Raw genomic sequence first — 135793 nt, forward strand, 5'->3', positions numbered from 1 at the left:
TAATCCCAGCTACTTGGGAGGCTGAGGCAGGAGAATCGCTTGACCCCAGGAGGCAGAGGTTGCAGTGACCTCAGATCGCGCCACTGCACTCCAGCCCAGGTGACAGAGTGAGAATCCATCTCAAAATAAGTATATAAATAAATAGATGTTATCAAAAACAGAATGTGGGCTGGGGGCAGTGGCTCACACCTATCATCTCAGCACTTTGGGAGGGTGAGGCAGGCAGATCACTTGAGTGCAAGAGTTCGAGACCAGCCTGGGCAACATAGTGAGACATCTTCTCTACAAAAAACAATCAAAAATTAGCCAGGTGTGGTGGTGCATGCCTATAGTCCCAGCTACTCAGGAGGCTGAGGGATGGGAGGATAGCTTAAGCCTGGGGGGTCAAAGCTGCAGTGACCGGTGATCGCAGCCATTGTACTTCTGTCTGGGGACTAAGTGAGATCTTATCTCAAAAAAAAAAAAAGAACGTGGGTGGGAGAGGAAGCAGAGAAAACAATAGGGCCTATTGCTACAGTTTGGGTGAGAAATGGTGGTGATGGTGGTTTGAGCTAAGGCTGTTGAAGTGGGGGAAGTAAGAAGTGGCTGGATTTAACTAGATTAGACAAGATTTAACAAAGAACCGGATATGAGATAAAAGGAAAAGAAAACGTATCTTGGATAACTCCAATACTTTTGCACTCTCCACTCAAAATTTTGGGATTGCTAGGGAAGGGCAGGTTTGGGTGGGAAGAACTAAGAGTTCAGTGGAATGATCATATGTCTTTATTTTGCCTTCACTCCTGAAGGATATTTTTGCTGGGTGTAGAATTCTGGGTTGACATTTGTTTTCTTTCCGTGTATTAGACATTTGGAAGAAAAACAACCATAAAGGAGACATTTTCAGACGAATAAAAACTGAAAGTTTGCCATCAACAGATCTAAATATACCAAAGACATTCTAAACATTTTATTTCTAGCAAACAGAAAATGATCTTGGGTGGGGGTGGTGGCTCACACCTGTAATCCCAGCAATCTGGGAGGCCGAGGCAGGCAGATCTCTTGAGCCCAGGAGTTCGAGACCGGCCTGGGCAACATGGGGAAACCCCATCCCTACAAAAAATACAAAAATCGGCTGGGCGCAGTGGCTCACGCCTGTAATCCCAGCACTTTGGGAGGCCGAGGCAGGTGGATCATGAGGTCAAGAGCTTGAGATGATCCTGGCCAACATGGTGAAACCCCTTCTCTACTAAAAATACAAAAAAATCAGCCAGGCATGGTGGCACGTGCCTGTAGTCCCAGCTACTCAGGAGGCTGAGGCAGGAGAATCACTTGAACCCGGGAGGCGGAGATTGCAGTGAGCCGAGATCGTGCCACTGCACTCCAGCCTGAGCAACAGAGCTAGACTCCATCTCAAAAAAATAATAATAATAATAATCAGCCAGGAGTGATGGCATGTGCCTGTAGTCCCAGCTAGTTGGGATGCCAAGGTGAGAGGATCGCTTGAGCCTGGGAGGTCGAGGCTGCAGTGAGCCAGGACTGTGCCACTACACTCCAGCCTGGGTGACCAAGCAAGATCCTGTCTAAAAAAAAAAAGAAAGAAAAAAGAAAAAAAATCTCAAGTAGGAGGTTTATTTTATTTTATTTTTGAAATGGAGTTTTGTTCTTGTTGCCCAGGCTGGAGTGCAATGGTGTGGTCTCAGCTCACTGCAACTTCCACTCCCAGGTTCAAGTGATTCTCTTGCCCCAGCCTCCCGAGTAGCTGGGATTACAGGCATGCACCACCACGCCTGGCTAATTTTGTATTTTTAGTAGAGACAGGGTTTCACTATGTTGGTCAGGATGGTCTCGAACTCCTGACCTCAGGTGATCCAACCACCTCGACCACCCAAGTGCTAGGAGTACAGGCGTAAACCACTGCTCTCAGCCCTCAAGTAGGAGGTTTAAACGAACACGAATGTATATAAAATAATAATAATAGACTACTACGAGGTTTAAAACAAATATTTCAGTCAAAAGGCAAAGATTACCAGACTGAATAATAAAAATCTAATTATATATTGTATGTAAGAAACACACCTAAAGCACAGATATACAAAAAAGTTGAAAACTGGACTGTGCGTGGTGGCTCACACCTGTATTCCCAGTACTTTGGGAGGCTGAGGCAAGCCGATCACTTGAGCCTAGGAGTCCAAGACCAACCTAGGCAACCTCATCTCTAGTGAGACCTCATCTCTACAAAAAATAGAAAAAAATAGCCAGGCATGGTGGCACACACATGCAGTCCCAGCTACTCAGGAGGCTGAGGGCAAGATTGCTTGACCCCAGGAGGTTGAGGCCATAGTGAGCCAAGATTGTGCCACTGCAACCCAGCCAGGGTGACAGAGCTAGACCTTTCTCAGTTTTTAAAAAGAAAAGAAAAAAAAATTAAAGTTGAAAATGGAAAGATAGAAAAAGTATGTTATGCAAAACTGTCTTGGGCTGCTATAACAGAATATCTAAGACTGGATAATTTATAATGTATAGAAATTTGTTTTCACAGCTCTGAAGACTGGGAAGTCCAAAATCAGAGTGCTAGCATCTGGCAAGGGACTTCTTGCTGCATAATAACATGGTGGAAGGCAGACAGCAAAGAAGGAGTGAAAGAGAGCGAGAGAGAGACAGCAAGAGACAAAAAGAGAGAGAGAGAGAGACAGCACTTGCACCAGAGGGGGCTAACCCACTCCCAGCATTAATCCATTCATGAGGGTTGAGCATTTATGACCTAAACACTTCTTAAAGGTCCCACCTCTCAACACTGTCAAAATGGCAGTTAAATTTCAACATGAATTTTGAAGGGGACAAACATCCCAGTCATAGCAAATACTAAACAACAGAAATCTGTTGAAATTAAATAAAGTTGAAATGAGGTTACAGAAGAAAATAGACTTTAAAGCCAAAATCATTTCATAAGGTCATTTTAGGAGAGGTCATTTTATAATGATACAAATTTAATTAGCCAGAAAAATATAACAATTCTAAATTGGCATGTACCTAATAACATGCTTTTTATTTTATTATTATTATTATTTGAGGCAGAGTTTCACTCTTGTTGCCCAGGCTGGAGTGCAATGGCACAACGTTGGCTCACTGCAACCTCTGCCTACTGGGTTCAAGCGATTCTCCTGCCTCAGCCTCCAGAGTAGCTGAGATTACAGCCGCCTGCCACCACACTCGGCTAATTTTTTTGCATTTTTAGTAGAGACAGGGTTTCACCATGTTGCCCAGGCTAGTCTCGAACGCCTGACCTCAGGTGATCCACGCACCTCAGCCTCCCAAATTGTTGGGATTACAGGCTTGAACCTCCGCACCCAGCTACAACATGCTTTTTAAAAGTATAAAGTAAAAAATAAAAAATGGCAGAATGACAAAGAGAAACAGATAAATCCATAATCATAGCAGGAAATGTTAACATATCTCTCTCCATTAGTTGCTAGAACAAGTAGACAAAAACAATCAGTAAGAACACAGAGGATTTAATGATTAACTAGCCTCACCTAGCAGACGTCTATAGAACACAGTATGCAACCCCTGCAGAATCCATGTTGCTTCAGCACTCATGAAGTGTTTCTAGAAATCAAATATATCCTGTATCCTTGGCCATTAAGCAAATCTGAACAAATGTCAGAGTATTAAAATGATACAGAATATGTTTTCAGACCACAATGCATATATGTTATAAATTAATAAAGAAAAGGTAATCATAAAATCCCCATGTATTTGGAAATTAAGATGTTTCTAAGTAATCCATGTTATTCATTGACTACATAAAATCAAAATAATAATATCTCTTGGGGGTTAAAAAAAGAAAAAAAACACAGCGACAATAGTATATAAGCTGGAGGCTGGTTAATGAAGTTAAAGTGTTTTGAGGTTGTTGTATAGTTCAGGGAAAAAAAGGCATTGATTAATTTTAGACTTTGATAAGTCAGGAAGCAAGTTGAAATTACTAGGGTAACTACTACAAGAATAGAAACAGAAAAGAGGTCTTTCAAACTAGAGGAAAAAGAGAACAAGACAAAATAACAGACCTCTGTCATAATTGATGGAAGCAGCAGACAAAAATCTAAGTAGGGATTTATAAGATTTGAATATATGTGGACTTCCACATAGATGTTAAAAAGCCGCTTCCAGCTGTAGCTGGGACTGGCTGAGACTGGCTTAGTGTGCTAAGGTTTAGTTCACTAGTGGAGTCTGGGCCCCAGGAGCATTGGTCCCAGGATGGAGCCCCCACCATATCCCTCAAACCTCATCACTGCAGTCTGTTTCACTCAACTTTCATCTTCCAGTTTCTGTATCTCATTACCTGAAGGCAATTTTTTTGGCTTTTTTTTTTTTTTTGAGACAGAGTCTCATTCTGTTGCCCAGGCTGGAGTGCAATGGCACGATCTCGGCTCACTGCAACCTCTGCCTCCCGTATTCAACCGATTCTTGTGCCTCAGCCTTCCCAGTATCTGGGATTACAGGTGCCCGCCACCAGGCCTGGCTAATTTTTTGTATTTTTAGCAGAGGCGGGCTTTCATCATGTTGCCCAGGCTGGTCTCAAACTCCTGAGCTCAAGCAATCCGCCTACCTCAGCCTCCCAAAGTGCTAGGATTACAGGCATGAGCCACTGTGCCTGGCCAAAGCTTTTTTCATTTTACTTTATATTTTATTTTTATATATTTTTTTGAGACAGAGACTCTCGCTCTGTTGCACAGGCTAAAGTGCAGTGGCATGATCTCTGCTCACTACAGCCTCGACTTCTCGGGCCCCAGTGATCCTCCCACCTCAGCCCCCCACATAGCTGGGACTATAGGCATGATGAATGATGAGCCACCATGTGCAGCTAATTTTTGTGTGTATATGTGTGTGTGTGTGTGTGTATGTGCATGTGTATTTATATCTCTATATATAGATATATATATATATATTTTTTAGTAGAGATGCAGTTTTGCCATGTTGCCCAGGCTAGCCTTGAACTCCTGGACTCAAGCGATCTGTCCATTTCAGCCTCCCAAAGTGTTGAGATTACAGGTGTGAGCCACCTCTCCCAGCAGGCTTTTTTCAGAGCTTCTACCTGGAGAATGAATGGCAGGATAGGTGTATAAATACCCCAGCTCCCTCGCCCATCTGGGAAGAGGACCCTGAGGCTTTCTTCGGCTTCCCCATGGACTTTAGCTCTAGTTGCCCAAAGTGGTCTCTGGTGTCATAATACACCCTTTACTGGGAGCCTTCCCTTTCTCGTACACTTCTCAGTCCTCTACTGGTGTTTCCTATACTTCCTGATTACTGTGGACTGAAGTCCATGTCTCAGGGTCTGCTTCTGGGGGAAGCAGACTTTTATTGACATGTCTCCTGTGCCACTTCCCAGGACCTGTGTTAAAGAGAGGCAGTTCCCCAAGTGTCTGTTAGACACAGGAGCCACCCCGAGTGGCTGCTGCTCCAAGGGCTGTGTGCTCGTGAAGGCCACCGCCCTCGGCCATGGGAGAATCTTCTCTGTTTGGCAGAGAAGCACAAGACTCAGCGTTGGGCTGGCCAGCATCTAGGCCTCGGCTGGCAAGAAAGTCTGTAGGATCCGGTGTGTGTCTCTTGCGGCTGAGAAGACGGCAGGCAAACCAGCAGCTCAAGACCATGTGGCCTCAGGCCGGGGTAACCCAGATCGAAGCTCCTCTGACCAGTCCCCAGGGAAGACTTTGTATCTTTGTTGCCAAGTACACAAACTTTCTTAAGGGGAAATGAGTCCAGGACTTTTCGGCTCCATTTAGGTTTCAAAAGAGCTAGATAGGGGACCTTCCAGGCCCCCTTCTGTGGCTTCCTATTCTGTGGCTGCAGCAGCACAAAGGGAATTTAGCAAACCTTATTTCAATAGTTGGAACCCAGCACAGTTTGGAGGAAAGAGGATAGGTTTTAGAACCAGGAAGAGCTCCATTCAAATCCCAACGTTGCCACTTGCTAGCTGGATAATGTTGACAAGTGACTCACCCTCTCCAAATTGCACTTTCCTCACCTATGAACCAGGTATAATAAGTGTATTACCTTATAGGATCACTGTGGGGATTGAATTAAATAATGCTTGTAAAAAACTTAGTACAGTATCTGGTCCATAGGAAATAATAAATGGTACCATTGTTACCATGTCTGCCACAGCTTGATTATAATAACAAAAAATTGAAACAACTTAAATTCTATCAACGGGCAATTGGTTAAATAAAAGTGTTGGCCGGGCATTGTGGCTCACACCTATAATCTCAGCACTTTGAGAGGTCAAGGCAGGTGGATCATTTGAGGTCAGGAGTTCGAGACCAGCCTGGCCAACATGGTGAAGCCCCGTATTTCTCTACTAAAAATACGAAAATTAACCAGGCATGGTGCCATGTGCCTGTAATACCAGCTACTCAGGAGGCTGAGGCAGGAGAATCACTTAAGTCAGGGAGGCGGAGGTTGCAGTGAGCAATGATCACTCCAGCCTGGACGATAGAGCCAGACTCTGTCTCAAAAAAAAAAAAAAGGCGTTACATCCCTATATGCAGTAGGATGCTGTGCAGCCATTAAAAATTATAATGTGAGTTTATACCTGTTGATGTGGACAACTGTTCATGTGTTTATTATTTAGTAGGAAAAAGCAGGTTACATATCAATATATACAGTGTGAACTCATTTTATGTTTAAATGCAAGTTTGGGCTGGGCATGGTGGCTCACGGCTGTAAACCCAGCACTTTGGGTGGCCGAGGCGAGTGGACCACCTGAGGTCAGGGGTTTGAGACAAGCCTGGCCAACATGGCGAAACCCTGTCTCTACTAAAAATACAAAAATTAGCCAGGTGTGGTGGCACGCGCCTGTAGTCCCAGCTACTCATGAGGCTGAGGTGGGAGGATCACTTGAATCCAGGAGTTGGAAGTTGCAGTGAACCGAGATCTCGCCACTGCACCCCAGCCTGGGCAACAGAGCGAGACTCCCTCTCAAAAAAGCAACAATAATAAATGCAAGTTTGTATATGTGTATATTGATGTATGTATAATTATAGGTATAAATGTATAGAAAAATATTTGGAATAAGATATACCAAACCATTAATGGTGCTTATCACTGTGGTACGTGGGTAGATTTTTTTATTTCTGCTTATCTGTATTTTAACTTTTTAAAATAATGACCATGTGTGACGTGTAATAAAAAAAAATAATAAAACATGAGCTGGGCGCAGTGGCTCACGCCTGTAATCCCAGCACTTTGGGAGGCCAAGGCGGATGGATCACGAGGTCAGGAGTTTGAGACCAGCCTGACCAACATGATGAAATCCCGTCTCTACTAAAAATACAAAAATTAGCTGGGCACCTGTAATCCCAGCTACTCAGGAGGCTGAGGCAGAAGAATCGCTTGAACCCAGGAGGCAGAGGTTGCAGTGAGCTGAGACCGCACCACCGCACTCCAGCCTGGGCTACAGAGTGAGACTCCGTCTCAAAAAAAAAAAAAAACCATGAAAATGTGTGGTCGAGAGCAAGAAAGAGCTCCAGAAGAGATCTGCCCAACACCACAGCAGCTGTGTGGCACACCCCTAACCCCAGGCAAATTACTAAAAACCTCTCAGCCTCAGTTTTCCTCTCTGTAAATTGGGTCATTGTAGATTAACTGTGATCATGCACATCAAAGCCTCAGCTTGGTGCCCAGCACACAGTGAGCCACTTATCTTCAACAAGGCATTTGACCCAGGACTCCCAAGTCCGAGTTCATTACTATTCTCAGCCCATGGAACGGCCTCCAGCTAAGGATAAGGGCTGTTTCCCCAGTCCCAGTGCTCCCTGCCACGTGGTGGAGGCCTTATGTCTCTTCAAAGAGAATGACTGGCAAGACTGTTGTCGAGAGAGAGGGGAGAAAGAGAGAGAGAGAGACAGTGGCGGGGAGAGAGAAGAGAGAGGGAAAGAAGTGTTTGGCAGAGGTGGAGAGAGTCCATATTCTTCTGAACTGTTTGAAAAAAAAAAACAGACTTGTTCATGAATTTCTTTTCGGGTTTAAAGATATGGGAATAAAATTCTTTTTAACACTTTGAATTAACAAACTATTGAGTTACTCCTTCAGCAGGAAGCTCTTTTCCTTCTGCAGAGCAAGGTCATTTCACAAAGTATAGTCTGCGGACCATCTACATGAGGATCCTGGGCCCCACTCCGCCACCTCCTGCTCCAATGGATTAGACTTTCTGGGGCAGCAGAAGAGGGGGGAGCCTGCTTAGCCTCACTTTAATTAGCTCCCCAGGTAATTCTTAAGGACATCAAAGTTTAAGAACTACGACTTTATGAATCCATTGGCACATCAAGCACTTAGAAATGCCACCTTCCCTGCAGTCTATGAGATGATATCACAGTTCAGTAAGCCAAGTGAATCCACCTGTGACTTTGCCATTATTTACTGTGCAAACTAAAAGTATTCACCCCTGTAATCTCATGGTCCTACTAATATCACCGGTCAAATGCTGCCTCAACTGGTTAAGAAATTATAATGCAATACTGTGTAAATATAGAACAAGAATGAGGAGGCTTTTTCCATTGTACTGTGGACTAAGCTCTGAGCTATGTAAAGTGAAAAAAAATCAGTGTTCAACAACGTGTTTGGTCTGCAAGCACTTGTGTAAAAAGAACGCCCCCCCCACACACATATAAGATATACACATATATATTTGTATATGCAAATCTTTGTATATGCAAATATCTGGAAGACTATTTAAGGAACTGGGGGTGGGGAGGAGTTGTGGTTACCTCTGAGGACAAGGGGTGGCTGAGGACATGAGAAAGATTTTTCACAGTACTGTACACCCACCCTTGCTTTTGAATTTTGAACCATCTGAATGCATTCCTTTTTCAAAAATAAATTAAACTCAAATGTAAAAATATGCTGCCTGGGTGTGCTATCTTTGAGCTGCTCTGAATGCAGGAGCCTCCTTCTTAGCTCATCCTTGTGGCTCTCTGATACTCAGACTGTCTTTTCATCTAAGGCTCCCCTTCTACGAGTCAATCACTGACCTTGTCCATCCACAGACATATTTTGATCGGACTATTAAGCCAGACAACTCCTCTTGCACTTAACATTCCGGTCCAGAGGCAGCGAGAGCACACTCGCAAAAGATTCCATGAGTTTAGACTTCGGCAAGAAGCAAGAGGTCAGTGTGCTTATGTAAGTCAACATTACTTCTCAAAGGCGACGTGCTCAGGAAGGTAACGTGCATTCTCAGCCTCGCTCAGTCCACAGCAGCAACAGCAAGACTTGCACAGGACGAGAGGCAGCTTGGAGGGAGTCAAGAGGGAGAGAGCTGAGTCCCTGTCCTGCTGAGGGACCTTGACAGTCCCAAATTGATTGGCTTAAGTAAAAAGGAGAAATCTGTGATTAAGAATAGCATAAGGGTAGCCTGGGCGCGGTGGCTCACGCCTGTAATCTCAGCACTTTCGGAGGCCAAGGCAGGCGGATCACAAAATCAGGAGCTGGAGACCAGCCTGACCAACACGGTGAAACCCCATCTCTACTAAAAATACAAAAATTAGTCGGGCATGGTGGCACATGCCTGTAATCCCAGCTACTCAGGAGGCTGAGGCAGGAGAATCACTTGAATCCGGGAGGCAGAGGTTGTAGTGAGCCAAGATCACGCCACTGTACTCCAGCCTGGGTGACAGAGTGAGACTCTGTCTCAAAAACAAACAGAAAAGAATAACCTAAAGGTAACATACGGTCCAGCCATTCCACTCCTAGATTTTTACGCAAGAGAAAAAGAAATACCTATGTCCATACAAAGACTTGCACACACATGATCATAGCAGCTTTATTTGTAAAAACCCCAATCTGGGAACAGCCCAAATGCCCACCAATAGATAAGTGGATACACAAATTATGGCATACCATACAATTGGAAGAATCCTCAACAATAGAAACGAATAAATTATTGTTACATGTAACAACATGGATGATTCTAAAAATAATGATGCTGAGTGAAAAAAGCCAGACAAAGAAGAGTGCATACTGTATGACTCCGTTTATAGAAAGCCCTAGAAAATGTACGGCTGGGTGTGGTGGCTCACGCCTGTAATCCCAGCACTTTGGGAGGCTGAGGCAGGCAGATCACGAGGTCAGGAGATCAAGACTATCCTGGCTAATACAGTGAAACCCCATCTCTACTAAAAATACAAAAAATAATAATAATAAATTAGCCGGGCGTGGTGGGCGCCTATAGTCCCAGCTGCTTGGGAGGCTGAGGCAGGAGAATGGCGTGAACCCAGGAGGCGGAGCTTGCAGTGAGCCGAGATCGCACCACTGCACTCCAGCCTGGGCGACAGTGTTAGATTCTATCTCAAAAAAAAAAAAAAAAGAAAAAGAAAAGAAAACCCTAGAAAATGTAAGCTAACCTACAGTAACAGAAAACACATTCGTGGGTGCTCGAGATGGGGGTGCAAATAGGGCTGGGAGAGAAAGACTACAAAGGAGCAGGAGGAGACTCTCGGAGCTGATTGATGGACATGTTCATAATCCTGGTTGTGCTGGTGGTTTCACGGTGTAGTCCGTGCCAAAACTCATCAAATTACACACTTTGAATATATGCAGCTTGTTGCATGTCAATTATAGCACAATAAAGCTGTTTTTTGTTTGTTTGTTTGTTTGTTTGAGACGGAGTCTCGCTCTGTCGTCCAGGCTGGAGTGCAGTGGTGCGATCTCGGCTCACTGCAAGTTCCGCCTCCCAGGTTCACGCCATTCTCCTGCCTCAGCCTCCCGAGTAGCTGGGACTACAGGCGCCCGCCAACACGCCCGGCTAATATTTTTGTATTTTTAGTAGAGACAGGGTTTTACTGTGTTAGCCAGGATGGTCTCGATCTCCCGACCTCGTGATCTGCCCACCTCGGCCTCCCAAAGTGCTGGGATTACAGGTGTGAGCCACCGCGCCCAACCTGTTTTTTTGGTTTTTTTTAATCTTCGGTTATCCCATAGAACTCAAGAAATAAGTTATGCTTCCTGGATTTAAGGAAATGTCCTGTCTCTTGGCTGTGGTGGTAGTTATACAACTACACATTTGTTAAAGCTCTTTCAACTGTGTGCTTAAGATCAGTTTTCTGGGGTTTTGTTTTGTTTTGTTTGTTTTTTTGAGACAGGGTCTTCCTCTGTCACCCATTCTGGAGTGCAAGTGGTGCAATCACAGCTCATTGCAGCCTCAACCTCTCGGGCTCAAGTGATCCTCCCACCTCAGCCTCCCCAATAGGTGGGACTACAGGCACATGCCACCACACCTTATATTTTTTGTAGAGATGGGATCTCTCCTGTTGCCCAGGCTGGTCTCAAACTCCTGGGCTCAGCCCTGCAAAGTGCTGAGATTACAGGCCTGATCCACCACAACCAGCCCGTGGGGAAGGATTTCGATTGGCCCATTTGGGGTTAGGTGTTAGGCCTTCATTCGTGTGTTCCAAAGATACTGAGCAGCACTGGCCAGCATCCTGCTGGGCCCTGGGACACCGTGGAGAGTGGGACGAATGAAGTCTCTGCCCCAGAGTGGCTTAGTCTGCTCCCACTTCAAATCGAGATAAGCACTTTCAACAACAACAAACAGAGTTAGGGGACAGAAAGCAACTTTGGGAAGGCAGTGATCCAGATGAGGTGGTCAGGAATGGTCTCTCATGTGACTCGGAACAGACAAAAGGGGCCCACTCTGCAAAGACCAGGCTGCAGGGAAGTGGGCTCCAGGCAGAAGGAGGAACAGGTATAAAGCCCCTGAGGCAGGAACGGTGGCATGAGAGGCCGGGGTGGCTGAGCTCAGTGGGAAGGAGATTGGGAGATGAGGCGGGATCCTACAGGGCTTTGCAGGGCAGGGAGAGGAATTTGCATTTTATTCCCAGTGTCTTGGGAAAACTCTGGAGAGCTGAGGCAGAATAGCTTGATGTAACTTTTTTTTTTTTTTTTAGAGGGAGTTTAGCTCTTGTTGCCCAGGCTGGAGTGCAATGGCGTAATCTCAGCTCACCGCAACCTCCACCTCCCAGGTTCAAGTGATTCTCCTGCCTCAGCCTCCTAAGTAGCTGGGATTACAGGCACCTGCCACCATGCCCTGCTAATTTTGTATTTTTAGTAGAGACAGGGTTTCTCCATGTTGGTCAGGCTGGTCTCGAACTCCCGACCTCAGATGATCTGCCCACCTTGGCCTCCCAAAGTGCTGGGATTACAGGCGTGAGCCACCGCGCCTGGCCATAAATTTGTTTTAAAGCTTCTCTGGCTGCCATGAGAATAGACTGTAGTGGGACAAGAGTAGAGGCGACAGATAGGGAAGAAGAAGGCCCCCAAAAGAGAAATAAATTGGATAAATGCAGCAGGGCAGGCAGAGTCTGGGTTACTAACAAGGCATCTTCCAGCTGATCATGAGGCTGAAGGTGGGCCTGGGGTGAACAAGCAGTCACTGTCATAGCTGCCGATTTTAAATTCCCTCTCTAGGCCAGGCATGGTGGCTCAGGCCCTGTAATTCCAGAGCTTTGGGAGGCTGAGACAGGAGGATAGCTTGAGGTCAGGAGTTCAAGACCATTCTGGGCAACAGAACAAGATCCCCCTGCCACCAGTCTCTACAAAAAATGCTTAAAATTAGCCGGGCATGATGGCACACACCTGTAGTCCCAGCTGCTCTGGAGGCTGTGACAGGAGAATCGCTTAAGCCCAGGAGTTCAAGGTTGCAGGGAGCTCTGGTCACGCCACTACACTCCAGCCTGGGTGACAGAGTGAGCAGAGGTGGAAAGAGTATATATTCTCCAGAACCTACATCTGAAAAAGAAAGAAAATCCTCTCTGAATCCCTCAGGAACCTGGTCGGGAAAAGAAGAGGGTTGGAGTAGTCTCAGTGGTTCTCAGTGGGGGCAGAACCACTCACTACAGCATATTGACATTTAGAGGAGGGGACCAAGGATGCTAGACATCTGGAGACGTGGGAAGTCCCACCCAATAAAGAATGGCCCCATGTCCCACTTCCAAATATCCCACTAAACATTTATGAAGATGAAAAGCCTGTACATGCAAGTATGGTTGTTTAAAAATACTTCCCACGGCTGAGAGTGGTGGCTCACGCCTGTAATCCCGGCACTTTGGGAGGCCAAGGCGGGTGGATCACCTGAGATCGGGAGTTCAAGAGCAGCCCGGCCAACAACGTGAAACCCCGTCTCTACTAAAAATACAAACATTAGCCAGGTGTGGTGGTGCCCACCTGTAATCCCAGCTACTCGGGAGGCTGAGGCAGGAGAATTGCTTGAACCCGGGAGGCAGAGGCTGCAGTGGGCCGAGATCACACCACTGCACTCCAGCCTGGGCAACAGTGCATGTCACCAATAACAACACTCATGGCTTTGGAGGTGCAATACACTCGAACCAATCTGAATTTATAGCTGTGACATCTGGGGTGATTCTATGCACAGGTGCAGACATCTGTTTCAGTGTCTTCCTAGGGTAATCGTGCCTAGATATTTACAAATTTGAAGTGCATTTATTATAAATTACTTTCCTTCTATTTCTCCTCTTTTGTACAGTTCAATTATAAGCCTAGGCATATTTTATATTTATATACATACACATACATTTAATCCTCAAACGATTCTATGAGGCAACACTGTCATTAGCTCCATTTTATAGATGAAGAAACTGAGGCGCAGAGCGGTGCCAGAGCCCACAAGGCTGGTGAACAGCCGAACAGGCATTTGAACCCAGGAAGTTTACTCCAAAACTCATATTGTCTAAAGCACCATATCATATAGACCTCAGGTAGATTATTTGATCTATGAATTTTATTTCAGAATAGTAAGGTATTTACTAAATACTGGTCCGATAAAAATGAGATGCAACGGTCTCGAAGCTCTCTAGGCCTCTCCTACCTCTAAAATCCTTTTATTCTGGCTGTGTTCCTAAACGCTCTTCTCATTCAAGTTAACTTGGAAGCAAGAGAACGTTCCTGAAGAGGCACCATGTTATATCAAATTAGCGAGGTCATTTTGCTTTGTTTATTTACTTATTTTATTTATTTTTTTGAGACAGAGTCTCACTCTGTCACCCAGGCTGGAGTACACTGGCGCGATCTCAGCTCACTACAACCTCTGCCTCCTGGGTTCAACCGATTCTCTTCCTCAGCCTCCCGAGTAGCTGGGATTACAGGCATGTACCACCATACCCAGCTAATTTTGTACTCTTAGTGGAGACAGGGTTTCTCCATCCTGGTCAGGCTGGTCTCGAACTCCCGACCTCAGGTGACCCGCCCGCCTCGGCCTCCCTAAGTGCTGGGATTACAGGCGTGAGCCACCTCGTCTGGCTGCTTTGTTTTTTAACCACGATACTCAAGTCTAGCAAAGATGCAATACAGGTTCTTAAACATTCCTGGAGGGAAGGCAATGAATGATCCCTTCTCAACATAAATTCAGCAACATGCCCCAAGAATTTATAAAATGCTCACATTCTTTGACTCTGGCTTCACTTCAGAAAATCTTTCTTAAGGAAATATTTTTCATTGTGGTAGAATATACATAAAATTTACCATTTGAACCATTTTAAAGTCTGTGATTCGGTGGCATTTAGTACACTCACAATAGTGTACAACAACTATCTAGTTCCAAAACATTTCATCACCCAAAAAGGAAACCCCATGTCCATTACACAGCCACTCCCCATCCCGCCTCCCTCGGACTCTGGCAACCACTCATCTGCTTTCTGTCTCTATGAATTTGCCTATTCTAGATATTTCATATAAATGGAATCACACATGTGACCTTCTCTGTCTGCTTCTTTCACTTCAGCAAAATGTTTTCAAGGTTCACCCACGTGGTAGCATGCATCAATACTTCATTCTTTTTTGTTTTTCTTTTATTGACATAAAATTCACATAACATAAAATTAAATATTTTAAAGTGTACAAGTCCATGACATTTAGTACATTCACAGTGCCCTGCAACTACCACCCTACTTCCAAAACATTTTCATCATCCTAAAATAAAACCCCATATACATTAAGCAATTAATCCCCATTTTCCCCTCCCCTCATCCCCTAGCAACCACCAATCTGCTTTTGTTCCCCTATAAAGTTAACTATTCTGGATATTGCTCATGTAAACAGAATCACACGTTGTGTGACTCTGTCTGGCTTCTTTCATTTAACATTAGGTTTTCGAGGCTCATCCACATTCTGACATGTATCAGGACTTTAGGACTGCACATCTTTTTATGGCAGTTTCTTTTTTTTTTTTTTTTTAAGATGGAGCCTTGCTCTGTCACCCAGGTTGGAGGGCGGTGGCACGATCTTGGCTCACTGCAACCTCTGACTCCGAGGTTCAAGTGATTCATTCTCCTGCCTCAGCCTCCTGAGTAGCTGGGATTACAGGCACCTGCCACCATGCCTGGCTAATTTTTGTATTTTTAGTAGACACGGGGTTTCACCATGTTAGCCAGGCTGGTCTCGAACTCCCGACCTCAAGTGATCCACCCACCTCGGCCTCCCAAAGTGTTGGGATTACAGGCGTGAGCCACCGCGCCCAGTCTGGCTGAGTAATATTTCATTGTATAGAGATACCACGTTTTCTTTGTCCATCCATGGGTGGTCATTTCCACTTTTGGATTATTGTGAATAATGCTGCTATGAACATTTGTGTACAGTTTTTATTTGAACACTTGTTTTTGTTTTTTGTTTTTTGTTTTGAGACGGAGTTTTGCTCTTGTTGCCCAGGCTGGAGTGCAATGGCGTGATCTCGGTTCACCACAACCTCCGCCTCCCGGGTTCAAGCAATTCTCCTGCCTCAGCCTCCTGAGTAGCTGGGATTACAGGCATGCGCCACCATGCCCGGCTAATTTTGTATTATTAGTAGAGATGGAGTTTCTCCATGTTGGTCAGGCTGGTCTTGAACTCCTGACCTCGGTGATCCGCCCGCATCGGCCTCCCAAAGTGCTGGGATTACAGGTGTGAGCCACCAATTGAACACTTGTTTTCAATTCTTTTGAGTATATACCTAGAAGTGGAACTGCTGGGTCAGACAGTATTCTATGAATTCTATGTTTAGCTTATTGAGGTCCCGCCAAATTGTTTTCACGGCAGCTGCACCATTTTACATTCCCACCAGCAATGTTCCAATCTCTCCTTCTCCACATCCTCGCCAACACTTGTTACTTTTCTTATTATAACCATCCTAGTGGGGATGAAGTGGTATCTCATTGTAGTTTTATTTGCATTAATCTAATGATTAATGACATTGAGCATCTTTTCATGTGCTTTTGGCCATTTATATATATTATTTGGAGAAATATCTACTCAAGTCTTTGTCCATTTTTAAATTGGGTTGTCTTTTTGTTGTTGAGTTGTGCCTAAGGAAGTAATTTTAAATTTTAAAAAATATAGCCGGCGTGGTGGCTCATGCCTGTGATCCCAGCACTCTGGGGGGCCGAGGCGGGTGGATCACTTGAGGTCAGGAGTTGGAGACCAGCCTGACCAATATGGAGAGACCCTGTCTCTACTAAAAAATATAAAATTAGCCAGGCATGGTGGTGCATGTCTCTAATCCCAGCTACTCAGGAGGCTGAGGCAGGAGAATCACTTGAACCTGGGAGGTGGAGGTGGAGGTTGCGGCAAGCCGAGATTGCGCCATTGCACTCCAGCCTGGGCAACAAGAGTGAAACTCCATCTCAAAAAAAAAAAATTTTTTTTGAAAAAATATTTAAACAGAAAGATATTTATCACAGTATCATTAACAACAGTGAAAAGACTAGGAATCACGCTAATGTCTAACAATAGGGCATACGACCACAGTTCCCGTCCTTAAGGGGCACTCTGTCTTGTTGGAAAGGCACCAAAAAACCCCCTAAAATTCAGTAAGTCCCAAATTCTGGGTATGCAGAGAGTGCCAGAGCAGTTCAGAAGATGAGTGGGGAGAGTATCAGGGGAGACTTCTCCAGACAGGTGAAGAAATGTGAGGGTAAGAGTGTGCGAGGCAGAAAGATGGTATTCATCAAGAGTTGTGAAAAAGAATAATATGGCCAGGTGCAGTGGCTCATGCCTGTATTCCTAGCACTTTGGGAGGCAGAGATGGGTGGATTACCTGAGGTCAGGAGTTCCAGACCAGCCTGGCCAACATGGTGAAATCCTGTCTCTACTAAAAATACAAAAATGTGCCAGGTGTGGTGGTGGGCGCCTGTAATCCCAGCTACACAGGAGGCTGAGGCAGGAGAATCGCTTGAACCTGAGAGGCAGAGGTCGCAGTGAGCTGAGATTGCGCCATTACACTCCAGCCTGGGCGAGAGAGCAAAACTCCATCTCAAAAAAAAAAAAAAAGAAGAAGAAGAAGAACATGATCGGGGAACTACAAACAGTTTTCTGGGCTGTGGTATAAGGTTCAGTGCAGACAAGCAGGAAGGAGCTGGAACTAGAAGGATTTTTTATGCTAAACCTTTACCTGAAAGCCCAGGGAGCTTCAGAAGGAGGTCCCATGATCAATCTATGTGTTGGGAAGATCATTCTGACACCCCATGGAGGATGGACTATGGTGGGGCCAGACTAGGGTCTACTCAGGAGGCTGTTGAGACAAAAGGAACTAAGACAGTCGCTGTGGGGGGGACAGGAAGTAAGACATTAACAACTGCAGCACCATTAGACTGCGGGCCACACAAGGTCAGAAAGCAGATATGATTCCTGTATCAGAGTTCCTGCCTGTTATGGGTTGAATGCTGTCTTAGTCCATTTGGGCTGCTATAACAGGGTGGCTTATAAACAACAGACTTTGTTCCTCATAGTTCTGGAGGCTGGGATGTCCAAGATCAAGGCCCTGACAGCCTCAATGTCTGGCGAGGGCCCACTTCCTGGTTCACAGGTAGTGCCTTCTCACTATGTCCTCACATAGTATAGGGCCAGGCTAGCTCTCTGGGGTCTCTTTATAAGGGCACTAATCCCGATCGTGAGTCTTCTGCCTTCCCAAAGACCCCACCTCCTAATACCATCACCTTAGGAGTTAGGATTTCAACATATGAATTTGAGGGGAACACAAACATTCCCACTATAGCAGAGTATGTCCCTCCAAAACAGCTATGTTGAAGTCCTAACCCCCAGTACCTCGGAATGTGACCTTATTTGGAAACAGTCATTGTAGATGTAATTAGTTAAGAAGAGACCACACTAGAGTAGGGTGGACACTTAATTCACTATAACCATTGTCCTTATAAGAAGACAGTCATCAAGTGTTCGAGACCAGCCTGGCCAACATGGTGAAACCCCGTCTCTACTAAAAATACAAAAATTAGATGGACGTGGTGGCACACGCCTATAATCCCAGCTATGTGGGAGGCTGAGGCAAGAGAATCGCTTGAACCCGGGAGACAGAAGTTGCAGTGAGCCAAGATCGCACCGCTGCACTCCAGCCTGTGTGACGGAGTGAGACTGTCAAAAAAAAAAAAAAACCCTGAAACACAGTGGGCAAGCAAATTTCTCAAGGTTACAAAGCTAGTTAAATGGCAGCCAGGATCTGATGCCTGGCAGGCTGACTTCAGGCTCCAGTGCTCTTACCCAATATACTATGCAGCTGTTGTAATAAATATTTGCTGGAAAGTTCAACGGATGGATAAATGAATGACTGGATCAATCTGGATTTCGTACCAGAGTAAAAAGTGAAGATGGGCGGGGTGTGGTGGCTTATGCCTGCAATCCCAGCACTTTGGGAGGCTAAAGTGGGAGGATTACTTGAGGCCAGGAGTTCAAGACCATCCTGGGCAACACGGCAAGGCCCCATCTCTATAAAAAATAAAACAATTAGCTGGGCGTGATGCCCTGCACCTGTTGTCCCAGCTACTACTCGGGAGGCTGAGGTGGGAGGATCACTTGAGCCTGGAGAGATCAAGGCTGCAGTGAACCAGGATCAGGACACTGCATGGGTTCGATGGCTCACACCTGTAATCCCAACACTTTGGGAGGCCGAGATGGGTGGATTGCTTGAGTCCAGGAGTTCAAGACCAGCCTGGGCAACATGGAGAAACCCCATTGCTACAAAAATACAAAAATTAGCCGGGCACTGGTGGTGTGTGCCTATAGTCCCAGCTACTCGGGAGGCTGAGGTGGGAGGATCACTTGAGCCCAGAGGCAGAGGCTGCAGTGAGCTGAGACCTGTGCCACTGCACTCCAGCCTGGGCAACAGAGTGAGACCCTGCCTCAAAAAAAAAAAAAAAAAAGTGAGGATGACTCCCAGGTGCCTGGCTCAGATGACTTAGTAGGTAAGGTATCTCCATTTAGCGAGACAGGAAAAAGAGAGGCGACGTCAGATTTGCGAGGTGGAGGCTGGAGGCTGGGGAAACAACAAATAAGTCCTTGTGAATTACCAAGAAGACAAACAAGTGATGTCCAATAGACTGCTGGACACACGGGTCTGGAACTCCAGAGAGACACACGGGTTAGAATTATAGACTTGGGAGCCATCGGTATACTTCATGTCAGGGTTTGAATGAGATCGCCAAAGCACAGTGTATAGAAAGAGAAAGCAGATGACCCAAGACAGAGCCCTGAGGACACTGGAATTCACGGGGCAAGTGAAAGAAAAGGATCCTTTACTTCCTAGCAAAGGGTCTGTCATGGAAACGACAAGTCAGGTTGTGGTGGCTTGAGGAATGAATAGAAAGTGAATCACAGGGTAAATGTATGTGTTACAGGTGAGAAAGTGACAGATGGATTGATGGGCTGTGGCAGAGAATCAGTGTGGAAATGACCAACTAGACACGGTGGTTTGCTGGTTGGAGCCAGCTTGCCTCAAATGACAGCTGATTACTAAATTTCAGAAATGTTGCAAGCTGGTTGTTAGATAGAGCTTTTTTTTTTTTTGAGATGGAGTTTCGCTGTTGTTGCCCAGGCTGGAGTGCAGTGGCCCGATCTCGGCTCACTGCAATCTCTGTCTCCCAGGTTCAAGCGATTCTCCTGCCTCAGCCTCCTGAGTAGCTGGGATTATAGGCATGCGCCACCATGCCCAGCTAATTTTGTATTTTTAGTAGAGATGGGGTTTCTCCATGTTGGTCAGGCTGGTCTCGAACTCCCAACCTCAGGTGATCCGCCTGCCTTGGCCTCCCAAAGTGTTGAGATTATAGGCATGAGCCACTGTGCCCAGCCAATACAGTCATTATTTAAAAATTAGGCAAGGTGTGGTGGCTCACGCTTGTAATCCCAGCACTTTGGGAGGCCGAGGCGGGCAGATCATGAGGTCAGGAGATCGAGACCATGGTGAAACCCCGTCTCTACCAAAAATACAAAAAATTAGCCGGGCGTGTTGGTGGGCGCCTGTAGTCCTAGCTACTCGGGAGGCTGAGGCAGGAGAATGGCGTGAACCCGGGAGGCGGAGCTTGCAGTGAGCCGAGATCGCACCACTGCACTCCAGTCTGGGTGACAGAGCAAGACTCTGTCTCAAAAAAAAAAAAAAAGTTAGTTGAAGAGACTTACAAATATAAATTAATAACAAAGGTCATAAATTCTTCAAACTCATCACTTCCTAATTATTTTACTAGGCTTTATTATCTATGTTTTATACTTACTGTATCTGTATGGTGGAAATGCCATAATGATGTGCCACTGCACCTCGTTTCCCAGCTCTGTGTTCAGTGATGTCAGTTGGTAGCTTGAAACTAACCATGGAAATTACCAAATGCTATAAGTCAGAACTTGATTTATTTATTGTTTTATTGATTGTTTAGACTTACGAAAGTAACGGAGAAAATGTTAGTAATGCGGCTTTTACTTAAAAGTGTATCATGTCTGTAGCCATCACATTGTAAACAGAATTTTTAAAAACTGAAGAAATGGTCTTCCAGTATTCAAAAACAATTATCTGGCCGGTGCGGTGGCTCATTCCTATAATCCCAGCACTTTGGGAGACCAAGGCTGAAGAGTCATTGGAGACTCGGAGTTCAAGATCAGCTTAGGCAACATAGAGAGGCTCTGTCTCTACAAATAAACTGGCCAGGCATTTGACACACGACTGTAGTCCTGGCTACTCGGAAGGCTGAGATGGGAAGATCCCTTAAGCTCAGGAATTCGAGGGTACATTGAGCTATAATGGTGCCCCTGTACTCCAGCCTGTGCAACAGAGCAAGACCCTGTCTGTAGATGAATGAATTAATAAAATAAAACTATTATCCAATTCCTCAAAGAAGTCACTCATATCACTAATGAATGAGTGAAGTTTTGACATATGTCTTCATTGTTTAACTTTCAAGTCCTTTACATAAAGGCAAATATCAACCAAAATTTATGTTGGGTTTGTCAATTGTAACCACAGATTGCCCAGGACATAAAAGTTTGGCAAAAATCAACAAAAGCAATCTGTGAGAATCAATTGTCTATATGGAATTTATAATACAATTTAATTATGTGTTACATATCCATTATGTCACTAAAATGTAAACTAATGTGTATGTATCTATGTACACATACACACACATATCTATGTATATACACATATACACACACACAATTTTTTTCCCCCCAGACATTATTCAACCTCCTGATGACGTAAGAGGCAGAACAGTCTCACTGCCATGGGAGTAGGTCATTGGAGTTAAAGTAGTAAAGGCCTTCAGCACTGAGAGGGCCAGAAGAGGCACTGAATTCATGCAGGATAAAAGAATGACTAAGGGATGTGGGTCTGTAAGGCCCAAGAAACTCCATGTACTGAGTGATGAGAGAACTCCATGCATTGAGAGAACGGTAGCAATGAGGATTAGTCGTTGTAACAGCCTGACGATAACTATCTCAAGCTGGTACTACCCAAGAACAATGGTCTGGCTGTGGCTGCAGGGGGCTGACTCCTTGGTTCTCACTGGCCTGTAGTATATGGAGAATGAGTAGTCCCCATTTGTTAGGTCACAGAGAAATATGTGTCCTCAGGAGACAACCTGGTTTCAGTTCATAATAATAGCTTCCATGTACTGAATGCACGGGGACCGTGGCACAGCGGTGTGATCAGAGCTTCTGAGTTAGACATTTCAGGTTGGAATTCAGGCTCGGCCACTTACTATACATGTGAGACTGGGCAGGCTACTTACCTTCTCTGAGCTTTCATGTCCTAGTGTGTAAAATGGAGAAAACGTCATTTACCATGCAAAAGATAGTACACTTAAAAAGTAAGCATACAAGGGCCGGGCACGGTGGCTCACGCCTGTAATCCCAGCACTTTGGGAGGCCGAGGCAGGCGGATCACAAGGTCAGGAGATCGAGGCCATCCTGGCTGGCATGGTTAAACCCCGTCTCTACTAAAAATACAAAAAAATTAGCTGGGCGTGGTGGCGGGCGCCTGTAGTCCCAGCTACTCGGGAGGCTGAGGCAGGAGGATGTTGTGAACCCAGGAAGCAGAGCTTTCAGTGAGCAGAGATCACGCTGCTGCACTCCAGCCTGGGTGACAGAGCGAGACTCCCTCTCAAAAAAAAAAAAAAAAAAAGTAAGCATACAAGATAAAATAAAAGGCATCCAAATAGGAAAATTTCTAATTCCAAATAGGAAATTTCCTTTCTTTGCTGACAATATGATTTTATACCTAAAGACTCCACCAAAAGGTTCCTGGAACTGATAACTTTAGTAAAGTTTCAGGATACAAAATCAATGTACAAAAATCAGCAGCATTTCTATATACCAATAACGTTCAAGCTGAGAGTCAGATCAAGAACCCAATCCCGGCTGGGCGCGGTGGCTCACGCTTGTAATCCCAGCACTTTGGGAGGCCGAGGCGGGCGGATCACGAGGTCAGGAGATCGAGACCACGGTGAAACCCCATCTCTACTAAAAAAAAATACAAAAAAATTAGCCGGGCGTAGTGGCGGGCGCCTGTAGTCCCAGCTACTCGGAGAGGCTGAGGCAGGAGAATGCCCAAAGCAATTTACATATTTAACACTATTCCTATCAAACTACCAATGTCATTTTTCACAGAATTAGAAAAAACTATTCTAAAATTCACATAGAACCAAAAAAGAGCCCAAAGAGCCAAAACAATCCCAAGAAAAAAAAAAAAAAAGCCAGAGACATCACACTATCTGACTTCAAACTATACTATAAAGCTAGAGTAAAAAAAACAGTATGGCACCGGTACAAAAACAGATGCATAGACCAGTGGAACAGAATAGAGAACCCAGAAATAAAGCCATACGCCTACAACCATCTGATCTTCGACAGAGTAGACAAAAACAAGCAATGGAGAATGGGCTCCCTATTCAGTAAATGGTGCTTGGATCACTGGCTAGCCATATACAGAAGAATGAAACTGAAACCCCATCTTTCACCATATACAAAAATCAACTCAAGATAGATTAAAGATTTAAATGTAAGACCTCAAACTATAAAATCCTGGAAGAAAACCCAGGAAATACCCTTCTCAACATCAGGCTTGGCAAAGAATTTGTGGCTAAGTCCTCACAAGCATTTGCAACAAAAACAAAAATTGGCAAGTGGAACCTAATTAAACTAAGGAGGTTCTGCACAGCAAAAGAAACTATCAACAGAGCAAACAGGCAACCTACGAAATGGGAGAAAATATTTGCAAACTATGCATTCAACAAAAATCTAATATCCAGAATCTATAAGGAACTTAACAAGCAAAAAGCAAATAACCCCACTAAACAAATGGGCAAGGGGGCCAGGCACAATGGCTCACACCTGCAATTTCATTACTTTGGGAAGCCAAAGTGGGAGGATTGCTTGAGACCAGGAGTTCGAGACTAGCCTGGGCAACAGGGCAAGGCTCTGTCTCTACAAAACATTTAAAAATTAGCGGGGCATGGTGGTGTGCACCTGGGTCCCAACTACTTGAGAGGCTGAGGCCGGAGGATCACTTGAGCCCAGGAGGTCGAGGCTGCAATAAGCCATGTTCATGCTACTGCACTCAAGCCTGGGTGAAAGAGTGAGACCCTGTCTCAAAAAAAAAAAAAAAAAAAAAAAAAAGAGAGGGGCAAAGGACATGAATAGGTGCTTCTCAAAAGAAGACATACAAGTGGCCAACAAACATGAAAAATTGCTCATCACCACTAATCATCAGAGAAATGCAAATCAAAACCACAATGAGATACCATCTCACACCAGTCAGAATGGCTATTACTAAAAAGTCAAATAATAACAGATGCTGGTGAGGCTGCAGAGAAAAGGGAATGCTTATACACTACTGGTGAGAATCTAAATTAGTTCAGTCACTGTGAAAAGCAGTTTGGAGATTTCTCAAATAACTTAAAACAGAGCTATCATTCAACCCAGCAATCCCATTTCTGGGTATATAACCAAAAGAAAATAAATTATTCTACCAAAAAGACACATGTACTCATATGTTCATCACAGCACTGTTCACAATAGCAAAGACATGGAATCAACCTAGGTGGCCATCAACAGTGGATTGGATAAAGAAAGGTAGTACATAGAAACCATGGAATACTATGCAGCCATAAAGAAAGAACAAAATCATGTCCTTTGCAGCAACATAGATACAGCTGGAGGCCAATATCCTAAGCAAATGAATGCAGGAAAAGGAAACCAAATAGCAGGTGTTCTCGCTTGTAAGTGGGAGCTAAATACTGGGTACTCATGAACATAAAGATGAGAACAGGCTGGGCACAGTGGTTCACGCCTGTAATCCCAGCACTTTGGGAGACCGAGGCAGGCAGAGCACCTGAGGTCAGGAGTTCGAGACCAGCCTGGCCAACATGGTGAAAATCCACGTCTACTAAAAATACAAAAAATTAGCTGAGCATGGTGGTGCACGCCTATAGTCCCAGCTACTTGGGAGGCTGAGACACGAGAATCACTTGAACCAGGAGGGCAGAGGTTGCAGTGAGCCGATATCGTGCCACCACATTCCAGCCTGGGCGACAAAGTGAGATTCTGTCTCAAAAAAAATTATTTTTAATAATAATAAAGATAAGAACAATAGGGTGGGTGCAGTGACTGACACCTGTAATCCCAGCACTTCGGGAGGCCTAGGCAGGCAGATCACAGGGTCAGGAGTTTGAGACCAGCCTGGCCAACATGGTGAAACCCCGTCTCTACTAAAAATACAAAAATTATCTGGGTGTAGTGGTGGGCACCTGTAGTCCCAGCTACTTGGGATGCTGAGGCATGAGAATCACTTGAACCCGAGGAGGTGAAGGTTTGCAGTGAGCCGATATCTCGCCACTGCACTCCAGCCTAGGCGACAGAGCAAGACTCCATCTCAAAAAAAAAAAAAATAACAAAACAAAAAACAGTGCTGTCTCAGAACATGAAATAATTAAAATGTCTTCTGTAGTACAAACACACATAACACCTGGGCAAATTATTGCAAAAGGTAGAAAAAATACAAGTTTAGCTCATCCTTCATCACCGATAAAAAAAATTGATAAGTTCGAAGGCCATCTCCTCTTCTCTATTTTCTGTCTCATCCCATGATTTTTAGATTTCAAGAGGACTTGTAGTAATGAATATAGGTGCTATAAATTAATCTAAACATGATTCAAATCTTTATGTATTCATGAAAATTTTACCCATTATCAATCTTAGGGTTCCAAGTGTTAATGGCAATTCTAAATGAAAGTCAAACATAATCATTTGCATAAAAGCATTAAAGATGATTAATTAGTATTTTCATGCAGCTGTGATCTATTCTGTGCTTTTAGAGCTGAAAATTTTTTACCAAAAACATTTACCTATGCTAATCTACAGGAAATTGCAGAACATTCTCTAGTTTTCTGTGTACCCAGCCATGTTTATAGCCTTTTCAGAACTGGGATCGTATTTCATATTTTCTGACTTTAAAAGGCATCACAATTCTACACCCTTGAAAATTAGGTTGATTTCCACACCATGCCTTGAATATTTATGTGTTCAGTTCCAAAAGGATGATAGTGATTAAATGTACTCATGTTAACAAATTCCCATTTTTGTGTTTTGCATGATTTGGAGAATATGTATATTCCAGTTTCAAGGGGCCTAAACTTGAGGTGCCCTTAAAACTCAGTTACAAGGCTTAGGTAGAAAAGTGTTTTCAGAGAAATGATTTATCTGTGCTGAATAAAAGCTGTAGCACTGGCAGCTCAGATCCAGTTGTGATTGCTAAAGCATGTCCAGGCTGGTTGTCTAATGCCTCTGCAGGAATTTAGGCCACACATTAATGCACTGAAGATAAAATCACTTTGAAAATTTCTTAAATCAAATGCCAATCCTGGCATAATACTCTATGTGCAGGAGAACCAGCCAACAATAGGAAGCCAATTATAGACTATAAACCACTCCGCTCAAATGTCCTGGTTTGTTACTGACAGGGCCCATTAGGCACAGTTTGCGTGTTAAATCCACTGATGAGATAGAACTGCTATACACACACACGCATGGGTGCGTGTCCCCACTGCACCTAAGGTAAAGATGCAACTCAATTAACAGGAATGCTTATCGAGTGCAAAAACTCACAGCAACATCCTGAACACAAGATCCCCAAGAAACACCTTCCCATTCCTCCACAGCAGCACAACTGAGCAGTGAAGCACTGGTTTTAACATCAGCTCCAGATTCTTTTTTCTTTTTCCTTTTTTTTTTTTTTTTTTGAGATGGAGTTTCGCTCTGTGGTCCAGGCTGGAGTGCAGCGTCGTAATCTCATCTCACTGCAACCTCTGCCTCCCAGGTTCAAGTGATTCTCCTGACTCAGCCCCCAGAGTAGCTGGGATTACAGGTGCCTGCCACCATGCCCAAATAATTTTTTGTATCTTTAGTAGAGACAGGGTTTCATCATTTTGGCCAGGCTGGTCTCGAACTCCTGACCTCAGGTGATCCACCTGCCTCGGCCTCCCAAAATGCTGAGATTACAGGCGTGAGCCACCACGCCCGGCCCAGGCTCAGATTCTAATACTGCCCCTGCCACCAACTTGCTATTACTTCACCTCCTGATTTTCTCATTTATAAAATGGGATTAGCAATGAGGCCTATACAGTAACCTACAAAGATTAAACTAGATCATGCACATGAAATTCCGAGCACAGTAGTATTCGACAGATGATGGCCAGTGTTATCATTCTGTTTCTCTATCTTCCTGACTGCCAGACCCCAAAACAGCAAAGGAAACAGAAGTAACATGGCTAATATCACACTTCTGCTAACAGGTTTGGGGTGGTTAGCAGGGTTGCAAGTAGTGAAGAGGATTCTATTTACTTTCATTTGCAAGTGTGATCTGTGGAGAAAATAAGAGGTAGGGGCAGTTTTACAAATCTTTCCCGTGGCCAGATATCCCTGTAAATTAATCCTTTGAAATTAGCATGTAGGCCGGGTGCGGTGGCTGACTCCCGTAATCCCAGCATTTTGGGAGGCCGAGGCAGGCAGATCACGAGGTCAGGAGATCGAGACCCCCCTGGCTAACACAGTGAAACCCCATCTCTACTGAAAATACAAAAACTTAGCTGGGTGTGGTGGCGGGCGCCTGTAGTCTCAGCTACTCAGGAGGCTGAGGCACGAGAATGGCGTGAACCTGGGAGGCAGAGCTTGCAGTGAGCTGAGATCGTGCCACTGCACTCCAGCCTGGGCGACAGAGCGAGACTCCGTCTCAAAAAAAAAAAAGAAAGAAAGAAAGACATTAGCATGTAGATATGCTGGATACCTTTTCATGTAGATCTGGGATCTGGTGGCTGAAAGGAAAGAATCTTCCACCCCATCCATCTGCTGCTCCCTTAGTTAAGGCCCGAACACTTCTGTCCTGAACTGCTGTAACTATCATCCACCCACCATCCATAAATGGTCTCTCAGCTTCTAGTCTCTCCAATTCATTCTCATTCATTCAGCTGATATTTGTTGCATGCATAGTACAAATCAGCAACTGGGTTTACATAACAGGTACAGTCTCTAATTTAAGGAGCTCCTTGAATAACTTTCTGAGCATAGATCTGACCATGTAGCTGCTGTGCTTATCAACCTTCACGGCTCCCCATCGCCCAAAGCAGATTCACAACTAGAGACTGATTCAGAAAGATCTGGGTGGCACCTGGACATGGACATTTTTAATAAGCCACACAGTTGAGTCTGATGTCTTCTCCAGATTGAGAAATGATCAATAAAGTTTCAAATTTCTTTCTTTCTGCCACCTCTGCCTCCCGGGCTCAGGCAATCCTCCCACCTCAGCCTCCCAAGTAGTTGGGACTATAGGTATGCACCACCATGCCTGGCTAATTTTTGTATTTTCTGGCCGGGCGCGGTGGCTCACGCTTGTAATCCAGCACTTTGGGAGGCCGAGGCGGGCAGATCACGAGGTCAGGAGATGGAGACCACGGTGAAACCCCGTCTCTACTATACAAAAAAATTAGCCGGGCATGGTGGCGGGCACCTGTAGTCCCAGCTACTCGGAGAGGCTGAGGCAGGAGAATGGCGTGAACCCAGGAGGCGGAGCTTGCAGTGAGCTGAGATCACGCCACTGCACTCCAGCCTGGGCGACACAGCAAGACTCCATCTCAAAAAAAAAAAAAAAAAAAAAAAAAAGTATAATTTTTGTATTTTCTGTAGAGATGGGGTTTCACCATGTTAGCCAGGCTGGTCTCGAACTCCTGAGCTCAAGAGACCCACCCACCTCAGCCTCCCAAAGTGCTGGGATTACAGGTGTGAGCCACCACGCCCGGCCTCAACTTTCTTAATGTGATACATAACTCTCTGCAATATGACCCCAACAACCTTCCCAGCCTCACCAAATCAACACAATTTGGTCTCTAAGTTTATTCACTCCTCGCTATGCTCCAACCATAAAACCCACAGATGTTCCTTGAACGCACCAAGCTTATTCTTTCAACTTTGCACATACTGCTACACATACTGCATGGGAAGTGCTTCCAGTATCTTCTCATAGCATCTGCACACAGCAGGCTCCTTTACCTTCCGCAGACTTTCCCCGATTGCTCCTGTCACGTATAACCCCGGTCACTATCCCTTTACCTGCTTTATTTTCTTCCTATCTTTGTTGCACTGATCACTATCTGAAAATAGATTACTAATTTGTGTACCTGTTTATTCTCTATCTTCTCCAGTAGAATGTAAGCCCTACCAGGGCAAAGCGTGTTTCTTGTTTCCCACTATATCCTCAGTGCCTAAAATAGTGTATAGGATGTAGCATAAATCACCACTCTACTTATAGGAGCTTCAGTCACAGCATTTAACATGCTATTTGTATAATCCCTTCTAGTCAAGGCTCTCTTGGTTATTAAGAAACTGACTCAAGCTATTTTAAACAAGGGGCGAGGGAAGGGACAGACACCATCGAAAAGGACTTCAGGGGAGGCTTTATGAAAAAGAACTCTGAATTCAGGGGCATTGCTCCCCTAATCCCAGGCCACAGTCTCTTCTCTCTGCTCCCCTGGGCTGGTTCTCCATCCTCCTTCCTCTGTCCTTTGTCTACTCGTCTCATATATGACCCAACACACACATGGCCCTACTGGCCCCTCACATCCAAGAGTCTACCTCAGTTGAAATTGAGAATCTGGGCTGGGCGCAGTGGCTCACGCCTGTAATCTCAGCACTCTAGGAGGCTGAGGCAGGTGGATCACTTGAGGTTAGGAGTTCGAGACCAGCCTGGTCAACATGGTGAAACCTCATCTCCACTAAAAATACAAAAATTAGCCAGGCGTGGTGGCATACACCTGTAGTCCCAGCTACTTGGGAGGCTGAGGCAGGAGAATCGCTTGAACCCGGGAGGCAGAGGTTGCAGTGAGCAGAGATCACGCCACTGCACTTCCACCTGGGCAGCAGAGCAAGACTCCATCTCAAAAAAAAAAAAAAAAAAGGAAAAAGAAATTGAGAATCTGCTGGCCAATGTCAGCAGTTGAGTCAACTGTCTATCCCTGATCCAATCATCTATGGCCTTGGGGGTAGACGGGGAGGCATAAGGAAGGGTGTCTAGTACCTCTTCTACTCTGATGACAACTAAACCTGCCTAGCACAAATCCAAACCCTCCAGAGAGACCAAATCTTGCCCCTTCTCCCAAACATACCATGCTCTTTCATACTTCCACTGCCTTGTATTATTTCCTCAACCTGAAAGGTACTGTCCCCACATCAACCTTTTTTTTGTAAGTGTACAACTTAGCAGCATTTAATACAGTCCCACTGTTATGCAACCATCACCACTGTCTAATCCCAGAACACTTTATCACCACAGAAAGAAACCCTGTCCCCGCCCTAGCTCATGTAACCGTAATGCCTTCATTTCCCTTGTATATACATAGAATTGAATACTGGACATATTGGAATTGCTGGGTCATATGGCAAGTGTTTAACTTTTTGAGAAACTGCCAAACTGTTTTTCAAAAGTGACTGCACCATCGCTTTATATTATTACCAGCAACGTATGAAGGGTCCAATTTCTTCATACCCTTCCCAAGACTTGTTATTGTCCATCTTTTTTATGATAGCCATTCTGGTGGATGGAACATGCTATCTCATTGTGTATCAACCTTTTCTATCTCATCCTTCAAAATCCAGCTCAAACATGCCCACTGCAGCATCTCCTGATGTGCTTCAGGGCAGTTTTAGTTACCCCCTAGTATCATAATACCATAATTTGTCTATGTCTCCATCCGTACCCATTCATTCAGTATCCACTGGGCACCTGCTGCATGCCAAGCACTATTTGAGGTGCTGAAGATACGGTGAATGAAACGCAAAACAAAAAACAGCTATGCCTTTGTTGAGCTTATATTTTGGTGGGGGAAACAAATAATTAAAAGGTCGAGGCCAGGTGCCACGGCTCACACCTGTCTGTAATCCCAGCACTTTGGAAGGCCGAGGCAGGCGGATCACCTGAGGTTGGGAGTTTGAGACCGGCCCAATCAACATGGAGAAACCCTGTCTCCACTAAAAATACAAAATTAGCCGGACTTGGTGGCACATGCCTGTAATCCCAGCTACTTGGGAGGCCGAGGCAGGAGAATCGCTTGCTCCCGGGAGGCAGAAGTTGCAGTGAGCTGAGATTGCGCCACTGCACTCCAGCCCGGGTGACGGAGCAAGACTCCATCTCAAAAAAAAAAAAAAAACTGGGCAAGGACAGTCTGCCTATAGTAACTACAAGAAAGACAGTAGCACAGATGCAGGTGGGTGAGTAGATGTGATGGAAGGAGCCTGTGAAAATTTTATTTCTGAGTTGAAAAGTCATAAGCTGAGAGGATAGCAAAGGTGTTAAAAATTTAAGAGAAAGTGTAAATGGGATAGAGAAATGCACTAGGATTGAGAGGTTTTGAGGCTCATGTGAGGTCACAGCTTTAGTTTTCAAGGCAGGGTCTCACTATGTTGCCCAGGATGGAGTGCAGTGGCTGTTCACAGGCACAATCATTTCACAACGTAGCCTCAAACTCCTGGGCTCAAGCGATTCTCCTGCCTCAGCCTCCTGAGACGTAATAGGCGCGCACCACCTGGCCCAGGGAGGTCATGACCTTAGAGAGACTGAATCAGCATATTCAGTTGTGTAAGTACTTAAGTGCACAGAAAGTGGAGTACTGAACTTAACGAAAAATGGATTTTAGCCAGGGAAGTACAATGAAACAAGAGATGAGGCAAGGCTGAAAAGCTGAGTGATTGTCACAGTGCATCACAGAACCTAAGCTAGGTAATGAAGGACATGAAGAGGTGAAAAGAGGTGAAGAGAAGTGGCAGATCAATGAATTCTGAGACTAGCCTCGCTGTCACCTAGGATGAAGTGCAGTGGCACAGTATCGGGTCACTGCAACCTCAGCCTCCCATGTTCAAGCAATCCTCTCACTTCAGCCTCCCGAGTAGCTAGGACTGTAGTCCAGATGGTAGTGTGCCACGACGCCGGTTAGTTTTTGTCAAGTTGGGGTTTGGCCATGCTGCCCAGGCTGTGGATCAATGAACTATAAATATCAGTACTATAACCACCCACTGTAACTGTTTTATGTCTACATATCTGACGCCCCCTCCAGACTGAGGTCTTCCAAAGTGAAATGAGTGTCCTATCTTTTCCTAGTATCTGAGCATGTTGTTAGCTGGGTGGATGGATGCTTACCCATAGTGACAGGGAAATTCCACACTCCCAAATCCTGATATGTTAATATAGAGCTGTTACTTCCTCATTGTTCTTTAATACGAATTCAAGTACAAACTTGCAATGCTTCACCAAAACCTATGGTATAAATAAGCTGGGTGCAGTGAGAGACTACTCAGAATGGCCATAGTAAGCGATTATTGAGTCTGTGAATAGCCGCTGCACTCCAGCCTGGGAAGCACTGCATGACTCTGTCCTAAAAAATAATCATCTATGGTATAAACCAAGCCTTCGACAAGATGCTGAATTCCTACAGGGTTGTATACAAGAACTGAACCAGAAAATGTACTAGATGTATCCCAGCTATGGTTAAGTTGGCTCTTGCTCAACACCTCAGTGACATAAAATCTTTGAATTTCCAAGCCTCTATTTTACCTCCTTGCAGTAAACTAGCAGGACCCAAAACAGTCCTTGAGAATAGCAGGCAAAGAAAGGGGAACAGATATAAGTGAAATTTTTTTTTTGTTTTTTTGGGACAGGGTGTCTGTCACCAAGGCTGGAGTAGTGGCATGATCACAGCTCACTACAGCCTCAACCTCCTGGGCTCAAGTGTTCTTCTCACCTCAGCCTCCCAAGTAGCTGAGACTGCAGGCGCACACCACCATGCCCAGCTAATTATTAAACATTTTTTTTGTAGAGATGGACTCACCATGTTACCCAGGCTGGTCTTGAACTCCTGGGCTCAAGTGATCCGCCGGCCTTGGCCTCCCGAAGTGCTGGGATTATAGGCATGAGCCACTGCACCCAGCTTAAACTCTGCTTTATAAGCACAGACATAAACTCTTGAGGATGGAGGAAAAAAATGCACAAAGAGCGTGTAAAATATGTTTTATTGTTCTTTAAAAGGGTTCAGGGTTTGGTTTTAAATCAGGCTGCACACCTTTCAAATCAATCTGACATCTCTCTATGTCTAACTGGCTTCAGCTAGCAATACTTCATTAAATCCAAAAGAAAAAAATTGCTTTAATTTTAAGGAAAAAAATCCAGTTTTAAGAACAATTAACATTAGTCTTTAAAACAAAAGGAGGGCTAATGTTTCATGTTGCTTTATACATCCTTCTCCTCAATACAGAACCAGGAATGTAATTTTCCTAACTCAGGCAGGCACTGATACTGATGGACACTGAGCGTGCGCGCACACACGCACACACACACACACGCACACACAAACACACACACACCCTCCCCCCAAACAACAAAATTCAGAGTATGTCAAAGGGAAAAAGTTATTGTATTGATCAAAACCCAGTGCAGTCAACACCATCTATCTTAGCTTAGCAGGTATGCTGTTTTGATCTTGAGTCTATATTAATGGAATCTATTGTTGTGTTCTGAAATAAAGAATTTTGGATATACCATTATGTTTTAAAGTCCTGGAAACAACTTCAAAAAGCATTATTTTGTTTTGTTTTCTGGGATGGGAGAGGAGAGAATCTACAGATTTGCGTTTAGTTAAAAATCAAAACTCCAGCAATAGGAAATGGGCCACATTTGAGGTATCATCAGTGTGAGACAAGGTCCCGGTCTGTTCCTACCGGCCTAGCTGACGCTAATAAAATGGGAGGCTCATGGCTCTGCACAGCAAATTCCAGCAGGACAAGATGACTTTAAGCCTGTATTCCGAGCCTTAGAAGCAGGGCACTACTGAGTATGTAATATTTAGAGGTGAAAATAGTGCAAGAGCCCCTGATGGTGCCCCTCTACCTGCTTTGTCCATGCAGCCTGATCGTTAACTGCCTTCCACAAAGGAGCAGAAAAACAGCTTTTCTAGATCAGTACACTAAACCCAGCAAAGAATCTGCAAAAATGCTACTACACCGCTTCACAAGCAACACAGTCCCTTCACTACTCACTGGGTTGCACGATGTCTCTCTTCTACCCTGTTATGGCCTGTGGACACATACTCACTAGGCATCATTGTTGGTTTTAAACCAGGGATTTTTTTTTTTTTTTTTTAATCTCAAAAAACCTAGTAATAACAAGGCAATCAGTAGTTAAACTGAACTTTACATGTAGGGGGCAGTTTGGAAAACACACACCAACAAGCATTTCTCAAGTCGAAAATATGTGAATTTGCTGCTGCTCCTTTGACGGTTCCTGAAAATTCAGAGTACAAGTCCTAAAATAAAAATTTTAAGCTACCAGCATTCTCTGATACTAGACAGAAAACCAGAGTAACGCTACAGCCCACAATTGTACAGGGTGTAGAAAGTACGCTCACCGCCTGGACATCTTTGTTGATGGCCTGGAGTCCTCCCTTTTAGAAGACAAGTTTCTGGGATATCCACTTAGCTTCACTGGTTAGGGAAGAGAAGAATTCGACTCTCAGGTAAGTTGAGAAGAGACTCCTCTTAAAATGCCATTTCCCCACTAATTTATCAAAATAAAAACAAAACAAAAGGCTCTTGGCTTCTTCGCCTGGTATTAGGGTTTTGAGGACAAGGAACTAACGTGAACACCCTTTCATCAGTAAAGACTAAAAACCACCTGGATCATATAATAGATCTCTATGTCACTGCGGTTTTTTTGGTGTTTTTTTGTTTTTTTTTTTTATCTAAAAGTGCCCAGGTGGGCTTAAGGCTGCCAGACTACACGCACATCTACAGCAACAAGGGCTTCTATTCCATCTACAGCTTGGATCGGGGGAAAAGGGAGGTGTAGGAGAGGAAGGAAAAAAGAGGGGAAAAATATACCACCCCTCCCCGACAAAAAAAGGGAAAAAAAATCCCACCACAGGGAGATCTGTGTGCCAAGCATAATGAAGAGTGTGCTCCCCAAACAGATGGTTCTGCACAGGCTAATGTTCTGCTGGTTTTCCTTAGAGACCTATTTTGAAAAAGTTTAAAAAGACAGGAGATTTCAAAATAATTCAATCCTGGCAGAAATTCAAACTCCAAAACTAGGAGCAAAATCATCCTTCACTGAATTAATTCCTTTTCTCTTTCTCTTTTCTTAAACATTTTATTCATTTTATAGAGAGATTTCTTTTTTGTTTGCTTTTGTTCCAATCATTAGGAGAGTGGTTGAGGAGTACTGAATCCATCACTACTTTGATGACACAGGTAATATTCCAGATTCACATTTCCAGGTACCAAGAGTTCCCTCTAAATGCCACAATCAAGTCAGCCTTCGTTTACGTTTCCTTCTACTGAACACAGCAATGCCCATTGGTATCTCTGAAGCGTAATCTCATCTTAGGTCGGTATTTCTCCAAGTAAAGCAGCTGTTTGGAATTGAACGCTCCCCTTCTTTTTCTGAAAATACAAGAATGGCAAACTTTATCATGTAAAAAAAGAGCTGTCTGATTCACTGAAATGCATTATTTACATCCTAAGGCCTTTCTAATTCCACACAGCTGAAAACCAGCGTATTTCCCATACTACAACACTTCTTAAAGAGTAAGTTGCAACGTGAACTTACTAAGCCCTCCTAGAAGGAACAGAAAAATTTTTCTTGATGACTGTCATTATAGTCTATTAACCATTTAATAAAGATCAGAATAGTTTATCCAGAAACATCTGACTACATTCTTCCAATTAGATTGATGCATTCTTCATATTAGGGTTGGTAGCAAGTATTTAGGATGCTAAAAAATAATATTAAGATGAAGAAGCAGGCTCAAGACATACAAAGATAGCATTCCTTGAAATGTGTTACCTTCCTAGAGCCGCTACCATATATTTCATGCTCTTTGTTGCAAATAGTCTTTTCTTTCGTTTTCTTTTTTTAAAGGAAGGGTTGAAAGGGAAAGGGCAAGACAAAAATTGTCAAAGAATTCTGGATAACAAAATAGCATGACTCATTATTCCAGATCAATGTCAAGGTCCTGTCTGTGCACTACCATCCTGATTTTGTCCCTGAATAGATCACTTAAGAGTCCCAGATGAGGCCAGGCGTGGTGGCTCACGCCTGTAATCCCAGCATTTTGGGAGGCCGAGGTGGGCGGATCACAACATCAGGAGATCGAGACCATCCTGGCCAACATGGTGAAACCCCATCTACCAAAAACACAAAAATTAGCTGGGCGTGGTGACGCGTGCCTGTAGTCTCAGCTACTTGGGAGGCTGAGGCAGTAGAATCGCTTGAACCCAGGAGGCAGAGGTTGCAGTGAGCCGAGATCAAGCCACTGCACTCCAGCTTGAGCAACAGAGCGAGACTCCGTCTCAAAAAAAAAAAAAAAAGAGTCCCAGGTGATTAAACTGCTCTTCTATACATTCTTCTTTCCTCCTCCTAATAGAGAATTATATTTGGAAGGTATTTGGAATCTATTAAAAGGGGCATTTTTGAGATTCCTAGATACTCAAAACAATATACTGGACACAGTCTATAATGTCCAAATTAGAAAACCTTTTGAATCTGGAAACCAGCTGTTCTGAGTCTCTATCGCTTGCTCTAAATTTTTTACATCTTCAAATAATACTTTAAGCCAAAAAAAGCAAATTATCCCATACTATAAATGAATATCCCTTCCATAATTCCTTCCTCATGCATGATCTTGCTTTCTGTGTTTCTCAACACAAAGCTTCATACTCACTGTCTTATAAACTGAACTGCGTCTTCGTACTTCATTCCACATTCAATCAAAGCAAGTGCAACCAGCACAGGTGCCCTGCAGAAAGAAACCTGTATGTAAGTATCCATAAATCTTGGAGTGGAAGGATTTTTAAAAACCTGTAACTGCATATTACCAATGCAATGCATGAGCTTTCTTTTTCCTGTATACTAAAGTAGCTGGTATCTGCCTAATACAGTAAATATATCTCATCATCATTAATTCTATGATTTTTTTTTTTTGACGGGGCAGGGGGCAGGGTCTCGCTCTATCACCCAGGCCAGAGTGCAGTGGCACAATCATGGCTCACTGCAGCCTTGACCTCCCAAAACTCAGGTGATCCTCCTGCCTCAGTCCCTCGAATAGCTGGGACTATAGGTGCCCGCCACCATGCCCAGCTAATTTTTGTATTTTTAGTAGTTAGTAGAGACAGGGTTTCACCACGTTACCCAGTCTGCTCTTGAACTCCTAGGCTCAAGCAGTCTGCCTGCCTCCGCCTCCCAAAGTGCTGGGATTATAGGCGTGAACCACAGCGCCCAGCCTGATTATCTACTTTTAGTAAAGCACTAAATTCTAAACCTTAAGAAATCTTTACTCTTTAAAACATCACATTATATATTAAATTTTCTCATCACTAGATATGATCAAAAATCCTTCATTGGCCTTTAGCCATTATCACAGTAAAATAAATGGCCAAACATATTACTTATCTCCAGTGTCTCAGAATTTTCATTACCAATTGATTTTAATATTTCCTTATCAAATGCTAAAAAGGTGCTAGACTTTTTCAAGAAAATCCTTTTGATGAGCTAGGAAAATGCCCAAGAATTGATGACCAGGAAAAGTTCTATCTTTTTAAAAAAATTTAACAAAAGAAATGATGTTTTTATAAAGCCCATTACAGGGCACCAATTTTGGGCTACCTAAAACTAGGATAGCTACTAGTTATAAAACTGCCAAATTACGACATTATCTTCAACCTTCAGGATAAGGACTGAAACTTCTAACCTTATGAACAAACAGTACCACACTATGAAAAAGGAAAATAGCAAACAAAAGGGCAGAGCAGAACTAATAGCTTGAGTCACCCCCACCTTGAGGCAATGGCAGCCTACACTAATGTTTTGAGTCAAAGTGTGCATCCTAAATTGGCATTTAATCTGCTGTTGATGACAGCGTTGCAACACCATTCCAAGCAATGCTCAGGGGAAAAGGTTTTAAGATCAAAGTCAATTCTTGTCCATACATCTCCTTTCAAGAGTTTAAAGTTCAGATATCTGCTCTCTACCTATTAACTTCCCATTCATCTCAGTCCAAAATTAACCATGTATAGATTCATCAAACTCTAAAATTATTTTAATTTTGTTGCCTATTTCAGTGACCTGAACTTTTGATTACTTGAAACAGGGAGAAAAATAAAACACCCACTAAATCCAGGCTGGCATCAGAATCAGACAACCAAATGAAATGAACAGACTCTTTTGAGAAATCATTACACTAGTTTTTCCTTTCATTTCCTTTCCTTTCAGGTAATTTAATGTTGTTTAGTATAATATACGCAAATGTCTACCAAAGTGAAACTTTCAACTAACTGAGACATGGTAATGAATTCAGACAAAAAGGGTAATAAAGGTAAGAGTTTACCTTCCCAATCCCGCAACACAATGCACTGCAACACAGCAACCTGGCTCTTCACGAAATTTGGTTTTTAACAGGTTTAACCAATCATCTACTATTTGATTAGGGGGTGGAGCTCCATCATCAAATGGCCAATCCTGAAAAGAAATGACTTTTTACATTAAGAATACCTGCACACAGTACACACGGCAGGCCTAACTGAACTAACCGCACTATATATACCTATTGTTAACACAATTCTGATCATTGCTGTAAAATGATCCAGGATTGAAATGAAAGTCTGCCAAATAAATTAGCCTTCTCAATGCAGTGTCACATACATCTAAATTTACAAAAACTTACAGAAATCTCTATCAGAGTCATAAGAGCTAGTGTTCTCCCAAATATGATATCTGAATAGAGCAGTAATTAGACATAATAGACAAAACTGTAATTAAAGCCAAGAAAAAGAGAGGACATAGCACGTCAACATGATTTAAAAGTCCACTCTGGCAAAGCATACCAACTGGTGTCTCATTGGTCTCTACAGATAATTGAAGATAACTAAGTTATGACATCTTTAGAGAAAGGTTATCTGATAAGAAATCTCCAATAGTAAATCATAACAGAAACATACTACCATCTTTGTGCTTATTAAAAGGCAAGCAGCAAGTATTTTTAAAGTGCTTACTAAATTACATATGTCCCCATTTAACAAGGACAGTGCTGCATGACAGGGTCCTGGGCAAATGGAGACCATTTTGTCTAGTATCCCTTTCTCTTTCGGTATTCACCTATTTGGGCTATCTTTCAATTAAGACTAATCCCACGAGCATTCACAGTATAGGCAGGGGTTTATCTTCCTCACTACTTAGCAAGAGGTCCTAAGAAACCAACACAAATGGGAAGTGGAGGAGGGGGACTGGGGGCTGACATTTTACAGGCCTTCCCTCCTCCCATCTAAGCTTCAAAGATAGAAATGCAAAAACACTGTTAGGAATATTTTTAAAAACATAAGGCTATTCTAATGAGATTGGATAAGGACACTTTAAGATATGAGAGGAGGAAAAAGAGAAAAGTGACAGAGCATTAAATTGATTCTGCATTCATTATTGGCACCACTAGAACACTTCATGTAGCCCATTAGCCATAACAGTACTTGTTTGAGTTGACAACTACGCCCCATAATTAAAGGACTGTCCGTATTATAAATGTCACTAGAGTTCAACTGTAAATAGCAATAAAACCAGCACCTTAGTCAAGAGCTTACTTCCTCTAATACTCCCTAAAATGCACCTAGTTAAGAAACAATATAAAACATGCTTCACTTACCCATGTAAGCAGTGTCTATTTGTAAAAAATCATTAATCATTTAGAAACATCTGAACCTCAAAGTGATAACAGCTAAAACCACCATTAGTCTATTCCAGTGTGTGTCTGGTTTGCAAGAGCATTCAGAGGATTGACAGGCCTTATTTGGGGATACCCTCTTACCATGAAATGTTCCAAAACCCTCTTCACCTAGCAAAATTAGATTAACTCTTAAAATCTCTGTCTGGGAGAAGGAAATTCCAAGCTTAAGGCTAAATGCCCTTGTTTTTTCAAGTTAAGTTAAACCTTTCATTTTATCTGATCATAGCTATTTATTTATTTGTTTGTTTTTATTTATTTTTTTAATGACTTCTTTTCCTCTGGGTAGATACCCAGTAGTGGGATTGCTGGATCAAATGATAGTTCTACTTTTAGTTCTTTAAGGAATCTCCATGCTGTTTTCTATAGTGGTTGTACTAGTTTACATTCCCACCAGCAGTGTAAAAGTGTTCCTTTTTCACTGCATCCCTGCCAACATCTATTTTTTATTTTTTGATTATGGCCATTCTTACAGGAGTAAGGTGGTATCATATTGTGCTTTTGATTTGCATTTCCCAGATTACAGCTATTTCAAACAAAACAAAAACCTAAATTCAAAGGCCTGGAATGAATCTTAGGCCTACCATTATCTTCTACAAACTAGTTCAAGTTCTTTAGTTCATGTCTATTTCACAAAGATGTTTACCAACATTACTGACTCAAACAGACTATGGTCAATCCAGTCATTTTCTCACTCTGCCATCTGTCAAAACAAGTTGATTTTTGCTCACTGGAGAACATATTCATAATGCAGCAAAATAAACTTGTATGCAGCTTATTTTCAGAAGTTTAAATTTTATTACTACTTTTTAAATACAGGGCTGAATATGACACTTTTACACTCATTCCCAGTGATTTCCAGCAGTGGACAGTAAAGTCATTCAGAAATTTGACTGCAAGCAAATTATTACCATGCCAAACTATTAAAACACGCTATTGATTGACTGATTGACAAGGTCCCTGTCACCCAAGCTGGAGCACAGCAGCACAATCACGGCTCACTGCAGCCTTGACCTCCTGGGTTCAGGTGATCCTCCCACCTCAGCCTCCCAAGTAGCTGGGACTATAGGCGCCTGCCATCACGTCCAGCTAATTTTTTTATTTTTCGGAGAGACAGGGTTTCACCATGTTGCCCCACTAGCCTTGGAACTCCTGGGCTCAAGTGATCCACCCACCTTGGCCTCCCACAGTGGTGGGAACAGGCCTAAGCCACCACACAGGGCCCTAAAACACATTTTTTTAAAACACATTTGGCTACTTAATTTTTATTTTCACCAAAATGGACATGAAGAAACTATGGATCAGATATAAGAGAACTGCCTTACCAATAGGTCTTTATTCTTTTTGCATCAACTGCCTTTTCAACCACTGACCAATATAATAAAGACTACAGAACTACCTCTCAATAAGAAGCAGCAACATAACCTTAAACCAGTATCTTCCTTATTACGTTCTTCCTACCTAACTACTTATAAAATCTCCAGTTCTCTTCCTACTACATAACCTTCCCACAATCAAACCAACAGCTCAGACACCTAAAACTACAAGATCATTTCATTACATGCTCCTAAAAGCTGCTCCTACAACTTAGACAACTACTTAGGGAAGAAAGAATAAAATGTTAACTAATCTGATGCTCCCATTTGCTATAAGGAAACAGCCTATTTTGGTGCTAAAAAGGAACTTAATTTAAAATAATTCCAATCACTTTGTGCACAAATTGAGCTAGATAAGAAATCTCATCACACTAAAGCTCCTCAGAAACCCAACAAAAAGCATCAGAAACTATGCTGATTACTCTGCAGCAAGATGCCTTCTACCTCTCCTCATCCTCTTATCCCACCTTTTTGCCTCCTACAAGTTATCCACAAAATATTAAGTAACTAATCTTATACTTGCAAAGTGGCAGAGTTCCATATGGACTTAAGAATGTCTGATGGAAATTACTTTCATCATATTCAAATTAGTAGCCTAGAAACAAAAGCTAAATATTGCATTAATTTCTAAAAAATAAAACTTGCAAATTTACATGTTGTTAAAATAAGAGCACACTAAATTTTGCTTTTTATTAGTTGAAAATACTATGATTTGTAGGCTTTAAGAGCACAAATGAACAAAACTGCCAATTTGTTAATCCAAAGGAATTTGAAAGATTGCTATCAATAATGTATTTTCCACTACAACCTTAAAAAAATCCAAAAGTACTACTGCCAGGGTGTTTTTGTTTTTGAGACAAGGTCTTACTCTGTCATCCAGGCTGGAGAGCAGTGGCATAATCAAGGCTCACTGCAACCTTGACCTCCCGGGCTCAGGCGATCCTCTCACTTCAGCCTCCCAAGTAGCTGGGACTACAGATGTGTGCCACCGTGCCCACCTAATACCAAGTTTTAATTTTTTTTTTTTTTTTTTGAGATGGGGTTTCCCTCTGTCACCCAGGCTGGAATGTGGTGGCGTGGCCACAGCTCACTGCAGTCTCAACCACCTGGGCTGAAGTGATTCTCTCACCTCAAAAACCCAAGTAGCTGGGACCACAGGTGTGCACCAACACGCCCCACCAGTTTTTTAATTATCTGTACAGATGAGATCTCACCACATTGCCCAGGCTGGTCTTGAACTCCTGGGTTCAAGTGATCTTCCCACAATATTGGGATTATAGGTGTGAGCCAGTGCACCTGGCCTAGTTTTTTATAAATATTTATGTTTGAAAGATACAACTTGTTGCGAAAAATTTAAATACTACACACTCACTAGAACGTGGATTCCTTCTTTTTCAACTGGAGCTTTATCATATGTAGCATCACAAACTCGAACCAAAGTCGTCACTCCATACTTCTTAAGTTCCTTTAAAAAAAAAAAAAATTATAATGGAACTTGTTTTTGAAACCTACAGCCAAAAATGTAGAAATGTACTATTATAGGCCAGGCGCAGTGGTTCACACCTATAATCCCAGCACTTTGGGAGGCCTGAGGCGGGCAGATCACAAGGTAAGGAGTTCGAGACCAGCCTGACCGACATAGTGAAACCCCGTCTCTATTAAAAATACAAAGATCAGCTGAGCATGGTGGCGCGGGCCTGTAATCCCAGCTACTCAGGAGGCTGAGGCAGGAGAATCGCTTGAACCCAGGAGGCAGACGTTGCAGTGAGCCCAGATTGCGCCACTGCACTCCAGCCTGGGCGACAGAGCAAGACTCCATCTCCAAAAAAAAAAAAAAAAGAAATGTACTGTTATAAATTAAAACAATGAGATATCATTTTTAGACAAAGATCAGAATTGTTCTCATTGTGGTTATATATTTAATGGACACTCACGAAATCTCAGTGGGAGTGTAAGACTCACCTTTCTAAAGGGCAATTTGGTAGCATAACGTGAAAACTTACACAAAAGTTCACATACACTGCAACCTAAAAATTCTACTTCTGGGAGTTTATACAAAAGAAATAATTAAAGACATATACAAAGATTTAGGTAACAGCACGTTCACCACAAACTGGAAAGGTGAAAAATTAGAAACCACATTAATGGTCCAAAAATAAGGGAATGATTAAAGAAGTACGGCACATCCATATAGTGAACACTATGACAGCTATAAAAAAATACCAAGGAGGATGGGGAAAGATTTTAAAAAATACATAGTGTGATCCTATCTGTATGTGTATTTATGAATACACACAGATATATGCAGAGAAAAACATCTAGAAGCCAGTTATTAACAATTAAATGTTGTTAAATTCTTTTTGCTTATCTGTATCTTTTTATTTTTATGAAATAAACATTGCTTTTTTTAAAGAAATAAAATTCTGAAATTAAGAGAAAAAGTGGTATATTAAAAAGACAGCTAATGCAATCATAGCCAGAAGCCTTGCTCCTTTAAAACTCTCCCTATGGTGAATGCCTAACACAGTGACTACCTACCTTCGAGGGGCTACCAACATCTTTTTTATAGCTGCAGAAGGACAGTGGCCTGTGCCATTATTGGAGACTATGGCCAAGGAATCCTCAGGATAAAAATAGTACCACATAATTCAGCCAGGCTTAAAGGTGACTGAACAATCTGAGGGCATACAGGCCTAGAATCAACTTGTAGGCCATGTATACAAAGTTAAGAAGCTCAGGGAATTATAAGTATAAATAAGCAGGCACAGTGATATCCTGTAAGGGTCCATCGTTTAGTTATCTAAAGTGTAAAATTATTTTAATTGCTAAAGGACTTCATTTTTCACAAAAAGGCCTTCTTATAATACAGACTCAGGAAAGGTAGAAGTATTAAGTCAGGAATTTAAAAAATGTTTCAAAATACAAATAAAACCCCATTAAAATAAACTCTGTAATAGCCATTCATTGAAAAGTTGTGACAGAATTTTTTATGGTATTTGTGACCTTAGGCAAGTCAAAACCTCGTTTGGTCTCAGTTTTCCCATCTACAAAATAAAAATCACTAGGAGTTCACCACCTTTCTAAGTCTGCTCCATAAATACAGCAAGAAAAATCATTTAAACTCAACGACCCAAGAATGATTAAAAAGCTTATGTTCTGGTCAGGCACGGTGGCTCACGCCTGTAATCCCAGCATTTTGGGAGGCCCAGGCGGGCGGATCACGAGGTCAAGAGATCAAGACCATCCCAGCCAACATGGTGAAACCTCATCTCTACTAAAAATACAAAAATTAGCTGGGAGTGGTGGTGCACGCCTGTAGTCCCAGCTACTTGGGAGGCTGAGGCAGGAGAATCGCTTAAACCCGGGAGGCACAGGTTGCAGTGAGCCAAGATCATGCCACTGCACTCCGTCTCAAAAAAAAAAAAAAAAAAAAAAAAAAGGCTGGGCACGGTGGCTCATGCCTGTAATCCCAGCACTTTGGGAGGCCAAGGTGGCAGATCACAAGGTCAGGAGATCAAGACAATCCTGGCTAACATGGTGAAATCCCGTCTCTACTAGAAATACAAAAAATTAGCCGGGCGTGGTGGCAGGTGCCTGTAGTCCCAGCTACTAGGGAGGCTGAGGCAGGAGAATGGTGTGAACCCGGGAGGCGGAACTTGCAGTGAGCCGAGATAGTGCCACTGCACTCCAGCCTGGCGAAAGAGCGAGACTCCGTCTCCAAAAAAAAAAAAAAAAAGCTTACGTTCAAATGTTTGCTCAAAGAAGTACAAAGGGTTTTTTCTCCCACCAATAGAAAAAATATTAAGTATCTGACATAAAAATACTACCTCTACCACCTTTTCTTCCCCCAAGTTTCTGGACCCTTGTATACAATTATTACAACTAAGTAGTTTGGCGGTGGCTTTTCATCAAAGGTGGTTAGAATATCTGAAGTACATACAGAATGGTTTTTAGTGTCAGACATCTAGGCAAGTACAGCAGTTCCACCACATACTATGTGCCATTAGGCAAATCACTAAATGGCTCTGAACCTGTTTCCTCATTGGTAAGAGGGAAATAATGGCATCTACACCTCATAGGGTTTTTGTATTTGTGACCTTAAGCACAAACATTGCTCATTGCATAATGTGTAACACTGTTTATTATAATGCTAGGTGCATACCGTGTTCAATAAATGTTAATTATTATTACTGAATGTTTGACCAAAAAAACCTGTCAATAAATGTAGAAAGAACACAGAGAAAACAGTACTAGATATCTCTACAGTCCCCAAATTTCATAAATGTTCTTGAAAAAATCTGCTGTAACTAACCCAACCCAATTCAAACCAGGATTGGCAGGATGACTCCAAATACAGAAATAAATGGCTTTGTGCTAAGAGAATTTTTTAATGGGATTTTACCTAGAAATCAATCCAAAAAGCAGACCATGCTACAATCTTACCTCTGTGAACTTGTTGAGAGTAGCATTGGTAGGGTTGTGAGTTATCAGAAAACGCATGTTCTCATAGGAGATCTCCACAGGGGCTGGACGGTTCATTATGGCAAATAAAAAGTGTGAGCGTGCGTGTGAGTGTGATGGGGAAAGTGAAAAAAAAAAATCAATAAATCTTGAAATGTTTCACAGCAGAAAACATTAAAAAGACCCCTAAAATGCCTATTATCAATCAGTGTTTTCTCTATTCAACTTGTTTATTCCTTATGAAGCTTCTCTCTTCAAGATAAGCAAAGTATTTAGAATCCACTTGAATCCAAATTCAATTTGGGCCTCAATTTCTGCAGATGGATACCTTCGGACTCCAAAAAATCCAACTACATATAAAACTTAAGCAGCCTTTACTACATTTAGGCACTAGTGAGACAAGTTAAAAGTGTAGGTCACTTTCCACTTGTTTACTTGATGCTTAATTTTACTGGAGTCATTAAAAGAAATATGCTTGCAATTAAAAAAAAAAAAAGCCAACTATTTCTGAGGCCAGTCTCGGTGTCCAGGAGTCTTCAAGGCAATGTTAATTATGGCACATAGAACCTCCAAGCTCACTTGTCAGCGAAAACGCTGTGCTGAGCCTGGCAGAAGTCTGCCCTCACACTCAGAATCGCCATAAATGTGCAACGTATATTCCAACGAAAAACCTGGAGAAGAAAAGAATAAGTAATATGAACTAGAGGCTGATGGCACAGTGAACACAAATGCCTGAAGTCAAAATACATTCTTTATAAGCCCAAAGCGATGTGAAGTGTCACCAATTATACATTATTACTATCTATGAAGAATTGGATAAAGGGGTATTATGAAGAGTTTTAAAAATCAGAGACTCGAGCCGGGTGTGGTGGCTGATGCCTGTAATCCTAGCACTTTGGGAGGCTGAGGCAGGCAGATCACCTGAGGTCGGGAGTTTGAGACCAGCCTGATCAACATGGAGAAACCCTGTTGCTACTAAAAATACACAATTAGCCAGGTGTGGTGGTGCATGCCTGTAATCCCAGCTACTCGGGAGGCTGAGGCAGGAGAATCACTTGAACCCGGGAGGTGGAGGTTGTGGTGAGCCAAGATGGCACCATTGCACTCCAGCCTGGGCAACAAGAGCAAAACTCTGTCTCAAAAAAAAAAAAAAAAAGCAGAGACTCAAGCCAGGCACGGTGGCTCATACCTTTAATCCCAGCACTTTGGGAGGCCAAGGAGGGCAGATCACCTGAGGTCAGGAGTTCGAGACCAGCCTGACCAATATGGAGAAACCCCATCTCTACTAAAAATACAAAATTAGCCAGGCTTGGTGGCGCATGCCTGTAATCCCAGCTACTCGGGAGGCTGAGGCAGGAGAATTGCTTGAACCTGGGAGGCGGAGGTTGCAGTGAGCTGAGATTGTGCCACTGCACTCCAGTCTGGGCAATGAGAACAAAACTCCGTCACAAAAAAAACAAAAAAACAAACAAAAAATAATCACAGACTCGATTATTTTTAACTCAAATAATTTTTAAATGATTACTAGATACTTAAAGAAAACTTCCATGAACTCTTTTTTTTTTTTTTTTTTTTTTTGAGACGGAGTCTTGCTCTGTCACTCAAGCTGAAGTGCAATGGCGAGATCTCAGCTCACTGCAACCTCCGCCCCCCAGGTTCAAGCTATTTTCCTGCCTCAGCCTCCCAAGTAGCTGGGATTACAGGTGCCCACCACCACACCTCGATAATTTTTGTATTTTTGATAGAGACGGGGCTTCACCACGTTGACCAGGCTCATCTTGAACTCCTGACCTAAGGTGATTCACTCGCCTAGGCCTCCCAAAGTGCTGCGATTACAGGCGTGAGCTACTGCGCCTGGCCCATGAACTGTTTTCAAAAACTTCACAAAGATCTCCTTATTTTTCTGCTTTGATGGTTAGGTCCTTCACATATACTCTTTGGTTAAAATAAGGTATACCTATAAATGGGTAGAGGATATTAATCAAAATTTCACTTTGAGGATTTTATTCTTTCTATACAAAGTATATGTGTTGGCCCTCAATGATGAGACTAACTCATAAGGCACTCTCAAAACATCCTGTGATCCAACACTGTACTGACAGTGCTTTCCTATATGATACTGTTTCACACAATGCAGTGGACATAACCAACTTGTTACGTAAATAAAGAATTGATTTTTTAAAAATCATTTCCCCTTTTCCTCACAACTCTTGAGTAGTTGTTACAACATACAAGGAATGCGGAAAGAGGATCAGAAAATGAAGTGACTTGCCTAACACCACACAATGGAAGTTTTTAACTGAGCCCAAATTCAAACCCAAGTCTTCTGTTAGTCCCGTTTTTTCCAATGTACCACAAATGCCTGCTGACCCAACTAATGTATAAACCTCATCCTCTCCTTTCTATTTCAGTTTACCTTTTTATTATTTCTCACATAATAATTGCCTCAAGAATACAAAATTATTTGAAGGTCACTGATTCACACTGATTCTCCCCAAACATTAATCCCTACCAAAAAAAACAAAGCAAGAAGTGACAGAATTTTTATTATTATTTTAGGCCTGCTGCTTTGAAACACAGTACTCTTTAGAGCAGTCAGAGAACATCAACATAATCATAAATTCCTCTGGAAACAGGGACAAAGCTTAAGTTCTTTCACTTGCCTTTTCCCTAAGTTACCAATAAAGGCTTACTTAGAAGTCTCTAAAAAATAGCTGTGACCAGACAGAAATAGGTCTGAAAGATAATGACTACGGAACCACTTTCAGGAAGAAACTGAAATATATAGGTAAGCAGCTAGGCCTACAAAGCTTCAACACTATTCATCTATCCTCAAGCTTTATGATACTCTTATGGCATTTTATTGTGTAAATTGCATACTTGTGATTATATAACCACGGACACAAACATAAAACTAAAATAATATAAAAGACACAAATGAAATTCAAAATGGCATTCTAAGAACTTCAATAATACTACAGCAGAACGAGTTACTCGTTACAGTAAAAACATAAAATGTCTACCTTCAAAACTAAAAACAAAAACACACTCCATCGCTCTTCCTACCTCAAAATTCTAACTGTAACCCCAAAACATAGCCACCTTAGATTACAGAGGAAAACATTTCATAAAGTACTCCTTGTACACTCAAGAAATTTTAGAGGGAGGCGGAGCTTGCAGTGAGCGGAGATTGCGACACTGCACTCCAGCCTGGGTGACAGAGCAAGACTCCGTCTCAAAAAAAAAAAGAAATTTTAGAACCAACAGAAACATCAACTACTCTGACCTTTTAAAAAACAAAAAAGTTGGCCAGGCGTGGTGGCTCACACCTGTAATCTCAGCACTTTGGGAGGCCGAGGCAGGCACATCACCTGAGGTCAGGAGTTCGAGACCAGCCTGATCAACATGGAGAAACCCCATCTCTACTAAAAATACAAAATTAGTTGGGCGTGGTGGCGCATGCCTGTATTCCCAGCTACTCGGGAGGCTGAGGCAGGAGAATTGCTTGAACCTGGGAGGCAGAGGTCGCAGTGAGCCGAGACTGTGCCATTGCACTCCAGCCTGGGCAACAAGAGCGAAACTCTGTCTCAAAAAAAAATAAAAAATAAAAAAAAAGTTTGGGGCTCAGAGAGGTTAAAATGGCTTAAGTATGATCGCACTGCTAACTGGTAGCAGCTTAAGAACAAAAACCCAGGTTTATTTATTTATTTTATTTTATTTTGAGACAGGTTTTCACTCTGTCACCCAGCCTGAGTGCAGTGACGCAATCAAGGCTCACTGCAGCCTCAACCTCCTGGCTCAAGCGATCCTCCCACCTCAGGCTGCCGAGGAGGTGGGAACACAGGTGCACACCACCAGGCTAATTTTTGATTTTCTGTAGCAACAAGGTTTCACTGTGTTGCCCAGGCTGATCTCGAATTCCTGGATGCAAATCAACCTCCTGCCTCGGCCTCCCAAAGTGCTGGGATTACAGGCATGAGCCACCGTGCCCGGCCCACATACTTTTTATCTTTTTTTTGAGACGGAGTCTTACTCTGTTGCCCAGACTGGAGTGCAGTGGCACGATCTCAGCTCACTGCAACCTCTGCCTCCTGGGTTCAAGCAATTCTCCTGCCTCAGCCTCCCAAGCAGCTGGGATTACAGGCATGTTTTTGTATTTTTAGTAGAGACAGTGTTTCACCAAAGGCCAGGCTGATCTTGAAGGCCTGACCTCGTGATCTGCCCACCTTGGCCTCCCAAAGTGCTGGGATTACAGACGTGAGCCACCACACCCAGCCTCTTCTTTTCTTTTCTGAGACAGGGTCTTGCCCTATCGCCCAGGCTGGAATGCAGTGGTGCAATCATAGCTCACGGCAACCCCAAACTTCTGGGCACAAGTGATCCTCCTGCCTCAACCTCTTGACTAGCTGGGACTACAGGTGCATGCCACTGTGCCCAGCTAATATTTTTAAAGTATTTTTGGAGAGACGGGGGCCTTGCTATGTTGCCCAGGCTGGTCTCAAACTCCTGGGCTCAAGCGATCCTCCAGCTTTGGCCTCCTAAAGCACGGGGATTACAGGCCCCGTGAGCCACTGAGTCTAGCCCCACATATTTTTCAAGTTGCAATCTTCCATACAAGTATAATTTTTTTTCCAAATATCTGCTTGGATGTTCATCTCCGACTCTGTGACCTTAAAATAAGGTGGGAGAGTGGGTGGAGTTTATTAAAGTAACTACTCAAAGAACAGTAGTTTGCATGCAATGCAGAGCAAAACACAAGGAAATTCTAACCTATTTGAATCCCTTTGGTTCAACGATGTTATCACTGCAAATGTGTGTCAGCTGAGTAAAGGCACTGAAAGCCCTGCATTGTAGTGACAGCCAGGCTTAAAGGCTACGCTCCAGCATGAAGTTTTCTACCTAGTCTCCAGTGTGTGTCTGCTCAGCAAACAGAACAAGCTTCATCCCATCTTACTCTCCCAACCTCATTTTGGAAAGACCATTTCCAGGAATAAAGATAATTCATTATTAAGATTTTCAATTCTTAATACTGAGAACCCAGCAAAGGAATTTCTGCCAAAAGAAACAGTATGTTCTAGCACTGTTAACAGATACATGATAAAAACAAGCTTCTGTTCCCTCCCCCTCCATCAAGAGTTCAACTACACATCAACAGTTACATTTTTGCACCTGTCAATTCAGATAAACTAATGTTAATTCCTGTGACACACTTAAGAATGCAAAGCAAACAGTGTGTAAAAAATCATAAACAACCTATCACAGCTAGAAAGTACTCAAAAGCTGCAGAACCCTATATTTTAACACAAATTCAGTGCATGTACACCATACAGGAAAATTCTCCTAAAGTTGTCTCTCTGACATTAATTCTGCTCTACCTACTTAAATAAATTATTGTTTTAACTTACCAAGTGATGAAAGAGGCTAGTTTACTTGACATATAACAGTGGTAAATTCAAATATACACCCAAATACTCTCTCTCCATTTAATTTTATCATAAAACCTAACTTTTAAAATGTTGAATTTGGGATATTTCCCTTTTCTAGGCAACATTTCCATTTTTAACAAAAGAATATAACTTCAATGAAGGATGAGAAAGGATAGTCTGTGACACAGAAGTCCTTTTAAATTAAGAAAGGGGGGAGATAAGGGATAAAAAAGAAAGAAAAAACTATCCAGAGGTTAAAAAGAATAAAACATCTGTATGAACTGATATGAAATGACAGCTAAAAGACACTAATAAGTAAAAAAAAGCACCGTACATGACAGTATGAACAGTGTGTTTAGAAATATGTGTGAGTACTGTACGCATTCATGCACATGGGATATCTGGAAGATTACAAAGATAAGAGGTAGCAGTGGTTTCCTGGGGTTGGGGCAGGGCCAGGAACACAGGACTGAAGGCTGGAGGTCAAGAGGATGATTTACTACATTCTAACATATACCTTTTGAACTGTTTTAACTTTTCCCATGTACATATGGTATTACCTTTAAAGAAAAAATTCTAGGGTGATAAGAACCCTATAATGATTTACAATCAAACTACGTTCTTAACAGTTCTATAATCATAGGATTAGAAAGAGGCTCCAGAGGGCTAGTCCTCTGTCCCAGGCAGGTCTGTACCTACACAATTCCATAAAGTGTTTTCTTTCCTGTTAAAGAGGCTAAAGGAGTAAAATTCATGTCCTGCCTTGGCAACTGTAATTCTAACTACAAAGAAAGTGAATTTAGAGGCCAGGCGCCGTGGCTCACACCTATAATCCCAGCACTTTGGGAGGCTGAGACGGGCAGATCACGAACGAGGTCAGGAGATCGAGACCATCCTGGCTAACACGGTGAAACCCCGTCTCTACTAAAAACACAAAAAAATTAGTCGGGTGTGGTGGTGGGCACCTGTGGTCCCAGCTACTTGGGAGACTGAGGCAGGAGAATGGCGTGAACCCGGGAGGCAGAGCTTACAGTGAGCCAAGATTGTGCCACTGCACTCCAACCTGGGCAACAGAGCGAGACTCCGTCTCAAAAAAAAAAAAAAAAAGGTGAATTTAGAGGTATAAGGGAATTTTATAAAAGCAGCCTCATTTAATTCAACCCAATTTTACTGGGCATCCTTTTAAAATTCCTATCAATTGGCGGGCACAGTGGCTCATGCCTGTAATCCCAGCACTTTGGGAGGCCACAGTGAGCAGATCACGAGGTCAGGAGATCGAAGCCATCCTGGCCCATCTCTACTAAAAACACAGAAATTAGCTGGGCGTGGCGGCGCATGCCTGTAATCCCAGCTACTCGGGAGGCTGAGGCAAGAGAATCGCTTGAACCCAGGAGGCAGAGGTTGCAGTGAGCTGAGACTGCACCATTGCACTCCAGCCTGGCCACAGAACTAGACTCCGTTTCAAAAAATTTAAAAAAATATATATATGTGTGTATATATATCTCCTGTCAATCCACTCACATCAGGATTTCTACTAAGAAATCATCTCTTTACATTTCCAAATTAAATGATACAATAAACCCTCTAATTTGGTGGGCTATGCCAGTATTCACCAAATTAAAACAGCACATTAAAATATAAAGGTACAATAAAAGAATTCTAGATTTAAGGAAATACAGTCTAAAAGCAAAGGTCTAAAAAAAGAGTATGCATATATTTACTATGTTACTTTTCTTACCAGAAATTTTACAGGAAGGAATGCAAATTTGACTCTGCTTGGTTTCTACAATCAGTCAACATGAAAGCCTAATAATGTCATATACAACTAACACCTTGCAACAATTTTTTCCTAAAGCAAATTCCCTTCATGTCAATAGCCACTTTTATTTCCCCTTAAAATAAGTATAAAAAATCTAATCTGTCAACAGTAAAGAATTTATCCTCCTGAAGAGCTACGCATTTTCCTCAAATTCTTTCATTAATTCAAATATTTACAGAACATGTACTATGGGTCACATACTCTTACAGGTGCAAGAGCAGTAAGCAAAACAAAAATTTCTGTTGGGATGGATCTTACACTTTACTGGGCAGAAAAAAAGAAATAAAAATGTCACTGCTCTGGAGAAAAATTAGAAGTAGGGGAATTAGCAGTGCCAGAGGGAGGGGGGTTCCAATTTTAAATAAGGCTAACAGGAAAGGTCTCACTGAAAAAAGTGACTTTTTATTCAAGAGCTGAGAGTGTGAGCCAAACAGGTATTTGGGGAGCATTTTGAGCAGAGGATTAACTGCTGCAAAGGTTATGAGGTGGGGACAAGCTTACAGCATGCTAGGAACAAGGGAACCAATGCTAGTGGAACAGAGAGAACAATGGAACGAATAGAATCAGAAATAAAAGAGAGCCTTATAGGCCACTAAAAGCATTTGACTTTTATTCAGAAAATGATGCCTCTCCAAATGAAGCCAATGAAGGCTTTCACTCAAGAGTGACAACTCAAAGCCATAAAAAATAATGAAATCATGTCCTTTGCAGCAACATGGATGCAGCTGGAGGCCATTATCCTAAGCGAATTAACGCAGGAACAGAAAACCAAATACTGCATGTTCTCACTTATAAGTGGGAGCTAAACACTGAGTACACATAGACTCAAAGAGGGGAACAACAGACACTGTGGGCCACACAAGGGTGGAGGGTGAGAGGAGAGTCGGGGTTGAAAAACTACTTATCAGGTACTATGCTCGCTAGCTGGTGACAAGGTGACAAAAATCATTTGTACACCAAACCCAAGCGACATTCAATTTGCCCATGTAACAAACCTGCACATGTACAAGCTGAACCTAACATAAAAGCTGAAAAAGGAGAGGAAGAAAGAGTGACAACTTAGGTTTTACAAAGGATCACTCTATCTGCTATATGGAAACATTACAAAAATGGTAAGGGTGGAAGCAAGGAGACTAGCAGATATAATGGTAGCTTAGACCAGGGTAACAGCAGTAGGGAAGATAAGAAGGGGTCAGTTTCAAGATACACTTTGATGTGGGATTTGTCCACAGACTGGATATAGAGTTTATGAAAAACAGTCAAGGCTCTGAGTAACTACAGAACTTGTGGAGTCCAACTTTGGAGACTATTCAGATAGTAGATAGTAAAATCTTCTCAACCCTCAAAGTAGTAGGGAAATTCCTCTGTAAAATGCTACTGTACCTATTGTATTTTGACCACTTGGGAGAAAAAAGTGTCTGAAAACTTGTAAACTAAAAAAACTCACCTTTAATTAGTAAAGTGTTTAATTAGTAAACACTCATCTTCTGACTAACTGGTCTCAAACTGAAAATTTATTCATCTCTTACGACCTACTCCCAAATCAAGTAGATAGAACAACAGTTCTGGCCGGGCACGGTGGCTCACGCTTGTAATCCCAGCACTTTGGGAGGCTGAGGCGGGCGGATCACGAGGTCAGGAGATCGAGACCACGGTGAAACCCCGTCTCTACTAAAAATACAAAAAATTAGCCGGGCATGGTGGCGGGCGCCTGTAGTCCCAGCTACTCGGAGAGGCTGAGGCAGGAGAATGGCATGAACCCAGGAGGCGGAGCTTGCAGTGAGCTGAGATCGCGCCACTGCACTCCAGCCTGGGCGACAGAGCGAGACTCCGTCTCAAAAAAAAAAAAAAAAAAAAAAAAAAAGAACAACAGTTCTAATATCCTCTGCACTACCTACCTTTGTTTATCCCTCTACTGTTCCATTTATCAAACTAAAATAGAATAATCTAGCTCCTTGAAACTTAGATTTAAATATTATACTAATATATTATAATTATATATGATATATAATATAATAATATATATTATAATATATAACTATAACATATAGTATAATTACATATAATATAATATATAATATTAATATCCCTCCTTACCCACAATAACTACAGTCCTAGGAAGTTGATAAAGAGGTATCAATTCAATTCTACACAAATTAGGATCCAAAATGTCAGTGAATAAGCCAAAAACAAGATGCTTTTTTTACTGTTAAAAAAAATTTTTTGGCCAGGCGCAGTGACTTACGCCTGTAATCCCAACACTTTGGAAGGCCAAGACAGGTGGATCACCTGAGGTCAGGAGTTCAAGACCAGCCTGGCCAACATGGCAAAACCCTGTCTCTACCAAAAGTACAAAAATTAGCCAGGCGTGGTGGTGCATGCCTGTAGTCCCAGCTCAGGAGGCTGAAGCAGAAGAATTGCTTGAACCTGGGAGGCGGAGGTTGCAGTGAGCCAAGATCGTGCCACTGTACTCCAGCCTCGGTGACAGAGTGAAACTCTGTCTCAAAAAAAAAAAAAAAAAAAAAAAAAAAAAATTTCAGTTACTCCCTTGGTTATTCCCACTTTTCTACTTCCTCATTTAAGGAGGGAACTTGAGACTCAAGTTCCAGTACGGAAATCAATAATCAGTTCTATAAAAAGAAATCATGACCTTGATGGTGGGAAAATGTCTTAACATTTCAAAACCAGTAGAAGATACATGGCCAGCCACTAAGAAAGATAAGGGAAGCAATTAGTCAACAATCGCACCTGCTTCTGAGAACAGTGACAGTTATTCACTGAAGTCCTGTGGGCCCTGTTCCCACCAAAATGAAAAGGGAGTGGTTTTAGATGTGCATGTACCCCGGTGATTAACAGTTGTCCTTTTCTAGTAATTTCTACCTCTACAAATAACTATAAGACAAAAATTGCATTAAATATTTTCAGGCCACACTTAAAAATATTTACTTTACCATTTTGTACTCCATTTTTCCTCTAAAGATTTCCAATTCCCAAAACGAATCTCTTGTCTAAAATTGGTATTTTTCCTTTCATAGATAAAATTTAAATGCAGGTTAACAGCACTATGGCCAACGCCGACTTTATCTTTAAAAAGTATTTGAATAGCACTGGTAATAACATTAAAAATCCTAACAGCACAATCCTAATATTATTAATCTAATTGTTTTCAGTTAATCTTTTAAAAATTACATTAAATAGTTTTACTAAATGGATTCTATTCATCCATACTTTTGTGACCAAAGTATCATGGCTATCTTTTCTATGGGGTTTATGTTTAAAGACTTTAGTTTATGTGCATTTTAAGACTCCCAAGCCCCTTTATTATGAAGTTTAAGCACATTCTTTTCCTAAATAACTTTGGTAACCTTCTTAAGAACAGGAACTATCTCCAATTCAGTTGCTTCCCCAGAAAGTTAAATCCTAACATTTATTTCCTCCTCCCATCCTTCTTTCTTTAATCTCAAAAGGCTAATTTTTCCAGAGAACAATTTAAGTCTTAATCATTTTAATTTAGTTTCCAACATCATTATACATACATTAACCCAAGAACCACTGAATCAATAATTTCATTAACAAATAATTTAAGATTCTGAACTTCAATTGTAATAAACCAAATTCAGTAGTAAAAATCCAAAAGAACACCTGGATTCAGCCTGTCAACACCACATTGAAATGTTTTCTGAGCTATATCAGGACAGTTAAAATGACTGTAACAGCTGCAAGTTCCCTGAGGTTGCAAAATAGATACTTGGGAAAGGTTATTTGAATCACCTTTCAAAATAACCTACAGCACAGGAGTAGCACGCAAAGCAAAAACTTTCAGGCTACTGTTCACATTATTTAAAATACACCATCTCTCAGAACTTAGTAGTTTATGGGTCAACTTAACTCTTTTCATTTCCCCATTTTGTCAAATGTATTGAGCGTATTTAAAGGTCCTGTTCCAGTATTAACCCCCAAAGAGGGAGAGGGAAACTCTCTATGGACGACACACAGAATAAAAACATCCCAAAATACATCTTGTCAGCATATTTTGTTTGAGCCCCAGAAATGTTTCTGCTGTTCAGGCACTCTGGTCCAAGTTTCCCCTATAACTGGGTAAGTTACAGTTCACTTCCTCTCCTAAACTTGCTTTTTATAAATTACATTATAGTTTACAGACATATGTTTGTGTACTGAGTATGATACAAGATAAACAGTCAGGAATCCAAATCATTCCATTTGAAGCTGCTGGTGGCCTTTTAAAATGCACTGTCTATCCACTAATGGTCCAATAATGGCATCCTTTCACAAAACACAGTAACATTACCATCTTTAAAAACCACACAGTGAAAGTAAATATTTCAGACTACATATTAACGTGAAATAAAAATGGTGAAATAACTCTAGAATGCCATGTCAAGGAGTTATTCTTTACTCACTAGCTCAGTTCAACATGGATTCACCTTCCTTTTCTTCCCAACTAAAGAATGCAAAATTCAATCTTTCTCGTCCTCTTCCTCCAAATGTTTACTGAGATGAGGAACAATATGTCACCTCTCAATTATACCAAAATGCAGCACAGCCAGTCTTTGAACAAGCATTTGCAGAGACGTGTGCACATAATACAAACACTACTCAGGATCAAGCTCCTAGAAGAATCAACGCGGGTGAAAAATGCTTGATTGGTATTAAGTTTTCATATTAACACCACAAATTTTAAAGATACAAAGCGTGAGAAGAATAGAGTAGGATTAAGACTTCTGAAGAAGGTAAAACTTTTATAATAGAAAACTGGTAGAAACAGTGAAGGAACCATGGTAGTGTGACTTGAGAAAGGTGCTTAGTCTTTGGTTAGATAACTCTGGAGAAGCCTCGACCGGGATGAGAATTTCAGACCAATTCAAATGCAATAAAAGCTCTTAGGAATTTCAAAGCAGAGCAGTGGTAAGAGAGCAACTGTTTGCTCACTGAGAAAAAGCGCAAATATTGCCATATTTATGGGCCTCCCCCCATCTACTGAGCAAGCAGCTCCGTAATTACCAAAAAGCTTAACAAAAATATTCTTTCAACTTACTAAATCGTAGTCAACAGATAACGAGTTTAACTAAATTCTACCCGTTGATGACCTCCAAATGAAGATCCAATCTAACAATTGAGAATATAGCCTGTGACTTATATTAAGTACTTTTCACCCAGAAAGAACCAATTTGCATAATTTAAACTAATCACCAAAAGGAAACTTGTTTGTAACCAACCACACATGTGGAATGAAAATAATGTCACTAGAATCTATTGTTTCTCCATCATATCCTTCTCTATTTGCTGACAAATCCTGCTGGTGACTCATATCCTTCTGCACTAACCAGTCACTCCATACCCTAATGAAAGGCTTTTCACCAATAATGGAAAATACAATACACAACCATTTGTTCTCCTACTAACAACAACAAATATCAACATTTGTATATAAATCTAATTTACAAATACTGTGGGGATACAACCTAGTGAATGTTTCCTGTAAAACGGTGGGGAAAATAAAAAGATGGTCAAATGTAAACAAAAACTAAAGGACAACTGGAAGAAAACAGACCTGATTGTGAATTTGAATTCCTGTCAAACAATACATTAGTTAACAGCCAACATATCTGGCCACTGCAGAAATAAAAATATGAAGTAATTTATCTGATCTGCTAAAACAAATATATCATGTGTACATTTTATGCCAAAAGAATTAATGTCTTGAGAAGACTAAAAGTTCAAATAAAAAATACTATGAGAGGAATTAAATACACCACTTCTCTAAAGGTAAAGACTGTTCTAATGTTCAAAATATTTTTTCAAACCAGGCTCGACTAGCAAAGAAAGGGTCACAAAAAAAGCCTAATCTTAAAATTCTCAACAATTTCAAAAGCCAACATTGTGTAAGGTAAATTTATATTCAAATGATGAAATTTAGTTTTGGCCACTTAAAATGAAGTGGATGCTGTGTTAACATAACCTGTCGGCAAGAAAATCAGTACATGCAAACAAAAACCATCTACATTCAAGTCACATAAAAAATATCCGTATATCTGTCAACTCCTCACAGTCATTTTTCTGGGAAAGATTTCGGTGTCCTGTAAATCTACACTGACTGAACAAACAGTGCAGGAAACGAGTCATTCTCTCACCTAAGTCCTGGTAACTCCACAATGGGGAACTGTGGAAAGCAGACAGCCAGCATTGCTGTGCAGCTTCTTTCATGGAGGTGCTAGGGTAGTGACAGTTTCTGGTTGAGCCTAGACCTCTACCACTCCAAAGAGCAAAAAGATTTTCACACAATATGCACCTCAGCTCTATACTAAGCAACCTAAAAGGCTTCAAGTGCCAAGACAGTGGCCAGAGAGTCAAGGGAGCCCACGGAATGAGGTTCAGCCAATAAAACAAAGGATAATGACAGAAAGCTAACTGACACCTCTATACATAGTAATAGTTCAAAAGATGAAAATGGTGAAAAGATTTTTTCTTTTTTTTTTTTTTTTTGAGACAGGGTCTCCCTCTGTCTCCCAGGCTAGACTGTAGTGGCATAGTCTCGGCTCACTTCAGCCTTGACCTCCCAGGCTCCAGTGATCCTTCCACTTCAGCCTCCTGAGTAGCTGGAACTACAGGTTCATACCACTATGCCTGGCTAGTTTTTGTATTTTTTGTAGAGATGGTGTCTCTATGTTGCCCAGGCTGGTCTCGAACTCCTGGCCTCAAGTGATCCTCCCGTGTCTGCCTCCCAAAATGAGCCACTGTGCCTAGCCAAGACTTTTCTAATATTTCACAGATTAAGAGACTCAAATCACCATCTCCCAAAGTAATTATAACTGGTGGCATCCACTGTTCAACAGAGATTTAAGTACTTTAAGCCCCTAAAAGGAAAAAAAAATTATTCACTGCTATCTATTTATTGATAATCTTTAACTTAGATTCTAAAACCTGGGATTTAATAATCAAATCCCAGTACCTTGGGAGGCCGAGGCCAGCAGCTCGCGCCTGAGCTCAGGGGTTCGGGACCAGCCTGGGCAACATAGCGAAACCCTGCCTCTACTAAAAATCCAAAAATTAGCTGGGAGTGGTGGCGCATGCCTATAATCCCAGCTGAGGCAGGACAATCACTTAAACCTAGGAGGTGGAGGCTGCAGTGAGCTGAGGTTGCACCACTGCACTCCAGCCTGAGCAACAGAGTAAGACTCTGTCTGGGAAAAAAAAAAAAAACAACACAATCAATCTATAAACAAATTTCCTTATCTGTAAAGCTAAAAGAATACTTACAGGATTACTGAGTTTTAAATGAGACAATACATGATTTGGCATAAGAAAGGAATGTGGAAACCTAAACCCTGAAAGTGTAATATTGAACTTTACCAGTACCCCAAGATCTCAACCATCACCCTATTCAGTAAACATAACTAAGTCCACCATGTTAAAACTATGGATCCTGGGCCGCGCGATGGCTCATGCCTGTAATCCCTGCATTTTGGGAGGCCGAGGCGGGTAGATCACCTGAAGTCAGGAGTTCAAGACCAGCCTGGCCAACATTATGAAACCTCATCTCCACCAAACATACAAAAAATTAGCTGGGCGTGGTGGCGTGTGCCTGTAATCCAGCCACTCAGGAGGCTGAGGCAGGAGAATCGCTTGAACCCAGGAGGCACGGGCTGCAGTGAGCCAAGATTGTGCCACTGCACTCCAGCCTGGGCAACAAGGGCAAAACTCCGTCTTTAAAAAAAAAAAAAAAAAAAAAAAAAGATGGATCCTGATTCTTACTCAAAATTTTAAAGATCCCATCTTCTATTCAACGAATATAGCTGATGGAATAGCACCCAAATAAATCAACCAAACTTAGTTTCACAAAAACTTAAGCTTCATTCTTCCAAGACCAAGAGCAACAGCTAAAAATGAATGCACCTGCTCCTCTGCATCTTATTTGTAAATACATTCGTTTTCTAGGCTTCGGTGGTTACCAACCCCCACATTACAACAAAAAGGAAAAAGTATAGTCAAATCCTGTAAAACAAATCCCTACTAAATTTCAACTTTGTGTCTGAAAATTGTAAAGTGTTCCTTAATTACTGCATAAGGAAATACTACCTTTATAGGACAAAATGAATACAAAGTTAATTCTAAAGAAAAATAAATCCAATTTACCTTGTTTGAAACTTTTTTCAAGTCAACTATATATGGGGCTCTCCTACTATTTTTTAAAGCTATACACAAAAGTATTCAAACATTTACTCTTCCTGGTGCTACAGAGTTCAATGTTGTAAATGGTTTCTGCCTATAAATTTGGTTCGTTCAAATTAAATTTTACTTGACTGACTCACAGAGGGAGTGGCCTGACTTTTACTGTTCTGAGTCAGAAAATACCCCGTTCAGCAGTTCGAAACTATTTTTCATCTATAAAGGTGTTCTAAAATGCCAGCCTTTTCCAGCTACAAAATCTGTTGCCTTAGTAGAAAGATCTTAGCGGTAATAATACTTTGAATCTGTAGTTCAATTTATAATTAGCAAAGTGCTTTCACATGTATTTTCTCGCTTCTTCTGATTTAAGTGTCCCACACAGCTCAACAGAGAAACTTTGATAGAGTGGTAAGTTCTAATTCACTCTTGGCCCCAATAAATATATTCTCCTCTTTTTCCAAAAAATAAAAAACATAAAATGCTGCTGCATTTCTTTCATCAGACTTCCCTCACGCAGACATATCCCAGGCGCCTCATAAAAACTGTCTCAAAGCCCACACCCCGGGGCCCCAAGAGAGTTTCAAGGCAGAATCTCCTCCCACATAAAAGCCCCAAAGAGCCTCCAGTCAGCATCTCCTCAATGACCCCCTTGCCTCCAGCCTTCTCCACTAGTTTCAACAGCTCTCCTAAGCACAAGCTGCCAGACCATCAGGTGGATGAGAAACCTCAATATAAGAGGAGCTATTGAGAGAGTAGTATGATGTATTGGAAAAATCAAGGGCTTTAGAGTCAAAGACCTGAATTTTTAATCCCGCACTAATTATTATCTGTGTGACCTGGGACAAGTTACTTAACCTTTTGAGTTTCTGTATCTCTTCTTCTCACCACTGTAAATCCATGGGAGCTCATCGCTGTATCCCTAGTGCCTGGCAAATAGAAGGGATTCAAAATAAGCTAAATGGATGCAAATGAAGATACCACCTTTCTTGTAGTTGTGAGAATTAAATGAATATAAAAAGCACCTGTAGCACACGAGGAAATTAATACTAATTCTTTTCCTCACTGAACAGTAACAATACTATTTACTATTTCTTTCTTCTTATTTTGAGAGAGTCTCACTGGCTCACTGCAGCCTTGACTTCCTGGACTCACAAGATCCTCTCACCTCAGCCTCCGGGATAGCTGGAACTACAGGCACACACTACCATGCCTAACTTTTGTATTTTCTGTAGAAATGGAGTCACCATGTTGCCCAGGCTGGTCTCGAACTCCTGGGCTCAAGCGATCCTCCTGCCTCAGCCTCCCAAAGTGCTAGGATTACAGGCATGAGCCGGCTTACCCAGCCGGAAAATATAATTTCTAACTTTTAATTACACATCAATGATTTTGCCTGTAATTCTATTATGTTCACTATCAAAAGGACCACCCTCACGCCTGTTAATCCCAGCACTTTGGGAGGCCAAGGCAGGTGGGGCCTTCAGTGGAGGTCAGGAGTTCAAGACCAGCCTGGCCAACATGGTGAAACCCCATCTCTACTAAAAATATGAAAATCAGCCGGGTGTGGTGGCGCACACTTGCATTCTCAACTACTTGGGAGGCTGAGGCAGGAAGATCATTTGAACCTGGGAAGCCTGGGCAACAAACAGAGCAAGACTCCATCTCAAAAACAAATAAACAAAAAAACAAAAGGACCATACTATTTGCTTATACTGCAAGACTACCAACTTCTATCGCTTCTCGGCCTTTTGGCTAAGATCAAGTGAAAGACTACCAATTTCTAAGAGACATTATGTTTAAGATAACATCATTTTTAAGATATCAATGTGTAAAATCCCTATCAAGGTACTACTCTTCATCAAGAATCCCTACTTTTACAACACAAGAATGGGAAAAGTCCATGACAATAATTAGTCCATTCATTATGAAACTTACAAATGCCAAGATCAGAATACCAGCAAACAACTTCTCACCATCTTCACCAATACAATGGTGTGCGGGCAAGTGATTCTCAAGCCCTGATAATGTGTCATTCTGCATCCTTGATTTCCTTTTGCACACTCAGCAAGGCATAACTTCACTCGCTTCCCTCTGAAACTACTCTCTATTACAGAGCATGACAACAAGTACCATATTCCAACTCAGCAGTGGTTGTAGTTTGGTGACTCTGGACAAACATTTGCTGAACGCCTACAGTGACACTAGAATTGCTAGTCACTGCTAATTTCTTGACAAATTCCAGGAAATAATAAACCAGCCTACAATTCAATTTACCTAACAATAAAATACTCTTCACCTGAAAAACTGGCAGTACTTGACAAAAGTTTATGCTCCTGAACACTCTACAGGCCAGACTGTAGAATCTTGGGCAACAGACAAACTTCTCGTTAGCTCCCAGGGGCCCCAGACTAGGATAGGATGGCATCACTGACAAATCCGAAAATTTACTTTGAAGTCATGAAACGTGGGAGAAAAAAATTTATAGAACAACAACAAAAAAACACATCACATCCTTTCTGGGGAAAAAAAACTAAAATCCCAGAGCCAGAAGATCATAGAGCCGCTGCAAGAGACTTATACCCCCTTTCCTCATACTTGAACCTGAGAACCCAGGGACAAGATGCTCCCGGAAGGAACTCCCTAACCCAACACACCAGGGTTCACTATCGCCACACACACAAAGACCACGGGGACGGGCCTCCGGGATGCCTGCTCACACACTGGACACACGCCGGCACACCCTGCCACACTCCCGCCTCTGCCACGCACCTTCTCACCGACACACACCATGTTCTCCCCCTACACTCACCCGCTCTTTACCACACTCTCAACTCTCTCCTCCCCCATTTACTCACTCATTCTACCCCCACCCCTCATGCCCACACGCTCCCCACACACCCGTACCCTCCCCTGCCCTCACCCACATTCCCCCAACACCGACACTGCCCCCCGACGCGCTCCCACTCCCCCCACCTCCTCGCACGGACACTCAGCCCTGTCCCCCACTCACACGCCCTCCCTTCACCAACTCACTCTCCCCCACGCTCGCACAGCTCTCTCCCTTCCACACACACGAGCCCGCCCCTCGCTCACCCACCCTCGCTCCCCCGCCCCGGCCCGGCCCGGCCCTCCTTCCGGGGACGTGTCTCCGGCCTGCACTAATGGCTGCGGCGCCTCCCGCCCTCCCCTTCCCCGAGGCCCCCGGCGCCGGCGCGGGGGGCCGCCCGGGAGGGGCGCACTCACGCTGGCGAGCTGGGGACTGGGCATTGAAGTCCGGCGGTGGCGGGAGCGAGGAGGCGCCTCTCTCCTCAGTCACCTCGGCGGCGGCGGCGGCGGCGGTAGCGGTGGCGGCGGCGGCGACGACTCCCCCCCAGCCTCGGCGCGCGACACCCGGCCCGGCCCGGCGGCGGCGGCGGCGGCGCGTCTCCACGAGTCCGTCTTGCTGCTGCTGCTGCGGCCGCCGCTGCGTCTCCTGCTGCCGCCGCTGCCTCCGCTGCCGCCGCTGCCCTGTGGCGTCGCCTCGCGCCGTGCCCGGCCGCCGCAGCCGCTCCAGCCGCTCCCGGACAGACGACGGTTACAGCCCGGCCGATCGCGCCGCCGCCACCACCGCTGCGCGCGCAGCCGGAACCAGCTCCCGCCGCCGCCCCTCAGGGGGCGCTGCGGGGCGCGGCGCGCGGGGCCGCAGGCCCGCCCTCCGCGTTCGCTGATTGGCTGGCCGGCCGGCTCGCGGGCGGTTGGGCCCGCCCACCTGCCCCGCGGGGCGCTGACCCACTGCCCTGGGCACCTCCCCCGCTCCTCCTCCTCGTGGTTCGTTCCGCTCCGCACTCCCGGCTACGGAAGGCGAGTCCATGTGATCGGGGAGGGAAGGCAGAACGTGGCCTGGGGAGTCGCTCGCCCGCGCTGCGCCCCGCCCATCCGCCACCTGGGCTGGGTCCAGGGCTTGCAGCCGAGGTGTGACCCGCAAGGTCGAAGGGTTCTTTCTCGCTCCTAGGCCGTCAGGCCTGTGGTCAGATCCTGACGGGACGGGGTGGCCACCACGTCCTGTGCTTGGGGATTTCCAACTCAGAAGTGGGAACCTGAGCAGCTTAGTTCTTGGCTGCCCTTCCTGAGGCCCCAAATGAATGGCGTGTGCATCTTCGTCGAAGATATTAATACGCCACCCCCAGCTCTGCCCACAAGACACACACCCACCCTAAGAACTGTCAATGACAAGCCAAAATTCAGACTTTCAGGATGTAGGATCTTGAGCAAGTAATTCCAAGTGTTATCAACTATTAAGTGGAAATAATAATCAGCTACCTCACGGGCTCTTTCACGTATCGATAATAACGTATGAAAACGCTTGAGAAAGGCCAGGCGCGGTGGCTCATGCCTGTAATCCCAGCACTTTGGGAGGCCGAGGAGGGCAGATCACGAGGTCAGGAGTTCGAGACCAGCCTGGCCAACATCGTGAAACCCTGTCTCTGCTAAAAATACAAAAATTAGCTGGGCATGGTGGCGCGCGCCCGAAAGGAGGGCCGTAATCCCAGCTGCTCGGGAGGTTGAGGCAGGAGAATCCCTTGAACCCGGGAGGCGGAGTTTGCAGTGAGCGGAGATCGCGCCACTGCACTCCAACCTGGGCGACAGAGTGAGACTCCGTCTCAAAAAAAAAAAAATAAAAAAAAAAAAAAAGCTTGAGAAATCGAGAAAGAAAAGATCCTGAATTTCAAGCTTTCCGACTTAATGTCACCTTTAACGACGCAGAGATTCTCAAGTGGAAAGGTTTTTGCCTCTTGCATTTGGAAGCTAGCCAGAAATTCTTTGCCAGATCATGCGTCCTGAGTTTTGGTTTGGAAAATGTGGTCACTAGCGAGCTGGGAGGCTGGTTTGGGCCACGGCCAGATGGCAAAGTGCGGCATTGGAGTCTGGCTTGGGAGGGAGCTGTCTCCCCCTGGGAATTGCGGGTTGGGGAGGGTCTGTTCTTTCTGTCCACCCCAGGGAAGTCTTGCCTGCCCAGAACTAGCGCCTATATAGGAAGAAATGAAGATGCTCCCGTGGGTGCTTCTCCCCCACCTCGCCACCACATCCATGCTCATCCAGCCCTGCGGGGAGAAGCAGTGATCTGTCGTCATTAGACCTTCCCCACAAGGTAGACTTGGGGCATTGCTTCTGACCAGAAGGCTTCCATTAGAGCTTAGCAGTAAAAAGAAAGCTCTTATGACTCAGCCGCATCAAGCCACAGCACAGAGTCCAGGATGTTCACCACCAGCAGGTGGCCCAGGAGGGGGTATTCTAGGGCAAGGCTGGCTGGCAGGGCTGTGTGGGAGTTGAGAGACCTTGAGGAGCAAGAGCGGCTGCAGATCAGTAGCAAGGCCCTCGGGTGAGGAGCACAGACTGGGCTCACTTGCATTCTGTCTGCCTCCAGCAAGCAGTATTTTCTACTTCCTGGAAACACAGACTGATTGGAAAGAAAGAGCTACCTCCTCTGCAAAACTTTTGCTGCGTCTATGAGTTATTGATTCTTCCGATAAAGTTGCAAAACACCTTGTGCAATCCTCTACCATAGTACTTAACATGGTATTGTAATTGCCTGTTTTCAGATTCTCCCCTGCTTAGATGGATCTGTTTGGGGCAGTCTAGCAGATTGTTTGCTTGTTTGTTTTCATCTAGTAGATTGTTTGACCAAGTGAATGACACTTCCCTCCACCTAGCTCTCCTTCTGGCCCTGAAATAAAATAATGTAATAACAACATTAACAACATAAGGATAAGAATAATGGTTCCAATAATAGTTACCTTTACCCCATTTTTTTTTTTTTTTTTCTTTTGAGACAGAGTCTTGCTCTGTCACCCAGGCTGGAGTGCAGTGGTGCAATCTCAGCTCACTGCAAGCTCCACCTCCTGGGCTTACACCATTCTCCTGCCTCAGCCTCCTGAGTAGCTGTTGACTACAGGTGCCCACCACCACGCCCGGCTAATTTGTTGTATTTTTAGTAGAGATGGGGTTTCACCGTGTTAGCCAGGATGGTCTCGATCTCCTGACCTCGTGATCTGCCCGCCTCGGCCTCCAGAAGTGCTAGGATTAAAGGCGTGAGCCACCGCACCTGGCCTTTTTTTTTTTTTTTTTTAAGACAGGGTCTCACTTTGTCACCCTGGAGGGAATGCAGTAGTGCAAACATGGCTCACTGCAGCCTCAACCTCCTAGGCTCAAGCAATCCTCCCACCTCAGCCTCCCAAGTAGGTGGGCCCATGGGCCCATGCCAACATGCCCAGCTAATTATTTTTTTATTTTTGTAGAGATGGAGGTCTTGCCATGTTGCCTAGGCTGGTCTTGAACTCCTGGGCTCAAGCAATCTTCCCACCTTGGCCTCCCAAAGTGTTGGGATTATAGGCATGAACCACTGCACCCAGCCATAGTTACCTTTTATTAAGCATCTACTCTTTTCCAAGTCCTGATTGAAACGTTTTAAAATGTTATCAAGGCCCGGCACAGTGGCTCATGCCTGTAATCCCAACACTTTGGGAGGTCGAGGAGGGTGGATCACCTGAGGTCAGGAGTTTGAGACCAGCCTGGCCAACATGATGAAACCGTATCTCTACTAAAAATACAAAAATTAGCTAAGGGTGGTAGTAGGCGTCTATAATCCCAAGTACTCAGGAGGCTAAGGCAGGAGAATCACTTGAATGCAGAAGGCGGAGGTTGCAGTAAGCCGATTTCACACCACGTCACTCTAGCCTGGGCAACAAGAGCAAAACTTCATCTCAAAATAAATAAATAATAAAATAAAATCTATCATCAAGTTGATGATTCAAAATGACCCTATTAGGAAGGTACTATTACCCCCATTAAAAAAGGGAAGTGTTGGCCGGGCACGGTGGCTCACGCTTGTAATCTCAGCACTTTGGGAGGCCGAGGCGGGCGGATCACTTGAGGTCAGGAGATCGAGGCCACGGTGAAACCCCGTCTCTACTAAAAATACAAAAAAATTAGCCAGGCATGGTGGCGGGCACCTGTAGTCCCAGCTACTCGGAGAGGCTGAGGCAGGAGAATGGCGTGAACCCGGGAGGCGGAGCTTGCAGTGAGCCGAGATTGCGCCACTGCACTCCAGCCTGGGCGACAGAGGGAGACTCCGTCTCAACAAAAAAAAAAAAAAAAAAAAAAAAAAAGGGAAGTGTTATCAACTATTAAATGGAAGTAATAATCAGCTACCTCATGGACTCTTTCACGTATCGATAATAACGTATGAAAACGCTTGAGAAAGGCCAGGCACGCTGGCTCACGCCTGTAATCCCCGCACTTTGGGAGGCCAAGGCAGTTGGATCACAAGGTCAGGAGTTTGAGACCAGCCTGGCCAACATAGTGAAAAGCCGTCTCTACTAAAAATACAAAAATTAGCCAGGCATGGTGGCACATGCCTGTAGTCCCAGTTACTTGGGAGGCTGAGGCAGGAGAATCACTGGAACCTGGGAGGCAGAGGTTGTGGTGAACCGAGATCGTGACACTGCACTCTAGCCTGTGCAACAGAGGGAGACTCTGTATCAGAAAAAAAGAAAAAAAAAGGCCAGTTGCGGTGGCTCACACCTGTATCTCAGCACTTTGGGAGGCCGAGGCAGGCGGATCACGAGGTCACGAGTTTGAGACCAGCCTGACCAACATGGTGAAACCTCGTTTCCACTAAAAATACAAAAATTAGCCAGGCGTGGTGGCGTGCGCCTGTAATCCCAGCTACTCAGGAGGCTGAGGCAAGAGAATTGCTTGAACCTGGGAGGCAGAGATTGCAGTGAGCCGAGCCGAGATCATGCCACTGCACTCCAGCCTGGGCGACAGAGTAAGACTCCATCTCAAAAAAAAAAAAAAAAAAAAGGAACCAGAGGCTCAGAGAGACGAAACGACAGAAACAGGATTCACCCCAGGTTTGTCTGCCTCTGAAGCCCAAATAATCATGATATTCGTTTCTGACTTCAGTCAATAACTGGTGTCCTCAGAATAAGCTGGAAACCCTTGTGAAATGCTGAAAAAAATATCTGCCTCTGAAAGGGAAAGGTCCTAGAGTATGACACCACTGCCACATTCCCTTAACCCCGAAAGCAGAGGGATGCTCTCACCCTGACATCCAAATGGCTTCCCACAGAAGGCCGTAACGTGGCTTTACTCTCTCCATACCTCGGACAGATCAGGAACTGGGCTGCAGGTGCCTTATTACAGCAGGAACCACCCCTAGCAGTGAGTTTCACGCATAAGTGCCCTGAGTTTATCCAGTGCTTTTGCTGAAGCATTCCAAGTGCCACTCGCTGATTAATCTTCCCAGTGCCCCTGTGGGGCAAGCTGGAGGTACTCTTGGCCGATTTTACAGAGCACGAGCTCCTTGACAGCAGGAGCTATGTGGGCCCACCACACACAGGGGTTAGAAAAACAAGCAATGGTCTGCCGGGCACAGTGGCTCATGCCTGTAATCCCAGCACTTTGGGAGGCTGAGGAGGGCGGATCACCTGAGGCCAGGAGTTCGGGACCAGCCTGGCCAACATGGTGAAACCCCGTCTCTACTAAAAATACAAAAAAAAAATTAGCTGGGCGTGGTGGTGAACACCTGTAATCCCAATTACTCGGGAGGCTGAGTCAGAAGAATCGCTTGAACCGGGGAGGCAGAAGTTGCAGTGAGCTGAGATTGCATCATTGCACTCCAGCCTGGGCGACAGAGTGAGACTGTGTCTCAAAAAAAAAAAAAAAAAACAAAAAGAAAAGAAAAACAAGAAAACAAGTCATGATCGTGTGGCAAAGAAACTGAAGCCCTCAGAAAAGTGGTTTAGACAGAGGTTGGGAACAGGCGACTGGTTCCCACCCTGGGATTTTACACTAATTCATCTGGCATCTTTGCATTGCCATTTTGTTGTCATGTAGACTTGGGGAGTTATTTCATCTGCCTGATGAAATAACTATTTCCGCATCTGTAAAATAGAAAAGGTAAACTTCAAAAAAAGGACTAAAGGACTTAATGTGCATAACTCATGCATTGAACTCATGTTTAAGTATTCAATAAATGTTAGCTAGTATTATTATTAGTTGGTACTTGGCACCGTGCAATGAATAAATGAAATGAGCCTTGATACCACCAGCTCTGCAGTTTATTTCAAAATTACAGATTCTGCAACTTACCATTAGTTTCGTGATCTTCAACAGATGTTGTACCTTCACAAATTAACCTTTCTCTTCATCTATGAAATAGGATGATAGCTCTAAAATGAAGAGCTTGAAAATACTTTGCTTTGTAAACTGTCAAGCACTATGCAGACATTACCTGTGGTTTTAGAAAGAGCACAGGCCTTGCAGTATGACTGTACAGGAATCCCAGCTCTGGCCCTTCAACTCCTCACCTCTAAAGTTTTCCTCATCTGTAATATGGGCATGGTGATCACATCTGTCTTGAAGTGTTGTGACAAATTAAGTGATTAAAGACAATATATTTAAAGTAGCTGGCCGGGCACGGTGGCTCACGCTTGTAATCCCAGCACTTTGGGAGGCCGAGGCGGGCGGATCACGAGGTCAGGAGATCGAGACCACGGTGAAACCCCGTCTCTACTAAAAATACAAAAAATTAGCCGGGCGTGGTGGCGGGCGCCTGTAGTCCCAGCTACTCGGAGAGGCTGAGGCAGGAGAATGGCGTGAACCCGGGAGGCGGAGCTTGCAGTGAGCCGAGATTGCGCCACTGCACTCCAGCCTGGGCGACAGATCGAGACTCCGTCTCAAAAAAAATAAAATAAAAAATAAAGTAGCTGGCACAGTGGGAGGTGGTCCATAAATGTTACTTCCCTACCCTCTAATAGGTAAGTCTTGCCTTTTAAAGACCTGAAGCAAAGGAATCAGCAGGATGTGGTGGCAAATGTGTGGAACCAATCGCTGAGTTGATTCCTGGCTCTGCCATCGTGTGGCCTTGAGGTTTCACAGCCTCTCTGAGCCTTCAGGTTCCTTCCCTCCAACACTAAATAAAGTATGCCTCCATTGCAAAGTTCGCTCAATAAATAGGAACTACTAACAAATGCACAGACAGGCCTGTGAAGCACTCTTACGGAAAAGACCCATTTGAAAAGACCCGTTGCAAGTAACAACCAAAATTTCCGAGCCCGAAGCCAGATGGAGTCATGAGCTGCGAAATAAGCGATCCAGATGAGCATGGGAGGGTTCAAGCCCCACGTCTGGACGCTGCCAGCGCACCGGCCAAGAGAAGGCCAAGAGACGACTCAACCCTCCCAGAGTGATAACCGGGTAGGAGGAGGCAGGGGGAGGAAGGAATGTACTATTCACCGCCCCACCCATCCCCTGCCTCTAATCTCTCTTCCGGAACTTTACAGCCCTCTTTTGCAGGGGCGGGGCGGAGGGGGCAGGGCGCTGGCTCCAGCTGTTTGCAGGAATGCCCCGCCCCTGCCTCTCCGCTGGTGCAGGAAGCGCTGGCGTCGTACCCTGAGCCGCTGCAGTTCGCACTCGGCGGCCTCCTCGGGCGCTGGAGCTTCCCCTGCGTCCGCCTTCGGGGGAGGGGAGGGAGTGAAGCTGTGAATTCCGGGAGAAGTCAGGGCTCGCTCGGGGCGTGGGTCCGCGCGCGGAGGGTCTCGCTGTCCCGGTGCCGGCGGGAGCTGGAAAGCCTCGGCTGGGGTCTGAGTGGACGGGAAGGCGGCGGCCTCCGCGGGATCCTTCCCGGGGCCGATCCGCAGTCAGGATCCCCAGCTCCACCGCCATCAAGTGGGACTGGATTTCGGCCAGAGAAGAAAACGACTTCGGGAACTGGCACCCAGGGAGAGGGAAAAGTTGAGAAACGTGACTCAGGCTCCCTAGTTCACCTTTCACAGGGGGGCAGCGGAGCCTGGCGGGGACGGGGAGCCGCTCGGGGACTGCAGGCCCCGTAGGTCGCTCCCTATCCGTGAGGGATTGGTTGGTTCCAGGACACCTGCGGATCCCAAAATCTGCGGATAATTAAGTCCCTGTGATAAAATAAAAAAATGGGCCGGGCGCGGTGGCTTACGCCTGTAATCCCAGCACTTTGGGGGGCCGAGGCGGGAGGGTCACTTGAGGTCAGGAGTTCGAGACCAGCCTGGCCAACATGATGAAACCCCCGTGTCTACTAAAAAAATAGAAAAATTAGCTGGGCATGGTGGCGGGCACCTGTAATCCCAGCTACTCGGGAGGCTGAGGCACTAGAATCTTCGCTTGAACCCAGGAAGCGGAGGTTGCAGTGAGCCGACTGCACTCTAGCCTGGACGACAGAGCTAGACTCAGTATAAAAAATAAAATAAAAAATATAAAATGGTATAGGATTTGTATATAACCTACACACATCCTCTCGTATACTTTAAATCATCTCTAGATTACTTAATACCTAATACAGTGTAAATGTTATGTAGTTGTTATACTGTATCGTTTAGGGAATGATAACAAGAAAAAAGTACATGTTTAGTGAAGATGCTATTTTTTTTTCCTGAATATTTTAGATCCTTGGTTGGTTGAATTCAGGAATATGGAGGGCCTACTGCACTTGAACCTCTGGTGCTGCCCTGCCTTCTGGGTTCCCTTCACAGCATTCTCTGATACCCTGTGACTCAGTTTCCCCATTTGGCAGTTGGAAAATAGAAAAAGATTTATTAATAACTGAAGCTAGAGCTGTTGGAAATGAAGCATCAAGGTTTTCTACACAAAGGGATTAGGAGGTAATGATGTTCATAGCTGACATTTACTGAGCACTTACCATGTGTCAGGCACTGTTTTTTTTTTTTTTTGAGATGAAGTTTTGCTCTTGTTGCCTAGGCTGGAGTGCAATGGCGCGATCTCAGCTCACTGCAACCTCTGCCTCCCGGGTTCAAGTGATTCTCCTGCCTTAGCCTCCTGAGTATTAGCTGGGATTACAGGCATGCAACACCACGCCCAGCTAATTTTGTAGTTTTAGTAGAAATGGGGTTTCTCCATGTTGGTGAGGCTGGTCTCGAACTCCTGACCTCAGGTGATCCGCCCGCCTCGGCCTCCCAAAGTGCTGGGATTACAGGCGTGAGCCACTGTGCCCGGCCGTGCCAGGCACTGTTCTAAGCACTTGATATGTATTAACTAATTTAACTTTCATAACTCTAAGGGGTGGGAATTATTGTTATCTCCATTTTACATTACTGTTAATATTGTTACCCTGTTATTCCCATTTCATGGAGAAACTGAGATAAATAACAGCGAAGCCACTTGACCAAGGTCACCCAACTGGTAGTACATGATAGAGCCAGGAGGATTTGAACCCAGCAAATATATATCCAGGGCCCCACTTCCTCAACCACTGTGTGTCTGCCTCTCCTAATAAGAATGTGGTTACAGTCGGCCGGGCGTGGTGGCTCACGCTTGTAATCCCAGCACTCTGGGAGGCCGAGGCGGGCGGATCACGAGGTCAGGAGATCGAGACCACGGTGAAACCCCGTCTCTACTAAAAAAATACAAAAAATTAGCCGGGCGTGGTGGCGGGCGCCTGTAGTCCCAGCTACTCGGAGAGGCTGAGGCAGGAGAATGGCGGGAACCCGGGAGGCGGAGCTTGCAGTGAGCCGAGATCGCGCCACTGCACTCCAGCCTGGGCGACAGAGCGAGACTCCGTCTCAAAAAAAAAAAAAAAAAAAAAAAAGAATGTGGTTACAGACTACCACATTCTGGATGTTGGTCTAACAGTGTGAATTCTTTTCATTATATCAATTTCTTTCAGAGTGACTTAGATTATCTGTGCCTGTATAAATGTTTAATACATGCTATCTGACCGGTGATAATGTTTCTACACACTGAAACTTCAAAGTACTAGCTTAAACGGGGCAATTAAGGTCATAGGTGAAATTGAGAGGACTCCTTTCCCAATGGTCCACAGCTTTCTTAATTCTGCCAAGTGCTTTGGCCAAAATCTTGACTTTCCCACCCATAATAGGTCCCATTTTACCTAGTGGCAACCTGGAGTACCTACCCACCTCCACATCGATGATCCTAACTTCCTATCTGCTGCTGTGTTTTCAAGGATGCTGAAAAGGTTGTCCTGCCCACCCAAACATATCCCTTACCCCTACTTGTGTAGAAACTGAACAGTTGGAGGTTTTCTTCTTGGTTTGAAGCCAAAAATGATAGTTCATCTTTTGTTAAAATGCAAACATCACAAGAGAGAAAAATAAACTGGGCCTCATCAGCTATTTTCATGTAATGAGAATGAGATTACCAGATACTGGCCAAGCATGGTGGCTCACACCTGTAATCCCAGCACTTTGGGAGCCCAAGGCAAGTGGATCACCAGAGGTCAGGAGTTCGAGACCAGCCTAGCCAATGTGGTGAACCCCCATCTCTACCAATAATACAAAAAAAAAAAAAAAAAATTACCGATCCTTCCTAAGAACAAGTTTTAGTAGGAGAGAGACCAGGACTATCAACTCACCCCAACTGGTACCTGAAAGGACCTTAGAAGTCATCTAGTGGAACCCCTCCTTTTATAGGCACACATAAAAAGAAAAAGAGGTGGGTTTTTTTTTTTTTTTTTTTTTTTTTTTAACGGAGTTTTGTTCTTGTCTCCCAGGGCTACAGTAAAATGGTGTGATCTCTGCTGGCTCACTGCAACCTTCACCTCCCAGGTTCAAGCGATTATCCCACCTCAGCCTTGCCAGTAGCTGGGATTACAGGCACCTGCCACCACACCCGGCTAATTTTTGTATTTTTAGTAGAGACAGGGTTTTGCCGTGTTGGCCAGCCTGGTCTCAAACTCCTGACCTCAGGTGATCTGCCTGCCTCGGCCTCCCGAAGTGCTGGGATTACAGGCATGAGCCACTGTGCCTGGCCTAGAAAAAGAGTTTTTATGCCACTCGGAGATATTGAGGGTCTGAGAAGGAGCTGAGGGAAAACCATTATGGTGAAGGAAACAGAAGGGCAGGCAAAGGGACAAAAGATTAGATTAGCCTCAATGTCAGAAACCTTTCCTTCTCAAACTCCTGGGCTCAAGCAATCCTCCCACCTTGGGCTCTCAAAGTGCTGGGATTACAGGTGTGAGCCACTGTGCTTGCATAGAAACCTTTGCTTCTGGCTGGGCGCAGTGGCTCACGCCTGTAATCCCAGTACTTTGGGAGGCCAAGGCAGGTGGATCACGAGGTCAGAAGTTCGAGACCAGCCTGGCTGAGATGATGAAACCCATCTCTACTAAAAATATAAAAATTGGTGGGGCATGGTGGCAGACGCCTGTAATCCCAGCTACTTGGGAGGCTGAGGCAGAGAATTGCTTGAACCCGGGAGGCAGAGGTTGCGATGAGCCGAAATCATGCCACTGCACTCCAGCCTGAGCGACAGAGCAAGACTCCATCTCAAAAAAAAGAAAAAAAGAAATATTTCCTTCTATTTGTGTTTTTTAAAATCTGGCCCTGGTCGGGCACTGTGGCTTATGCCTATAATCCCAGCACTTTGGGAAGCCGAGGTGAGTGGATTGCTTGAGGCCAGGAGCTAGAGACCAGCCTGGCCAACATGGCAAAACCCCGTCTCTACTAAAAATACAAAAATTAGCCAGACATGGTGGTGAATGCCTGTAATTCCAGCCTCTTGGGAAGCTGAGTCACAAGAATCACTTGAACCCTGGAGGTTGCAGTAAGCCGAGATCACGCCACTGCACTCTAGCCTGGGCGACAGAGCAAGACTGTCTTAAATAAATAAATAAATTATCTGTCCACCACTACTGTAAAGATGATACATGCATTTTATGGCATGTAAATTATACTTTAATAAAGCTGCTAAAAAATAAGACATGCTTCTTACACATTTTTTAAATTACAGAGATGGATGCTTAATAGAATAAAAGTCTCCTGCAATCCTACCCAGAAAAAGAGCCACTTTTTTTTTTTTTGAGAAGGAGTTTCGCTCTTGTTGCCTAGGCTGGAGTGCAGTGGCGCAATCTCGGCTCACCACAACCTCCGCCTCCCGGGTTTAAGCGATTCTCCTGCCTCAGCTTCCCGAGTAGCTGGGATTACAGGCATGCGCCACCACGTCTGGCTAATTTTTGTATTTTTAGTAGAGACGGGGTTTTGCCACGTTGGCCAGGCTGATCACGAACTCTCCCAGCCTCAGGTGATCTGTCCTCCTCGGCCTCCCAAAGTGTTGGGATTACAGACGTGAGCCACCGCGCCCAGCCAAAGAACCACTATTAACAATTTGGATTATATTGTTCTTCCAGATTTTTTTCTGTACATTCATATTTTTTCTGTGTATTTATACGTATATGTGTGTTTAACAAGTAGAATTATTTCCCTTAACAATATATCTTGGACGTTTCTGTGTCACGTTTCGATCTACCTTGTTCCTTTTAAAGGCTACCTACACAGTATGATTGAACTATTATTCTTTTTTTTTTTTTCCCAGATGGAGTCTTGCTATGTGACCCAGAGCTGGAATGCAATGGAGGGTGATCTCGGCTCACTGCAACCTCTGCCTCCCGAGTTGAAGCGATTCTCCTGCCTCAGCCTCCAGAGCAGCTGGGATTACAGACGCACGCCACCACGCCTGGCCAATTTTTGTATTTTTAGTAGAGAAGGGGTTTCACCATGTTGGCCAGGCTGGTCTCGAACTCCTGACCTCATGATCCACCCACCTCGGCCTCCCAAAGTGCTGGGATTACAGGCCTGAGCCACCGTGCCCAGCCGACTGAACTATAATTTATTTAACAGGTTCCCTATTGGTAAATATCCCAGTTGTTTCCAACTTTTTGCTATTGGAAGCAATACTGCAGTGGACATTCTTGCACATACATCTTGATAAGCCTTGGAGCACTTTTAGGGAAATTCTGTAGGATAAATTCCCAGAGAAACTTCCTTTTAAAACAATATGCTTCATCAACTATAATTTTCATCTTATTCCAAATTTCCTGACATAAAAGCCTGTTCCTGATCAAACTCGAATAAAATGCTTAGCATATAGTACACATGAAACAAATATCAATTTCATGGCCATTGTTACGATCGTTTCATGACATCATTAATCCAGTGGATAGAAGCTCATTCCTTCAGTCAACAATTATTGATGAGCTTCTGCCATGTAATAGGTCTGAGGCCCCAACAGTGAACAGACATAGACCCTGCCCTCAAGAAGTTGACAGTCTAGAAACTGATGGATGTCTCAACCAGCAATTACAGCATCATGAGATGAGTACTACAAAAATGCTAACTAGCCAAGTGCTGTGGCTCACACCTTGGTCTCAACTACTTAGGAGGTAGAAGTGGCAGGACTGCTTGAGCCCAGGAGATGGAGGTTGCAATGAGCTATGATTGTACCACTGCACTCCAGCCTTGGTAACAGAGTGAGACTCCATCTCTGAAATAAATAAATTAATTAAATAAATAAATAAAGTGGTAACTGCCTGCAGGGGAAATAAGGGAACACATAAAACGGACATGTAACCCACCTGAAGAAGGAAAGGAAAGGGCTATAAGAAAGAAGTTAATAGCTTGAGGCCGGGTGTGGTGGCTCATACCTGTAATCCCAGCGTTTTGGGAGGCCGAGGTGGGCGGATCATGAGGTCAGGAGATCGAGACCATCCTGGCCAACATGGTGAAACCCCATCTGTACTAAAATACAAAAGAAAAAAGACAAATTAGCGAGGCATGGTGGCTCGCACCTGTAGTCCCAGCTACTCAGGAGGCTAAGGCAGGGGAATGGCTTGAACCCGGGAGGTGGAGGTTGCAGTGAGCCAAGACTGTGCCACTGCACTCCAGCCTGGCAACAGAGCAAGACTCCATCTCAAAAAGATAAAAAAAAGAAGAAGAAGAAAGAAGAAGAAGAAAAGAAAAGAAGAAGAAGGAGAAGAAGAAGAAGGAGAAGGAAGAAGAAGAAGAAGAAGAAGAAGAAGAAGAAGAAGAAGAAAGAAGAAGAAGAAAAGAAGAAGAAGAAGAAGAAGAAGAAGAAGAAGAAGAAGAAGGAGAAGGAGAAGAAGAAGAAAGCTTCAATTATCCTAAAAGAGAAGGTAGTGAGTGCTCCAGCTACCAAAGGTATCCAAGCAGAGGCCAAGATACCATCTCCAAGAAATACTGGCAGGGATAGTAAACAAGATGAATGGTTCTCAAACGCCTATTCTCAGACTGGTGCTAGTATGTGGAAAAAGGAAAACAATATTTATAAAAGGGCGAATTATTTACTAAATGTATTTTTGTTTTTTTTGTTTTTTTTTGAGACGGAGTCTCGGTCTGTCGCCCGGGCTGGAATGCAGTGGCGTGATCTTGGCTCACTGCAAGCTCGTCCTCCCAGGTTCACGCCATTCTCCTGACCCAGCCTCCGGAGTAGCTGGGACTACAGGCACCCACCACCACGCCCGGCTAATTTTTTTTGTATTTTTAGTAGAGACGGGGTTTCACTGTGTTAGCCAGGATGGTCTCGATCTCCTGACCTCGTGATCCACCCGCCTTGGCCTCCCAAAGTGCTGGGATTACAGGCGTGAGCGACTGCGCCCGGCCTAAATGTATTGTTTAAGGAACAGTATTTTATTCTTAGAATGTGTACCATTCCTTCCTACCTTTTTTCTTATTAGAATGTGCTTTCTTTTATGAAACAGTGGTGGTACTACATGAGAGTTGTGTTTTTTCTAATGTCCTTATTTAGCCAAACTAAAAGCCAGCAACCATATCTGAGTCTCCCTTCTCATTTTTAAAACTTTTAACAGTTGATGACATCCAAAAGTCTGGGGACTTCTGAGCCAGATCACATCTAAGATTCTTTCCATCCCTGTGATTATAAAATTCTCTGCTCAATGGTGATTAAGGCCTGAAGCTAAATTAAGTTCAGAATCTGTGAGCCAAATCCTTTTCAACAGACCCAGGGTAAAAATAAATACATAAGTCCATGAGTAAGTAACAGAAAGACAACAATCTGATAGCCTCTAAAACACTTTTATTTTTTGGTTCCCAAACCACATAAGAGTACCTAAAGTTTCCATATAGATTTGCTCCCTTGCTCCGGGGAAATGTAGCAATGAAGAAGAGAGACCACAGAAATAACAGATAGAAGTGATACGGGAAAAATCAATTTGGTGCAGTTTTCACAAACCTTTAAAATAGAGCAATTTAAGTGATGATGGGGTTTCATGACCAGCGGCAGCAGTCTCTGATGGGAATGCTGGTGTTTTTCGGGCATTTCTCTGAGTGGGTGGGAAGGGAAGGAAAATGGTTTTTTTCCCTCCCCTTCCACTTATAAGAAAATGGAGGCAATGAAAAGCAAAAGTCTCCCATAATGTCCCATTAAGAGAAATGAATGAAATGCAGCTCCCCGGTAGCCAGATAGCACAAACCCTCAGACAGGCACTGGGCAGGCCTTGCCTGCCGATGCTGCAGAAACAAAGGAATCACCAACACACCTGCCACTGCGGTTACCATGGTGACTCCTCACCTTTTGCATTCCTTAACTTCAGGGTTGAGACTGGTTCAGGGCACATTTGAGTTTTCATGTTTCTCCTTGGCTTCTGAAAAAGCAAAGGGGAGGGGAGGGGAAGGATTCTGAATCAGCTTGCATGCTGCCTTGCCCCAGCTTTTCAGCCTGCACATCTAGGTGTCTCTAGGGGAGGGAGGCCAATGGCAGGCGGAGGAAGTGGAAATGGCTCAGGTGGAGCCCAACAGACCTAGGTTCAAATCTCAGCTCCTCAAGGAATCCCTTTTTATTTTTTTCATTCAAACAACTCCTGGAGGCCGGTGGCTCACGCCTGTAATCCCAACACTTTGGGAGGCCGAGGCAGGTGGATCCCTTGAGGCCAGGAGTTTAAGACCAGCCTGCCCATCATGGTAAAACCCTGTCTCTACTAAACATACAAAAATTAGCTGGGCATGATGGTGCATGCCTGTAAGTCCAGCTACTCAGGAGGCTGAGGAATGAGACTTGCTTGAACCTGGGAGGTGGAGGTTGCAGCGAGCTATGATCACTATGATTGTGCCACTGCACTCCAGCGTGGCTGAGAGTTTTAATGTTCTTATTTAGCCAGACTAAAAGCTAGCAACCATATCTGGGTCTCCCTCCTCATTTTTAAAACTTTTAACTGTTGATGACATCCAAAAGTCTGGGGCTTCTGAGTCTCTTAGCTTTTCAGCCTGCACACCTTCTGGGCGAGACTCTGTCTCAAAAACAAACAAACAAACAAAACAACAACCCCTGTTCTGGGTCAGACACTAGCAGATACACAGAGATGATTGTGAAGAGCTGGAATTGGCCCCCGGAGAGCCAGGAGTACGGAGGAGATGATCACAAGCTAGGATGAGAAGTGACTTCACTGAGGCAGGTGCTGGTTCTGTCACCTCGTAGGGAGCTGGGAAACTGTGTGAAGCCTCAGCTGCGTTGAGAAGGACTCTTACAAACATTCTGGCAAGCCCATAAGAGCTCAGCATAAGGGCGTCAAAATTAAGGGTGAGACGTGTTGAGACTTGTACTCTGTCCTCAGGCAAGTCTGCTCACTTTCCCAAGCCTCAGTTTCCCCATCTGTAAGTCAAAGCTAATAGTAACTGCATTACTCTTATTGAGAAAATGGCATTCATTAATACATAATGATGAAGCAACGAGAAGACAGACCTAGATCCACCACACCCTAACTCTCCAATGCCCAGATGAGTTACTGGGAGAATTCTGAACTTTCACCTCTCTGAGTCTCAGTTTCCTTACTTTGTAAAAGGGTAATCATAACTCATAAGGGTGTTTCTAGACTTAGATAAGAGAATATATGTATGTAAACCGCATAGCACCAGCATACAATAAAATGATAGCTGTTTTTTGTGTGTGTGTGACAGAATCTTACTCTGTCACCCAGGCTGGAGTGCAGTGGCGTGATCTCGGCTCACTGCAACCTCCACTTCCCAGTTTCAAGTGATTCTCCAGTCTCAGCATCCTCAGTAGCTGGGATTATAGGTGCACGCCATCACGTCCGGCTAATTTTTGCATTTTTAGTAGAGACGGGGCTTCATCACGTTGGCCAGGCTGGTCTTGAACTCCTGACCTCAGGTGATCTCCCCACCTCAGCCTTCCAAAGTGCTGGGATTACAGGCATAAGCCACTGCGCCCGGCCGGTAGCTGCTTTTTTGTTTGTTTTTGAGATGGAGTTTCACTCTTGTTGCCCAAGCTGGAGTACAATGGCGCGATCTCGGCTCACTGCAACCTTTGCCTCCCAGGTTCAAGTGATTCTCCTGCCTCAGCCTCCCTAGCAGCTGGGATTACAGGTGCCCACTAGAATGCCTGGCTAATTTTTTGTATTTTTAGTAGAGACGGGGTTTCTCCATGTTGGCCAGGCTAGTCTCGAACTCCTGACCTCAGGTGATCCACCCGCCTAAGCCGCCCAAAGTGTTGGGATTACAGGTGTGAGCCACTGCGCCCGGTCTTTTGCAAGCTCCGCCTTCCGGGTTCAAGCAATTCTCCTGCCTCAGCCTCCCGAGTAGCTGGGACTACAGGCATGTGCCACCATGCCTGGCTAATTTTTTGTATTTTTAGTAGAAATGGGGTTTCACCATGTTGGCCAGGCTGGTCTCAAACTCCTGACCTCAGGTGATCCACCCACCTCAGCCTCCTAAAGTGCTGGGATTACAGGCATGAGCCACCACGCCTGGCCCCTATGGTAGTTGCTTTTAAGTATAGAAATGGAATTCCTGATCGAGAGCCTCATAGTCAGATATTATTATTGTTATTATTATTTTTAAACATTTCTCTCTTTTTTTCTTTCCAGGCTGCTGTCAAACTCCTGGCCTCAAGCCATCCTCCCACCTCTGCCTCCCTAAGTGCTGGAATTACAGATGTTAGCCACTGTACCCGACCTATTGTTGATAGTGTTACATGTATAGAGAACCTGGCACTTAGTTGACACTCCAAAAACTTTACTTCCCAGCCTTTTCAGACCCTTTCCTCAGGCCACCCCACCTTTGCCTTCTCTTCAGCTTTCAAATGTGTTGGCTACTTCCCTTCCAAGCCAAGGAGGTGCTGCTGGAGGTCTGTGTTCCTTGCATAGCATCCCCCTTTTCCCCTCAGCCGAATGAAGGGAAGAGGGCTTGGGCCTGACCCAGTGGCCTGCCCACGTGGCTCCCCTGGAGACCGAGGTAGGGGAAAAGGCAGAGAGTGCGTCAGTCCTGATGCAATCACAGGCTTACTGCTTGGCTCACTTCCTCCTCTTTGGGTGTTTACGGGAGCCTGGATTCCACAGGAACCTTTGGAAGTGTGCACTGACAACAGAGTCGGGGGCAGACAGCATACAAAATTATCCCTGCTTCAGGGACAGTTCAGGAAGAAAGTGATACTGTGCCTGCCTGGGCCTCACATGCCCTGAGCTCAGGGACACGGGAAAGAGATACCAGGTGTTGAATCAGGGGCAGGGGAGGCAGGCAGGGAGGAAGGAGCCAGGACGGGACAAACCGCTAGCTGCTGCCAGGGCCAGCTTCCAGACACAGCTCAGGGAGGCTGTGAATAGGCCCTTTATCTAAGCTGAAGTGGGGGAAAGCAGTCACAGAAGGGGGTCTCAGGTGATAAGGAGCCTCAGAACAAGCTCAGGGGATCTTGTCCCTCCTTCTCAGCAGAAATCCTAGCAGGGGAGAAGCTGCTTTTTAAGGATTTTGTTTTCCAACCATTTGCCCAGGATCTTCATTTGGGAGGCCCCTCCTCAATCCCACAGGCCTGCTGGGTCACCTAGAGAGGTCCTAAGAGGTGCGGTGTTGCACAGTGGCTAAGGACATGGGCTTTTGGCAGTCAAGTCTCAGCTCTTCCAGTGACTGGCTGGATGCCCCAGGCAAGTCATTTCACCTAACTCTCAACTCCCTGTGTCAAACGAGGATAGTAACAAGTAGTCAACCCCAGAGATGAAGCCGGGAGGCCCATAGAACATTGCCTGGCAATGGTAAAAGCACTCAATAACTGTTAGATATTGTTTTTATTAAGAATAAAGGAGCCGGGCATGGTGGCTCACACCTGTAATCCCAGCGCTTTGGGAGGCCGAGGTGGGCAGATTGCCTGAGGTCGGGAGTTCGAGACCAGCCTGACCAACACGGAGAAACCCTGTCTCCACTAAAAATACAAAATTAGCCGGGTATGGTGGCACATGCCTGTAATCCCAGCTATTTAGGAGGCTGAGGCAGGAGAATCGCTTGAACCCGGGAGGCAGAGATTGCCGTGAGCCGAGGTTGTGCCATCGTACTCCAGCCTGGGCAACAAGAGCGAAACTCCATCTCATAAATAAATAAATAAATAAATAAATAAATAAATAAAGGCTTGGAAAGCCGTTTTTTTTTTCTTCTCTCTCTGAAGCTGGGGCCCAATTGTCCTTCTTCCTTCAATATCTAATGACTGTTTCCCAGCTATCAGAAAGGAATCCAACTTCCCCTCCCCCAGAGCTGTGAAACTGAGCAGCAAAGCTTGCTCAAGCTCCTGAGTCATTCAGCAAAACCAGCCCAAGATAATCAGTGGATCAAGGAAACTAGATGCAGAGTGGGGAAAACCCAGCCGCAAAGCTGGGGCCTTCTCGCAGGGCAGTTCCCTCTGCTGGCCCCTCTGGTGAGCTTTCACTTCAGGTTCACAAACAAGACAGCATCTTCCCAGGCCCTCCTGAACCCAGAATAAGGCCTTAGCTACTCCTGGGTCTCTCGACAGCAGCCAGGCCTTTCTCTGGAATCTTGTTTGACACAAACTTTTTGCCTTTGGACAAACTCTCTCCTTTCCTCCGTATCCCAGGTCTCAGGAGAGTCAAAACCCCTGACTGCCATTCTCACTGTCCACTCATTTCTCAGTCCCTGTCATTTGACTTCTGCCCGGCCACTGAACTGTCTGTCATCACACTCACTGTTGATCTTTTCATCACCAAATCCAAAGACTTTTTCCAGGGCTTTCCTACTTGCCTTCTCTAAACAGTCAGCGCTGTTGACCACTTTCTTTCTTTTTTATTTTTTTTCTGAGACAGAGTATCTCTCTTGTTGTCCAGGCTGGAGTGTAATGGCGTGATCTCGGCTCACTGCAACATCCGCCTCCCAGGTTCAAGTGATTCTCCTGCCTCAGCCCCCTGAGTAGCTGGGATTACAGGCGCATGTGCCACCACACCCGGCTAATTTTTGTATTTTTAGTAGAGACGGGGTTTTACCATGCTGGCCAGGCTAGTCTAGAACTCCTGACCTCAGGTGATCTGCCCACCTCGACCTCCTCGAATGCTGGGATTAGAGGCGTGAGCCACTGCATCCGGCCTGTTTTTTGTTTTTCTTGAGACAGGGTCTCACTCCCATCGCCCAGGCTGGGGTGCAGTGGCACGATCATGGCTCACTGCAGCCTTGACTTCCCAGGCTCAGATGATTCTCCCACCTCAGCCAACCAACCAGCTGGGTCTACAGGCATGTGCCCCTACGCCTGGCTAATTTTTGTTTTTGTAGAGATGGGGTTTCACCCCGTTGCCCAAGCTGGTCTTGATCTCCTAGGCTTCAGCGATCCTCCTACCTCAGCCTCCCAAAGTGCTGGGATAACAAGTGTGAGCCACCACACAGGCCTATTATTATATGTCTCATAAGGGGGGCTCTCAGCCTCAATCTCTTCCCGCTTGGTACTAAACTCCTTTCAAGTGTCTGCCCATCTAGACTCTCTTTCCTGAGACCCCGCCGTTGCCGATTGGCCTTACTGAAGAGGTCCCCCTACACGCTCGCTGACCTTGCTGACGCCTGCCCTGCTATTGCCACAGTGTTTTGAACCAGGGGTGCCCATCTGACCCACACTGGGCTGAATTATATCTCTTGGGACTCTGAAACTGGGACATAGTGACTCTAGTTCAAACACCCCCAGGGGTCACCATAGTAATGACAATGAGTGAAACAGCCCAGTGAGAGACAGCGGGGAACGGCGGCAATTGTGGCAAATGGAAAGTGTGTGCCTTGGCTAAAGGTAGCAGCTGCGTCTCTGCTCTAGCAGATGGTTGCCATGGGAATATGGGCCCAGACTTGTCAGATATTCTGATTTTCCAGATCTTTGTGTGAGATTTCCCAATTTTTGAATTTGGGACACTAATTCATTTTTGTAAATGCCACAGGCTAAGAATATTTTTTTTACATCATATTTGGCCTATAGGGCTGCCAGTTTGCAGTTGGTGCCAGAGAGTCAGGTTTAGGCACAGGACTCAAAGCTGGAGACAGCCACTTTCTGCCAGGTGTGTGGAGAAGCAGAGGAAGCCCTCTGCAGAGCAAGAAGAACAAAACCTATTCCCACTGACTCCTCACCCCCCAGATGTACCACATGTCCACATTTCCTGGCCCAACACCTCCTGCCCTTCTTTCCAGGCCCAAGATTATGTAACAGCTAAAAGTTACGGGCGCTGAGGCCAGACAAACCAAGGTTCAGCTGCTGAGTGTGCAACTCCCAGCTGTGTGCTCTTTAAGCAGGTCACTTCTCTTCTCTGAGCCTCAGTTCCTTCCTCACTCTGTAAAATGGGCTACTTACCTCATAGGGTTATTAGGATAAAATGAGATGCTGTTCAGAAAGCTCTTAGCACAGTACCTGGCACTCAGTAACCCTGAATGGATGTCAGCCACTTTTATTATTACTGCTATTAGCAGTAGTATTCCTCCTCATTCCAGCCCTCTCTCCCAAAACTCTTGTATAACTGCGGGCATTTACTATTTATTATTATTATTTTTTTTTGGAGACAAGGTTTCACTCTATGGCCCAGGCTGGAGTGCAATGGCACAGATCAGCTCATTGCAGCCTTGACCTCCTGGGCTCAAGCAATCCTCCCGCCTCAGCCTACCAAGTAGCTGGAACCACAGCCATGCACTACCACACCCGGCTAATTTTTTAATTTTTTGTAAAGATAGGGTCTTACTATGTTGCCCAGGCTGGTCTCAAACTCCTGAGCTCAAGCAATCCTCTCACCTCAGCCTCTCAAAGGCTGTTATTATTTACTACTATTTTATCTGCCGTGGTATATTTTAAACTTCTTGAGTGAAAGGCCACATTTTATCTCTCTTTATATGGGCAAAGGGGAAGAAATGGGGTGGGAACACTGTTTTGTCCATAGTAGATATTCAAGAAACATTTATTTGTTGGCACGCTCCTTGGAAGTTAGACTCCGTGAGAGCAAGGACCTTTGTCTGTCTCATTCCCTGTTTTATCCCCTGAGCCAAGCAGTGCTGAGTAAACATAGAACTCTTAATAATGTGTATGGAATACAAGAATGAAAGGCATCTCTTCCCCCTCCACCGTGATCTTTAACATATCCTTGGAGGTTCTTGGTATAAATCTCAATCCACTGTTGCGTAGGTTCTGGAGTCTCTGTTAATGGCGTCCCATTTTTCCTTTGGAGAACTGTCCCTCCTCTACTCAATGTGGCTGACCCACCTCCACCTGGGAATGGTCACCTGACCAAGGGCTCACCAGTCAGAGACACCTATGCTCTGGCCTTAGTGATGGGTTCAGGATGGACTTATGACTCAGTCAAGGACAATCAGAGCTGGAACTATTGGAACGGGGAAATTTGCCTTCCCCTGAGGAAGCCAATTCATGAGAACATAAGCCCAGATAGAGCTGCTAGTAGCTGTTTACCACCGTGAGGAAAAGGCCTACCTCGGAATGAAGCAAACACAGAAAAAGGTCTGAGAGATGGAAAGAGCTAGATAGGTTCCTTATAGGTTTTTGTTGTCGTTGTTTTGAGACAGGGTCTTACTCTGTCACCCAGGCTGGAGTGCAGTAGGGTGAGTTCAGCTCACTGCAACCTCCACCTCCTGGGTTCAAGTGATTTTCCTGCCTCGCCCTCCCGAGTATCTGGGACTACAGGCGCGCACCACCACATCCAGCTAATTTTTGCCTTTTTTGGTAGATACAGGGTAGAGAATGACGAAGACGTACTTACAGAAGCAGAAGCTGCAGGGCCATGATTTCCCAGACAGAAAGAAACAGAGAGAGAGAGAGCACTGCTTCCTCGTTCCTCATGAGACTAATTACTTCTCCTCTTGGGTTCGATGAGATTTCTCTGGGTTTCTGTAATTCCTTCTCACCATCATCCTCCACCCTATTTTTTTTAACTTAAAATAGCTTTAGTGGTTTTTTGATCTTTTGTTTTTGCTTGTAACCAAAAGGTTCTTAGACAACTGTCCTAGGAATGGGTCTGCAGCTAAGCAGTTTTGTTCACTGTGCTGCCAAAGAACCTGGGTCCCTGAATCGAGACCCAAACATACATTTGTTAGCTGTGTCACCTTGGCCAGAACACCTGGATTCACTGGACTGGCTTGGCCCTCTGTAAAATAAGAATAATAATGCCTATCTTATCAGACTCAATGAGAGAAGGTGGAAATTAGAGCTTAGCAGAGTGCTGGGCACAGAGAATCCATATCACCTGTGTGTGCTGAACGCAGAAGAGGCGCTATGTCCAAGCCCAGAGCATCCCCCGGTTGATCCCAGCCGTGAAACCAGAAAAGAGGCTTAAAGGGACAACCCCTCTCCCCATCAGCACCTTTTTCATCTCATTTGTACCAATTTTTTTTTTTTTTTTGAGACAGTCTCACTCTGTCACCCAGGCTAGAGGGCAGTGGCAGGATCACGGCTCACTGCAACCTCCACCCCCCGAGTTCAAGGAATTCTCCCACCTCAGTCTCCGGAGTAGCTGGGATTGCAGGTGCCTGCCACCATGCCTGACTAATTTTTGTGTTTTTAGTAGAGACAGGGTTTCACCATGTTGGCCAGGCTGGTTTAGAACTCCTGGCCTCAAGTGATCCACCCGCTTCAGCCTCCCAAAGTGCTGGGATTACAGGCATGAGCCACTATGCCTGGCCTTGTACCAATGTTTTAAAAGCATTGAGGGGGAAAGAAATAGCTTTATTTTTAAAGGAGCCCATTCTGGAACTCTATTCTAATGATATAATCAAACAAGAGAAAATACATATACATAAGGATGCTCATTGCAATAGTGTTTACGTTAGAGAAAAACTGGAAGTGACTTAAATATCCAACACTCTGTGTGCTTATTAAATGATGATACCTTCATTTAATAATTATAAAGATTTGGCGAAGAAAGGACAGAATTATTTTTAAATGAAAACAACTAATGAACAGAATTCAGTGTTATGGGGTATACTGCAGAATTTGTCTGAATGTTTAAGGTGAAAGCCCAGTATTTCAAAGAAGTTTCTGTTGCTCTTGTACATTCCAGACCCCACACAGTCTCACGCATTACCTGTCTGGCACAGCATTCATCTTTTCTGCCTCTGGGGTTACTGGGTGGAAAAACTTAAGAAGCATTTATGCACGTACAAGTCCTGAGGCCTCTAACATTAAACGTATTTACAAAGATAGATATCCACAACATTTTCCGAGTACAAAACGCAGGTTTCAAAAATATTGCCAAAAAAAAGGGCAACCTGCTCGGGGCCCCTTCCACGCTGTGGAAGCTTTGTCCTTTCACTCTTCACAATAAACCTTGCTACCGCTCAAAAAAAAAAAAAAAAAAAAAAATTGCCACAAAAAACTCCAAAAAATAAAAGTATTGCCAAAAATTTGAACAGTGGTTATTTCAGGCCATGACACTTCAGGAGATCTTTCTCTTCTTAGTAATTTTTTTTCTTTTTTGAGACGGAGTCTTGCTCTGTTGCCCAGGCTGGAGTGCAGTGGTGCGATGTTGGTTCACTGCAACCTACACCTCTCAGGTTCAAGTGATTCTCCTGCCTCAGCCTCCTGAGAAGCTGGGACTACAGGTACTCACTACCACTCCCGGCTAATTTTTGTATTTTTAGTAGAGACGGGGTTTCACCATGTCGGCCAGGATGGTCTCGATCTCCTGACCTCGTGATCCTCCCGCCTCAGCCCCCCAAAGTGCTGGGATTACAGGCATGAGCCACCCCGCCTGGCCTCTTCTTGGTACTTTTATGTATTATTTGAAGTTTTTATAATCTGCATACATTATATTTATGAGGGAAAAAAATGAAGCTATTTTCATGAGTCCACCTTGATTTTACTTTCTCCTATATTGTCCTCAAATCACATTCGACCAGATTTCCTCTACCATACCTTCCTTCTTCCTCTTTTTTTTTTTTTTTTTTTTTTTTGAGACTGAGTTTCACAGGTTGGAATGCAATAGCACGATCTCCGGCTCACTGCAACCTCCGCCTCCTGGGTTCAAGCGATTCTCCCATCTCAGCCTCCTAAGCAGCTGCGATTACAGGCACCACACCCAACTAATTTTGTATTTTTAGTAGAGACGGGGTTTGTCCATGTTGGTCAGGGTGGTCTGGAACTCCCAACCTCAGGTGATCCGCCCGTCTCGGCCTCCCAAAGTGCTGGGATTACAGGCATGAGCCACCGCGACCAGCACATACCTTCCTTCTTCAGGAAGAGGAGAAGTTACCTGGCTGCCCAGTCCTCCAGGGAGCTACTCCAGACAGACACTCCCTGTGCAGGAAGGGCCTTCCACAAGCCTGGCAGAAACGCTAGGCAGCTCACTACTGTCCTCTCGTGGTCAGAACAGGTCAGAGCTTGATCTAGCAAAACACAGCTCACCCAGTCTACTCTGAAAGTCAAGGTCATCCCCAGAAGTGGGACCTCTGGCCATCCCTGCAGTTAATGCGCTGCACACCAGCATCAGTAGCCCAGCACCCCATCCCAAAACGCGCCATAATCAGGGCTTAGCAGCCTAAGCCTAAAGACTGCAAACCTATCTGAACAATGCTGTCTACTCCAAGCCAGAGACTTTCAGGAGACACTCTTTTCTGACAGCTAGAGCAAGTGATGGAGAGCGTGCCTGTCCACTAGAGACAGCACTCATGGTCAGAACTCGGGGTTTAAGACTGCAGAGAAGGCAAAGGTGCAGGAAAACAACAACAATCATCCTAATCATAAACGCCCTCGCCCTTGTACGGTTCTTTTTACTTTTCAAAGTATTTCCCAAGGCAATTTGGCATGTCTGAAGAAATTAACACAAGGATGTTTGCTACAGCAAAAGAGAATTTAGGCTGGGCGCCTGTAATCCCAGCATTTTGGGAGGCCGAGGCAGGCACATCACCTGAGGTTGGGAGTTTGAGAACAGCCTGGCCAACAGGGTAAAACCCTGTTTCTACTAAAAATGCAAAAAAATGGCTGGGCATGGTGGCTCACGCCTGTAATCCCAGCACTCTGGGAGGCCGAGGCAGGTGGATCATTTGAGGTCAGGAGTTGGAGAGCAGACTGGTCAACATGGTGAGATCCCGTCCCTACTAAAAATACAAAAATTAGCCGGGCATGGTGGTACATGCCTGTAATCCCAACTACCCGGGAGGCTGAAGCAGGAGAATTGCTTGAACCAGGGAGGCAGAGGTTGCAGTGTGCCGAGATCGCGCCACTGCACTCCAGTCTGGGTGACAGAGCAAGACTCCGTCCCGAAAAAACAAAACAAAAAAACAAAAAAATTAGCTGGGTGTGGTGGCAGGCACCTGTAATCCCAGCTACTCGGGAGGTTGAGGCGAGAGAATCGCTTGAACCTGGGAGGCGGAGGTTGCAGTGAGCTGAGACTGCACCACTGCACTCTACCCTAAGAGACGAGAGAAACTCCTTTCAAAAAAAAAAAAAAAGAGACAGAGAGAATCTAAACATCCTTCAGTAGGACAGCCATTTACTAAAATGGAATAGTATGCAACTGTTTAAAATATTTCTTTATTCCTTTTCCACTCCCACGGCTTCACTTAACTAGCCTTAAAAAAAAAAAAAAATAGGTCGGGCACAGTGGCTCACAGCTGAAATTCCATCATTTTGGGAGCCCAAAGTGGGAGGGCTGCTTGCACTGAGGAGTTTGAGACCAGCCTGGGCAACGTGGCGAAAGTTCTTCTATACAAAAAAATACAAAAAATTACCTGAGGTGTGGTGGTGTGCACCGGTAGTCCCAGCTACTCAGGAGGCTGAGGTGGGAGGATCGCTTGAGGCTAGGAGGTTGACACTGCAGTGAGCTGTGATCACACCACTGCACTCCAGCTTGGGTGACAGAGTAAGACTCTAAAAAAAAAAAAAAAAAAAAATGAGGCTGGGCACAGTGGCTCACACCTGTAATCCCAGCACTTTGGGAGGCCAAAGCAGGCAGATCACTTGAGCTCAAGAGATCGAGACCAGCCTGGCGAACATGGCGAAACCCCGTCTCTACTAAAAATACAAAACTTAGCCGGGCGTGGTAGTGGGAGGCCAAGGCAGGAGAATTGCTTGAACCTGGGAGCCAAGATCATGCCATTGCACTCCAGTCTGGGCAACAAGAGCAAAACTCTCTCTCTCAAAAAAAAAAAAAAGACAGATAAATCTATCTGGATGTGTTGGTATGGAATAATCTTCAAGATTCATTGTTAAGATTGTTTTTAAAAGAAAACAATAAGCTTATGTGTCTGTTTAAAATAAGAATTTGTATAACCGTAGATATATCTATTTAGGTATGTATAGAATACATTGGAAGGAAACACCTCCAATAATGACTGCCTCTGAGAATGGAGGAAAGAGGGCATGGCAGGAGGAAGGAGAACTACTTCCTACTAGATATCCTTATGTACTATTAAATTCTTTTTTTTTTTTGAGATGGAGTCTTGCTTTGTCACCCAGGCTGGAGTACAGTGGCACGATCTTGGCTCACTGCAAGCCCCGCCTCCCGGGTTCACGCCATTCTCCTGCCTCAGCCTCCCACGTAGCTGGGACTACAGGCGCCCGTCACCGTGCCCAGCTAATTCTGTGTATTTTTTAGTAGAGACGGGGTTTCACCGTGTTAGCCAGGATGGTCTTGATCTCCTGACCTCGGGATCCGCCCGCCTCAGCCTCCCAAAGTGCTGGGATTTTAGGCGTGAGCCACTGCACCCAGCCTGTACTATTAAATTCTTTGTCATGCACATTATTACATTTTCAAGGTAAAATTTATTTAAAATTTAAAATGTATTTCAAAAGACCTTTGGATATAGTGGAATCAGAAAGGCTTGGGTTCAAATGTAGACTCTGAGACTTACCAATTACATCACCTTAAGTAAATCACTTAACTACTTTGAACTTCAATTTTCTCATTCCTAAAATAGGATTAGTGGCCAGGCATGGTGGCTCATGCTTGTAATCGCAGCAGTTTGGGAGGCTGAGGCAGGCAGATCACAAGGTCAGGGGTTTAAGACCAGCCTGGCCAACATGGTGAAACCATGTCTCTACTAAAAATACAAAAATTAGCTGGACATGGTGGCACACGCCTGTAATCCCAGCTACTTGGGAGGCTGAGGCAGAAGAATTGCTTGAACCCAGGAGGCAGACGTTGCAGTGAGCCGAGATCATGCCACTACACCCCACCCTGGGAGACAGAGTGAAACTCCATCTCAAAAAAAAAAAAAAAAGAATATATATAGGATTAGTAACATCAAACTCATGGTATTGTGAAGATTAAAGATAAGCTTTTGGGAGCTGGGTGGCTCACGCCTATAATCCCAGCACTTTGGGAGACTGAGGTGGGCAGATCACTTGAGGTCAGGAGGTCAACATCAGCCTGGCCAATATGGTGAAACCCCATCTCTACTAAAAATACAAAAATTAGCTGGGCGTGGTGGCGGGCGCCTGTAATCCCAGCTACTCAGGAGGCTGAGACAGGAGAATCACTTGAACCTGGGAGGCAGGGGTTGCAGTGGCATCCAGATTGGAGTAAAACTGTCTGTATTTGCAGATGACATGATCTCGAATATAGAAAATCCTAAGAAGTCCACAAAATACTATTAGAACTAATAAATGAGTTTGGTGAGGTTGCAGGATACAAGATCAATACACAAAAATCAGTTGAATTTTTATACACCGGCAATGAACAATCTGAAAATGAAATTGAGAAAATAATTTTTATTTACAATATCATCAAGAAGAATAATATACTTAGGAGGAAATTTAACAAAAGAAGTATTATGCAAGACTTGGACAGGCACAGTGGCTGATGTCTGTAATCCCAGCCCTTTGGGAGGCTGAGGTGGGCAGATCGCTTGAGGCCAGGAGTTTAAGATCAGCATGGGTGATACAGTGAGACCTCGTAGCTACAAACAAAATTTAAAAATTAGCTGGGCATGGGCTGGGAGCGGTGGCTCACCCCTGTAATCCCAGCACTTTGGGAGGCTGAGGCGGGTGGATCACGAGGTCAGGAGATCAAGACCATCCTGGCTAACATGGTGAAACCCTGTCTCTACTAAAAATACACAAAATTAGCTGGGTATGGTGGCGGGCGCCTGTAGTCCCAGCTACTCAGGAGGCTGAGGCAGGAGAATGAAAGAATGAAACCCGGGTGGCAGAGCTTTCAGTGAGCCGAGATCCCGCCACTGCACTCTAGCTTGGGCGACAGAGCAAGACTCCGTCTAAAAAAAAAAAAAAAAAAAAAAAATTAGCTGGATGTGCACTCCTGTAGTCTCAGCTACTTGGGAGGCTGTGGCAGAGGATGGCTTGAGCCTGGGAAGTTGAGGCTGCAGTGAGCCAAGATTGCACCACTGCACTGCAGCTGGGGCGACAGAGCAAGGCTCTGTCTCAAATATAAATAAATAAATAACAAGATTCAGACACTGAAAACTATAACAATGTTAAAAGACTTTGCGTCTGGTTTTTTTGTTTGTTTGTTTGTTTGGTTAGTTGGTTGGTTGGTTTTATAGACAGAGTCTTATTCTGTTGCCCTGGCTGGAGTGCAGTGGTGCTATCACGGCTCACTGCAGCCTCTACCTCCCAGACTCAACAGATTCTCCAAGCCTCAGCCTCGCAAGTAGCTGGGACTACAGGTTTATACCACCAAACCTGGCTAATTTTTTTCATTTTTTGTAGAGACAAAGTCTCACTATGTTGCCCAGGCTGGTCTTAAACTCCTGGGCTCAAATGCTCCTCTTGCCTCCACCTCCCAAAGTGCTAGGATTAGAGGCGTGAGCCTCCGCTCCTGGCCTGCTGGAAGAAACTTAATAAGACCTAAATAAATGGGAAGACAGCCCATGTTCCTATATTGGATGAACAGATGGCATTCTGGGGAGTAAGATGGCAATACTCCCCAAACTGATCTACATTTTCAGTGCGATTCCTATCAAAATTTCAGCTAGTGTTTTTTTGGGGTTTTTTTTTGTTTTTTTTGCAGAAATTACCAAGCTGATCCTAAAATTCATATGGAAATGCAAGGGACACAGAATAGTCAAAATAATCTTGAAAAAAATAGTGGGAGGACTCACTGATTTCAAAATTTATACATAGCTAAAGTGATAAAGACAATATGGGACTGACATAAGAATAAATATATAGGCCAGGCGTGGTGGCTCACGCCTGTAATCCCCACACTTTGGGAGGCTGAGTGGGGCAGATCACCTGAGGTCAGGAGTTTGAGATCAGCCGGGCCAACATGGCAAAACCCCATCTCTACTAAAAATACAAAATTCGCTGGGTGTGGCATGTGCCTGTAATCCCAGCTACTCATGAGGCTGAGGTGGGAGAATCACTTGAACCCGGGAGGTGGAGGTTGCAGTGAGCTGAGATCATACCATTGCAGTCCATCCTGGGCAACAGAGTAAGACTCTGTCTCAAAAAAAAAAAAAAAGAATAAATACATAGATTAATGGAATAGAACTGAAAGTCCAGAAATAAACCTTTACATTTGCGGTCAATTTTGAACAAATGTATGAAAACAATAACTGGATATTCACATGCAAAAAAAAATTTAAATGAATCCCTATTCACACTATATAAACAATTTGATCAAAAATATAACAGATCCAAATGTAAGAGCTAAAAAAATCATAATACTCTTAGGAGAAAACATAGGAATCAATCGTCACGACATTGGATTAAGCAATAGTTTCTTAGATATGATACTCAAAAGCACAGACAAAACAAAAAAATAGATAAATTGGACTTTGTAAACATTAAAAACTTTGGTGTTTCGAAGAACACCATCTCTCTTTTTTTTTTTTTTTTTTTGGTTTGAGACAGAGTCTTGCTCTGTTGCTCAGGCTGTACAATGGCGCGATCTCAGCTCACTGCAACCTCCGCCTCCCAGGTTCAAGCAATTCTCATGTCTCAGTCTCCCGAGTAGCTGGGATTACAAGCGCCTGCCACCACGCCCAGCTAACTTTTGTACTTTTAGTAGAGACGGGGTTTCACCATGTTGATCAGGCTGGTCTCGAACTCCTGACCTCAGGTGATCCACCTGCTTCAGCCTCCCACAGTGCTGGGATTACAGGCGTAAACCAGTGTACCCAGCCCATCTCTTGTTTTCAATTTAAGTTCAGGGGTGCATGTGCAGGTTTGTTGTATAGGTAAACTTGCGTCATGGGGGTTTGTTGTACAAATTATTTTGTCACCCGGGTATTAAGCCTAGTACCCATTAGTTATTTTTCCTGATCCTCTTTCTCCTCCCAACCTCCACCTTCCAATAGGTGCCAGCGTGTGTTGTTCCACTCTATGAGGACACTATCTCCTGATGGTGAAAAGATAACCCACAGAATGGGAGAAAATATTTACAAATCATAGATTGGATAAGGGACTTGTATTCAGAATAAAGAAGAACAACAAAAAACCCCACTGACTTGTATGCTTCAAAAGTGAATTTTACAGTATGTGAATCACATATCACTAAAGCTATTTTTTTTTTTATTTTATTTTTTGGCACAGGGTCTCACTCTCACCTAGGCTGGAGTGCAGTGGCAGGATCTCAGCCCACTGCAACCTCCATCTCCTGGGTTCAAGCGATCCTCCCGCCTCAGCCTCCTGACTAGCTGGGCCTACAGGCTGTGCCACCATGCCCGGCTAATTTTTGTATTTTTTATAGAGATGAAGTTTCACTATGTTGCCTAGACTGGTCTCGAACCCCTGAGCTCAAGTGATCTGCCCATCTCAGCCTCCCAAGGTGCTGGGATTACAGGTGTGAGCCACCACACCTAGCCAATAAAGCTGTTTTTTTGTTGTTGTTTCTTTTTGTTTTGTTTTGTTTGAGAGTTGGGGATTGTTAGATGGAAAATACCCCTATCTTTCCCTTCCATGGGAAAGGCATCCATAGTGTAACACTCTTGGCTTCTCTCTGCTTCCCCTGAAAGAGGCAAGTGATTGAATCCATCCACGAGTCTGTGATAAAGAACTGGTATATGCAGCTCTGCACACTCCTCTCCTCAAGGATGCATTCTGCCTGTCTCTGTATGCCTTAAGTTCTACTTCATCGGGTACTGCTGTGAATCCATGGTTAAGCTGATGCAATTCTGGGGTCAGTACTTGGGTGCGCACCTATCGACAGACATAGGTCACTCTCTCTAATATCAGCTTTATCAATAATAAGGCTGCTATTTTGGTCTTCATATGCCTTATTTCTTAATCTTATTTCTCAAATGGTTCAGAGCTTTTTCAAGCAAAGAGAGTACTATTTACAGACTACTCTTCTAAGAATCCCCGCAGCACCGAGAGCGTGATATCAGTGCCACCAAAGAGCCACAAGTGTATCACAGACACGCTTAGTTTGGAGAGGTAGCATGGAGCAATTAAGTGAGTCAACAGACCTCATTTCTTCTTCTAAATTCATTTACTCATACATGTATTCAACAAACGTGAATCAAGCACCCAGGATGTGCCAGTCATTGTTAAAGGAGCTGGAGATTCGGCCATGAACAAAACTGATCAAAATCCTGCCATAGCGGGGCATACCTTTTCGTGGGACTGACAATAAGCCAGGATATATGGTATTTTAGGGGGTAATACATCCTAAGGAGAAATAAATAGCACAGGGAAGGAAAATAGGCACTATCAGTGGAGGGTGTGAAATTTTAGGTAAGGTGTCCAGGAAAGGCCTCATTAAGAAGATGGCATCAAAGACCCGAAAGAAATATGGAAGCAACCAACGGGCAGTTGGAAATAAAAAATTCCAGGCCAAATAAGTACCACATGTAAAGGCTCTGAAGTGAGAGTGGGTGGTCTGAAGAAAAGTATGTGTAGCAGAGTGACAGCAGGTGGAGAGGCTGGAAAATGAGGGAACAGATGTCTCAAGAAGCCAGCTTAGGCTGGGCGCGGTGGCTCATGCCTGTAATCCCAGCACTTTGGGAGGCCGAGGTGAAAGGATCACTTGAGGTCAGGAGTTCGAGACCAGCCTGGCCAACAAGATGAAACCCCATCTCTACTAAAAATACAAAAATTAGCTGGGCATGGTGGCATGCACCTGTAGTCCCAGCCAGTTGGGAGGCTGAGGCAGGAGAATCACTTGAAACTGGGAGGTGGAGGTCGCAGTGAGCCAAGATTACACTACTGCACTTCAACCTGGGTGACAAAATAAAAATAAAAATAAAAAAAGACAGTGCTCAGCTGGGCACAGTGGCTCACACCTGTAATCCCAGCACTTTGGGAGCCCAAGGTGGGAGAATCACTTGAGCCCAGGGGTTCAAGACCACCCTAGGCAACATAGTGCAGCCTTGTTTCTACAAATACATTTAAAAAATTAGCTTGGTGGCATGCACCTGTTGTCCCAGGAGGCTGAGGTGGGAGAATGGCTTGAGCCCAGCCAGTCTAGACTGCAGTGAGCTGTGATTGCACCACTGCACCCCAACCTGGGTGGCAGAGTGAGACTCCATCTCAAAAAAAGCCAGTTCAGATAACGCCTTGTAGCTCAGGGTAAGAACTTGACTTTTACTCGTCCATTTACCCACTGCAGTGCTCGGGCAGAAGGGTGACATATCTGAATCTGTTGAGAGATTAGGGGAAGCAAAGGCAGAAACCCGAAGAGCAGTGAGGAGGCTGTTGGTGGCTTAAGCCAGAATGTGAACAGCAGAGAGAGTTGGAAGGGGTCAGTGCTGGAGATATTTTGAAGGTAGACCTCACTAAGTGTGTTGATGGATTGAAGCTAGGGTGTATGAGAAAGACAAGTTAAGGATAGCTCAAGATTTCTGGCCTGAGCAATTGAAAGATGCAGTGGCAATCAACTGAACAGGTTAGGGTTCAGGGAGTGGATGGCAGGAACTTGATCCTGGACATGTTAAGTTTGAGGTGCCCGTTGGACATTTAACGGGGTGTGTCAAATAGGCAGCTGGTCATACAAGTCTTGAGTTTAAGAGAGAGGTCCAAGCTGCTTTTTAGCTTACCATTTAGCCACTTGCTAGCCCCATGACCTTACAGCAGTCACACTTCCCTCTTATATTAAGTAGAAAGAAAAACAGTAGCTATGATACAAGGTTGTTGTAAGGATTAAACTTGATGCTTAGTTAAGTCAGTGGTTCGCCAGAGGCTCTGAAAAAATTATGACTAGTATTAAGTTCAATTAAACATACAGGCCAGACAGGATGGTTCACGCCTATAATCCCAGCACTTTGAGAAGCCAAGGCAGGTGCATCACTTGAGGCCAGGAGTTTGAGACCAGCCTGGCCAACATGGCAAAACCCCGTCTCCACTAAAAATACGAAAACTACCCAGGCGTGGTGGCACCCACCTGTAATCCCAGCTACTCAGGAAGGTGAGGCACAAGAATCGCTTGAACCCGGGAGGTGGGAGGTTGCAGTGAGTCAAGATCATGCTACTGCACTCCAGGCTGGGTGGTACAGAGAGACTGTCTCAAAAACAAAAAACCAAACCAAAAAAAAAAAAAAAACCATACAGTCTGGGTGCAGTGGCTCACATCTGTAAATTCCAGCACACTTTGGGAAGCTGAAATGGGAGGATCACTTGAGCCCAGGGGTTTGAGACCAGCCTGGGCAACACAGTGAGACCTTGTCTCTACAAAAAATCTAAAAATTGTCTGGGCGCGGTGGCTCACGCCTGTAATCCCAGCACTTTGGGAGGCCGAGGCAGATGGATCACGAGGTCAGGAGTTCAAGACCAGCCTGGCCAACATGGTGAAACCTCATCTCTACTACAAATACAAAAATTAGCCGGGCGTGGTGGTGTGTGCTTGTAATCCTAGCTACTCAGGAGGCTGAGGCAGGAGAATTGCTTGAACCCGGGAGGCGGAGGTTGCAGTGAGCCGAGATCATGCCATTGCACTCCAGCCTGGGTGACAGAGACTACATCTAAAAAAAAAAAAAAGTTTAAATTATCTGAGTGTGGTGGTGCATGCCTGTAGTCCCAGCTATTCGGGAGGCTGAGGTGGGAGGTTTGTTTGAACCCAGAAGGTAGAGGTTGCAGTGAGCTGAGATCACACCACTGAACTTCAGTCTGGGCGACAGAGACTCTGTCTCTCAAACAAAACAAAACATGTGTTTAGTTACTGGAAACCCGAAAATGAAAGATTCTGTACCTGCCCTCACTCCCAATGCAGAAAAGTTAGTCAAAGCTTTCAACAAATTCTCAGGTAACAGCAAGAATTTGGGAGAATCAGTAGGTCCTGATATCTGATTGGACAACAAAGGAAGAGTCAAAGACAACAGACAGTTGGTCTCAGTATGGAAAGCATCCAGGAGATTAGGAGACAAACCAGGAGGTGTACCTGGTCCTCCGGCCAGCTTGCCAGGCAACCTTGGATTCATGATCCTTCCACCCCCTGCCCCCTGCCAGCCTCTCACTTCCCCAGTAGGGTGAATCCCAGTGCCCTGGAGATGTTTTTGTTTTTGTTTTTGTTTTCCCCCAGACGGAGTCTCACTCTGTCGCCCAGGCTGGAGTGCAGTGGTGCGATCTCAGCTCACTGCAACCTCCGCCTCCCAGGTTCAAGTAATTCTTCTGCCTCAGCCTCCCAAGTAGCTGAGACTACAAGCGCATGCCACCACACCCGGCTAATTTTTTGTATTTTTAGTAGAGACAGGGTTTCACCATGTTGGCCAGGATGGTCTCGCTCTCCTGACCTCGTGATCTGCCCGCTTCAGCCTCCCAAAGTGCTGGGATTACAGGCGTGAGCCACGGCGCCCGGCTGAGATGTTTTTAAAATGTCCAAAGTTGCTCAGGGGAAGAACACTTGATGCTGTGATGTTAATCACATCACCTCCCCAGGCCTGTTTTCCCACCTGCTTTCCTCTCACTGAGCCCTTTCTCCCCATAAGGACCTCTCCAGGCACAAGGGCCATGACGCTGATTCTTCTCAGCTTCTAGACAGCAGGAGAAACAGCTCAGGGACCCTGTGCAACACCGAACAATGAAAATTCTGAAAAAACGCTGGAACCAACATGAAGAGAAAAGTCAGGGAGCATAAAAGGAGAGAAGCTGCTGCTGAGTTCCTACGGGGCGAGGGGCTACGCTAGATGTTTTCAAGAGTGAGAAATTGTTGCAAGATTTAAACATGTGTCCACATAACATTTGGCTCAGGGGCTGGCACACAGTATGTGCGCAAAGAGTACAATAAATTTTTGCTGTACTGTTTGTATTATATCTCTTTTAATCCTCACAGCACCCTGCAAGCTAGGCTCCAACTGAGAAGCAGTTGGTAGAGGGGTGTGTGTTCGGTCAAACAAATCTGGGTTCACATTCTAACTCTGCCATGTCTAGGCTTTTGTGGCCCTGAGAAAGCCTGTTGTCTTGTCTTGTCTTTTTTCTTTTCTTTTCTTCACAGAGTCACGCTCTCTAGCCAGGCTGGAGTGCAGTGGTGCGATCTCGGCTCACTGCAACCTCTGACTCCCTGGTTCAAGCGATTCTCCTGCCTCAGCCTCCTGAGTAGCTGGGATTACAGGCACGCACCACCACACCCAGCTAATTTTTGTATTTTTAGTAGAGATGAGGTTTCACCATGTTGGCCAGGCTGGTCTCAAACTCCTGACCTCAGGTGATCCACCCACCTCGGCCTCCCAAAGTGCCTGGATTACAGGCATGAGCCACCGCGCCTGGCCCACTTTACTTTTCTGAGTCTTGGTTTGCACATCTGTAAAGAGGGGGAAACGATACTTAGCAAACAAAGATTCATCTAAAACCCTCAGTGTAGGTCCTGGCACACAGTAACTGCTCAATAATCATTATTCTTAGTAGTATTGGAAGACAGAACACAGAAGTTCCAGAGGTTAGGTCATTTATCCAAGTTCACACAGCCAAGTAGAATACACTCATGGAGGCCAGGCTCCGTGGCTCACGCCTGTAATCCCAGCACTTTGGGAAGCTGAGGTGGCAGATCACTTGAGGTCAGGAGTTTGAGACCGGCCTGGCCAACATGGTGAAATACCATCTCTACAAAAAATACAAAACTTAGCCGGATGTGGTGGCAGGCACCTGTAGTCCCGGCTCCTTGGGAGACTGAGGCATGAGAATTGTTGAACCTGGGAGGTAGAGGTTGCAGTGAGCCAAGATTACATCACTGCACTCCAGCCTGGGCGACAGAGTGAGACTTTGTCTTTAAAAAAAAAAAAAAAAAAAAAAAAACAGATTCATGGTTTGGGCCTACTCGGCATCTGTGCCTTTCCTTTCCTTCTGGTGAGAAAACCTTGACTTTTGGGAATTGCCTGCCCCTACTATCAGGCCTGTTGATTTAGGTGGGGTTAACACACCTCTTCCAAGCTCTAGCGGCAAGACACGACCCACATCTGGCCAATTACGTGTTCCATCCCTCTGGTCACAGTGACTGGTTTGAGGGTAGCCTTATGATTCATGCCAAGTCCATGAAAATACTGGAACTTTGTCAGATCCATTGGGATAGAGATGAAACTTTCTTTTTTGTTTTTTTGTTTTTGTTGGGGTAGGGGTTGTTTGGTTATTTGTTTGCTTTTTTTTTTTTTTTAAAGGCAGAGTCTCTGTCACCCAGGCTGGAGTGCAGTGATATGATCTCAGCTCACTGCAACTTCCGCCTCCCAGGTGCAAGCGATTCTCCTGCCTCAGCCTCGTGAGTAGCTGGGACTACCTGCACCTGCCACGGCACCCAGCTAATTTTTGTATTTTTAGTAGAGATGAGGTTTCACCATGTTGGCAGGCTGGTCTTGAACTCCTGACCTCAGGTAATCCACTCACCTCGGCCTCCAAAGTGCTGGGATTACAGGTGTGAGCCACCACACCTGGCCATGTTTGTTTGCTTTTTGAGACAGGGTCTCCCTGTCACCCAGGCTAGAATGCAGTAGTGCAATCACATCTCACTGCTGCCTCGACCTCCCAGGCTCAGGTGATCTTCCCACCTCAGCTTCCCGAGTAGCTGGGACTACAGGCGTGTGCCATTACACCTGGCTAACTTTTGTATTTATTGTAGAGATGGGTTTTCACCATGTTGCCCAGGCTGATCTCGAGCTCCAGGACTCAAGCAATCCACCCACCTCGGCCTCCCAAAGTGCTAGAATTACAGGTATGAGCTGCTGCACCCGGCCTGAAATGAACCTTTCTTTGGACATGACACTGGGAGGATAGGATATAAACTTGGAGGTGCTGGAAGTTGCTAGGTAGAGTACCCGAATGCAAAGCACACCCAGAGGAACTAGAGCTGAAGGAGAGAAAGAGACTGAAGCTGCCAACTCTAAGTAAGCTCTTGCCTAAACTCTTGAACAAACATGTCTAATGTCTGTACATCAAGTTTCGGGTACATGAAGCAATAATGAGGCAATAATTCTCTCTCTCTTTCCCTTAGGACAACTAAAAGAATCCTTATTTGGCAAATGTATCAGTCAGGGTCCCAAGTGAAAACAGATGACACACTAAAATTAGAATAATTTGAAAAGGGTTTATTTATGATGGTATGAGTGGGTGCAGAGAAACCGTACGGATAGCACAGTGGCCCGGGGCTAGCAACACTTGAGGAACTGCCACCACCCTTAGGCCTGAAGGGACAGGGGAGAGCATTTCCTGAGGGAGGGAATTTTGGAAAAGAGGCCTCCTTAAGAAGAGCTGTGACTGCCCATCAAGGATACCCTGTCAACCTGTGGAGGGAGCAAGGGAATAACTACCCAACTTCTCTCCCTTCTGGCCCCACAGACCCAGGGTCCCCAGTGGCTGAGCCCAAGAAGGAGCCGGAAGGCAAAAGAGCCTGCTGATGTGTCCAGACAAGGCAGACACAGAACACGACAGAGAAGAGTGAAGCGTGGGTCTGCAGGGGCAGATGGGAGATGGCTGGCTCTCCCAGAAAGCAGCACAGCCTGGTCTGACTGTCTCTCCCACAGCCCCGTGATGGCTGGTGACAATTTGGAATCTCAGGCCAGAGGGGATTTTTTGTTTTGTTTGTTGTTTGTTTTTGAGATGCGGTCTCGCTCTGTCACCAGGCTGGAGTGCAGTGGCACAATCTCGGCTCACTGCAACCTCCGCCTCCCAGGTTCAAGCGATTCTTCTGCCTCAGCCTCCTGAGTAGCTGGGACTACAGGCATGCGCTATCATGCCCGGCTAATTTTTATATTTTTAGTAGAGACAGTGTTTCATCATGTTGGCCAGGATGGTCTCAAACTCCTGACCTTGTGATCTGCCCGCCTTGGCCTCCCAAAGTGCTGGGATTACAGGCATGAGCCACCGCGCCTGGCCTGATTGTTTTTAAAGGGACAGAGTCAGGGCCGGGCATTGTGGCTCACACCTGTAGTCTTGGGAAACACCTTGGGAAGCTGAGGCAGGTGAATCACTTGACGTCAGGAGTTTGAGACCAGACTGGGCAACATGGTGAAACCTCATCTCCACTAAAAATATATATATACAAAAATAAGCTGGTGGCGCATGCCTGTAATCCCAGCTACTCCAAGTTGAACCTGGTAAGTGGAGGTTGTAGTGAGCTGAGATCACACCACTGCATTCCAGTCTAGGCAATAGAGAGAGACTGTCTCTAAATAAATAAATAAACAAAGGAACAGGGTCTTGCTTTGTTGTCCAGGCTGGTCTTGAACTCCTAGACTCAAATGATCCTCCCACCTCGACCTCCTAAAGTGCTGGGATTATAGGCATGAGTCACTGAGCCCGGCCAGACCAGAGTTTTAAAACTCTCGTCATTCCCTTTGGTCTTTTCTATATATCCGTGTCCCTCCTTCCCTAGAGAAGACCCTATAAGAGGTTGGAATTCTGAGAATCTGGGAAGAATCCACAGACCAGCCCAGCTTACTTTGCAGGAGGTAGAAGCCTCTAGCTCAGCCTCCCAGTGACCAGAATCCTGGGCTGACCCTCAGGCCTCACCCTGCCAGTCCCCTTGCCCCCACAGACATCTCTCTGCTTGCCACTGTGGCCCCAGTCACCACCAGACAGCAGCTCCGTGACTTTCCTTTCTCTCCAGAGGAGATGTCTGTTTCCTTCTGTAGCCAAGCCAGAGAAGGTTCTGGGATTCCCCACCACTGGCAGAACACCAAAAGTGTCCTGAGGACGGGGCTGAGTTGCATCCAAGTATCTCATTTTGGTCACGCAGACACCTGTTCCCTCTTTTTTTTATTCCCAAGAAACTCACCCTAATCTTCTTTGCCAAAATGAGTTCCTCCCCACCTTTCAAATCCAGTTTAAACCTTAGAATCGTTCAGTTTCAACACCGGAGGACATACAATTTAAAAAATTAAAAAAACAAACGGCTGGGCGCGGTGGCTCATGCCTGTAATCCCAGCACTTTGGGAGGCCGAGGCAGGTGGATCACGAGGTCAGGAGATCGAGACCATCCTGGTTAACATGGTGAAACCCCATCTCTACTAAAAAATATTTAAAAAATTAGCCAGGTGTGGTGGCAGTCGCCTGTAGTCCCAGCTACTCGGGAGGCTGAGGCAGGAGAATGGCGTGAACCCGGGAGGCGGAGCTTGCAGTGAGCCGAGATCGCGCCACTGCACTCCAGCCTGGGCGACAGAGTGAGACTCCGTCTCAAAAAGAAAAAAAAATAAACAAACCTGGCCGGGTGCAGTGGCTCATGCCTGTAATCCCAGCACTTTAGGAGGCCGAGGCGGGCGGATCATGAGGTCAGGAGATTGAGACAATCCTGGCTAACACGGTGAAACCCCGTCTCTATTAAAAATACAAAAAATTAGCCGGGCATGGTGGCAGACGCCTGTAGTCCCAGCTACTCGGGAGGCTGAGGCAGGAGAATGGCGTGAGCCCAGGAGGTGGAGCTTGCAGTGAGATGAGATCGCACCATTGCACTCCAGCCTGGGTGACAGAGCGAGACTCCATCTCAAAAAAATAAATAAAAAATAAATAAATAAATAAATAAATAAAATAAAAATAAAACAACTTAGAATTTCCTCAGAAAGCCTTCCTCATCAGTTCTCCCGACTCCACTCTTGCTATTATAACTATTATTATCAGAAGGGCTTCTGCACATAAATACCTAATAATAGCAACTATCATGTACTAAGATGTACTAAGTGCTATCAGCCCATCGCTGAGCTATTTGCTATACAGAAACCATCTCATTTAATCCTTACAGCCACCTTGTAAGGTATGTGCTACCGATATATAGAATATATTGTGATTGGTAGCCCTGGACTGTACCATGAGGCGACCTTAGGAGCAATTACTTTATCCATTTCTATGCAAAAAAGTGAGGCTCAGAAAGGATAAATTACTAGGTTAAGTTCACACAAGCAAGCAAAAGGCAGAGATGAAACCTAAACCTAGGTATGACCAACCCCAAAGCCTATATTCAATCTCTTTTTTTTTTTTTTTTTTTTTTTTTTGAGACAGAGTCTTGCTCCATTGCCCAGGCTGGAGTGCAGTGGCGCAATCTCGGCTCACTGCAACCTCCACCTCCCAGGTTCAAGTAATTCTTCTGCCTCAGCTTCCCAAGCAGCTGGGATTACAGGTGCCCATCACCACGCCCAGCTAATTTTTGTATTTTTAGTAGAGATGGGGTTTCACCATGTTGGCCAGGCTAGTCTCAAACTCCTGACCTCAGGTGATCCACCCAACTCAGCCTCCCAAAGTGCTGGGATTACAGGCATAAGCCACCTCGCCTCGCCAAAGTCTGTGTTTTTAAGATTGCAATATTTTACTGTGTCCCAGGTATATGCAGTTCCAGAGTTAGGTAGTAGCTGGAGGAGTTTCTGAATTTTCTCTGTAATATGGTTATATATGTGCTAGAATCGCAGTCAGTGAACTTAATACGCAAATGAAATAAATACTTTGTACACTGTAAACAATGTTATCTCTAGAGTACTGAGAAGAGGGGAAAGAATGCTGAGCAGGCAAAACAACAGATGATCTAGGGATTCAGGCATTGACACTGGTAATTACAAGCCAGTGTGATAAATGACTTGACAGGAAGGAACTGGCACTGGAAGACAGCAGAGGAAACACCTAAAGCAGAGGAAGTGGCATGTAAGCTGAGACCCAAGGAGGAGGTATCCAGGGCAAGGAGGGTGTGGGGTGGGGAAAGGAAACAGGCTGTGCACATTTTTTTTTCCTTCCCTCCCTCCCTCCCTCCCTTCCTTCCTTCCTTTTTTTGAGACAGAATCTCCCTCTGTCACCCAGGCTGGAGTGCAGTGGCATGATCTCGGCTCACTGCAACCTCCGCCTCCCAGGTTCAAGGGATTCTCCTGCCTCAGCCTCCCAAGGAGCTGGGATTACAGGTGCCTGCCACCACCCCTGCCTAATTTTTGTATTTTTGGTAGAGACAGGGTTTCACCATGTTGTCCAGGCTAGTCTCTAACTCTTAACCTCCAGTTATCCGCCTGCCTCGGCCTCCCAAAGTGCTGAGATTACAGGTGTGAGCCACCACGCCCAGCCACATTTCTTGAAATGTGTGAGATTGGGGCCTAAACATTCACAGAGTCTGTGAGAATGAAGATGATGGGCCAGTCTGGGTGCCCTGAAGTGGGCCTGAGTAGAAAGGAAGGAAAATGGATTGGGGGCTGAAGAGGAGATGAAGCTTTCAGTTTGGATATTGATCCTGAGGGGCACATGGGTCATCCTGTTAGAGATATCAAACAGCCAGCTGAATATGTGGGTATGGCATTTGCGAGCAGGATCTCTGAACAGAGACCTGGGTGTGATCAGCACAAGGATGACCATTGAATGACCATCAGTTAAGGTCATCAAATGGTTACTGAGTGTAGGAGAGACATCCTTGGGTGAGGGGACCAAGGGGGAACAGACTCTTCAACAAAGACATCCAGATGGCCAAACAGCACAAGGAACAAGCATGTAAAAACATTATTACTGGCCGGGCTTGATGGCTCATGCCTGTAATTCCAGCACTTTGGGAGGCTGAGGCAGGCAGATCACTTGAGGCCAGGAGTTCAAGACCAGCCTGGGCAACATAGCCCGACCTCCTCTCTACAAAAAATTTAAAAATTAGCCAGATGTGTTGGCATGCACTTGTAGTCCCAGCTACTCAGGGAGCTGAGGCAGGAGGATTGCTTGAGCCTGGGAGGTTGAGGCTACAATGAGCCATGATCATGCCACTGCACCCCAGCCTTGGCAACAGAACGAGACCCTGTCTCAACACGAAAAATATGATTACTTATTACTATGTGGGTAGATACATTAAAACAGTGAGACACCACTACGCACCTATCAGAATGGCTGAAATTTGAAATTAAAAGGACTGACAATATCAACAACTGGAATTCTCATACACCATTGAAAGGAGTGTAAACTGGTACAACCACTTTGGAAAACTGGCAGTATTTACTAAAACTAAACATACGTATCCCCTCTGAGCTAGCAGTTCCACTCAAATATATACAGCCAAGGGAAATAAATGGTTGAGTCTACCAACCATTTATTTATGTAAAAGAATGTTTGTAACAGCATTATTCAGAATAGCCAAAAGCTAGAAACAACCCAAATGTCTCCATTGTTATATGTTCATTTGGTGGCAGGTGCCTGTAATCCCAGCTACTTGGGAGGCTGAGGCAGGAGAATCGCTTGAACCTGGGAGGTGGAGGTTGCAGTGAGCCGAGATCACGCCATTGCACTCCAGCCTGGGCGACAATAGCGAGACTTCGTCTCAAAAAAAATCAGAAAGTATTCATCTAGGTGTTCATTTAAGGTTTGTGCACATTACCTTATCTATTTTATACCTAAAGGTGGGGGTGAAGGAAAGTTTATCCCCTCTTCCCAAAGCCAAAATTACCAGTTAGCACTGATCCAGGGACTGTGGATGCTTTACAATTTGTGATATGATGTGACAGTTTCATGAGGCCCATCTTGATGAAGTTCCCCAGGGCAAGAGCCTCTCTTTTGATTGTTTTCTCTACTGTTCCAAAGCATCTATACTGGGGCTCAGATCACAGCAGGCCCACAATGTCTGTGAGTCAGTTTCTGCTTGGAACGGCACACCCAGGCCTTCAGTGTTCAACTCCACACTCACTTCCTGAGTGTCTGCTCTATGCCAGGCCTTGTGCTGAGAGCTAGAGGTACAAACACAAGTAAGACAACCATCCCTACACTTGAAAAGCAGCCAAGCAAGAGGTGGGTACCCCAGGATGAAGGACAGGAACTTGCAGCAGCCAACCCATCCATCAACACATGTAAAATAATATTAGTAACAAATAACCACCATTTATGAACTGCCAGGTGCTTTATGGTGCAACCGATTTTTTTTTTTTCTTAATTGCTATTTTAAACCACAACTGCCTGCAGCTACTTTTGTCTATTAGGGGAGTGACACAATTTTTCTCTGGGTAGAGGGTTCTTTGTTTGGGAAAATACTTCATAAGTTGCTTTGACATGAAGAATGAAGCTCTCCAGGGCTAGGGCAAGACAAAGACAGCTGAACTGCTTTGCAAATTAGAGAAAAATGTGGCAGCAGAGGGAGCGGGGGAGCCTAAACGCAGAAGGAAGGGAGACATTAGGAGATATAGTTAGAGAGATCTATGTTGCTTTTGTTTTCCCAGGCTCAGTGCTTTAGAGAACCATCCCTTTGCCTTACTAACCTTACTTATTTTTCAGGTTTTACCCTTCAAAAATCACTTCCTCATACCACACAGCCACCAAAAAGAATGAGGTAAAACTCTCTGTACGAACATGGAAAAAAATGCCCTGGCTATATTGTGAAGTGGAGGCAGGGGGAATTACCAGCTGGACAGGAGTGTAGTAACAACCCCGTTTTTAAAGAGGAGGGCCCTGTATATGTACTTACACTTGGATACATTTGGAAAGTCCCCCAGAAAAGTACCTAACACTCTGTTAACAGCTGTTACCACTAGGGAGGATGGTGGGGGGTAATTTGGAGCTTCTGTTCTCAATTTTTATCCTTTATTTTTAAATATTTTACCATGAGATTTTATCTCTGTTTATTTACCTGTTTTTGAGACAGGCTCTTGCTCTGTTACCCAGGCTGGAGTGCAGTGGCACCAACACAGCTCACTGCAGCCTCAACCTCCTGGGCTGTAAGTGATCCTCCTGCCTCAGCCTCCCAAGTAGCTGGAAACACAGGTGTACCACACCAAGCCCAGCTCACTTTTTAAAAACTTTTTTTTGTAGAGACTAGCCACTACACTACAAAGTGCTTGGATTACAGGCATGAGCCACCTTACCCAGCCTGAGACTCTTAAAAACGGGATAGCTTGGTGCAGGGGCTCATGCCTGAAATTCCCGCACTTTGGGAGGCAAGGCAGGAGGATTGCTTGAGGCCAAGACCAGCCTGGGCAACATGGTGAGACCCTTGTCTCTCTGAAAAATTTAAAAATTAGCCAGGCATGGTGAGGCATGTCTGTAGTCCCAACGACTCTAGAGGATGAGGCAGGAGGATCACTTACAGCCCAGGAGGTCAAAGCCACAGTGAGCCCTGTTCATGCTACTGCACTTCAGCCTGGACAACAAAGCAAGACCCTTTCTCTAAAAAAAAAAAAAAAAAAAAAAAAAAAAAAAAGGCTGAATGTGGTTGGTCACTCACACCTGTAATCCCAGTACTTTGGGAAGCCAAGAAGAGAGGATTGCTTGAGCCCAGGAGTTCAAGACCAGCCTGGGCAACACAGTGAAAACGCATCTCTATGACAATACATTTAAAAATTAAGGAAAAAAAAAGCCAAGAACCTAATCTATTGTAGGTCAGGTTCCCGTGGTATCCTGCTGTCCTCCTTTGTGACATTCAGTACCTTTGGAATCGCCTGCCCGTTGGCTTCCCCACCCCTCCACCCCCTGCACCCACTCTGTTCCCCTTGGCTCCAAGACTACAGGGACCAGAAACGCCTAGCAAAGTGCTTGGCTTAGCAGTTGGCCAAATGAATGAGTTCTCCCACCTTCCAATGACTTTTCTCTTGCCTGGGTTTTGATTCTTCCAGAGAAAGGGGAGAACGGCTCACCTCCATCTGTGTGTGCCGCCCGGGCCTGGCTCACATTGTTCCAGCACATTCCCCACCCAGGGCAGGGTGAAGATGCCCTCTTTCTTGTCCTGGAGAGAGATGTAAAAGCAGCAGCTCCTGCTGTCTCCACTGCCTCAGCCCTGGGGGACATCAAAATGCCTGAGACCACAACAACCCGTGAGAGGTGTGAGCAGGGGGCGGGCCTGGGCATTCCGGCTGACCTTGGCAGAAGCTTCTCTTCCATCTTCCTTTTATTTCTAGCAGCTGGGGGAGGAGGGAATGAAGCCCTAATTGCTTTCACCTTGAGAAAAATCTGCTGCTGACCATGTGCAGAGAGAATCATTCTGTCATACAGCAGGGGGCTGGAAATTAGATCAGATCAGGAAGGCTGGCGTTTTCCCTGAGGCTCTCGACTAACGACCAAGGGGAAGAGAGGCACTTGGCCTAATGCCCCTCCTCGCTCTGCCATACCAGTCACACAGTGTTAGCTGAGTTCTTCTCTTACTTCTGCCCAGAACTCCACAGGGAAACCCCCATACCTGCCCCCGCCCCACCCAGGCTGCTGTGACTAACATGTGTCTTCACTAGGTCTTGCCCAGACCACAACTCAGGTTGCTGGGTGAGAACTAGAGCTATTCTCACAGGCCCCCGACTGCCAGGCAGATGCCTCTGTCAACCCAGCCAGCCTGTCCCTGCCGAGTTCAGACAGGAAGGCGAGGCTGGCCCCTGGAACTACCAGGGAGAGACATCGGCCAGCCACATGTGCCTGATTCTGCCCAGACACTTCTAACAATTGAGGCAGTGGGTGAACTCGCATGCTTTCTCCATCCCTGATGAAAAGCAAGTTCAAAAGCCACATACTGTCCTCCAGCCCTGGGGGAAGCCAGGACCCTGACAAAGAGGAGGCATATTGTATCTCGATAGAGGAGTCTTGGGTGATACTGATGCAGCAGAGTCAGCCACCACACGCTCAGCACTGGAGACACCGAGAATCACCCAGAGCGCGTGTTAAGCAATTAATGGCATACAAAGCTTCAGAGCACTAGCTGGTCACCTACTGGATCCCAAGTAGAAATTTCCTGTAAGAAATTCTGGGGAGGGCCAGGCGCAGTGGCTCACACCTGTAATCCCAGCACTTTGGCAGGCTAAGGCGGGGGAATCGCTTTAGCCCAGGAGTTTGAGACCAGCCTGGGTAACAAAGCAAGACCCCATCTCTACAAAAAAAAAAAAAAAAAAATTAGCCAGGTGTGGTGGCACATGCCTGTGGTCCCAGCTACTTGGGGGCCGAGGTGAGAGGATAGCTTGAGCCGAGGAGGTCAAGGCTGCGGTGAGCTGTGATCACACCACTACACTCCAGCCCGGAGCAAGCAAGAATTTCATTCTAAAAAAAAAAAAAAAAAATTCTGAGGAGGCAATAGAAACCAATAGCTTCACACAGAGCCCACTGCAACAACTTTCTGGCTATGTGACTTCGATAGTGTCACTTCACCTGTCTGAGCTTCAATTTCCTCATCTGCAAAATGAGATTAATAATACCTACCTCAAAGGGCTGCCGTGAGAATGAAGTTAATATATGTAAACTATTTAGTGCAGCATGGTGCTCAGGAAGTGCTCACTAAATGGTCACTGTCCATATTATTATTTTTTCTATTTATTTATTTATTTATTTTGAGACAGTCTCGCTCTGTCACCCAGGCTGGAGTGCAGTGGCGCAATCTCGGCTCACTGCAAGCTCCACCTCCCGGGTTCACACCATTCTCCTGCCTCAGCCTCCAGCGTAGCTGGGACTACAGGCGCCCGCCACCACGCCTGGCTAATTTTTTTTTTTTTTTTTTTTTTTTTGTATTTTTAGTAGAGACGAGGTTTCACCGTGTTAGCCAGGATGGTCTCGATCTACTGACCTCATGATCCGCCCCTCTCAGCCTCCCAAAGTGCTGCTGGGATTACAGGCTTGAGCCACCACACCCAGCTTTTTTTTTTGAAACGGAGTCTCGCTCTGTCACCAGGCTGGAGTGCAGTGGCGCGATGTCGGCTCACTGCAACCTCCGCCTCCTTGGTTCAAGCAATTTTCCTGCGTCAGCCTTCTGAGTAGCTGAAATTACAGGCACACACCACCACACCCAGCTAATTTTTATATTTTTAGTAGAGACAGGGTTTCACCATGTTGGCCAGATGGTCTCGATCTCCTGACCTCGTGATCCGCCCCCCTCGGCCTCCCAAAGTGCTGGGATTACAGGTGTGAGCCACCATGCCCCGCCCATATTATTATTATGGAACCATCAGTGCACACTGCAGTATGGACGCTGAGGAGAGATGGTGTATCGTGGGGACTTTACAACCATGCAGACCTGGTGTGAAATCCTGTTTTCATTATTTCTGCCTTATGTGGCCTTGGGAGAGTTAATTAATTTATTTAGGGTTCAGTCTCCCTCTGTAGAAAGGTATTGATAACACCTACCTTGTCAACAGGATAAAGTCCCGTTATTACCAGGTCCCAAGCACGCAGAAGATGCTCAGGAAATATTAGCTGCTGTGGGTACCGAATCATCATCCTCTTTCCGGCATCCTTCACCTTTTTCATTTGGTAGTTTTTACAGAGAGATGAGAGTCTCCTCAGAGTGATTTACTGTGGAGGAGTATACTGATTTTTTTCAAAGCCAGTGGTCTCTTTCCTGTCCTGATTCTTCTTGTCATCTCTACTATTTGACCCCGGTGGCCACCTCTGAGACCTCCTCCCCCTTGGTTTTCTTGACTCCAATACCCCAATCTTTGCTTCTCTCTCTCTCTGTGTCTCTCTCTCTCCCCTCCCTTCTTCACAGTATCTTCAGCTTCCCTGGCCTATTCCACAGTCCTGTGGCCCCCACATTCTACCTGTTCTCCCCAAAAGAAAGACTATGTGTTCACCAAAGCCAAGCTCAGCCTGCCATTCCTCCTGATCTCAAAGGTATCATTATTCTCCTGGCCACCCCGGCATAAAATCCCAGATCCTTCTCTTTTTTCTTTCCTCTCTTTCTGAATCCAGTCAATTGCCATCTGCTTTTTCCTTCAAAATATTTTTCATATCCACCTCCTTCTTTTCCATTTTCCCTCTTGCCAATATCAGCTCAGGCCTGAACTAGTTTAAACGTCCAGTTCCCATCCATTCTGAGTATTGCAACCTCCCCAAAAATATCACTTGAAGCTCACCATCAGATATTCTTTTTCTACCACCCTTCCATCTCTATTCAAAATCCTATTAAGCGTTTTTCCTTCCTACAGTAGATTCAAGAGCATTCAAGGCCTTCCATACCTAGATTTTCTAGAGTTGGATTTCCATTTGGCCCCAATCCAGACCCTCCATTCTGTTCATCCCTTATCCACCATGCCCATCTCCTCTCCTTTGCATTTGTATCCTCCTCTGCTTGGAGTGTCTTCCCTCCATTTCCTCTCCTGTTCAAATTTCATCCATCCTTCAAGGCCTGGCTCAAAACTCAACTCCTTCCTGAAGCCTTCCCTGACCACTCCGGTCAACAGTAGTCACTTCCTCTGAGTTCCCTTTGATGGTGTTGGGGGTGTAGGGGTGGTGGTGGTGAAGAGCTGACTTTCTGAGGAACTGGTCAGTGCCTGCTGGATCACCTGCCTGCGCCTTCAACGCATACCTGAAGGCAGAGATGGTCTCTCCCACATCCTCCTGGATGACACAGCACAGTGGTTTGGAGTTGAACAAACTTGTGTTCAAATCCTAATCTGTCACTTTCCCACTGGTTGTAACCCACCCTCTCCAAGTCTCATTTTTCTCATCCAAAATATAGGGGTCATAAAGGCCTTATACAGTGGTGAAGATTAAATGATAATGTAAGCAAACAACATGGCACAATGCTTGGCATACAACCTAGAAAGGTAGGAATTATTACAGTTCCTGGCACCCTGCAGTCTAAACATTATTTTTGCAGCCTTGCTCATTTGCATAGCCAAATAGTAATTTATATAGACTGTGATATTTCACTATAGGTATATCTGCTTCCCAAACTGCTTGCTTTTTCCAACTTTCCATTTTTATAAATGCTACCACTGTTCCAAGGCTCCCAGGATCAAACCTTGGCAATGTACTCAGCTTTCTCTGCTCTTTCATGGGCCAAACCCATTGGCACTTAACCATGAGCTGTCTCTAACTGTTCGGAGATGTCTTAACTCCCCATTGGGACTGTGCATGCTTTGAGAGTGGAACTATGGCCTGCACTGCCTTGGTCTCTATTACACTAGCATAGAGCGGTGACTCAATACAGATTTGTTTTCTAAAAAAAATTCTATCAACAAACTACAGGGGCAGCCATGAAGAAGGTATGACAGCAATCTAAAAAAAGAATAAGATATTCTGTAATTATGTTTTATCCTCTCCTCTTTCTCTAATTCATGTATTCCTCCTACTCATTCTTTTTTTTTTTTATTTCAGACAGGGTTTCACTCCTGTCGCCCAGGCTTGGAGTGCAATTGTATGACCTCGGCTCACCGCAACCTCTACCTCCTAGCTCAAGCAATTCTCCTGCCTCAGCTTCCCAAGTAGCTGGGACTCCAGGTGCATGCCACCATGCCCAGCTAATTTTTGTATTTTTTGTAGAGATGGGGTTTCGCCATGTTGGCCAGGCTGGTCTCAGAACTCTTAGGCTCAAGCAATCAGCCCGCCTTAGCCTCCCAAAGTGCTGGGATTACAGGCATGAGCCACAGCACTCAGCAATTTCTCCTACTCATTCTTTTTTTTTTTTTTAGACAGAGTCTCCCCTAGGCTGGAGTGCAGTGGCACGATCTCAGCTCACTGCAACCTCTGCTTCCTGGGTTCAAGTGATTCTCCTGCCTCAGCCTCCCGAGTAGCTGGGATCACAGGCACACACCACCACACCCGGCTAATTTTGTATTTTTAGTAGAGATTCACCATGTTAGCCAGGGTGGTCTTGAACTCCTTACCTCAGATGATCTACCTGCCTCGGCCTCCCACAGTGCTGGGATTACAGGCATGAGCCACCACACCTGGCTCCCCTACTCATTCTTTTTTTTTTTTTTTTTTTTTTTTTTTTTTGAGATGAAGTCTCACTCTGTGGCCCAGGTTGGAGTGCAGTGGCGAGATCTTGGCTCACTGCAAGCTCTGCCTCCCAGGTTCACACCATTCTCCTGCCTCAGCCTCCCGAGTAGCTGGGACTACAGGTGCCCGCCACCACATCCAGCTAACTTTTTATATTTTTTAGTAGAGATGGGGTTTCACCGTGTTAGCCAGGATGGTCTCGATTTCCTCACCTCGTGATCCGCCAGCCTTGGCCTCCCAAAGTCCTAGGATTACAGGCGTAGCCACCGCGTCCAGCCCCTCCTATTCATTCTTTAAGGCTCAAATCAATATTCTGTCCTCCAACGTCTGCCATAAGCATTACTTCCTTTTTTTCTTTTATTTATACTACATATTTAATTGCATAGGGATTTTACCAAATTTTTTAAAATTAAAAATTGAAAAAAATTAAAATAATGTAGAACTATGTAAAATGATTATAAAGCTTTTTCTCTTCTTCCCAGTTCTCAAAGGTAACAACTGGGAACACTTTGGTGGGTTTCCCTCCAAATCTTTTTTCTGTTATGGTGGAAATTAATATACTAAGATAGAATATGAAAATAATCTTTTAAAAATAATTATGTTTATCATAGATTTTATGTGCCCAAATTGGCTATTCTGAGGTCAGGGGAAACTAAATAAATCCAATATGTGAAATAAATGAGAAAACTTCGAATCTGTTCCATAGCACCTTAATAACTCTGTCAGACAGTACTTACCATACTGTGCAGCTTATGTACACAACTGTACCCCAGTTGGCTTGTATGACAGGCAGCAACTACCATTAATTTTTATATTCCAAATACCTAATTTAAACATAGTAACTGCTCAATGAATTTATTTTTACATTAAAAAATTAATTTTTTGGCCAGGTGCAGTGGCTCACGCCTGTAATTCTAGCACTTTGGGAGGCCGAGGCAGGCAGATCACGATGTCAGGAGATTGAGATCAGCTTGACCAACATAGTGAAACCCTGTCTCTACGAAAAGTACAAAAATTAACCGGGCGTGGTGGCGTGCACCTGTAGTCCCAGCTACTCAGGAGGCTGAGGCAGGAAAATAACTTGAACCCGGGAAGCAGAGGTTGCAGTAAGCCAAGATGGTGCCACCACACTCCAGCCTGGGCAACAGAATGAGACTCCATCTAAAAAAAAAAGATGATTTTTTTAGAGAGAGGGTCTTGCTCTGTCACCCAGTGGCATGATCATAGCTCACTGCAAACTTGAACTCTTGCCTCAGGATTACCGAGGCATGCCACCATGCCAGGCCTCAAGTGATCCTCCCATCTCAATCTCCCAAAGTTCACAGGGTTTCACGCTGTTGCCCAGGCTCCAGTACAGTGGCACAATCATGGCTCAGCAGCCTCCACCTCCTGGGCTCAATCAATCCTCCCACCTCGGCCTCCCTCAATCCTTCTTAATATGTTTTATGACTTTATTATTTTATTTTATTTTATTTTTTTGAGATGGAATCTCACTCTGTCACCCAGGCTGGAGTGTAGTGGTGCCATCTCAGCTCACTGCAACCTCCGCCTCCCGGATTCAAGCAATTCTTCTGCCTCAGCCTCCCAAGTAGCTGGGACTACAGGTGCACACCACCACCTCCGGCTAATTTTTTGTATTTTTAGTAGAGATGGGGTTTCACCATGTTGGCCAGGCTGCTCTCAAACTCCTGACCTCAGGGGATCCACCCCTCTCAGCCTCCCAAAGTGCTGAGATTACAGGCATGAGCCACCACACCCGGCACGATTAATTTATTTTTAATAATAAGCTCAAGTTTATTTCAGTAATTTTGCAATTCACTATTAAATGATTGATCTATCATTCAGGATCTTAGCAAGAAACTGAACTAAACTCAGATAATTCAAGAAACTTTAATGAAGGGAATATTCAAGAGATATGGGTAGAGTTATGGGAACCAAAATGGGAGGTTGAGGCAGCCAGAGGCTAGCAATAGCAGGAAGCCACCACAACTGTGCTTGCTCAAAAAGGCAAGAGGAGGAAATGCAGTTTCCTTGGACCCAATGACATGCCAAGCCCTGGAAGAGGGGCCACAGACAGGAGCTATTGTCTTGGAAGGAAGTAATCATTGCCGGAAAAAAGTTAAGATGTGGCTGGGTGTGGCGACTCACGTCTGTAATCCTAGCCTTTGGGAGGCCAAGATGGGTGGATCACCTGAGGTCAAGAGTTCGAGACCAGCCTGGCCAACATGGCGAAACCCCGTCTCTACTAAAAATATAAAAACTAGCTGGGTGAGATGGTGCGCACCTGTAATCCCAGCTACTCAGGAGGCTGAGGCAGAAGAATTGCTTGAACCCGGAAGTGGAGGTTGCAGTGAGCCAAGATCACGCCACTGCACTCCAGCCTGGGCAACAGAGCAAGACTCCATCTCAAAAAAAAAAAAAAAACTCCACTGTAGCTACAGACCCTGCCACAGTGAGATGGTCATGAGGCTGAGTTGGTCCTCATAGCTGCCTTCTTCCACTCTCTAGTCCATGTTCCCCTCACCCTTTGCCAACATGTTGGCCAGAGAGAATTCTTTACTCAGTGGAATGAACCAAACCTTCATTTCCAAAGGATTCAAGCCGTAAGTGGTCCTGTCTTTATTGCTTTGCTATAGTTTTACATTGATAGTTATTAGGTAGGGGAGTACTAAGAGGTACCCTAGTGAATCCACTAGGAATAAACATAGGTCTTCTTGCCCCTGTTGGTAGCGGCAACCTAATTTCCATGCAGGATTAATCACCCTAGCCAACAGCATAATAAACTCCTTATCTGCCATTGGCTCAGTAGTATGAAGAGTCCAAAATGACCAGTGGAAAGTCTCAGCTTCCAAATTACTAGAACCAATGTAATGTCTGTGTTCCCTGAAGGAAGCGTTCCTCCCTTGGGAAATAGGACTTCCAAACCTACCGAACCCAGAGTTGCAGGGACAAAAAGGAAAAAAAAAAGATACGAGTTATTAAGTAGAAATGTGAGAAAGATCACTCCCACTCCCACGCTGGATACAGATGGCACTGTATACTGGTGACTTGCTTAAGGCATATGCCACATCCTTTGACATCACCTCGAAACTTGTCTTTCTTTTTTGTTTTATTTTTGTGGAAACAGGGTCTCACTATGTTGCCCAGGCTGTTCTCCAATTCCTGGCCTCCAGCTGTTTTCCTGCCTTTGCCTCCCTAAGTGTTGGGATTACAGGTGTGAGCCATCATGCCCGGCTGACATCACCTCAACTTTCAGGCTGCTGTCTCCTTGATGGCATTCCCAGGAATCAGCTGGCTGTGACTTCCTAAGACATTCCTACACTATCCAGAGTTTGTCTTAAGGTGTGACATCTGAATTGGAAATTTTCGCTGGTGGCTTTACCACCTCTCTATGAAAGTGTTCAAGGGATATTCTGGTTATTTGAGAACAGTTTATATCTTCATCACCAAAAACAAAACCAAGAAAACCATAACCACTCTTATTTTGTAATTTTCTTTTTAAGTTATACAGGGCAGACCCCTACCTCAGATAGTTGGGTTTTGCCATGCAATTGATTCCTAATTATCACTCATATCCCTGCTTTCATGGCTTCACCCCACACAGTGGAGAATATGTCCGCTAGGCCTATTTCAGCATTTTTCACAGAGATGTTTTAAATTTGCTATTAAAAACAATTGCAAATGACAACGTGGTAATTATTTCTGTGGCATTCATAAACTGTGATATGCTCTGTAACACATCAGCAAAGTGTCAAGTGGGTTTTGTGTTGGTCAAGAAAAAAAGATAATGAGGCCGAGTGCAGTGGCTAGCACTTGTGCAATTTGGGAGGCCAAGGTGGGCAGATCACATGAGGCAAGGAGTTCGAGACCAGCCTATCCAACATGGAGAAACCCCATCTCAACTAAAAATACAAAAAATTAGCCAGGCATGGTGGCACATGCCTGTAGTCCCAGTGAGGCATGAGAATCACTTGAACCTGGGAGGCGGAGGTTGCAGTGAGCCAAGTTCATGCCACTGCACTCCAGCCTGGGTGACAGAGCGAGACTCTGCCCCGCCTCCCCCGTCAATGAAAAAGAAAAGAAAAAAGGATAATGGCCCCTAATGATTCCCATTTCATAATTTGATCTAATATCTATGATTAAACTGAGAAGCAGTTTGTGATGAAAAAAAGAGTCTGACTTCATGTTCAAAATTCTGGGAGAAACACCCTTATTATAGTAATCAACCTCACGCATTTAAACAAGTGTTTCTTAGAGCAAATCTCCACAATTATTTGGGAGCTATGAGCTTAGACTTTGAAATCAGACAGCCCTGGATTTCAAGCTTTAGTTCACCACGTATGTGACTTGGGCAGATTATTTAAACTTTTTGAGTCTCAGTTTCTTCTTCTCTGTAAAGTGGGCATAACTATTGTCCTTACTCCCAGACTTAAAGGCTTACAAAGAGACTGGCATATACTAAATTCTTTAAAAAATATTAGCAATTGTGATTTCTAATAGTTATTACTTACTAGGCATTATAGGTATTGGGCTCTTAGATGAATGAAAGATTTCAGAAGTCTCTGCTTGTAACAGGGAAATTTATCAAGTGGAAAAGACTCCAACGTAAGTTTCCTTTAGGCTGTTTTTTTAGAAGGTTGGATCATTTCCCTTCCTCTGCAAAAAAAAAAAAAAAAAAAAAAAAAAAAAAAAAAAAAAAAAAAAACACTCGACAAACTTTCAGAAAGAAAGTACAATTGCTTAATTTAAATTTTATCATAGATATTTAAAATAAAATAGTTTTAGAATAAATTCATTCACTTAGGTCAACATGATACAAAGAAATTCTGTTTTAATGAGTTGTAAGTTTATTTTGTAGGACACTGAAACCACTGTATAATCATTGAAGTCAGTATAAGTAAACCAAATTTTACAGAACTAGGGGCCAGAATTTGCCAATTTTAGGGGTTTATGATTAAATCTTTGTCTTTAAATCCCTAAGTAAGTCACACCTCTGATATAATGCTTAAAACATTTGGGCTCTCAGCTGGGCACGGTAGCTCATACCTGAAATCCCAGCACTCTGGGAGGCCAAGGCAGGCGGATCACTTGAGGTCAGGAGTTCGAGACCAGCCTGGCCAACGTGGTGAAACCCTGTCTCTACTAAAAATACGAAAATTAGCCAGACATGGTGGTACACACCTGTAGTCCTAGCTACTCGGTAGGCTGAGGCAGGAGAATTGCTTGAACCTGGGAGGCAGAGGTTACAGTGAGCTGAGATCACATCACTGCACTCCAGCCTGAACAACACAGCAGGACTCCATCTCAAAAAAAAAAAAAATGGGCTTTCGAGTCAGACTACCTGAATTCAAATCCCCAGTAACCTTGCAAGTGACTTAACCTCCTTGTGCTTTTATTTTTTTTATTTATTATCATTATTATTATTATTATTTTTTGAGACAGAGTCTGGCTCTGTTGCCCAGGCTAGTGTGCAGTGGCACAATCTCGGCTCACTGCAAGCTCCGCCTCCTGGGTTCACGCCATTCTCCTGCCTCAGCCTCCCAAGTAGCTGGGACTACAGGCGCCCGCCAACACACCCGGCTAATTTTTTGTATTTTTAGTAGAGACGGGGTTTCACCATGTAAGCCAGGATGGTCTTGATCTCCTGACCTCGTGATCCGCCCACGTCGGCCTCCCAAAGTGCTGGGATTACAGGCGTGAGCCACCACGCCCGGCCCCCACCCTTGTGCTTTTATTTTCTCAGCTGTAAAATGGGAATAACAGTACCAGCGTCAGAGGACTGTTGTGAGAATTAAATAACTAAACACATATAGATGTTGGCTAACATTATTTCTTATTCCTGCGATTCCAAGTTCCCAGTAAGTAAATGCAATGTGAACAGAAGTAGGATCAGCCTGTCCTGTCAAAAGAAGTATCTTAAGCCAGGTGCAGTGGCTCACACCTATAATCCCAGCACTTCAAGAGGCTGAGGTGGGAGGATTGCTTGAGCCCAGGAGTTTGAGACCAGCCTGGGCAACTTGGCAAAACCCGGCCTCTACAAAAAATACATAAGTTAGCTGGGCATGGTGGCGGGTGCTTATAGTTGCAGCTATTCAGAGGGGCTGAGCTGGGAGGATCACTTGAGCCCAGGAGGTCAAGGTTGCCATGAGCCAAGATCGCACCACTGCACTCCAGCCTAGGGGACAGAGTGAGACCCCATCTCAAAAAAAGAAAAAAAGTATTTTAGAATCATAAGTGCCCTAGTGAGCTTGGCACAGGTAGTGAACTGCTGTCCCAAGAAATGCAGACCAAACATGCTGATGAGGTGTCCATTTTATACACATCCTCCCTAGAGCTCAGGGACAAGCCTAGTGAGTCAGCTTATTGGGTCACACAATCAACTGACTGGTCCCAAGCTTTGAAACATTAGATTTTTCCAAAAGTTCATTTAAAAAAAGTAGGCCGGGCGCGGTGGCTCACGCCTGTAATCCCAGCACTTTGGGAGGCCAAGGCGGGCGGATCACGAGGTCAGGAGATTGAGACCATCCTGGCTAACACGGTGAAACCCCGTCTCTACTAAAAATACAAAAAAAAATTAGCCAGGCGTGGTGGGCGCCTGTAGTCCCAGCTACTTGAAAGGCTGAGGCGGGAGAATGGCGTGAACCCGGAAGGCAGAGCTTGCAGTGAGCCAAGATTGCACCACTGCACTCCAGCCTGGGCAAGAGAGTGAGATTCCATCTCAAAAAAAAAAAAACAAAAAAAACTCAAAGTAGGCCTCGTCTCTTTCCTACACTCTACCCCTGGGCTGTGGCCTCACTGATGATAGGATGTAAGTGGTCTCAGGCAGTTTTTCGGGTAGTCCTTTTCCGATACTCAGAGACTAAAAACATCTTGATTTTTCCCTCCTTCGTTCCTTTTCACCTAGATAGGAAGTGGGCACGGTAGCTCACATCCGAAATCCCAGCATTCTGGGAGGCCAAGGCAGGCGGATCATTTGAGGTCAGGAGATTGAGACCATCCTGGCTAACACGGTGAAACCCCGTCTCTACTAAAAATACAAAAATTAGCCGGACATGGTGGTGCGTGCCTACAGTCCTAGCTACTCAGCAGGACCAATATGCTTTTTTATCAACACTGAGTATAGAATCAGGTTCAAAGTTTCAGCTCAGCAGTTGATTGTTAAGACTAACTTGAGATTAGGGAGAAAGGCAGGTGAGAGTTGGGCAGGCCCAACCATGAACCATGTCATTCCGCTGCTGAAAAACCTTTGAATGCCTTTCCTATGCAAACTTAAGAGGCTTATAAGAATAAAATAGGCCAGGCACGGTGGATGGCCAGGTGCAGTGGCTCACGCCTGTAATCCCAGCACTTTGGGAGCCCAACGCAGGCAGATCACCTGAGATCAGGAGTTCGAGACCAGCCTGGCCAACATGGCAAAACTCTGTCTCTACTAAAAATATGAAAATTAGCTGGGCGTGGTGGTGGGTGCCTGTAATCCCAGCTATTTGGAAGGCTGAGGCAGGAGAATCACTTGAAGCCAGGAGGTGGAGGAGGTTGCAGGGAGCCGAGATCACACCATTGCACTCCAGCCTGGGTGACAAGAGTGAAACTCTGTCTCAAAGAAAAAAAAAAAAAGAATAAAATAAACTTAAACCGATCTCTTTTTTAACAGGATATAAACCTCTAAGATCCAGCCAGGCTGAACTACAGGTAGGTCTTCAAACAACCAAGTTCTCTCTCCGTTCTACACCCTCTCATGTGCCTGGCATGCGCTTCTCCAGCCCTTTACCTGGCTAACTCCTGAGGTCCTTTAAGTTCAGCCTAGATGACCCCTCCTCCAGGAAGCATTCCTTAACCTAAGACTGGGTTAGGTGACCCTCCTCTATACTCCTATAACACCTTGTACTTAACCTTATTCTTATTATTTTACCCACTCTGATCTGTAGTTGCCAATGTACTTATCTGTGTTGCCCCCGCCGTCATCAATATCCTGAGGATAGGAACCCACATCTTATTCACCAGCCTCTAGCTTAGCCTTGTCCTTATCCTTATCCTTAGCCTCTAGCACAGTTCTGGCACATAGTAAATGCTCATTAAGTAAATATTTCTTGCATATTTACTGTAGTAGTCTCCTAATTGGTCCTCATGGTTTCATTTTTCTCCCAATTTCTACACAACAGCTAGAGAAAGCTCAGCACAGCCTACATGGCCATGCAGCATTCTGACCCTACCTACCTCACCCACCTCACCTCTACCTGCTTGTGCTGTATTCTCCAGCCATACGGCCTTTCTTCTTTTTCTTAGAATTCACTCCACCAGTACCTGTCTCAGGGCAGCTGCACTCGCTGCACCGTTTGTCCAGAGAGCTCTTCCCCTGGTACTTGCCATGGCTGGCTTCTTCTCCCCCATCAGGAACCCCTGAGAGACCTTCCTGGACCATCCTACTTAAAGTAGCAACCCATCCCTTCTCAGTCACTCTATCACAGTATCTTGTTTTATCTTTTTTTTTTTTTTTTTTTTTTTTTTGAGTCTAGGTGTGCACCACCGCTCCCAGCTAAATTTTGTATTTTTAGTAGAGATGGGGTTTCACCATGTTGGCCAGGCTGGTCTCAAACTCTTGACCTCAGGTGATCTTCCCACCTCGGTCTCCCAAAGTGCTGGGATTATAGGCATGGGCCACCGCACCCAGCCATTTTATCATCTTTCTAGAACTTATTTCTACCCTGTTTACTTGGTGTTTATCTGTCTCCCCTATGTAGAAAGCAGCACAAAAGCAGGAACCCTGTCTATCCTGTTTACCGCTTACCCCACACGCAGTACAATGGCTGGCATCTTTTCGGTAGGTATGTAGTAAATATTCACTGAATGAATGAGTGCGCGCACGCCTCATGAATGGAGCAAATGCTGCCTTTGAAGTAGTCACCTTGGGCGGGTATGTCTATCCTTGCTCTGACAGTGCCATATTGATCAAAGGTATTTTGTGGCCTCATCTTTTAGAACTGACTTCAGGATCACTTCAAAAGTCACACAAGCTCTTAGACAAGATGGCATGAAGAAAAAAAGTTACAGAAGAAAATCAGATTCACAGCTAGACATGGTGGCTCACATCTGTAATCCCAGCACTTTGGGAGGCTGAGGCAGAGGGTCGCTTGAGCCCAGGAGTTAAAGAACAGCCTGGTCATGGCAGTGAAACCCCATCTCTACAAAAGAAACAAATTTAAATTAACTGGGCATGATGGTACGTGCCTGTTGTCCCAGCTACTGGGGAGGCTGAAGCAGGACGATTGCTTGAGCTCAGGAGTTTGAGGCTGTGAGCCATGATTGTGCCACTGTACTCCAGCCTGGGCAACAGAGTGAGACCTTGTCTCAAAAATAAAAAATAAATAAAATTTGTCACCTGTGTCAATATTCTGAAGAATAAACTTTAGGCTCTAAAGGGAATTTGCAAAGAGAAATTCAGGCACCTGTCATTCTGACGTATAAGTTCTCCAGTGTTATGTTACTTCTAAAAGATCATCTTGTTTTACAGTGAAACTTTTTTTTTTCGAGACAGAGTCTCACTCTGTCACCCACGCTGGAGTACAGTGGTGCAATCTTGGCTCACTGCAACTTCCGCATTCTGGGCTGAATTGATTCCCCTGCCCCAGCCTCCCTAGTAGCTGGGATTACAGGTGCATGCCACCATGCCCTACTAATTTTTGTATTTTTAGTAGAGATGAGGTTTCAGCATGTTGTTCAGGCTGGTCTCAAACTCCTGACCTCAGGTGATATGCCTGCCTTGGCCTCCCAAAGTGCTGGGAAGTGAAACTTTATACACTAAGACAACAGCATTTTCACTTTTGGACTGTTTTCTCATTTTAGTGATTTTTGAAACAGTTCCATTGTGAATAATTCAATTTCTAAAAAAAAACCCACAATGGTATTTAGGTTAGAAGGCATCTCGGGGTCTAAACAATTGCTTCCTTCTCTCCTGCAAGAATCACTCCATTCTGATAACTTTGCTATTCCTCAAGAATCTCACAGATTCTCACCAGTCTGTGCCCCTCTTTCTGTTCTTTCCTCTGACAAAATAGACCTTCCGTCCTTTACCCCAGTCCCTAGCAAAATTGTATTCTTCCTTCTAGGCCCTGCTCAAACATTTGCCTTCCAGAATTCCCACCCCATCTAAACTTCCTTCAGAATTAATTCCATTATTTGTCAGGCATGGTGGCTCACGCCTGTAATCCCAACACTTTGGGTGGCCAAAGTGGGTGGATCACTTGAGGTCAGGAGTTCAAGACAAGCCTGGCCAACATGGCAAAACCTGGTCTCTCCTAAAAATATAAAAATTAGCCAGGCGTGGTGGCGCACGCCTGTAATCCCAGCTACTTGGGTGGCTGAGGCATGATAATCACCTGAAGTTAAGGTTGCAGTGAGCTGAGATCACACCACTGCACTCCAGCCTGGGCAACAGAGCGAGACTGTCTCAAAAAAAAAACAGAATTAATTCATCACCCCCTTACTTCCCACACCACCTAGTATAAGCACCCTGAGGGCAGGTGCAATGTCTGTCATTTTCATGACTATGTCCCCAGGACTGAGCACAGCATCTGGCACATGGTACATGTTCAAAATACATTTGTTGAAAGAATAAATGCTTCTCCATTCTATTATCTTGCATATATTACTTAGTCGTGTTTTTTTTTTTTTTGGTTTTTTTTGAGACGGAGTCTCGCTCTGTCGCCCAGGCTGGAATGCAGTGGGTGCGATCTCGGCTCACTGCAACCTCCAGGTCCCAAGTTCAAGCAATTCTCCTGTCTCAGCCTCCCATGTAGCTAGGACTACAGGCGCCTGCCACTACGCCGGGCTAATTTTTGTATTTTTAGTAGAGATGGGGTTTCATCATGTGGGTCAGGCTGGTCTCCAACTCCTGACCTCAGGTGATCCACCCACCTCGACCTCCCAAAGTGCTGAGATTACAGGTGTGAGCCACCGCAGCCAGCCTATTATTTAGTTCTTTAAATGCCTTCCTTTCCCTCAAGACTGCCAATTTCTTCTACAGTGAGGTCCACAGCTTTATTCATCTTTTATCTCTCTGAGGCATGAAGAGGACAGAGGTGAGCCTGAGCCCACAAGGTGGCATTTATTTTGCTAAAATTTCAAAGCTTGCTCTCAGATCAGCCAGCATCACAGTGGATTCCTTTGCTTTTATATTCTCTTTGAGCTCAAACTAAGCTTCTAATGTGAAAGAGTGGCCCTAAGTTCTGAATATTATCCCTCTCCCCAGCCCCAGGCCTGAGCCTGACTGAGCCCAAATGTAGTGTCCCTTGGGTCTACATATCTCCAGATCGAGGGTGAACTCCCTTCTCTCTCTGGGCTCCTCTGACTGCCATTGCAGTCTCCTCTCCCATTCCACCACCAGAATGATCTAGGACAGGATCACTACCTCAATCAAACGCTTAAAGAGGCAGGCTGGTAGCATAAACGCCTGGGGAGTTAGAGGTACTGCCATCTAAAGGCAGAAGCTAGTTATTGCTTGGAGGAGTATGAGCCCAGAGCTCCTGTACGTCCCTAGAACATCTGATGTTTCAAGAAAAACCAGAAATCCAGAACTTTAAAAAAATGTGAAATCTCCCAGTGTTTAAGTATTGGCAACTAATTCGATTTTTTTAATTAGGTAGGCCTAATTTTATTTTATTTTATTTTTTGAGATGGAGTCTCACTGTGTCACCCAGGCTGGAGTGCAGTGGCACAATCTTGGCTCACTGCAACATCCGCCTCCCAGGTTCAAGCAGTTCTCTGCCTCAGCCTCCCAAGTAGCTGGGATTACAGGCGCCTGCCACCACGTCTGGCTAATTTTTGTATTTTTCGTAGAGACGGGGTTTCACCATCTTGGCCAGGCTGGTCCTGACCTCGTGATCTACCCACCTCGGCCTACCAAAGTGCTGGGATTACAGGCGTGAGCCACTGCGCCCAGCCTAGATAGGCCTAATTTTAAAACATATGAACAGGCTAAATCTAACCTGTGAGCTGTGGTGTTCTTCCCTCCTTTCCGCCTCTGACCACGTTATCTCACTCTTCTCCACTGGCATTCTATTTCCTTATCTGAGCATCAAGACTCAGACTACCTTTTTTTTGTTGTTTTTTTTTGAGACAGTCTTGCTCTGTCTCCCAGGCTGGAGTGCAGTGGTGCAATCTCGGCTCACTGCAAGCTCCGCCTCCCAGGTTCACGCCATTCTCCTGCCTCAGCCTCCCAAGTAGCTGGGACTACAGGCGCCCGCCACTGCGCCTGGCTAATTTTTTTTGTATTTTTAGTAGAGACGGGGTTTCACCGTGTTAGCCAGGATGGTCTCGATCTCCTGACCTCGTGATCCACCCGCCTCGGCCTCCCAATGTGCTGGGATTACAGGCATGAGCCACCGCGCCCGGCTCAGACTACCTTTTGGCCTTATCTCCTGCCATCTTCCATGAGCCCCTCCCCACTCATCCAAATCTAGCTCATATCCCGCAACTTGCCATTCCAGGGACCCACACCAAGTTTTGTAAAGTTTTGCTGTCTTTGCACGTGCTGTTCCTATTGATATCCACTGAGTCAACAAATATTTACTGATCAGCCAATCCAGCCCAGCACTGTGCTGGGGACATAACCTTAAACACCAGAAGCAGAGTTCCTGCTCTCATAGAGCTTACATTTGAGTTGCAGAGATGGAGGTTACTCAAATAATCACAAAGAGGTAAATTTTTGTGGTTTTTTTTTTTTTTGAGATGGGGTCTCACTCTGTCACCCAAGATGGAGTACAGTGGCATGATCTCGGCTCACTGCAACCTCCACCTCCTGGGCTCAAGCAATCCTCCCACCTCAGCCCCCCAAGTAGCTGGGACCTTTTTTTTTTTTTTGGTAGAGACAGGGTTTCACCATGTTGCCCAGGCTGGTCTCGAACTGCTGAGCTCAAGTAAACCACCCACCTTGGCCTCCCAAAATGCTGGGATTACAGGAATGAGCCACCACATCCAGCCCCAAAGAGGTAAATTTAAAAGGTGCTGTTTTAGGAAGGAGCCATGAAAGCATGTAACAAAGGGAGCTAAGCCGATCTGCACTAGGGGGCCTGGACACCTTCCCTGAAGAAGTGGCAATTGACTATATCTGAAGAATATATAGGAATTACAGTAGCTAAAGAAAAGAGGAGGAGCTAAACAAAGAAAAGACAAGAGACTGGGTTGGAGGAAGGGGGACAGTGATTGGAGTTTTAGGCTAAGGAACCGGAATGGGTGTGGTCGAGAGGAAGCAGGAGTCTGGCTTATTTGAGGAACTGAAAAAGGCCAGGGTTGCTAAGCACAAGAACCAGGGAGGAGAATGGCATGAGATGAGGTAAAGAAAGCCAGGTGTAGCTGGGCACAGTGGCACCTGTAGTCCCAGCTACTTGGGAGGCTGAGGAAGGAGGATCATTTGAGGTCAGGAGTTGGAGGCTGCAGTGAGCTATGATGGCGCCACTGCATTCCAGCCTAGGCAACACAGTGAGACCCGATCTCTATAAAAACAGAAAAGAAAGTCAGGCATACAGGTAGGGGCAGGTCAAACACGTTAACAGGACTCGGGTCTTTATCCTAAAGGCAATAGGAAAAATACTATTCTGGCTTCTGGGTTGAAAATAGAAAAGGGGAAAAGGAGTGGAAGTAGGGGACCAGGTCAGAGGTGGCAGAAGTTCAAAAGAGGCATTATGGTACTTCAGATGGAGGCAGAGGCAGGGGAGATAGAGAAATGTGGATGGGATTTTCAGCATTTATGAGGTAAGCAACAAAGGACTTAAGAATGGTTTGAGGCCGGGCGCGGTGGCTCACGCTTGTAATCCCAGCACTTTGGGAGGCTGAGGCGGGCAGATCACGAGGTCAGGAGATCGAGACCACGGTGAAACCCCGTCTCTACTAAAAATACAAAAAATTAGCCGGGTATGGTGGCGGACGCCTGTAGTCCCAGCTACTCGGAGAGGCTGAGGCAGGAGAATGGCATGAACCCGGGAGGCGGAGCTTGCAGTGAGCCGAGATTGCGCCACTGCACTCCAGCCTGGGCGACAGAGCAAGACTCCCTCTCAAAAAAAAAAAAAAAAAAAAAAAAGAATGGTTTGTATGTGGTGGGGGTAGAGCGATGAGGCAGAGGAGGGAAGTCAGAACAAATCTCAGATATCCAGGCAGTGAGTTAGGGGTGCTGTTCCCTAAGATACAGACACTGAGGAGGAGCAGGTCAGTGGCGAAGGCAAAGGGTAGAATGGGAGTTTGTTTGTTTATTTATTTATTTATTTTGAGACAGTCTTTCTCTGTCACCCAGGCTGGAGTACAGTGGCGCAATCTCGGCTCACTGCAACCTCCGCCTCCCAGGTTCAAGCAATTCTCCTGCCTCAGCATCCCGAGTAGCTGGGATTAAAGGCAGGTGCCACCACACCTGGCTAATTTTTGTATTTTTAGTAGAGACGGGGTTTTGCCATGTTGGCCAGGCTCATCTCGAACTCCTGACCTCAGCTGATCCACCCACCTCAGCCTCCCAAAGTGCTGGGATTGGGAGCTACCGCGCCCAGCCTATTTATTTATTTATTTATTTTTGAAATGGAGTTTCGCTCTTGTTGCCCAGGCTGGAGTGCAATGACACGATCTTGGCCCACTGTAACCTCCACCTCCCAGGTTCAAGCGATTCTCCTGCCTCAGCCTCCCAAATAGCTGGGATTACAGGTGCCCGCCACCATGCTTGGGTAATTTTTATTTTTTATTTATTATTATTATTATTTTAGATGAAGTCTCGCTCTGTCGCCCAGGCTAGAGTGCAGTGATGCAATCTCAGTTCACTGCAACCTCCACCTCTTGGGTTCAAGCGATTCTCCTGCCTCAGCCTCCCGAGTAGCTGGGATTACTGGCGCCCGCCACCACACCTGGCTAATTTTTGTATTTTTAGTAGATATGGGGTTTCACCATGTTGGCCAGGCTGGTCTAAAAACTCCTGACGTCAGGTGATCTGCCTGCCTTAGCCTCCCAAAGTGCTGCCATTGCAGATGTGACCCACTGCACCTGCCTTTCTGGTTAGCAGGACACAGGCAGGAAAAAAAAAAAAAAAAAGATGATTATAATGCAAACATCACACAAGCCTCAGCGGTCTGTGGATTCAAACAAAGCCACGTGAATGCTAATCACCCCAATTCCTGTTCTTGCCCCAGCAAAGTCCCCTTCAAGTATTTCTGGGATTTCCTTACGGACTTTTCACACAAGGCTGTCACTGGTCACATCAGCCTTTCTCTGATCTTCTCTACCCCTACCACAGGTGCCTACTGTGGGAGTGCCTGATGACCCTGTGGGCAGGACTCAGACTATTATGAGGGCGGCAAAGGGCAAGCCTCAAAGTGAGTGACTCCTTCAAATCTGCTGGCCCCGTGTTCTCTCTCTTTCTGAGCTGGAGCAGGCCGGAGAAAGAAAAAGTTCCATGAAAGGGGAGCTGGGCCCAGAGCAGAACCGCTAATGCCTGCAGTTTGGGTTCTACTGGGGACATGCTGAGTTCGAGGAGCCTCTGAGACATCCAGATGAGGATGTCAGGGATGCAATTGGCTTTCTGGATTTGGAATTCAGAAGTTTGAGTTAGAGATCTGAATTCCAGAGCTGTGAACGTGGAGGAGGGAGTACCGGCACAGGACCAAGCTTTGCTGAATTCCCAACATTTAAATGCCCTGGCCCTCCCTCCACCTGGCCGCTTCCCAAATAATCAGCTTTCCTACCTCATCTGGGCAGTTGGTCAGTCACTCTCTCCTGTGCATACCCATGTGTCTCTGCACAGTCTTCTATTACAACACCTTTCATTCTACGTGGCAACTTGATTTACATATATGTCTCCTTGAGAGTAGGGACTTTCTCTTAATGTTGAATTTTGGTCTCCCCATCTTCTTCCTCTTCCCTCCACATATTTGGCACCAAGTAAGTGTTTAAAATTGAACAAATGAACTACACTTTTTTTCTTTTCTTTTCTTTTTGAGACGGAGTCTCGCCCTGTCGCCCAGGCTGGAGTGCAGTGGCGCAATCTCGGCTCACTGCAAGCTCCGCCTCCCGGGTTCACACCATTCTCCTGCCTCAGCCTCTCCGAGTAGCTGGGACTACAGGCGCCTGCCACCACGCCCGGCTAATTTTTTGTATTTTTAGTAGAGACGGGGTTTCACCGTGGTCTCGATCTCCTGACCTGGTGATCCACCCGCCTCGGCCTCCCAAAGTGCTGGGATTACAAGCGTGAGCTACTGCGCCTTTTTTTTTTTTTTTTTTTTTTTTTTTTGACAGTCTCTCTGTGTCACTCAGGCTGGAATGCAGTGGTGTGATCTCGGCTCACTGCAACCTCCACCTCGTGGGTTCCAGCAATTCTCTGCCTCAGCCTCCCGAGTAGCTGGGATTACAGACACCCGCCACCAAGCCCGACTAATTTTTGCATTTTTAGTAGAGATGGGGTTTCACCATCGTGGCTAGCCTGGTCTTGAACTCCTGATCTTGTGATGCACCCGCCTCAGCCTCCCAAAGTGCTGGGATTACAGGCATGAGCCACCGTGCCGCCTGAACTACACTCTTGGAAGAGAAACTCTCCTGCCCAGGGCTGGGGCCTTTTGTCTCCTGGGAACTGGCTGCAATGCAGGAGAGGTAGATGGAGCCTGCAGATCTCCCACCTGCTGAGATCACACAGGTCAGGAGCTCTAGGCAAATTTCAGTCCTTCTAGTCATTCCCGTAGGGATTCATGTGAAAGTGAAAGTCTGCAGTAGGGTACTCAATAGATGCGTGTGGTGATCGTAACAATGGCCAATACTGCTTATGAAGTACCTACTAATTGCCAGCCTCTGTGCTAAGTGCTTTATAGATACTATCATGTTAACCCTATATGTGTTAACCCTAACAGCCCTGGGGCAGGCATTGTTATATCCTCTGTTGTTTGTTTGTTTGTTTTGAGACAGAGTCTTGCTCTGTCACCCAGACTGGAGTGCAGTGGCGCTATCTCAGCTCACTGCAACCTCCGCCTCCCAGGGTCCAATGATTCTCCTGCCTCAGGCTCCTGAGTAGCTGGGATTACAGGCGCGGGCCACCACGTCTGGCTAAATTTTTTACTTTTAGTAGAGATGGGTTTTCACCATGTTGGCCAAGCTGGTCTCGAACTCCTGAACTTGTGATCCACCCGCCTTGGGCTCCCAAAGTGCTGGCATTACAGGCGTGAGCCACCGCGCCCGGCCCATCTCTGTTTTATCAAGGAGAAGGAAGAGGAGTCTGAGCTAGTGTGATGGTTAATTTTAGGTGTCAACTTCACCGGATTAAGGAATACCCAGAGGACTGATAAAGCATTATTTCTGGGTGTGTCTGTGAGTGTGTTCCCAGAGAAGAGTGGCCTGTGAGTGGACTGAATGGTACAGATCCGCCCTCAATGTGGGCGGGTGCCAGCTAATGGGCTAGGGCCCAGAATGAACACAAAAGGCAAAGAAGGGATTTCCTGTCTCTCTTCCTGGAGCTAGGACACTCCTCTTCTCCTGTCCTTGGACATTAGATCCCCATGCTCTTCAGCCCTTGGACTCCAGGACTTAAACCAGCAGCCCCTGGGTTCTCAGGCCTTCACCCTCTAAGAATCACACCACTGGCTTCCTTGGTTCTGAGGATCTCAGATTTGGACTGAGCCACACGACCGGCTTTCCAGGGTCTCCAGCTTGCAGAAGGCCTCCAGTGGGACTTCCCAGCCTCCATAATCATGTGAACCAATTGTCCTCACAAGTCCCCTCTTGAATGTCTGTATCTATCTATATACAGTATTTATTCTGTCTCTTTAAAGAATCCTGACTAACGCAGCAAAGCAAAACACTGCACTCAATCACCCAGCAGGTAAGAGGCAGAGCTACCAACCTCCATCTGAACCGTTATGCACTGCTGCTGTACCCTATACCATAGTAACTGGATGAAGGGTAGAAGAAACTTGCTCTTTTTGGAACCTCCTCCTCCCCCCCAAACAAGCCTAGCTATACTGAGTGAAAATTATACAGATTAGAGAGTAGGACTTGGCTAGGCGCGGTGGCTCATGCCTGTAATCCCAGCACTTTGGGAGGCCAAGGCAGGCGGATCATGAGGTCAGGACATTGAGACCATCCTGGCTAACACGGTGAAACACTGTCTCTACCAAAAATACAAAAAAATTAGCCGGGTGTGGTGGCGAGCGCCTGTAGTCCCAGCTACCCGGGAGGCTGAGGCAGGAGAATGGCGTGAACCCAGGACGTGGAGCTTGCAGTGAGCTGAGATCCCGCCACTGCACTCCAGCCTGGGTGACAGAGCAAGACTCCATCTCAAAAAAAAAAAAAAAAGAGAAAGAGAGAGAGAGTAGGACTTTCAGATCCACAGCCAACATAAAGCACCCACAAATCCTCATCAGGTACTAAAGGGTATAATAGTGATTACTTCTGCTTATAAGCCCTACTATCAGGAGGTTTACACTGATATTTGTCAATGTTCACAACAAGCCTTCAAGGTAGATGGCATTACCCCACTTTATAGAAGAGAAAACTAAGGTTCAGAGGTCTTCCAAATGATACACAGTGAGGACAAGGCATTGCTGGGTTGTTTGAATTTGCCCCACTCCAACGTCAGTCTTTTCACACGGTTGTTAACCTTCAGGTGGACCTGGGGCAGCATACTGTGGTGAACACAAAATAAACTCCAGACTTCTAGGCTTTCAGGGCAGAAATTACTCTTCCCTACCCCCTGAGAAGGGCCCCCAAAATAGAAGGCTGCTGCATCACTTAGTGGATACATACACTGCAACCTCAACCACTCTCGGCCTGAGATTACCTTTAGGGTTCTAGCCTGGAAGAAGAGCACATCTCTCCCGCTCAGCCTACTCTCAGGGAAAGCAAATAAAGATCTGGCAAGCACCCAGAAAGACTGAGGGTTATTTTTTATTTTGTTTCCAGTGTTTTTAAAATTGTATATAGTTATGGCTACAACATGTTTTGATATACATATGCAGTAACTGTTGATTCTAGTCTAGAAAGGCCATAGATACACTACCCAGCTCCTTCTCAGACAAACCTTTATCAAAGTTTTATTAGCCTCAGCTCAAGGGATCTCTATCTGGGCATCTCATTACAGGGCAAGGACGCTTCAGCCATTCGTAACACCACCACTCAAGCAGGATCTTCAAGGGTGGCAGTGGAAACGAGCTGCAAAGGAACTATACATTCTCCTTGCCCCTTCCCCCCTCTTCATGCAGTTGCTCTCTCAACCCACCTATTCCTTCAAGTCTGACACTGGATTACTCCCATTCCCTGAACACATTTCCCACATTCTCATCTCTGCTCATTTATTCCACTTCCCTTTGCCTGGAACTTATTCTTCCTTGGCCAAAATCTATCTTCTGCATTGAACTCCAACAGCACTTAATTTTTTCATTTCTTTTTTCATTTTGACACGGAGTCTCACTCTGTTGCCCAGGCTGGAGTGCAGTGTGGCACAATCTCGGCTCACTGTAACCTCCACCTCCCGGGTTCAAGCAATTCTCCTGCCTCAGCCTCCCAAGTAGCTGGGATGACAGGTGCATGCCACCACGTTCAGCTAACTTTTTTATGTTTTTAGTAGAGATGGGGTTTCACTGTATTGGCCAGGCTGGTCTTGAACTCCTGACCTCAGGTGATCCACCCACTTTGGCCTCCCAAAGTGCTGGGATTACAGGAGTGGGCCACTGCGCTGGCCCTTTTTTTTTTTTTTTAGACAAGGTCTCACTCTGTCATCCAGGCTGAGTGCAGTGGGGCAGTCGTTGCTCACTGCAGCCTCAATCTCCCAGGCTCAAGCAGCGATCTTCCCACCTCAGTCTCTCAAGTAGCTGGGGACAACAGGTGCACGCCACCACACCCGGCTAATTTCTTTCTTTCTTTTTTTTCCCAAGATAGAGTCTTGCACTGTCCCCCAGGCTGGAGTGCAGTGCTGCAATCTCAGCTCACTGCAACCTCCGCCTCCCGGGTTCAAGCGATTCTCTTGCCTCAGCCTCCTGAGTAGCTGGGACTACAGGCACACCACCATGCCCAGCTAATTTTTGTATTTTTAGTAGAGACGGGGTTTCACAATGTTGGCCAGGATGGTCACGATCTCTTGACCTTGTGATCCGCCCGCCTCGGTTTCCCAAAGTGCTGGGATTACAGGCATGAGCCATCACACCTGGCCTATATTTTATATTATATATATATAATTTATGTAGATATGTGTGTTTTGTTTTCATTTCTGTGGGTAACTTGGAAATCCTCTCCCTTAACCCCTTAAGAAAGGCCTTTAGGTTCTCTAGTTAAAGGGTTCTAAGCTTCACATCCAAAAATCAAGTTTCCAGGCACTCAGAAGACAATCTCCGAATAAACCTCTTTTTTCCTTTTTTTTTTTTTTTTTTTTTTTGAGACGTAGTCTCGCTCTGTTGCCCAGGCTCGGGTACAGTGGCGTGATCTCGGCTCACGGCAGCCTCCGCATCCCTGGTTCAAGCAATTCTCCTGCCTGAGCCTCCCAAGTAGCTGGGATTACAGGCGTGCACCATCACGCCTGGCTAATTTTTATATTTTTAGTAGAGACGTGGTTTCATCATGTTGGCCAAGTTGGTCTCAAACTCCTGACCTCGGGTGATTCGCCAACCTCGGCCTCCCAAAGTGTTGGGATCACAGGCGTGAGCCACCGAGCCTGGCCGAAACTTTTTTTATTGTAGAGATGAGGTCTCATTATATTCTCCAGGCTGCTCTCGAACTCCTAGCCTCAACTAATCCTCCCACCTAGGCCTCCCAAAGTGCTGGGATTACAGGCATAAGCCACCGCACCGGTCCCCAAAGACTTGAAAAGTGTGGGCTCATTAGGAGAACTGATCCAGAAGTAAAAGAGATGGGAGTGAGTGCTTTAAATGCAAAAAGAAAATAATTTGTGGAGGGAAGGGAAAGTTAGAGATGGCACCAGGCTTTTGATGGCTTATGGGACAAGCAGGGACC

General features: G+C 45.1%; 1 protein-coding gene across 2 annotated transcripts; it reads right to left on the minus strand.

Annotated features, from left to right (window-relative positions):
- Positions 1–32825: 32825 nt before the first annotated feature.
- Positions 32826–64500, minus strand: PTP4A2 (protein tyrosine phosphatase 4A2). Of its 2 annotated transcripts, XM_003276356.2 has the most exons (6): positions 64103–64500; positions 45413–46101; positions 42342–42434; positions 38211–38341; positions 36549–36623; positions 32826–35268 (listed from the first exon to the last, which is right to left on the minus strand). In XM_003276356.2, exons 2-6 carry the CDS (start codon positions 45506–45508, stop codon positions 35160–35162), a joined length of 504 nt encoding a protein of 167 aa, XP_003276404.1. In that variant the 5' UTR covers positions 45509–46101; positions 64103–64500; the 3' UTR covers positions 32826–35159. The 2 variants fall into 2 exon arrangements, with proteins under 2 accessions (XP_003276404.1, XP_030679160.1); XM_030823300.1 differs by lacking the exon at positions 42342–42434.
- Between the last annotated feature and the right edge of the window lie 71293 nt (positions 64501–135793).

This window comes from Nomascus leucogenys, chromosome 12 (assembly GCF_006542625.1).
Source record: "Nomascus leucogenys isolate Asia chromosome 12, Asia_NLE_v1, whole genome shotgun sequence".
Lineage (NCBI taxonomy): Eukaryota > Metazoa > Chordata > Mammalia > Primates > Hylobatidae > Nomascus > Nomascus leucogenys.

Bases quoted from the DNA above. Each gene is read 5' to 3' on its own strand.
- PTP4A2 (XM_003276356.2), bottom strand. From the start codon at position 45,508: ATGAACCGTCCAGCCCCTGTGGAGATCTCCTATGAGAACATGCGTTTT. The intron at 42,435-45,412 runs GTAAGATTGTAG...TTTTTTTTAAAG, and splicing joins CTCTCAACAAGTTCACAGAG to GAACTTAAGAAGTATGGAGT. The intron at 36,624-38,210 runs GTAAACTCTTAC...TTCTTTCTGCAG, and splicing joins TGTGTTGCGGGATTGGGAAG to GGCACCTGTGCTGGTTGCAC.